The sequence below is a fragment of the Colius striatus genome, chromosome 3 (genome assembly GCF_028858725.1).
Source record: "Colius striatus isolate bColStr4 chromosome 3, bColStr4.1.hap1, whole genome shotgun sequence".
NCBI lineage: Eukaryota > Metazoa > Chordata > Aves > Coliiformes > Coliidae > Colius > Colius striatus.
In genome coordinates this window covers 25,265,731-25,385,496 of record NC_084761.1, presented here as the reverse complement: position 1 = coordinate 25,385,496, position 119,766 = coordinate 25,265,731, and the positions used below count along the sequence as shown (strand labels likewise).

Here is a 119,766-nt window from a genome sequence, read left to right as displayed (position 1 = left end):
TTTTCTGCAACCTAAGAAACTCTCATTGCATTTGGCCAGTCTATTGACTTCACTACCTAAAATGGCAGGAGAGAAAATACACTTAAAAAGCAGCCAGCCCTCAGTGGAATGAACTGTATACATTCAGTATTTCATAATCTGAAAGACCAATTGTATTTACTGTTATTGCAATTATAATACAAAAAAATATTCCCAGAAGCATTCCCTGGAATAGAGCAGTGGCTGCTAATACAGCAGCAAGATGGCCAATCCAAATTCAGGGCACAAGGAGCTGGGCAATGACCCAAATATATTTTCCTGAGCTGTGAATGAGAATCAGTGAAAGAGAAATGAACATTTTGGTTGTTTGAGATCAGCTTTCACACTGAATATTTTATTTTCCTTATCCCCAGCCTGTCCTGATTTTAAATGTATGTCAAAATTGGGGGTTTTAATGCTTTTTGCCAATGCATTACTTAAAAGCTCACCAAATTAATGTTTATGTTCTAATAAAAGGGAAAGCCCTTGAGACCTTATATTTCCTGTCTGCACAGAACTGCACAGATGAGGGCAAGCTTCTCATAAATACGTGCAATCTGAAAGCTCTAGTAAACCTTAGATTTAACTATGATCTGGAAGAGGAGGTGTTTGCAGGCCAGCATCATGGTATGTAAATGTTTACCTACATGCTTCAAAGAAACATATTCAGAAAGCAAAAGGCATCAGTCCAGGCCATTTGAGAAGTAACCTCTCTATGCAATTGTCTTGGCTTATTACCCACAAACATCTTTTTTATCTCCACTTTCATCAGCAGAGTTTTGCAGAAATAAGTTTGTGCCCAAGATGTCATCAGTGTGAAAAGCTACCACTTTGCTCACTTTCCAGCTCTCTCGATATCTTGCATGTCCTTTGACAGGAAAGTTGTTACTTGTGACAGCTTATGCCTTTTCAGTGTCTTCTGTGGCTGCTGTAAAGAAAAGAAGCAATCATCTTCTCTTTACAGCTGACAGATATGATTGCTTTTGAAAGCAATTTCAAGCTTTTTTTTGTCTTGTTTTTTTCTGTGGGGCAGCTGATCTGGCCCTAGACTTGTTATGAACTTAGATTTTCCTGAACATTTTCAGTACTGGGTACACTATAGCAAATCTTACTGTTCTTTAAGCTCTTTGAAAAATATAAAGCATTCTATAAGCATTAAACATCTGTATGTATGGCAACATGACCATTCCCAAGCAAACACCTGGGCAACACTAGAAGGCTTAAAATGAAAACACTTTTATGAAGCACGAAAAAATGAGATATACTTGGGTCCCCTTTTTGTACTTTGCTCACGGGCCTTGCTGCGCAAGGCCCATTCATCATGTTCATATAATTCCTCAGAAGTGAAGCTGTTCAGCTGAGTGTGGTATTAACAGGATGGAGGAAGCTAAACCCTGCAAGTTTTGAATAGGAAGAGGTAGCTTTGTAGTTGGGACCTGGTAGAAAGATAGGTAAAAGACAAAAAAATGATCCTTTGTGCAAAAAGAAAAACAGGAAAGGAAAAAAAATAAGGAATTCAGAATTAAGAGAAAGTTATTATTCATTTCAGTATCACAGATGTGATCCTCTTTTCATTATGCATGCTTTACGACAGGCATGTACATAGGCATTAATTTTGTGCAGAAACAAATCTTTAATAGGCTTTAAAACAGATTTCCTGCTCCAGATTTCTACAGACAAGACTGAAATATATCTCTTTAGCACCTGAAGTGAGAGTAAGTCTTGTCCATTGTAAATGACAGTCTAACAATTAAGCAAAGTTATGTTTGGTTATCCCCATAAACTCTTGTTTATCTTCTGTAAACATGGAGGACAAGCAATTTCTTAATATAAAAATGTCATTTTGAAGGTAAAATCATTTGAGTGATTCTACATGCTGTGATGTTAAGATTAAATCTGAATCAGGACAATTTTCTTCATCCTGTCTAAATGCCATCCAGCTACATTATCTCTATAGCTCTGAACATCAACAGAATGGTAGATAGTTGGCTAGACTGAGGTTTTTAAATGGCCAGAAAAGTGTTTGAAAATGGTTTTCGTTTGCAAATATATTGTATAATTTTATATTAGAAAGAAGTTGCATACTCAAACAATGACAAAATATGCCTATGAGTTGTCTGATGGAAATAATTAAGTCTTTTGAAGAGTTTATAAAACAGCATGAAGACAAAATTTGCATGACATTTCCAAACTGGTAATTAGAAGCTTGCTTTTATTATCAGATTTAAATAGGAATGGCTAACATCTTTCTGGATCTTTACTGTTAAAAAAATAATTTGTTACATTCCATTCCAGGACTTGCCATAATGTTTTTGAGCTTTTGTTTCTCTGAAACTGACAGACACCCTGCTCAGGTGCAAAAGTTGAACCAAATGCCATCAGCCTTTTGCTGACTTTACTGCCAGAAGATGCTAATCTGGGCTCCTCAGCTCAGGAGGGACAGAGAACTTCTGGAGAGAGTCCAGTGCAGGGCCACCAAGATGATCAGGGGACTGGAACATCTTTCATACAAGGAAAGACTGTGGGAACTGGGGCTGTTTAGTCTGGAGAAGAGGAGACTGAGGGGAGATCTTATTAACATTTACAAATATCTAAAGGGTGGGTGTCAGGAGGTTGTGACATCCCTTTTTTCTGTTGTATCTAGCAACAGGACAAGGGGTAATGGGATGAAGCTGGAACACAAAAAGTTCCACTTAAACGTAAGAAAAAACTATTTCACTGTGAGGGTGAGGGAGCCCTGGCACAGGCTGCCCAGAGGGGTTGTGGAGTCTCCTTCCTTGGAGGTCTTCAAGACCCTCCTGGATGTGTTCCTATGCAACCTGATCTAGGTGAACCTGGTTTTGCAGGGGGGTTGGACTAGATCTCTAAAGGTCTCTTCCAACCCCTACCATTCTGTGATCTCATATACTGTCTCTAGGATATATCTCTCTTTTTCAGCTTCTTCCTCATGTCCTCTACCTGTTTTCCTTGCATCCTTTTCCCAAGGAAATATCCAAATCTGATAGGAGTTAGAACAAATTTAGCAGTAATCCTTTTGTCATCTGAAAACACACTTCTAGCAATGGATTCTAGTGGAGCTGGTGTCTCAAAGTGCTCACTATGCTCTAATATGCCTGTGGTAATACTGAAAAGATAAAGCTGGAAAAGCAAAACTTCTGTTCTGTATGACTTAGCAATGGCTGAAGTTCAAACATCATTGGCAGTAGCTGTTTTTTCTTCAGTTCTGATTGCCTTTGACCTCTTTCTCCCCATGTTTGCAAAGAATTCTCTTTTGTTTCAGTAAAAAATCCATGAACTCACTTTAATGAAAAACAAGTTACCAAATTGAACTGCTCCTCTTCCCAACAAAGACATCGTAAAGCAACCAGTTCAGAGGCTGTCAGATGGAATTGCTCTTTTAAAACCTCTGTGTAAATTTATATATATATATATATATATATATAATCTATATATAGCATATATATACTTTTTAAATAAGGAAAAGAGAAAAGCACAGAGGAAAAGGGAAGTATCAAGAGTAACAGATTTTTAGTTGAACTTTTTTTTTCTTTTTATCCTGCTAAAAATTAAAACTTGTTTGGTGAAGTATTTAAGATGATAAACATGTGTTTATCTGTTTTATAAACCACTGACCTAAGTAAATGCCTTGGTCTTTTAGTTCTGGCTTTATTTCTGTCCCTGTTTCAAGGTTTTACAATATGATTTGTTAGCAAAAGTACCAAGATACAACCACAAGTTGAGTGTTAGCAGTTATAAATGACCCCGATTTGTCCAGTTAATGACATCACATGATATCCATGTTTTTTAGTATGGATTCAAATTAGTGTCCTTGGCACTTCTGTGTTTCACAAAATTCTAGAATTCTTCCATCTCCGTTTTGTTGCCAATATGAAGTCATATCCTCTGTCAAAGCAAGGATTTTCCATTCCTTTTAGAGCATCCCCTTTGTGACTACAATGCAGCACCTGACTTTAGGGACCAAATACAGGTGGCTAAATTGGAAAACTCCTGTGACACTCCTTAACACGGGCATTTAAAATGACTGTGTGGAAAAGCCACTCCTTTCCTCCATTCATATATAAAGAAGCTGGGAAGACAGACTCCTAATTCATTACTTAAATTAGATACAACAAGTTAGGCAATGTGATAATCTCCTTTGCTGCTATGATTTCTCACTGTGGGATGTTCACCCAGGCTCTGAAGTAATTTGATAATTATGATGTAAATGACGTGGAGGTGCACAAATCAGGTGTATGGTGCTGTGCTATTGCACATCATCATAGACCACAATTATGGTGTTCAGCAGTGGGCCAGCCATGGAAAATGAGTTATTTGGACAAAGAGGCAAGGTTCTACAATAGCTTTCTAACAAAGGAGGAGAGAGAAGCAGATAAAACATCTAACTGCTTTCAAGACAGGTGCCTGTAAATTTTGGTAGAGGATTTGTAGCACTGTCTGGAAGCCAGGCCAGTGGAGAATGATGTAATTCTGAGATATTTATCTGTTACAGCCCTGCTTTTGCCTTTAAAAAGGTTTCGATTTCTTAATTTTGGGTTAATTCTGATAAGAGGTTTTATGTCTGTGAGCTAAGTAGGTTTGTGGCATTATTCTTGCTGAAAGATAATAAAGACAGTGATCACTGAATTATATCTCTGGTTTCCCAATACTATTCCTTTCATTTTAGCTAGAAGTACTTCTGTCACAAGACCACCACATTTCTCAGTTTTGTGAACCTTAACACATGACTTGCTTGTTTATCTGGCAATTTAGAAAAGTAGCCTCCTCTCACATGATCTTTTTCTAGCAAAGCAAGCTAGAAATGTGACATATAAAATAATTCACCAACACTGCTGTTCCCTTCCAAATTCCAGACTAGCTCATTTCTTCTCAGTCTCATAATAAATTACTGTGATTCTGAGGTCATCTGTAAATCAGTGTGCAGCACTAAAAAATCAGGCTACATAAAATTAATAAGTTGTAACAGAAAACTTGCAATTTTAATATAAGGAAGCTCAGAAGAATATATAAATTTACTTTTAATGCCAAATTTGTGCTTGGAAGAATGCCCTCTGCCAGGTAGTTTTAATAGGTTCTGCCATGCTCCATTAAGCCAATGATCCATCAAGTCTAATATTCTCCCCTCTGCTTGGCAAATGCAAGATGCTTCAAAGGAAGGCAAAGTGCCCGTCATGCACTTGGCCAATTTTTCAATTTGAATAGTCCACTGTGCAAAAGCCATTCCCTTCTTCATGTCAAGCCCTTGTCCCATACAGTTACAAACATTAAAGTAATCAAGTGGCATGAATGACCCAGAGTACCATTTTAATAATATTTAAGGCTATTTTTATGGGTCTGTTTCTCTTGAACTGTCAATTGTTTTTTTGCACAATGTTCCTCACATTCATTCTCATTACATCTCCTATTTCTACCCTACTTCATCAGCTAAGCAAATTGACGGTATTCACAAGCCCTCACAATTTTGTGTCAGTATTAAAAATGCAGTTATGATTTGAAGTAGACATTAGAGGATAATTCTATTAAACAGCTACTTGGTGTAACAAGACAGTATGTGCTGATCAGAGAATTACAGTGGTGCTTCACTGAATTTCCTTCATTAGAATCGGATTCTGTTGCTGCATGGGAGTATCTTTTAATTTCTGAGGTGAGAAAAGTTTCTAATTCAGATCTCAATAATCAGTTTTGATCCACGCCCAACAAATGTTAATGAGTCGTTGGCTAAGAGACCTGGTGTGTCACTAGAAAACTACAGGAAGGTATTTTCATTATTTCTTTTGATATAATTTGCCTATTTGTTTCTTTATCATTTTCTGGGCATAATTTTTTTGTTTTCTTGTTCTATACTATTTTCCTTCAGGATTTCATTTACTGTTTTAGGGCCTGGGATATTTTGCAATGTTTTCACCTTTCTTTTCACTGTCTTGCACCTTGGTTATAATTTAGGAATCAGGGTTTGATAAACCATCTCAGGCATACTGGTTAGGTCTACCCTCCTGCATCCAGAATATCTTATATTCTGGGCAATGCACACAAATCAGAAGGCAGAGCAATAGGAGAGGACTGGAAAGCATCAGAAGCACTATAGTGACTGCTATATTTAATATATAGATTTGTAGTCAAGAATTATATTGTATGTTCTGTCTAGGGCTCCAAGGCCCTGCAAAAGGGAAAGGGGACTCCATGAGATAATGACTATATAGCTGTATAAGAAGCAGAAGGAAAAAACTTTCAAGATAAGCGCAAGAAAAGAGACGATAAAGTGGTACTATAAAACGTAGAATTTTCTTTTCTTATCTAGGCTAGTTTGGGTAGAGCTTCTCTTTTTCAGCACTGCATAGCAGAGAGTATCTGAGGGATCTGATAGCTCTAAGGGATGATGGGAGAAAACAAATATAAGACTATAATACAAAGGGGAGAAAAGGTAGAGGAGATAAATGGAAGAAAAAATTTATGCAAAATACAGAGTGGATGAGAAGGCAGAAGAAAACAATCACAACTTTGACTGAAGTCCAGTAAAATAATATGTCAAACGCAGCAAAAGGTTGATCCAAAATTCCCAGGGAACGTTTCTTTTGACATCTCCCTCAGTTTGATCTGGAATCCGTGGCAGTGACTGGTATTGTCTGCCAGGGCTTTGCTGCTGAACTGACTCCAAATGCCTCAGTGAGAGCTCATGGCTGTTGCTCAATTGTGTGGGGATGGCAGCATAGAGGACAAGGAAAAATAAGCAAAGTCAAGGAATAGAAGTAGGAAACTTATATGGGAACAGCATGCTTTATATGCCTTGGTACACAAAATTTCTCACGTACCTTTCTTCACAGGATGAAGAGTCAGGTTTAACATCTGTTTCTCAATGGATCTTTCAGTTTTTGCAAAAGTCAAAAACATCTTGGTGCATGTTATCTGCATTTTGTGAATTCAACAAAATAGCATGCCGATTATTTAATTTGCTCAAGATAATCAGACAGTGGGGAAGCTAACAGCTCTACAGGGAGACAATGTTAAGGAAAGTGCCTCACCGTCCCTTCATGATCCAATGAGCTGTGATGTATTAATTGTGGAGGTGTCATGGAAAGAAAAGGCCAAAAACACTGATACCCTCACTCTTTATTCTTTCCATTCCATCTCAGTATCTACCTCCTGTAGATACTATGAGGATGACCAAAACAAATTGTTGCCTCCTCCCCAAAATCTTTTTCATTTTCTACTAGTTTTGGACAAGTTAGTGTATCATTGTTGGCCCTTTTATAACTTTGCTTGTATTCACAACAGTTTTCACCCTCTCCTTTTTATAATGCAAATGTATGTCATTTTGGGTGTCCTTTATCTAGTACAAGGATTCTTATTACAAAGTGTCAAGAAGAAAGAACAGAGAAGTCAAGATACATTTCTGTCACTCGTGTATGATTGAGACCATTTCTATCAGTTAGCTTTATGCTCATGTGCCACCAGCCCTTGTCATTTCTGAGTGTCAGACAGAAGGGGTAATGTAACAGATTCACTCTTGCTGAAGAGTTTGCTGAAATTATACTAAATTATATTAAGCACCTGAATCTGAAAATGAACAGTTAAAAAATGGACAAAGCTAAAAGCCTGTTTTACAGTGAAAGTGCCTCAACTGTTAAGAACTTAAGGGGTTCCCCTTTGATGGATTTGATATAATTTCAGTAACAGAAAGTTTGAGTATGTAAGGCTCTTGAATTTTTTTAATCTAATATTGCAGGTTAGGGGTTTTTTTTAATGATTACATACGCAAAAAGAGATTTTATTAATTTCAGAATCCAATTTGGGACAAATTTTTATTTTTGCAATTTAAAAATACTCTTGTATGTCTTTTAACATACTTCTTTTACACCAAAGATTTATGTTTGCGTGTGTGTTTTTAACAAGCCCTTGAATGACCTTTGCATCTTTTCAAATTAATTCCGTGCCCATCAAAGTTTACAATGTGCAGATTCCTAATTTTCTAAAATCTCTGGCTTGCCAGGCACATATTTCTGTCAACAGCAGTTTCTTGATAAGGAAAATGTTTGTATCACTTCTTCTTGTAGACTAATTATTACGTTACTTGAATGTAGAAGCCTGGTAGCAGGGATTCCTAGACAAAGACTTCATTGTTGCAGACAGTTTCCACACAGCAACTGTGGTAATGTAATGAAAAACCCTAGGAAAGATGGAAGTACCTCATTCTAGGCATATAAATGTTTTCAGCACTCAAAATGTTTCCTTATGTCTATCTGTCACGTTTTTTCAAAATAGTTTGCCTTCTACTGCTCTTCTGCTGAATAAGCATCTCTGGTCTAGTTTACTGAGTTTTAATGGGAATTGTGGTTGCTGTTTACTCCTAAAAACCAGGACATGGGTGCTTTAAAAATTAATGCAATCTATGAGGGTCTTGTGAGATTTCTTTTTTCTCCTTGATTCATCTGAAGTACCATTGCAGATGGATTTGGCTCTGTTCTGAATTCGTGGGAAAATTTATTGCATCTTTTCATGAACATAGGTTACTGCTTTTATGAAAAGCAAAATAAAAAAATTGAACTCCATTGAAAGTGATTGCAATGTTTTCATTCACCTGAACTCACCAAAAAAGATTACAATGTGTATTTTTGTTTTCCTGAAGTCAGAAAATGAAGTTGGTAAACTGACCTCAATATCTCTGTGTCGGTCACTGATCACACACACTGGGATACCATTGGGACTGCTGAAAAGTAGGAATGCTTAAGTTGTTTAGTCTTATTTTCACCTCTTGTCATGGTTTGGCCCAGCTAGCACAGCAGCACAACAGTCTCTCACTCAGTGTCCCCATTCACCCCACCCTCTTTAGGATGGCGGAGGCCCCAGTGAAATGGGAGTAAAAAGATAAGCAAGGTTGTTGTGGATTGAGACAAGGGCAGGGAGGGCTTGCTGCCAATTACGGTTCTGGGCAAAACAGACTCCAGTACTCGACTTAGAGAGGAAAGTAGGAAAGTTTATTCTACAAGAAACAGAATGGAATAAAAGCAAAAAGGGAGTAGGATGATGAGAAAATTACAACCAGCACTTTAAGATCTCCCTCCCCCATCCCTCCTTTCTTCCCAGGCCCAGCTCACTGCTTCCGATATCTCTACCTCCTCCCCCCTCAACGGCTCAGGGGGGCAGGGAATGGGGGATGAGTCTCTCACAGATGGGCTCTGCCGCTTCTGTCTTCTTAGATGAGGACGACTCCTGCCATTCTTCCCCTGCTCTAACACGGGATCCCTCCCCCGGGACACAGTCCTTAACGAACGTCTCTAGTGTGGGTTGTTCCCAACAGCTGCTGCTTCTGCCAATACAGGTTCCCTCACACGGGACGCAGTCCTTAGTGAGTATCTCTGGTGTGGATTCAGTTTCTGCAGTTACAGGGTCTCTCTCTCGGGACAAGGCCTCTTCTGGGCATAAGTTTAATGAGCTGCTTTGTTGTGGGTTCCTTCCCACAGTTACAGCTGTGGATATTGGGTGCGTTCCATGGGACATGACCTCCTCCGGCCACAGTGATAAAGGGTCCGTCCCTCGGGACATGGCCTGCTCTGGTCATAGTTTTAAAGAAGAAAATCACTGCACCTGGCTCAGGGTCTGTAGTGAAGTGGTTGGGTCCCTCCCACAGGACACGGCCTTCTCTGGCCATAGTTACTGTCCCTGGCATGGGGCCTTTAACAAAGTGAATTACTGCCCCTGGTCCAGGGTCAGCTTTAGCAAAATGAGTTTCTGCCCCTGATACAGGGTCATTATCAAAATGAGTCTCTACCGCTGATGCAGGGTCTTTAAAGAAATGAAAATAAATCTCAGCTTCACCAGTCCTCTCCATAGAATGCAGGGGAGTCTCTGCTCCAGCACACCTCCTCCTCTCTTTCATCACTGACCTTGGAGTCCGCATGGTTGTTTCTCTCACTGTTCCTACTCCGTGCACCACCACCAGCCAGAGGAAGAAGAAATAGGAAGAAGCAAGAAGATGATGGAGGAAGAAACTTCCTCTTCCGGCTTCTTCTTAAAAAATGATTGTGGAGGTGTCTAATTGGCTCAGCCCCACAAGTGGGTCTGGCTCTGAGCTGGGGAGAGTTTCGAGCAACTACTTATAGAAGCCATCTTTACAGCCCCTTCCGCTTTACCAGAAAAGGCTGTCATGTCAAACCATGATACCTCTACAACCATATTCCTCCCTAAAACACATTAATTCAATGGGACATCTATCTACCGATTGCCAACAACAGGAGTTACAATTTTCATGGAAAAAGGCGTTGCATCTTCACTGTATTTTAAATTGGCTTCATGGAATAATTTATAAATACTGTCATGTCTCTCTTCCACACTTTCCCATTTTCCCTGTCAAGTTACTTTGAAGATTATTACAAGTAAGTGTAGCCTCTTCTCATAGAATCATACTGTTTGGTTTTTACTTTTTTCCTGTAATTGAACACCTCTAAACTGCTAGAAACTTTGGCATTTCCTTTCTCCCTTTTCTGAAAAGTGGCTTTTCTTACATATAAGGCAAAAAAACTGTAACAAAAGTATATATAGGATTTTGTTTGTTTGTTTCATAACACAGAATATGTATATGGGATCCTCAACCTTGTAGGACACTCGAATTTGGCATAGGTTAAATGTGTTGTGTGCTACGCAAAACCAGCAGTTGGCATCTTGTAGCTGGTTTAATCAGACAAGTATATAGCTTCATCATGTCTCTCATATCGATTCTAATGTATTCCTAATTAATGTCTCTGAGTGCATCTTATTCAGAGATAAGATGTGGCCTCTTCATAAGAAGTTTATTACCAAGAGGCCTAAGACTAATCCACCAGTTACCAATGTTATCTCTTGGTCACTTGGGATGATACTGTTCTGTGCTTCACTGTGCACAGAAGAGCTTAACATTCCAAGAGTAAGAATTATTTGGTAGAGCTGGAAACATGATTTTTGCCATACCAGACACTGAACTATTATTTCACTTGGCCACAAATTACTTGGAAGCTCTGCAGAAGGCTGTGCTCCTACTCATGACATAGCTACACTACTTTGCAGGACTTTTGTTTCATCTCCTCTGCTTGTAGTTGCCCATTTGGAACAGGCTGCCCAGAGAGGGTGTGGAGTCTCCTCTGGAGGTTTTCAAAACCTGCCTGGACGCGTTCCTATGTGACCTGATCTAGGTGGACCTGCTTGAGCAGGGGGTTGGACCAGATGATCTCTAGAGGTCCCTACCATTCTGTGATTCTGTGATTCCTCCAATATAGCAAAGCAGCAGTTTTGGATGACCCACTGAGTTGCAGTCACTCAAATAGTTTGCACCTGTAGTTGAGCGTTATCACCTATTCCACAGCAACCCATGGAAGGAAAGATTACATTTTCAGTCAACACTGCACTGTGGTATTTGCTCCTCTTCCAGCTAGAGGAGTTTAGTGTTTTGAGGCGTTGTGAGTAGTTAGTACCAGATGATATTTATCCAAGAGTTCTGATGTGATTTAAGAAAATTATGGTCTGAACTATGACAGAATCAGGTAATCTTTCAGTCAAAATCAGCAGACATCATGGGCAATGGAGCTTTGAATGGTGCAGACCAGGATGAAGGATTTTCTCCTCCTCAGGGAGCCATGCTTGTCACTCAGATTTGTCTTTCCTAATGATAAGCTGCTGTTTAGATTTCTGTCTGCTAAGGCATCACAAGGGAGAATGTGTCCACAAATTAAATTATATTGCAATACTGGTTCACAAAACAATGTGAGAAATCCACTTGTTTCTGGGTTCAAAAATCCTTGTAAACTCTCTTAATTCACATGACCTCTTTGTCTCTTGCTATTATTGTTATTGTGTCCTGCTTCCCCTATTCTGATCCCCACAGTGACTCAAATCCTGCTCCCCCAATTAGAGAAAGACTGAACTGTATCCAAATATATTCAGACTTAATTACTTGCACAGGACTGAAATAATTGATAATTTGCTAAAATAAGAGCTACTCTGCACTCCATACATCCATTGCAACTCTCAGTCTCATTAGTTGAAACACTGAATACATCTATGTAGTAAATTTTTCTGTTAACCAGCAAGAGGACAGTAGGGTACATTGCATTCATTCACCTATATTTGAAGCACTGTCAAAAAGAAAATTTAGTTGTTAAAGATGTTGTCTTGAGACAATAAATTTACTTATCACATGAATGTCACCACTCAGCAGTAGTCTAAGATTCATGTTTGTATTTTCAAGGAGTATTTACTGACACAGGGGACAGGGAAACTAATTTAAGGAAGAAAATCCAGCCTTATATACAAATTATAAATAAAGAAAATCTTATGACAGTATAGTTTTTGAAGTATCTAAGCTACATATAGTCCCCAGGGCAATTAGTCCTTTTCCTAGTAGCACTTAATCTATTAACTTCTATTTTCTACTAGTGTGAGTGAAAAGAGGAATAAAACTTAATTGCCAGATACTCAGGATCCTGTCGCTTTGTTCAAAAGTGTGCAAAGACACTGGATTTATTTAAAGACATATCTGGCTTTCCTTAGAAAGAAGGAATAGTAGGTGCAAATATGTAAATGCATACACAGTTGCCACTTCCTGCAAAATCAACAACAACAAAAAAAGTATTTGTCCATTTTGTCTAGATAGCCATTTTGCAGCTAGTATCTATCTAATGGTTTTATTGGCAGGAGACTTCAGTAGCCTTTTAATATATTAAAGTAGATCACATAATACAACTGCAATACACAGCTCTGAGGGTCTGGTTTCCAGTTCGTGATTTGACAGGATTTTATGCCTACTCCCTTTGCATTGGCCTGAGTGGCTGCATAGTGTGCAAGAAATTACAGGCTCAAGTCTCAGGAATGTATCTTTTCATCTCATGTAAAAGCCATAAACCATAATATTAGTTCTGAGGTTGAGATGTGCTTACAGATCAGTGACATCACATCAATTCTTTATTTTTCATGCTGATTAACCTGTTTAGACTTTCAGAGAAGTCCTTGATGTAGAAACTAAATGTCCTTGAAAACACCAGGTTCTTGGCAAGTAGGCAAATTCCCAGTATGAGGCAAAGACGTCCAATATTGCCTTCATTACATTGTTGCTATTCCCACCAACTTCCCAATTTTCATGAAAGTAGTACACACACACACGTTAGAGAAGGGGTCAATGTACTGCATGACCTGAATTCTATTTCTGGCATTACCATGAGTGTCTTTTTGCCTCTCTTCACCCATCACTTCAAGCAAATAAAAACCAATTTTGTCTTTTGAGATCATATACTCTTATTTTTTATAAAGCAGGAAAATAATCATTTGGCATAATCAGATTGCATACATGGATGTTCTGCAAGGGAAATTGTTACTAGAAGATTCTTGGATCTTGCTGATTCCTAAATCTAAATCACTTAGTTTCAAAAAGAAGGTCTTAATGTCAACAACTCAATTTTCAACAGGCAGGTTAGGTTTATTTTCAAATTAACACTGTTGAATTGTACCTCTCAGAGAAATTCTAGTAAGAGAAAACTCCAGAGCATATTCATTAAATTACCTTTTCCCCCATCACTTGTCACAGTCTTATTGACTTGCATATCCACTCAAGTGTCTCATAGATCTGGCAGGTATTACTGCTATACTAGTTCAGTCTAAGAATCTGAATAGATTTCCTGATATTTTTGCACACTCTGAATGCCAGCTGTGCTGTTTTCATGTTTCAGATCCTTGCTCTGTTCATTTGCCTACCTTAAAGAAGCTAAAAAAAACCCAGAAATCAAAATGTGGAACTCATGTTTTTGACAATATTTCAAGGAAATGCATTGCTGTAGGTTCTTTAAACACCTTATTTTAGTTCAGAGAAGCTATTTTTTATCACTCCCAGCTGAAGAATACTGCCAATAGAAAATCTGAAATTTGAATCATGTATTTCTCACTGTGAAAGGCTGAAAAATTCCACCTGATGGTGGTCAATCTATACGAACAAACCTCTGATTTGATCTAATTCCACCCTGTCTTGATCAAGCCAGTCCCATGAAAAAACAATTGTTTTTAAACAATTGTTTAACAATTGTTAAAGTTGGAATTGTACTCTGTCTGCAATTCCAACTTTAACATGAAATGGCCATGGCATTAAATTCATGTCCTTAGAGGAAAAAAAAGTATGAAGAATAATCTAGCACCTTCTGTTGTATAATACTGTATCTGCAATGTTTTACTACTTGCTGTAAATCTTTTAGGCTTTTCTGTTCCATGTCTGTCTCTCTAGTAGCATACCTTTCGTTATGTTACTCCTGTCTGAGCAACTTCCAGGAAGCAGTTGTCTAATTAAAACAACATCACTTCAAAACCCTGCAAATTCCAGTCAGCATTCACAAAATGTAAAGACTGTTAAGTCTTTAACCAACTGAGACAACAGGTGGCACAAGGTTGCCTGTATTGCTTTACCTGGTATTTCAAATCTATTCATGTATCTCAACATACAGCTCATACTTTGATAACATTAAATACATTTGAGAAGAATAAAGATTTTGGAACACTGGCACTGTTGACATTGTTCATGTTTTCAAAAATGTGCAAATGACTCATGAACAGAAATCCCTCTTCAAGAAGATATGGCCCTGCCCAGAATTTGGTGGGTGCAATTCACTACTATTAGGTTTCTTGCTCATTCCTGTGTTTCAAAACTACCTTCTTGTGTTTCATTTGTCCAAATATGACACTTCAGAGCCTCAACTGTACCACCACGACACTGCAATGACTTTTCTTACTGTCAGGTAAGGTAGTTTAATCAGACAAGGATTCTTATATTGCTGTTCCAATACCACGTTCTGTTAGCAGTATATACTTCAAACTGTGGTGAATTTTCTATACAGAATTTTATTGTGACTGAGATTGTTTCCCTACACATTCCAGATGTAAATACAAAATATTTCTAAGATTGTATCCATACAAAATACATTTGAGATTTGTAATGGATTCTTTTGTTGTCATCCTGGCTGTTTTTCAGGTAGGATCTTCTTCAGATAAACAAAAGGAAAAAATTCTCCACTATTATTGTGCTGTAGAGTTCAAATGCAAGCAAGTGCTGGCCAAAATTGGCCAGAAAGCAAGTAAAGCAAGAAGGGCAGGATAAAGAAAAGCACTTAATCTAAATGCACATTAGCAACCATGTAATTCAGCTCGGTAGCTTTGTAACAGTAAGGTAAGAAAAAGAAAAGATTTTGGTCAATTTTTCATACCTTATCATTCTCTTCTGATATTCCAAAGGAATGCTCATCTCCCTGAAAAAATTTGACAGGCATTTCCTCTCTAAGATAGGCAGTGAGGAGAATCAGACTTGTCAAAAGTCCATGTTGCAGGGGTATTGTGTAGTAGAAAAGGTGTCCTTCTACATAGCACTTACAGTGACTATCGTTGTCTTTCATATGACTTTCATGACCCATGACTTTCATACGGTTTTTTTGGCCACTGTCTCACATGGCATTCTCAGAAGTTAACTACAGAAAACACTTTAGGTGAAAGTTCTACAACATGAAATATATACTCTAATACATACTACTGCAATTACTTACAGAGTTATCATCATTTTACCCCTCAAAATGGAGGCACATATCATGAAAGCTTCTGCAAAGATGACTTCCAAGTCAAGTATTATCAACAGCTTGGATAAGTGAATAGATAGTAGTCATTATTTTTCACTGTAGAAAGAGCAAACCAATCTTTATTTAGACAATACTCAAATAATGAAAAACACAGTTCATAGAACATACAATTCAAATAATGAGTTCAAGATTCAAAGCAAGAATGTGACTTTCTTAAAACGAAGAACCAATATTAGACACCTCTTTTATCTAATTTTGGAAAGAAAATAAACCTTGATATGTGGAAGCCTTGCTCTGAGCCTACGTTTGGGAAGCAAGAGCATTTCTCATCTGCTTTCAGCTGTGTGTTTTGTTCTCAAGGGAAATTCTAGAAGCAATTGAAAGTCCATTCCTGTAGCCCACTGTAATAACAGGATCTTTTTTGAACAAGGCATACAACAGGGCAGTAACATTTTTTTAAGTCTAAGGGCCCCTGCAAGAATACAGGTTCTGATGCAAAGAAATTGTTGCATGGCTGTGCTCTAAAATTGATAACACTGATACGATATGTACAATCAGGTTAGACACCTTGACTGTACTAAATGAATAAGCCCAAGTACTTCAAAGTTACAGCAGATACACAATTTTCTTAGTTTCTTAGGGAGCAAAATTTGCTCTACTGTGTACATAATTCCACTGAAGCTCAATGTGGTTTTACATGTGATAAAAGATAAACAAATTCACTTCCACTTCCCCAAATAGTTACAAATGCAAACTGAATAAACTGATGGAAACAAACCCCAATTCTTTCTTCAAAAAATAAATTATCTCTGTGAAACTCTTTGTTGGCTTTTCCTGTGCTTCATGAGAGCATATTTTGTACATTATTGAAAAACAACAGAGGCAAACCCAGGGCTGATACTGAAAACTGTACAGTGTGAGGTAATGAACATTTTCTACTAAGAGAGTACTTAATGATCTTCAGCAGTGGGAGTTCCATCTAAGCAGGCATACATGGATTTAAAGTCTACTTTCTCTTAAGTAATTGGAAAACCTTACATAAATTTCCATGTCAGTAAGACCTGCATTTTTAATACAGATTCATGCAAATTTGTACTGATAGTCAGAGAATCCTTCAAAAAAAAAAAAAAGTTTAAAGCAAGAGGAAACTGGCATTCCTGGACAGAGGAATAGCTTTATTGCATATGTATTGACACATGTAGCCTCTGTGTACCTACTCTTCTGTATACTCTGCATATAAACCCCCACATGCCCTGCCCCATTTCAGTGGGGTTGCAGTTCCGTCATAGAATAATTTTCCCTATGGCACAATGCACTGAAAATGTCATTCTAAGAAAAGAGGCAATAAGTCTCCATGCAGCAAGGATCTTTGTGATTGGTAGTTATAGAGCATAATTAGCTCCGATTACACACAATCAGCATCTTAACATCCACTATTTCATAGTTTGACACCATGTAGAATTAAACCAGTCAAGTCTAAGGCAGAGATGTCTGAAACATTTGGAAAATCTTGGCTTGCTTTTATCATTGGTTAGTCAGTGAAAAGAGTCTCTTTTTTAGCTGAAAATTTTAACTTTAACTGTTCCCACTGTAGGACTCAATATTTTTCTCAACATCATGACCGAGCTTTATGCAGGCTGCACACATTGGGGCCATTTTAGTGAAAACTACCGTGCTGGTGGCAGCCCACCTTCCTACTTGAGCAAACCACCCCCGGCTTCCCACAGAGCTCGTACCTCGGCGGGCACCACTGAAAGGGCTCGGTACCGCCTTTGCGGAGACCGTACGGTCGCAGGAACCTCCTGAGGACTCCCTACAGCAGCACAGGTACCTGAAGAGCAGCCCTGGCTGGAGAAGGCTTTACCTTGGCGGCAGACCGCGCGTAGCTGAAGAACACTTGTGACGGGCCTGCGATAACGGCGCCTCCCCCTCACACCCCACGCCCCCGCCCTGGGTCTCGGCTGTTGGGCGGGAAGAGGTAGGGAGGAGGGAGAGAGGCGTCTCCTCTCCGGTGCGCCCGCTGCGGTAGGCGGCTGCTCCTCTCCGGCGCGGCTCGCTTCCTCCGCCTCAGTAACGATGCTGTCCTAGCGAGGGATGATGACAGGGAGAGGAGAGGGGCAGAGCCGCAGCTGCCGGGAGCCCTGTCTCTTGCTCGCCTCCCCGGCACTTCCCGGCTCTCGCTGCCGGGCTGCGCATCGCGCCGCCTTCCTGACAGGCGGCAGGAGGAGAGGGCGGAGGGGCGGCGGTGGTGGTTTTATGGTGAGGGTTTTGTTATCTCCAGGTGCTCTGTCCACCGCCGGGCAGGGCTTTCCTCCTCCTCCCGCCTCCTTCCTCTCCACACGCGCTGCCGTACGAGGTCGGCCAGGAGCAGCCGCCGCCACCACTGCCGCCGTCGCCTGAGGAGACCCTGACCATGTCGAGCAAGAGCAGGAAGAGCAAGGAGCAGGGAAGAGTGACCTTCCCTCCGCAGCAGGAGGAGGAGGAGGACGGGACAGAGGAAGAGGAGCAGCAGCGCCGGCGCCGAGGCTGGAGAGGCGTCAATGGGGGGCCGGAGCCCCCTCCGCCACCTCAAAGAGCTGTTAAAACCCTCCGGGAGCCCTACGGCTACTACCCGCCCCCTCCTTTTGCCAGCACCATGTAAGTCGGGTCCGGGGCGGGAGCATTATGAGGGTGCTGGCCAGTAACTTTCCTGGAGCAGCCGCGGGGGTCCGGCTGCCTTATCTCCTCGGGCAAGTTGTGGCGCTTGGCCCCGGGCAGCTCCGTCCCGCCGAGTCGGGCCCCGCGGCGGGAGCCGCAGCCCGCCCTGCCTGGCGGCGAGCGGGCATGACCGGTGCAGCGAGCGGGAGACGGGGCTGGTTTACAATGACAGAGGTGCGGAGGCTTCAGAGAAGTCCGTTCGCTGCCCAGCCTCTGCACCCCCGGCTCCATTCTCCCCAGCCTCTCGGCTTTGCTCCTTCAGACTGAGGCGGGGTCAGCACGCAGCAGAAGGCAAGCAGAGGGGCCGGGACATGAGAGATTTCATCTCTTGCTTTCTTTTTTTTTCTTTACTTTTCCTGGTATACTAGCATAACTGCCGAAAAAAAAAAAAAAACCTAATTACTGGTTCAGCTAAGGTTTAGAGAACACATCGCACCCTTTTGTACTAGCAGCGCTAATGCATCCCTTTTATATTTCTTAAAATCTAGGCTATGGTAAAACCAGACTCCCCACAGAAATCTAGGACACCTGTTCAGAAAAGGCTCAGTTCTTGAGATGCATCTTACCCTGTTTGATATTGTCTTCGAAATTTCAGATTATTCATTTTGGATCTTAAGTTGCAATCATATATATATATATATATATACACATGTATAGCTACTGACCATGACTAGACTTGCTGCAAGTGAAATAAATTCAGTTTTACGAATAGGGATGTTAAGTTTCTTTTCTCTGATTGACAAAATGTAGATTGTCTGTGAATTATTCACTTATTTTTATAACACGCAGCAGTTTAGATAGACTTACCTCTGAGGAACACTTATTTAATACTTTCAGGACAATATTTCTTTCTTAATTAAATATTTTAATTACCAGATGACAAACACTTTGAGTTTTAGGATAACGTAGTTGGCCTTTCCTAATTAAAATCACCCTAGAGACAACTCTAAAGTATAGAAATAATTAGAGAAGTGCTTAGAATGGGATAACCATAAATAAAAGTGGTTTTTACATCCTAGTATAGAAATTCTTCACATATACCCTGTAGTCAGGAATTCAGATGTCAAGTGAAGGAGCCTTTCACTTGCCTTTCACTGTCTGAAAGTTATTTGTGCCTAAGTTATTTGCCTAGACTCCCTCTGATGAGAGAGAAAATAGCAGTGGGCAAGGCAACATAGTAATTTATCTTCTTTCTTGAGGTGCTTGTCTTTTGCCATTCACCATAAAAAGAACCCAGAGGATTAGTTTAGACTTGGACACTTTGTTTTTAGGCAGTTCAGTTTTTAGTTCCAGTTGCTTGGATTGGAAAATACCTTTAAAATCATTGAGATTAACAAGATGAAGCTAGCTCAGATGCTAGCTTTGAGTCTTCAACTTCTGCATCCTTTTTAAGTTAGTGTCCTCTTAGAACTACCGGCATATTCCTTTCTTTAAGAAATAAGTATTATGCCACCAGGGAGTAAAACAAGTTCAGTTTGCGCAGCTATAGGCATTTGAGCCTCAAGTGAGCTCTGCCTGCAGGAATTGCTTCCTGATATACAATTCTTGTGATCCCATCTTGGGAGTCTGTGACGAGAGTGGTGACAAGTTGTTGCCCGGTGGACTGACAAAAGGGCTGACATTAATAAATGTAGTAGGAGTGTATTGAACTGACAGGGCATAGAGGCAAAAGATCCACAACTACCATTTTCACTGTTGTGTGCCCGTGGTCATCCTTGACCTAGCAGTGGAATTTTTCTTCCGGCGTAACATTTTGTATTTGACACTAATGCCTAAAATTATAGCGTATTTTAATGAAATAAATGTGTCAGTTTGCTCATAAGGCACTCAGGTTGACACATGTAAGGCTTTAGTGTGCAAAAAGTGAGTATGAGAATCCTTGTCAGGAAGAATTTGTAGTCAAAATAGTCTATACTGACAAAACAGTGTGAGAGGAAAGAGGCAGAAAGATGTGAAGTAGTTTGCACAAGAAAAGGCACTTGGAACTTGAATGTCTTTGCTCTGAAAGCTGTAACCTGTCCAAGGAACCTGTCAATGTACAATAGGCTCTGAAAGCTGTAACCTGTACAAGGAACCTGTCAATGTACAGTAGGCTCTGCAAGCTATAACCTGTGCAAGGAACCTCTCAATGTACAGCAGGCTCCCTTCTGTGCCAAATATTGCTGGAAAAAGTAATTAACCTCAGATTCCCACTAAGACTGCAGACTGGATGTAATACTTGTTTCACAAGGTACTATATATCCCAGTGGGAAAAACGTGGACAAAACCTGTAAATTAAACATAGTAGATATCAGATGCATGATGTCCTGAGTCTCTCTGAAAATTGTAGCTTGGTTTCCTGAGTAGAATAATGTAATGCAAATAAAGGACTGGGTGTAAAAGGAGCTTTAAAATTCCTTGTTGTTGCAGCCCTGTTAACTTGTTTCTTTCCTGGTGAGATGTTTGCCTTTTTCTGTGTGTACATTGATGCACTCTTCACCAAAATACAGTCCTTTTTTCCCCATGGGAATTCAGATGATTGGTATTTTCTGTTGAGAAATTAGTGAAGAGTAATGCTAGGAAAAAGCTCTGCATAGTTTGTGGGAAGGGAGGAGAAGGAACAAACAAGTGTGTCTACACCTCCTCCTTATATCACATTGTGTTTTGTTCAGTTTTTAGAGTAATTCTTTCCAGTTTGGAGACAGCACTTCTGTGAGCTGACATGAGGGCATTTTGAGTGATGGATTATATCATTTCAGACCAGTGGGAGAGTATAGACCTCAGTCTGATCTTGTAGCTGGCCTCATTTATGTTCTGCTGTTCAGCTGATTTAGCCTCCCTTTTCTGGAAAGCCCTGGCACTAGTTCACAGTAGAAAGAAAAAAGCTCACATTTAATACATTTTAGATTTGGTGCAAGGATTCCCAAATTGTATGGAACATACTCGGGCTTCCATGCAGATGTACAAGAGTGTAGCACTTTTTTTTTACTCATGAAGAAACAAATTTACCAGCAGCCTCTTCTCGCACATGGGTGTAGCAGAGCTTGGAGGAATGGCAAAGCTTTACTTTGAGAGAGGCAATGAACCTAAGGAGACTGCCCTCTAATATTGCCTGGGGTCCTGCCCATAGGCAGGAGCTGTCAGCTCGTCTGGAACAGCTAGGTCTGGTCCTCTGACAGTAACAAAAGCAATATTTGAGATCACTTAGCGTAAGAGGTCTCAGGAGTCATGAGCTAAAATGCTGCACCTATGTATGTGCATGTCTGACCATGGACTTCTGTGAGGCAATTATTATTGTTTAATTAAAAAACTGAGACCTCAAAGGTTACTTTTGGCAGAGTGAGAGGCACAATCCACACCTTCTGTGTGACTGACTCCCGTGGTGGTGCTTTTAAGTGCCTGTACACTTTGCTGTTTCTGTTGTGTACATCTGCTCTGTCTATAATCACTGGACTGCATTTCCTTTTCTGGGCTAGAATAGAATCAAGATTACTGATATACTGAAGTTTAGCAATGGGCTAAACAGCTTGTAAATTGTTGATGCCGTCTTTTATAGCATTTTGTAGTTGAGGGAGAATAAGAACTTGTTCTTCAGTACAAATGTTAGAAAATTACTCAATGGATCTGGCAGGGGCCAGAATGAAACCTCTGTTTCTCCAGCTTATCTCTTTTTGTTTTGAAATTGTTTGTGTAATTTTCAGTGTTAAAAAAAAATAGAGTTAGAACAAGATCGTACATCTTCTGAATTGCTGTGGATGCAATCATGAACAGCAGAACACGAAGAATTCTTGCGTCAACTTATTAGTCCCACATTTCTGTCCTTCTAAAATTCTGAAACTTTGAACAGGAAAAGGGATAGATAGACTAACAGAATATAAATCTATCATCAAAATGATTCATACTAGAAGCAAAGGAATCATGCTTAGTCCAATCCTTTCCATTTGTTGTGCTGCTAAAATTTCTTGCCTTGTACATAGAGTAACTCTGTCCAGACAATGATATGATGCACTATAAGGTCATAGTAAATGTGATGCGTGCAAAACACAAGAGACAAGTGCTTGCTTAGTGGAAGATTTTTTAAAATATTTTTTATTGTACTTGTAGGATAAGTTTTTGTGTCTTATGACATTACCTGGTTATGTCTCTAATCAGTGTCTTGTTCAGTTGTACATGACATTGCTCTATCTGAACGCTTGTAATACCTAACATTAGGTAAAGGCCTTGAAAGGTGACCTACTCCTTCAGGACCCATGGCGTCACTAGGGTGAATTCTACTGCAAAGATGAGATTGAGGTGTCCTGCTTTAGTATTATTCAACAAGGGACTGTCTTAGGGTCCTGTCGCATCTTGCTTAGTTGTTTATCATTGTATAGCAAGCTATGTTCTTTTATGGCAGTCACTGAAGTTACTGACAGTTTGCGTGAGAAGGAGAGAATGGAAGGGCTCAGCTGCTTGATGTCACTGAACAAAGATTGAATTCTGTCCTTTCACCTTACACATCCTGTGTACTAGTGCTAGAACTTATTTAACATTGTGGTGTATCTCTGCTGAATTAACATAAAATTGAATGAACGTAAAATATGTTATATGAATTAACATAAAATAATTGTTTGTTTTCCTTGCTTGGTGTTCTTTTGGATTTTTTGTTAAGCATTCTACAGATTTTTGTGTTCCTTCAACTACTTGGAACAGTTGCAAAGAGAGGCATCTCTTTCCCTCTTTTAATGTAAGTTGTCAACTCCTTACAGAGACAAGGTTGAGAATATGAACTTTAAAGGCTTTAGGAAATAGGACACAAATAATGAATGCACACTTAGTTCTATTTTAATCATATTTTTAAGCCAGTCTAATAATATTTAGAGATGAAGCTTGATTTTGTTGTTTGGATTATTTCAGTTAGCAGATATTGCATATGTAATATAGAGACATACATATGTATGCATATATAATAATTTAGGGATTATATATATTTTTTCAATTTATATTATATATTTTTAAAAATATATATATAGCTGTGGCCATCCAGAGGGACCTTGACAGGCTTGAGAGGTGAGCCTGTGCTAACCTCATAAAGTTCAACAAGGCCAAGTGCAAGGTCCTGCACATGGTTTTGGGCAATCCCAAGCACAAATACAGGCTGGGTGGAGAATGGATTGAGAACAACCCTGAGGAAAAGAACTTGTTGGTATTGGTTGACAGGCATCTCAACATGACCTGGAAACGTGCCTTTGCAGCCCAGAAAGCCAACTGTATCCTGGGTTACATCAAATGTGGCCAGCAGATCTAGGGGGATGATTCTCCACCTTTTCTCCACTCTGATGGGACCTCACCTGGAGTACTGTGTTCAGCTCTGGGGCTCCCAGCATATGAAGGATGTGGAACTGTTGGAGCGAGTCCAGAGGAATGCCAGGAAGATGATTAGAGGTCTGGAGCACCACTTCTAGGCAGACAGGCTGAGAGAGTTGAGATGATTCAGCCTGGAGAAGGCTCTGGGAAGACCTTACAGCAGCCTTTCATTACCTGAAGAGGCCAACAAGAAAGACGGAGAAGAACTTTTTATGAGGGCATGTAGTGATAGGACAGAGGCTAATGATTTTCAACTGAAGGACAGTAGATTTATATTAGGTGTAGGGAAGAAGTTCTTCAGTATGAGTCAGATCAGGCTGAGAGGTTGCCCAGAGAAGTTGTGGCTGTGCCGTCCCTGGAAGTGTTCAAGGCCAGGTTGGATGGGACTTTGAGCAACCCAGTCTAGTGGAAGATGTCTCTGCCTATGGCAGGGGATATTGGAACTAGATGATCTTCAAGATCTCTTCCCACCCAAACCATTCTGTGATTCTATAAAATGTGCTGAAAACATTTAAATAGTTATAAATGAAAATTTTAACCATTGTCTTCATGCTTTGGGGTAGCTTAAAAAATATTAGTTGTAACAACAGGAGAGCAGAAAATGGATTAGGAGACCTTGTATCTGATGCTTCTTGCATGCAATACTCTAACCAGAGCTGTGCTGGCTTCAAGGTCTTTGAATTTGCTGAGGAAAGAGAAGAAGAGAGGAGAGAGGTATGGATGAACTTAACAGACTTCTGGCTGTGCGGTGCTGTACAAGATTTTTTGCCTTTTTTTTTTTTTTTTGATGGGGGAAGGTCTTGACAATATTTTAGCCATTAAAATACCAAGCAGCTTTCATCTTTGTTTTGAAAAAATACTGCAGTCACTTCAAATACATAATTTCTGTCACAAGATTTATAACTAAGGGTATCTTCCTTATTGGGAAGATACTCTAATGCAACACCTTTGGAAGGATGTATTTCTTTTTACAGAAGTCAGATGCGTAACCTCAGTCAGCAGGTTTTGAAAGAAAGATAGATAAAATGGAAAAAAAAGTGTCATGTTTCAAAAGATTCTGAAAAATTAAACTGAATATGTAGGGGAAAATGTATTGTTATGTGTTTCATAAAATATAAATGAGATTCAGGGTGGCAGAGTCTTCTTAAATCAAGAAGTCAGCATGAGTCAATACATTCTCTGCCTTTTGTACTTTTCTAATACCCGTACTTTTTCTCTTCATAACATTAAACAACTATTTCTGTAGCTGTATGTTTTTAGATGTGGGGGAAGAATAGAAACCTAACAGCGCAGAGGGCAATAAGATCCTGTTTAAAGGGTAACCGTGAAAATACAATATTTCCGGTTTAAGTTCTGATTTTGTTGGGGAGTAAGGAGGTAGCATACTGTGGCTGTTCATCAGTGTGCTCTGGGCACAAATCTTTATATCTGAGTACTCCCAAATGTGAAATAAGCCTGAGTTTAAAGACATTAAATCAATTATGTGTTTAGCAGAGTCACAAATCCTCTCTGTTTTGCAGTCTTTTTCATAGGCTTAAAGAAAGTGGTACAGAAGTGGAGAAAAAAAAAAAAGAATCCTGTTGTGTTTGGCAAAGCACCTTTGGCACATACTTCAAAAAGTAAATATCAGTTAGCATTGCTTATACTACAGTGCTACCCAGGTCATTTCTGGTAGTCCAGAAATGCCAACCACAGATTAAAGTATAAAAAGATCACGTTTCATCCAGAAGAGACCTGCCTTTGGTGTGATGAGCATTGCAATCTCTTCACTTGGTCTGCAGTGTAACTGCCCATTTGTGTTATCTGAAGTGTTCAGAGCATGGACTAGCTTTTATGATATTTGTAGTTGTGATAAAGTGATTAAGATTTTATGTTTTGCTGAATTTATTACAACAGATGCAAATAGCTGGAAGGCCAGGCATATTCTTATAACCTCAATGGAATTAATTAAGCCCAATGAAAACTGTTAGGGCTAACATTGCTGCATGTGAGGAAATCCAGTGACGTCTAGAGGCGTATTTTGTGCAGTGATAATATAGCTAAGCTCATTGTTGAAAGATGACACAAAAATCCCCACTGGCACTGAAGAGGCTGTCACTCTGAGTGTTGATTTGGACCTGCAGCAATTGGGATGGGCAGCTTTTGAAGCTTCCCCTGCTGGTTCCACTATGTTCATTTCAATGTGTAGACTTTGTGAGCACCAAAGATGCATGTGGCTTTTTTACCTTGATTCTGTCCTTTCACAGGCTGACAAAGTTGGTTTAAAAAGGGTTTTTTAATATTTTGGTTTGCCTTCAGCATTCATTATGTAGACCTACATCTATCCTAATTCACATTACGTGGCTTTTGCTCTGAGGGGAGAGGAATTAATTTCCTCTTCATTTTTTTCTGTCTGGCCTTTTACTCTTGTAACTGAGTTTTTCAACAAAGTGAATAAGTTAATTTCCACAATGCTCCTGTAAAATGGGAGCCAACTGCTCATTTTCTATAGAAGAGGAACAGAGACACATAGGACTTAAGGACCAAATTTTAAATTTGTAAGGCATGTTTGTCTCTATGTAACATATATATATGGTGTAATATGTATTCAAAGCACAATCTCCATTAACTTATATTGTTTATCAGCTTCACTGATGTCTCTGTGCCCATCAAATCAGCTCAAGTGATCTCTTATCCCTTGAGCTAATGGATTAACTGATAGCAGCTCTAGGCTATCTTTATCAATATTGAGCTGGACTAGAAAGGGAGATTGCCGATAGGTTTCATATTTATTTGCAGATGGGGGTGAAGGAAAGTTATGGCATCCCAAGTACCTTTTAAGGCCTTTGGCCGCTGCTCTGGCAGGCATAAATGCTGTGACCATTTTAGCCTGTTCCCATCTGTTCTATTGTTTCATACCTCAGCAGGCAGTTGTTTTCTTCAGCTGGGTACTATGTGCTCCTCAACCTCTCATCCTAGATCCATTTTCTTAGCAACTCTTTATCTTGCTTCTCTGGATCTCCTCTTTTTCTCTCTAGTTTCCTTACCTAGCTAGACCCAGCTTAGCATCTGAGAATGAGAGCTGATTCCAGTCCTCTCTGAATCATGCTTGATGTCTGAAATCTGTGAGTGATCTAAATACTAGCATCAAGAAAGTCTATTGAACATGTATAATCTGCTATTTTTCAAAGACTTACAGTTTGACCAAATTCACTCTTGAGTAGAGTCTTCCAGATTTGGTTCATGTTTCTGGTAGTTACACTAGAAGGTGTGATATCAGGCTTCACAGTGTATTGCTTGGCAAGACATCAGGAAGAAATTTTCTTTTCATCTCTCACTTGTGTGGACTACAATATGGTTAAGTATGAATGTTGCCTTCCTTAAAGCATCAACTTGAATGCTGATAACTTGACTGGTGGATGGTAGTAATTACTACTGAAAGTAGTATATGAGATGTGTTTTCATTTCCTATGTCCTAGTGAAGTGAGTTGAGGGGGATTTCTGAAGAGATGCCTTACATAAAGTTAAAAACCCCCAAATCTTGACCACGCTAGCAAAACAGAAATAGCCTGTTCTAAGTGCCTTTAGATTGCAGGCAAGCAAGCCTGCAATCTAAAAAATCTAAAAAGGCTAAGGCAGAAAGATCACATTAAAGAAAACTTTGTGTCCATAGATGGACAAAAGAGAAAGCACAAAATTATTTTTGTAGCCACGGGAGAAGTGGAAGCTATGAATAACCAACGTGAAATTCCATTACTTTTTTGTTTTCTGATTAGGTATATTGAAGAAAGTCCATCTCTGAGACGTATGACTATGATGAGGGAAAAGGGAAGGCGACAGGCCATCAGAGGTCCAGCATTCATGTTCAACAACAGGGGCACCAGCCTTACGGCAGAAGAAGAGCGCTTTCTAGATGCAGCAGAGTACGGGAACATACCTGTTGTGCGCAAAATGCTGGAGGAGTCAAAAACGCTGAATGTCAACTGTGTTGACTACATGGGCCAAAACGCATTGCAGCTTGCTGTAGGGAATGAACATTTGGAAGTGACAGAACTTCTGTTAAAAAAAGAGAACTTGGCACGGATCGGGGATGCCCTGCTGCTCGCAATCAGCAAGGGCTACATTAGGATAGTGGAAGCAATTTTGAATCATCCTGGGTTTTCGGTAAATAAGCGACTGACTCTTAGCCCTTGTGAGCAGGAGCTCCAGGATGATGATTTTTATTCCTATGACGAAGACGGTACCCGCTTTTCTCCAGATATCACTCCCATAATTTTAGCTGCCCACTGCCAAAAATACGAAGTCGTGCACATGCTACTGATGAAAGGAGCAAGGATAGAAAGACCTCATGATTATTTCTGCAAATGCAATGACTGTACGGAGAAGCAAAAGCATGATTCTTTCAGTCACTCTAGGTCAAGAATAAATGCATACAAAGGACTGGCTAGCCCGGCTTATCTGTCCCTCTCCAGTGAAGATCCAGTACTCACTGCTCTAGAACTCAGCAATGAACTGGCCAAGTTGGCCAACATTGAAAAAGAATTCAAGGTAATGGTGTTTTGCTGTTTCTCTCTGTCTTTGGCACTGTTTTTAATTTGCTGCTGCTTCATCGTGTCCTTAGATGATTGAAATTATTTCCTATGTCTTTATTTTTTCAATTGCAAATGCTTTCATTGTATTTATTGCCTCTCCTGTTCTTGATTTTGAGTTTGCAATACATAAGCCTTTAAAAAATAATTTTAATTAAATGAAATTGCTTTTGTACCTACTGTGAACCAAGAAGGTGGGAAAAAGGGACAGTGGGTATTCTGGTAACCTCACAGCAGATGGAAAACAGTTTTGGTTGCTACAGTAGAGATAATTTTTTAGTTACAAATGCTGAGTAGTGTAAGTGCAGAAAGTAGAAGTGTTACAGTTTTCTTAAGCATGCCGCAGCATTGACCTTATTGTCTTCCCTTTTTTTTTAGTATGCAATGATTTTGAAAGATGTCTCCAAATTGTTAAGGATACAGAAAGTGAAGGGTTTTGATGCATCTTTTAGAAATGTCATTTGTTCAAAACCAGCTGTTCGGTGGATTACAGATGTAGGTCCTGTTGTCTGTTGAGCTGGATCTGATTTAGTATGTCAGTACCCTGACTTTTTGATCTATTCAGCTTCTCCATCAGACAGTTAATGACTTAGTGAAAAGCTCAGTGCTTTTTTTAAAATGAATTTGCACTTTTGTTGAATACCTTGAAAAGTACAGTAACACCCACCTTCCCCTCCCAACCAAATCCCACAAACAATCAAGACCAGTAGACTGCAAAATAATAAGGAAAGCTCAGCCTGGAGAATGACAGATTGTTCTCAGTGAGTAATGACAATAACAGTATTGTATCTAGTTTTAACAAAAAATGTAATGGGATTCTGCAGGATCAGTGTTGGGTGCCACTTGTTTCTTTAGTATCTTTATAAACAATCTGAGAGAGGTGAAAGATGCATTAACATTTTCAAGCAGCAATAAGCATTGCTAACACTGTGGAGTACTCAGAAGAAATGTATGGCAACTTGCAGAAATACAGGCAGAAATTTACCAGAAGTGGAAGAAATACTTTTAGACTCCTAAGAAAGAGTAGCTCCAGATGTAGCTGAGGGACTTGTAATTTTAAAATAAAGTTTCAGTGCTGAGAAGGATTCATGTATTATATCATGCATGAATAGTGTAAAAGTCAGCTTAAACCTTCCCTCTCCTTCCTTTGCTGAAGGAACCCCTTCATACAATGCTGTATATTTTGTAGTTTAGCAAATGGATTGAGTGCTTCCTCAATGTCGTTATTCAAGGGTATAGAAAAAAATGTCATTTTTTTCTCTTTCTTCTGCTGAAAAAATACTGAACTGGAAATGCTCTTTGTGAACACAAAATTGAGGAACTGGAGAATTTCATCATATGCACAGAGTCTATTGGCTTGTGTGCTTCACACAGTGAATCACAGTTCTGTGCCTCATTTAGAGACTGTTACCGAAGGTCAAACCTCTGATGTATGTGTAACTCATTCCAGTTTACCATTGATTCCTTTTCAACTAGGCCAACAACCTGAGAGCCACAGGATCTCCAAAATCATATGCACAAAATGGAGACATATGAGTTTTCTGAATAGCTTCAGTGGTTGTGAATACAAACTTTTCTCTTTTTTCTCCTTTGGTTTCTTAGGGAGAGCTTTTCTTCTGAGTTGGCACCTAAGAAACTACCATCTTCTCCTTTGTCATACTGCATACAAATTTTGTTACTATACCCGTATTAAGAAACACTGATGGGTTTAGTAACTTGATTTAAGTGTTATGCAACTCCCTAGGAACTCAAAATACAATCCACCACTGAAAGCTAAATTAAGGCAAGCTGCATCATGTTTTTGTAAGGTTCTAATATAGATATTAGAACTGAGTAGAAAAATGTTAGTAAAATATAAATTTGTGGGAAGCTGCCATATCATAGGTACTGGTACCAGGAACACAAATCTCATCAGAAAAAAACCCTTGAAATTTTGGAGGAGAAAAATTGATTTTTTTTTCTTTTGGTGAACTTCTAATTTCAAACCAAAACTTAACAAATTTACTTCAGTTCTTCAAATGTTAAATTGTCTCAGAATAAAATATTCTGGTTTACATATTTTTTTTTCTTTTTTTTCACCTGTTTAGCTTCTATTCATTTGGGATGTCTGAGAACACAGGAAATCCACTCTTTTCATATATTTCAGTTTTTTGGGATTACAATTCCAGCTTCTCATCAATATCAAAATGTTGCAGTGAAATAATTATTCTCTTCATTGACCTCAGATTTGTTTCTTTTCCTTATGATTCTTCTGCATCTCCAGAGGTGTTCTTTCTGTTTCTACCAAGCCTGGTAGGACAGTTGTTTGTGTTCCTCTGACACTGACAATTGACTGTCCTTCCCGGGGAAAACAAGTAGTGGAGAAGGGAGAGAGGAGGAAGAAGGGGCAAGGAATTTTGTAGCATCACCATTAAGTCAACTCCAGAAAGGGCTGTAAAGGCACAGCTGAGATTCCACTGGTCATATATATGGGCAGGTACGATGGGGCTGCTTGTGGCATGGATGTAGTATGAGATGCCACTGAGAGCAGTAGAGATAGATCAAGGAGAAAGCAAGCGGTGCTTCTGTGTCTTACAGAAGCCTGTTGTGAAAGCTTGGCACATTTGATATAATAACTGTGTGCTCTGTCATGTCCCAGATGAGAAAGCTTCTAGTCTGACACTTGCACTTCCTGTGAGGCAGAATCACTTATAGACTTCTGGTACACTTTTCTTTGGGATCGTCACTGGAAATGCTGAAGTATTCTGATCAGAATCAATCTACAGTACTACATTGAGCACAAATGTTTCAGGGTAAAGAAAAATGGACAAAATAGGTAATGTCCCACAAAACAACGCACAAGTCTGTTTAAAGGAACTTTTGATGATATGGGTGATTTATTCTTGGTGTCTATGGTACAGTAAGGCCTGTGGCATTTTTTGTGCACTCTCACAGCAGTGCACTTCCTGGATGTGGAATGCTTGTACAGAAAATACTTTTCTCAGTGTGAAAGCCACCTAGAAAGAGTACAGGATGAACCTGTTTTAAAAAAACCCGAGGGCGAAACTTCCTAGTTAAACACTTGCTGAATTGAACCTTACATCTTTTGTGTATGCAAAGTGCAGTCTACTTGTATCACTTATGAGTTACACTAATGAATTCTGATGTTGTTGTGCAAATTGGAGTTTGCAGAAGTGTGATAGAAATGTGGGATGTTGGCTTAGGACATTTGTTCACAACAATCAGTTCCTTTTGAATACTAAATAAACTTATTAATTACATTGATGTTTATTTTTCTTTTAGTTTTCCCTTCAGAAGTAAGGAGAAAGGATTCAAAGAAGCCAGTGAACACTAATTTTTCCTGAAAGCTACAAGACAAATAGTCAAAAATAAGTATTCAAAATGAGTAAAAATAAATGAGGAAACTGGAGCCCTAAGACCATTTTACTCCTTTCATACTCAAGCTTCCTTACTTCATACTCCTTTGTGAAATCCTTGTTCCAAGCTCCTGTTGCTTCCTTTGCTCTTCTACATCTGTTTTATTGTAATTTGTTCCTGACAGTGTTACCTGTTTTTACTCTTGAAATCTGATTCTTCTTCCCCTGTCTTCTTCTGTTCCCTCTTTGGATTTCCTTTTCTCTTTAGTCTTAAGTGTTCAGTTAATTTTCTTTAATTTTTTTTCATCCCATATTCTCTGTCTTTTCTCTTTAGGTTCTTTATTGCATTTTCTAATCCTTGTAAAGCATGGCTGGCTTGTCTGAAGACACTGGTCAGCATTCTTTAGGTCTTGAAACAAAAGTAAGGGAACAGCAGAGATTATCAGTGCCCAGCTCTCAAAGCAGCATGATGTCATTTTAGTGTCCTGTTATAGCAGCAGGTCTTTGCTGTGGCCAGGGCAGGAACTACAATATTTCTTTTACCTTTCTTTGTTGATCCTAGTCTCCATTCCAGAGATTAATAGCAGAATTTCACATGACATGAGACATTTCAGTTTGCTTTATCTGAGTCAAAACTGCTGTCAAATTGTAAAAAAGCCCTTCACTCTTCCATACCTACTGCTATCACACTGAATTTCAGTCTCTTTAAGCGGCTGATCAGATTCTCTCTGGTCAGATTTTTAGGGGTGTTTTATTTGTAACAGAGATAATTAGAGAGAAAGCAACATTGTTGATGAAGTTCTGTGTCTAAGATGCAAAACCAGAATTCTGCTTCACCAGTCTTAATATTTATAAAGGCTTTTGTAACCAGTATGCCTGCTCAGAAGGTGTTTTCAAAATGTACTAAATCCACTGGTTTGATTCCTTTCTTTTGTTGAAAAGGATAGAACTTGTGAAGTTAGAAAAAGTGACATTCTACTGGCATCTGTCTTTGAGTGGTGAGAGATCTCAGAGGTGTAATGCATTGTACAGACAGACTGGCCTAGCAAAGCTCAGTTTGTGTCTTGTCTTAACGTAAAAAAGTGTTCATTACTGTAGTTGGAGAATCATATTTTTTTAATCTCAGCAGCATCACAAAATATTTAACAATACAAATGTTCCTAATTTTTATATTTCTTTGTTCTTCAATTTTTAGTAGACCCTGGCCCTTACGGCTGCTGTGGGTTACTAAAGTTAATTTGTATTTACCTTCCTCCCTGAGAACTTTAAAACTGTTACTGCGCAGTAATTGAGAATTTCTACCAGTCAGAACAACTGATGGAACTTTCCTTCAGAGCCACAGGACAAGGTAGCTAAAAAGCCATGTGGTTGTCTCTGCATGCCAGCTTTCAACCAAATGCTGTCCTGTGTAAGCAAGCTCAATTGCACTAGCTGATATCATGTCAGTATTTGGTCCATCTTAGCAAGGATCAAAGAGATCATAGTCCTGCTTTATATAGGATAAATCCCTGTTCCCAGCTTTGCTAAAGGCTCGTACTGAAACCAATGGAGGATGTGGACGTGCATCTAAAAGCGGAATCTGTCACTGTTCCAAGTAAATTTACATACTGTTATCTCAGCTGTACTAACAAAGACTGTTCAAGCTTGATCTACGTTTAGGTCCAACTTTTAAAAGGACAGGGCCCAGATCCATAATCATTAGTGCAATTCTATGCTTGATTTGCATGTACAGTTCCTGCAGTTATTTATGCAAACTGACTAAACACGTGGTCTCAAAATGGCCATTTAATACGTAATACTCAACATAAATCTATGAATGCTTGTGATGTGCGTGAACTAGTTATGCAGTTGTTCATAGTGACAAACTGTGATGCTTATGAGAATGTGGATGACTGAGACCACAGATTCTGGTTTTTGCTTTCACACAACACTGAAGAGGTAGAACACTGTTTCAGAATAGTGTCCCATGGTTACAATGTGGGTAATGTTTGTCTGTTTAATTCTGTAAAGCAGTCCAACAGACAGAAGTCATTTGATTTGCTAATAAATCAGTGAAGACCTGTAGAGGGAAATCTTAACAGGTTTTCCTAGAATAAGATTCAAAACCTGAGTCAGATATTAACAATGCATATAAAAGTTTCTCTTGTAATCGCATTTGTAAGTAATGTAGCCTGTATTTAATATTTAAATTTGATTGAAGAAAACTTAATCCATCATATCTTTTATCTGACAATAAGCATAACTTTTATAAGCAATAACTTTTATTATTAAGAAGCACTGTAACTCTAATAATATTTCAGTAGAAACACGAGTAGCTCTTGTGTAGTGGGCAAATAGTCCATACAAAGTAATCTGTCCTTTGGGAACTGGCAAGGCTATTCACAGAGTGACTGGGTGTATTTTTCAGGATTCTGGTTAATAACAGTGTGAGCTGTAAAGGCAAAAGCTTTGCACCCTCTGCCAGGATCAGTCAGAAGCTTTGACAGGCTTGTGGAAATGAGTCTCCACTCACAAGAAAGTAGCTAAATGAAACAATCTGTAGTCTGTTGAAGCAGCAGTCTTCATGTGATTCTACTGCAACCAGTAGTTATCCTCCTTTTGCCCAAGTAAGGTGATTTTAGACCACTTTGCCATTTCAAGGCAATACTTTACAATTGTAACTGCCGGTGACAATTTATTCTTCTTCTTTAGTTTGTACTAATTGAGCAAACTATGTTATTTGGTCTTTTAAACTCTGTGTGTGACTATAGCAGAAACTCACTTCAATGTTGACATTTTATGAACCTTATACTTGGCTGCGCTTGTGTACTTACATGTGTGTGAGACCTAGTTATAGGTTAAACACAAGATTTTGCAGATTTTTATGTTGGAAATTGTTAGGGAAATAACTTGTTAGTAATGTAACTTGTGGTATTACATTTCTGTGTTTTTTTAAGGAAAAAGAGAATAGCTAAATGGTAAAGAAAATGCAGTGAATCATTTAGCAAGAGTAACTATTGTTATTTCCTGGCTATTACCAGTTCACTATTTCTCCTTCTCTTTCTTCACAGTTAGCAAAGGAATGAGAAAAGATATTGTAAATGAAAACACTCCCCACAACTGCATTCATGAAGGACAAAATGTCATAAAGACTTGAATAATACAACATCATCTAAACTAAATGTTATTAAACCTTAATGAGATGCCACCTTTAAGCATAGGATAGATAGAAAAAAGAATATAACAAAGACTTCTTTTCTTGTAAAGTTACAAGTACCTGCACATTCAGGTGAGAAAGAATATAGTTTCTCTTTTAGCTGTGTAGTAACACTACTGAAGTCAGTGCAGTTACTTTATCCTCCCCTACTCTGTGATTAGCAAATGTACAGCTACTTTGGAGTTGAAGAAAAACTGATTACTAGGCTTATTTCTGTTAAAATTAACATTATACTGTACCTGATGACAATCGTGGTTTTCACTCAGCCGTCTCAGTAAATGCCTTTCTTTAGCTGGAGTGAAAAGTGTAAGCAGCTCCTGCTTGAAATTCTAAATTCAAGGGAGAGTGTTAAAGTTCTTACAGATACACAATAGTTCAGTTGTGAAAACAAACAGAACAGTGTTAAGAACATAGCATTTAGGTAAACTGAAAGCAAGATACTGTTTTTGCTTTACTAGACCTGTTTGTCTTTTGTACTGCTATTCTAGCCACCATTTGTAGGATCTGATGTCTAATCGCTTTCACATCTTGAACTTAAAAGCCTTCTTTCCATTCTGATCCATGTGCTTATAAGTATGTTTCACTCTCTTGACTAGCTTCCTTACTAGACTTTGCCTTTTTAAGGTCCTAAATCTTAGTCATACATATGCTTGCTTATCCTTTCTCTGAATTTAATCATACATCCCAGTATTATTTTTATAATTGGCTCTTCTGTACTGTTCTCCTTGGTTACCAATACCAAATCTAAAATAGCCTTACATTCTGCTGGTTCACTGCCAACTGAATTAATTTGTCATCTATGACCAAAGGAAATAACTGGGTTTTGTTTAGGTCTCTGATTAGGACTGGTTATTTCCAAGCCTGTGTCTGGATTCTTAGTCTTCCATAGTAAAATGTTCCTAGTAGCATTTGTTTGTCTCTAAGTAACATTTCATTTTGATTCATATTTGAATCTGACCTATGGGAGTGATAGCTGATTCCTGCAATTATCCTATGCAACCTCTTTTCCTACATTTTCCCAAAACAATTTGAAACTGATGCTAAGTTAAAAAAGTTAAAGAGATGCTAAGTTAAAAAATTAACAAAACTAGCAGCACAAGGAGGGAAAATTGGCAAGGTGGAAATAGTGAGGGTTTCAGGAAAATTAGAATAGAGATTTATAGAGAAAATTGAAGGCAGAAGCAGGAAGCATTTTTGAGAAGGCAGGAACCAGGAAGGAAAAATCTGTACCCCCAAAAATGATTTTTTTTAAAGGCAGTGTCTGAAAATGAACAGTAAACACACAAAAATGGAGACACTTAGGACTCTAACTAGCCTTTTGATGGACTACTAGTGCAAAAAAAAGTGAAGAAAAGCTGTGGAGTAATTGGAAAAGAAGGCTATGCTATTTTCAATTGAGCACTGAAACCCTTCATACAACAAGGTAAAATTGGCAGGTTCACTCAGGCTTCCTCCTCCAACAACAGCCTTGTTTGAGGAAATCAGAGGCTGTATCTTAGATGTAGAAGTCCTAGAAATGAGATGACATGGACACATAGGGTGACATGAAGACCAAGGTTTCTATTGGATTAGATATCAGGTAGGGGATTGTAGGTAATGTCACAGAGGAGGTGGAAGACATACTACAAGCATAAACAAAAGTGCAAGCAAAAATTCACTTGTGCATGTTTTACAGAGTTATATTAAAATATTGAAATGTAACCACAAATGTTTTGTCAGAAGATAGAGCAGTTTAGATAGATGGAAATCTTTGTGATGTCGACGTAGACGAGTAGCTGAGAAGTTTAAAGGCAGCATTGAAAGACACAAGGTTGCTTATAGGGAGAGAGCAAAAAGAATAAGGATGAGGAGCATGAAACTTGTTGAGCAGCGTACCAGATATAAGGTGTGAACACAGCAAAAAGAGGTACCACTGCATCTTAGATGCAATAGCTGCATAGAAAGGATCACAGCACGTGGATATAACTCAGGACATTGTCCTAAAGGGTTGAAGGAGGCTGAAGAAAGAAAGAGTAAAGGCCAGCAAAAAGTAGTTGCTTTTTCTACATGACACAGTAAGACTTCACAGCTCAATCTGGAAATAGCTAATGATACTGTGCAAAATACAAGTTGTGAGGGAGGAAAAAAGAAGTACTTTACTAAAAGATTAGGTTCTGAAAAGAATCTGAATAGGAGGAGGGGGCATATTTTTAATAACAGCAAATTTTGGCTTTTATGTACTTTCAGAAGTTAATTAAAGCTGTTGGCTCCAGCAGTAATGAAAGGGAAAGCTGATGGTGTGAGAACAAAGAAGAGATTGAAGTAATAGATGATTTCCAGGGTAGGAATGGTTTGTTACAGATACAGACAGGGAAGCAAAGGAGAGAGGGAGAGGAAGAGAAAGGTGGACAGAGCTCTTAAATGTAAAGGTTGAGGCTTTTAGAAATACCTCTCTCTCAGCTGTGTTGTCAGTTGTCTCTTGGACGATGACTCAGAAGCCTAGTGTCTAATTTAAACTTAAGGTGACTTCTGCCTTGCCTCTGCAGGGAATCTGGGGTTTGCCCTCGACACTGGTGTCCAAATTTATGCCACAGTTACTCGATGCAGTTACTTGGTAACCCACTGCATAAAGTTTTGAGTGTGAAGGGGTTCCAAGGATGAGATGCAGAGGGAGTGAGGAAAAGGAGCGAAATGAATACTTGATAGAATAAAAAGTAAGCAACTATTTTAGCTGTGTTCAAAGAGCTGAAATAGAGTTGTAGCCTAGAGGCAACACTGAAAGGATGATTTTATTAATTATCTGCAAAGTTTTTGCCAGAGTGAGGTTAGTATTTTAAGAGTTCCGGTCCTCATTTGTTTGTGCAATTCTTGTTTGTCCATTCAACTTCCCCTTGCAGTCCATCTGTGTTATTTATGTTATGTTCCCATGCTCTGTTAAACATCTCTGACACAAGGTAGCCACTTGAACAGGAGAAATTATTTTGCTGTACTAGAGTTCTGTAATGTGTGATACTCTCCTAACTTGACAGACTGTGTAGAAGTCACACACTATTAATTTTATTGACTTCTACAGGTTCTTTTTCCTCGCCAGTGACTCTTAAGCGTATCTGTCATGGGCCATTTTCTCTAACCCTTCTGTTTCAGAATGACTATCGCAAGCTGTCTATGCAGTGCAAGGATTTTGTGGTTGGCGTTCTTGATCTCTGCCGAGACTCAGAAGAAGTGGAGGCCATTCTGAATGGGGATTTAAACTCCGAGCCTGTTGAAACGCAGAGGCACAGAGCATCACTAAGCCGTGTGAAGCTGGCCATCAAGTACGAAGTCAAAAAGGTAACTCCTCACAGCCAGTGCTTTCAAACAAGTATAAGAGGAATGCAACATCATCTCATGATTCCACAGGCATTATGAGTCAGTGGTAAGATGTGTTACTGAGACATAGTGTGTGTTATCAAGAGTTTCACAAGGCAGAAGTTGGCAGAAGAAGACTACAGTGAAAGAGTTTAGTTTAATCTGCTTTCCACAGCTAAGAATTGGCAGGAGATTTTAATGACGTAAATCAGCAAGGTTATATACACTGTTGGTCAGATCCTTCTCCTGATTAATCCAAAATAAGACATTTCAGTGGAGCTAGATTTTCACTCAGTGAAAGTAAGGATGTGTCTTCCTGCCAGTCTATGTGTTAATATCTAATACAAAGAGAAGGCTGTATTTTTTGTTTCAACCAATAAAAAGAATGAGTTTGTTCATTGTTTCAGTTCATTACCTTTGCTCTCTACATTAAGTAACTTACTTGGGCAAGTAAATTCTGAGAAGTAAGTCTTACAGCTTTCTATTAGTGTTTCTATCAACACAGACCTTTTCTTAGAAAAAAAAAAAGAAGTCTGCCTTTTACTGCTTTGAAAAAGGGAACGAGAACATCTAAATTGTCATTAAGTATATTATTTTAAAATTTATTTTAAAATATGACAGTAAATCAAACGGCTGATCTGCAACTGTGTGTGTTATAGTGAGAAATTCAAAGTGATTTACTCTGTGTGTTCCTTGAAAAACTACTTTAAAGTTGAGTCCTAAAAATATCTGGAATGTATTTGTGGCTAGTTAATCTTAGTTTAGTTCTTTGGATCTGTATTTATTGGTGTTTTGTAAGGTGTAATGTGTTTTCAGTTGATACCGCTCTCAAAATAATTTTTAACAGATATTTTATGAATGAATGTTGTGTTGAAAAATGGAGCTATCACACCTTTGACAAAACACATATCCATTTATCATTGCAGTTCTCAATATATAGCTATGTTGTTCTTTTCAAGATCCCACTACCTTAGTACAGGAAATATTTAATACTGTGTCCTCCTGTGAGAGGACTCAAGAAACACAGCAATGCCTATATGTTATTTACAGCTACCTACTTACGTCATTAGCGTCATTTCCATTCTTAACAGCCATTATAATGTCATCATCTCAGCAAGAAGTCTTGTGTCTTTCAGAACAAGTAACCCTGTGGCCACCTGTTGAGCCAATCTGCCATATAAAATGAATTGTAAGCAACCTGCCAGAAGAACTGGGAAAATGTTAGTGTTTATTATGTCCTCAAAAGATGGGTAACAAAAACTGTAAATGCAGAACCCAAAGAGAAAATCATTGTGTCCAATATAGAATTGGTCTACAGCAGATAAATGCACATGAATTACCAAAATTCAAGGTAAATAAATTATTAAATTTAAAAGAATAGGATAGGGAAAGAATCAAAGGACATAAGCATGTACCACATCTAAATAACATATGATTTCTTTATGCTGTTACATATGAATGTTACCAAACCTTTGCTGAGACTTGCATCTCAGCTTTCTTGCTGAAGATTCTGGTTTTCTTCTAAGAGGTCATTGCCTTTTATTAAATTAATTGCTGAGCAAAGTTCTGTTAAGAATAACTAAAACCTGCATGATGCAAAAAAAGGATAATTCAATGTAGTAAACTTACTGTCTTTTCTTGCAAGAGATTAATTCTTTGTAGGCAAACTCAAGATTTTTACTCTAATTCATGACAAATAAAGTTCAGAACCTACAAGAAGAATGATCTTGGTGGAAGGAAGTAAATAGATGGTGCAGAGTTGTTACCATATTCATACATGTGCTGTTCCCTGTAAAGGGCCATTACAGAGAGCAGAGCAAGGTTTAAGACAGGAAAGATCTTTGCCATGGTGGTCCTTTGCTGGACAGGCTGCATTACAACTGAGGCTAATTACAGCACTATTCTGGCTGTAGGGCAGATTCAGATGTTGAAACTCCACACAGGATGCTTTCAACCCTGTAACAAGTGTGTGGCTTATGTTTCTTAGCTTTCAATATTTCTAGATGCACTTCTGGGTCAGCCGCATGAAGGTCAGTTCCCTGTTGCAAATAGTAAAGCCAAAGAAAACTGCAGGTCCGTGAAATAGTTAATGAGCCATTTGCCCTTTTCAGAAGGAAAAGAAACAGGAAAAAAGCATATGACAAGTGAGTATGTTCACTGCTGGGGAAATGGAGTTTTTAATTCTGTTAGTAATGAAAGTCTTGCACTAAATACTCTAGGCACTGGATTAAACTGTAGCCCGTCTTGTGAACAGGATTTGATTTTGAAGCTAAGATCCAGACTGAAACTGCAGCCTCAAAAATGAGGGACTAAGGGAATTAAACAAGAAAAAGTGGTTAGAAAAAGTAGTCTTGCTCCGTATGCAAAAGTGCTGCTGCAGTAGTGCTTTTAGTATTGCATCTTAATTCTGTCTTTAGATTGCAAACAAAATTTCAGAGAAGTGCTGGCACTGGGCCAAGCTCTGCAGTTCTTTCTGAGGTAAAAATCAGAGTGGAATTTCCAAGTGAAATCAGTACGAGTTTGAGTAAAATCCCAGGATTTAATTTTCAAATACTGAAGTTTCGAATTGATAGATGAGACAGAAGATTTAAAATTCTCTTTGTGTGTTGTGTGTCGGTGTTCCAGGATCTGTTCTTGCTATATCTAAACTCAGTCATTAGAATAAATAACACTGTAATCACTCCTAGTCATATAGAAAATTATTTTCCTACTGATGACTTGGCTCATGATCGTGAAACTGAATGCATCTGGAGTGTTACAGTCAATTATACTTGGAAAAGCAGATAAATTAAAATTGGGATTTTTTTTTTCCTCCACTGACCATATACTGTCTTCATTCATCTTTGTTGTCCTTAGGGTTTAGATTAGGTCCTAAAATGTTAGATAAAGGTGATAATAAGTTCAACATATATAATAAAAAAGTAAGGAACTGCATGGAAAGTAGGATGATAGAAGAGAAATGCAGAAAGAGCAAAGTTGTAAGATGATGTGATTGGTAGGTGAAATATGATGTGTATCTACAGTCCTCAGAGGAGATGAAGCAGGGGGATGACACAAATATATCGGGCTAGGAAGGAAAGAAGAGATTGCAGTTGCCGAGAATAAAAACAACTTAATCATAAATTCAAATATTTCAGTAGAGCCAGAGAGAAGGCTGAATTTCAGAGCTTTATGGATGAGAGAAGTGACATGAGTTGCTCTGAGGGCTTGGAAGTGGTGCATATTGTGCAGGTGCCAACAGTCAAATAAGTTGCTGATATCATCTTGAGAGCCTGTAGACTTATTGCCAGAGAAAAACTTGCCATAATCATTGGGATCTTATTCACAAACTCCTTCCTTTTCTGGTGAAAATTATAGCACAGGCAGATCTCCTTTTAGTGTCAGATCAAAATGTTAATAGACCAGGAGGAATAAATGCGCACATGTCTGTGGATTTGGTGCAAGAGGGCCTGTGGGCTGATTCATAGTCCTAGGCCATCTCCCTTAAAGCTCCTTTGCTATTTCTTCCCATTCCCTCTGGTAAAAGGAGGAATGATGTGGGTGTTTCTTCTCTGTCTTCTTCCCTACAGTTTTAAGTCTGCTTTTTAAAAATATCTTCATAATTTGAAAAAATCCTGTTTACCTTCCTGTCATTGGCCACAGTTGATCTCCTGTGGGATTTGTCCTGTGATGACCCTGAGCTGAGAATGTAGTTCATCTTAGCAAAAGAAGAGACCAAAGAGCATGTCAAATGCACAAACACACAAAACCCAGTCTGTTGGGTTTTTTCAGATGGACTGCACTGTCAGTTTTTATGATGCATAAACTTCAAAGGTGACAGCTTAATAAAAAAACCAAACAAAGCAAACATAGTTCCCAGTTGAGATTAATTTCTTAACAAATCTTTTACAAAATTTCTGTTGGCCATGCCACTGCAGGTGCAAACTGCATTAATGTGATCTAGCTGGTTAATATGTCATATACCAAAATACTTGGAATCTTTTCATTTTAGAGCCAAGTAGATTAAAATATGAAGATTGCTTCCCTTTTTAAAGTTTATGCAACAGCTTCAGATTCCTTTTCTTGAGTCTTTAAGGTTCCATGTTTTCATTGCCAATGATTTAATTTGATTTTTTTTAGAGAAGTCTGCCCTATTGTACTACTGTATGCACTTTTTAATGAGATTTGGATTATAAATGGAGCCTTACAGGCAATACCTGGCAACAACAGTGCATATAGTACATTATGATCTCAACAAAGTACAGAGGATATAAAATGGTTATCCAAGATTTACAGTATTTTTAAAGTTTTTAAAAAATTTTTGGCAACTCAGATCAAATCTCAGTCTTAATCCAGTATACATCTACTCTACATGGTTTCCCCTATTATGTTTGATACCTTTTAGCCCTTCTGTTATAGAAATAAATCAGCAAATACTTAATATTGATAAATAATGATATAAACTAATCAGTAAAAATAAAATGAACATATAATAAGAGTTAATTAAAACTAAAATTACCTTGCTCAGAAATAACTGAAATGTTTCTATTTTTAGTTTACACCTCAGATCTTGTTTGAGACTTCTGCATTTAAAGAAAATACAAAACTTTACCATAAAATACAATCTATTCATAGTCCTCCAAGTATCGTCAAAACCATTAGGTCATCTTTCCATCTGGCTCACAAGATGAAATTTCCTTGTACTACTGAATGCTAAATTTTTTTTTCCACAAAACATAAAACTGTATTTGTACTAAGTGACTGCTGATTATTTTTCAAATCCCAAGTACATCTAAGCAGAGGTGATTGCTAGCACCATTGATGGTAGTAAGAGAGAAGAAACCCTTTCGATATTAATCTCTCTGTGTTCCGCTGAGGTTTAAAATTCTGTGCTGTACTTTTGCTTCATTCATTTTCCCGCCTGAGTAAGTATTAGATGGAAAATGTATAGATGGGTAAGGAAATGTTTAGAGCTTTTTTTCCAAGAACCAAATCAAATGGGAACCATTCTCTGTGAAGAGAATGTGGAGGAGGGGGAGAGGCTAACAGTGGATTGTAGTCAGACCAGAATCTTCAGTCTGTGCAGGATTTCTGCATGTACCGTGGATCAGTTTGATTTGCTGAGAACCCATGAGAAGTTTGGTCTGAGGTCCAACTCTGAGAGGATCCAGTCAGGTATGTAAAGCTGTTCTAATAATGCATAAAAGGCTTCTATCAGCAATATGTGCATGTTGTCCTCAAAAGTACTGCTTTAAATCAGCTCAACAGTTTTTTCTTTATTTTAAAGGAAAGGAGGAAAAAACCCATGGTTCCTAAAGTCTAAATTGACACCAGATATTTAAGATAATCATGTATATAGCAGTTATATAACTCTTCTTATAAATTATAATATGTCTTGGTTTTCTTTTTTTTTTTTTCCTTTACAGTTTGTGGCCCATCCAAACTGTCAGCAACAGCTACTGACCATCTGGTATGAGAATCTCTCAGGATTGCGGGAGCAGACTATAGCTATCAAGTGTCTGGTTGTGCTGGTTGTGGCATTGGGCCTTCCGTTTCTAGCCATTGGTTATTGGATTGCACCATGTAGCAGGGTACTGAATTTTATAAATTATATATCTTGTACTATTCTGGGAGTTATTTTTCAGTTTCTGGCATTCAAAATGCAATGTTGTACCTCTAATTCTGCTGCTTCCAAATTTTAGCTAATTAATGATATTTTTAGTAATCTCCAGTCTTCAGCCAAAAGATGCTATTTGTTTTATTTGCACTGTAAAGAAGAGACCACAATGATGAAGCATGAAAATAAATTGTTGTTAAGCTTAAAGAAAGACAAAAAATAGTCCTTCACTGTGAGGTTCTTTTCTTTTTAATATTTCCATAGCTCATGTTCACTTCACAATCTTTGCCATTTAATTGTATTTGTATTAGTAACATCGAGGTTTTTAAAATCACCACTCAAATTCTATATTTGATCTCCTCTGATGGCATCTTAAGATCTGCTGCTGTTCCCATATAAACCATTAGCAGAACATCTGTTGACTTCACTGATGCAGAACTTAATCTTAAGTAAAGTATTTGTTATTCCTGTCTTAGGAGGTCTGTTTACCAGGCGAACCATAGAGCAGAAATTAAATTAAATAATGGTGTTCCAACCATGTGGTAAGGTATATTTGTGAAAGAGTTCACTCTTACCTCTTGAAAATTATATGAAAATATATGAGTGCTTCCAGCTTTCCTAATGATCTAAAAATGGAAATAACAGCAGTTTCTTTGAAATTCTTATAGTCTGTAGCATCTGAATTGTCTGCAAATGAAGCATATTGGTAGATCTTTGGTAAATCAGAAGAAGAAAGATTTCTCTGTTACATTAACTTTTTTTTTTTTTAAACGTGAACTTACTTCTATGTCTTTCAATTTTATTTCCTTAACAAGTATACAGCAAAAAGAGGTGAGTTTCACAAGTTTTATATTTAGCTCTTGTAGTTCACTTCAAAAAGGATAAGATTTTGCTCATCTCCTGCATATGTCAAGAGAACCTGATGTTTTCTCTGGGTTAAATACTTATTTACTTTAAAGACAAAGCTTTATGACGATAGTATATTTGTTACTGTAATTATTCTCTGAAATGCCGCTTTCCATGAACATCAGTAAGTAAAGTTATTCCTTACTCACAGCTCCATATCATAGAAACATATTAATATATTTTCAGCTGGTATCTAATATGGAAAAGTGACATTTGCCCTTGAGCTTTAATTCCCAGTACCAGAAACACTTGACATTTTTCCTAGTGCTCATGTCAAATAAAAGTACTGTACATTCAGATCAGTTGTTTGATATTGTAATTTCAAAATGCTTTCTAAAGGTCAGGAGTGGGAAGGGAATTTGAGATCGTTTGCACAGGTAGTAAATGCTGTTCAGTGTGTGCTGGTCTGCTTAATTCACAGTAGCTGACCCTGGTTTCAGGAAAGTCATTCCTTGAAAGAAGAAAGCTGTTTCCAGTTCCCTATCTGCTATTTTTGCTTTTTATGTTATACTGCTGAAAAATGCAGCTCTTGAAAGGGGATTTCAGAGTATTGCCTAATACCGGTGATCTATGTGATAGCTTATCACATTTGAATTGTAAGTTAACATTAATAAAGGTCAGGCATTGTATGCAGAGCAGTATATTCTACTATACTGGAGGAGACAGAAGACTTTTGGCCTTCAGGCATGTAACAGCTAAGACAAAATCTATCTAGCGCCTACCCTGTCACACCTTGTGCAGGGTTGGGGCAAGGATTGTCCCACTTAGGTCACAGAAAGAAGGTGTCTTTCAAAGACAGTACTCTTTGCACAGGGAGACAGGTTGGGAAGGCCAAGTAAATCTACATGTGCATTCCTTCCAAGAAGTCTCCAAAGAGCGTTGTTAAGGAACCTCAGTGCCATCCTTGTACTTAAACGAATGCACAAGCATCCGTCTGTGGTGCAGCCTCGCTGATATCTGTATTTTTTTTAGTACAAGGTGAGGAGTTGCAGCAGCACTAGCCACACAAGACCTTCACTGCCTAAACAGAGGACACTGGCAGTATTGCCCTCAAAGGAGTGCACTTATAGCTTGTAATTTCTGATGCTGCATTGCAGGATAAGGCTAGTACTGCTGGGATCACAGATTCTTCTTTTTCATACAGTAACAGGGATAAGCCCATTTTTCCACTGTAGTCTTCTGAAGGCAGCTGGTCCACTCTTCTGGTGCAGACAGACTGCTTCTGCTGTTGCTGTTTTGTCCTTGTACTAGATGAAGATGTGAATGAAATTGGATTAATTTATTTGAAAACAGTAATATTTTTGACCTTATCATTCTTGGTCCATTGTGATGGAACAGTCATTATTTATTTATTTGGCACTTAGAACATTGAACATATATTCTGTGTATGGAATATGGTAGTCAGAGATGAGTGTAATTTTTCCTAGGGCTATAGTCATAGGCAAGCTAGTAGTATACTCTTGTTGACAGAGAGAGCAATTTGCTACTTGGACATTTTATTTATTTATATTCTGTGGGCTTGCTACCACTCCCCATTGGTATCTGTGGACATTAGATCAAACTCTTTCTGGTCCATTTGTAATTCCTCGTTTCCCCTTCAACATTGCAAAGTAGAATTTATGGAGTAACATGAACACTCACTAACAGGATAATGTACACCTGCCTTTTGGAGACTTTTTTCTGAAATGGTAAAGCATGACAGTCCAGCGCACTTTGAAGATTATCCTTTAAAAGCCAGTTTTCAGACTTCTGACCCCTGAGTGCCCATTTATGCTTCTGGAATACTTGATGAAAGAGTTTATTTCTTTGAGAAAACTGAGTGACTGCTTTCATTCTGCCTTTGCAGCTTGGAAGAATTCTTCGAAGCCCATTTATGAAATTTGTGGCACATGCAGCATCCTTCATTATTTTCCTAGGCCTGCTGGTGTTCAATGCTTCAGACAGATTTGAAGGTATAACAACACTACCGAATGTCACTGTTACTGATTACCCTAAGCAGATCTTTAGGGTGAAGACTACCCAGTTCACCTGGACAGAAATGCTGATCATGGTATGGGTACTTGGTAGGTATATTGCCCTTTATGCCAACTGTTTTCTTGCAGATATAAATTCTAAAAGAAAGGAGAGAAGCTTGGGTCTCAAACATTTTATCCAGCTGCTGTGCAGTTAGAATAAACCCTTAGAACTGGTGAGAGCATCAGAGCTTGTCTTTGTGGCCCTCTCTTGCAGAATGGGGCAGAATTTTGTTTGTCAATTTACCCCATGGTTTGGTAATCCTAGCATTTGTCATAGGAGCACAGGTTTGCTGAAGAAAACACCACAGAAATTATACTTCACTAAAGTAGTTTTCTTAAATAGCATCAGGAAGCATATGCTACTGTACATGCCAAAAGGTCAGGAATTCATACTGCTTGGTGTTAATATGCTAGCACAAAAGTGCTTATGTGGCATTGCTGCACTGGTAGCCCCAGTGTCAAGGGTCTAATCAGCCAGTTCTCACTACTCAGGTTTGAGTTTGTTCTCTTTTTTTAGCAAAACCTAAACAGCTCTCTTCTAGCATTTAATCGGTTAGGTGCTTTACATAGCAAAATGTCAGTTCGCAACATGATAATGTAGCATTCTCAGCTTTTACAGGTAGTGGAAGAGAATGAGTGTGTTACTGCGGCTGCTACATGAAAGTGCTTTGCTTTACCTTTTGAATCATCTGCATCTCCTGATTTAAGCACTGTTTTATCTTAAACTATATTAAAGCAGGGAAATGCATATCCCTTGTATGCTCCCTGTGGGTAGTCCCAGCATAAACTTGTGGGGAGCAGCCTTTATTTGACACAAGATGAGGACTGAGATTTTGGTGGTCGCAGTCTGGTGGACTCAGTCACTGTGAGAAATTTCTTAGGCATTCAGAGACATACTGCCTCAAGCCAACACAGCATCTGGCAGCTGTGCATATGGCTGGAATGGCAGCAGTACCTCTCCAAATTACCTAGCCAGAGAAACAAGAAAAAGAAGTTGTGGGTTGGTTGTTTAGATTTTTTTTTCCCAAGAAACTTTTTTGAAGTAAGAAAAAGTCTTCTCAAGAAGTACAGCTTTTGGTTATGATGAGCTGTATGATGCTGCTGTGACACTGCAAATAAGTGAATTTTCACACTGCTGGTGTCACCTGGTTTCATGAAATGGAAGAATGCAGAGAGTTTAAATGAAAAAAGTTTGACAAACATTGCTAGGGGTTTTTTCATTTCTTGTTACAGGTATGATGTGGTCAGAATGTAAAGAGTTGTGGCTGGAAGGACCCAGGGAATATATCTTGCAGTTATGGAATGTTTTGGATTTTGGGATGCTGTCCATTTTCATTGCTGCTTTCACAGCGAGGCTTCTGGCATTCCTGCAGGCCACAAAAGCACAACAGTATGTGGACAATTACATTGAGGAGAATGACCTCTCTGAGGTCACACTTCCTCCAGAAATAGAATATTTTACTTACGGTGAGTTTAACTTTTTTGCAACACAAGTCTGAACATAGAAGAACTGTTAGGATGCACCAGCATTTCAAAGCCTTAAGATGAATATTTACACGTGCTTGTGTTCGTAGCATTGTCTAACCGTTTCTGCTTCAGTGTTTTTGTTTCTGTGCTATTTAAACAATAGTTGTTATGACACTAATTTGACAAATAAGTTTGATAATATATTAAAACCAAACGATAGGCATAAGGACAAAATCAGCTCCAATGTAGCTGTCCATAATTTTGTAGTAACTGTTTATCCTAGAGCTAAATTTGACTCTCTTGATTTTAAATATTTGCAAGCTGTATTTTATTCTTGGCTTAGTACACAACTGAGAAAATTTTGATGTGTGTTCTTTCTTGTTTGATTCAGTTGTTTGATACAGTTAGTCATATTCATAAAGATCTATGGGCATTTCCTGAGAGAAGGATGTTTTCCCAGTAAAGATCTGCTCACATATAAGTGCTAAATAGTTATTGCATTTCAGAAATTTTAATTAAAGGTGTGATGAATTTCTGTTGGCAACACCAGCAAAGGCAGTATTTGCTGCTAATGGTGTATTTTAGTATATGCTTTATGAACTTTTTTGGGGAATTTTAGATGATACTTAAAAGTCCATTCCGACTCCTACCATTCTATGATTCTACCATTCTATGAACTTCAATTTCTTATCAGTTTATTATGATAGCAGACTTGGGTTTGTTATTTTTGCCAATCACTACATAAGCATTGTATATATATATAAATACACATTTGGAAGCACATGGTATTTTGATATGCGGCACATTTAATACAGTGTTAGTTTGCCAAGATGGTGCATTAATTCACATAATAAACTATTTACAAATTTATATATAAACTCAATTGCTTCTGTACATATTGTATATAAAACCTACAATTCTGCTTCCATTCAGATACGTGTCAAAAATCTCCATGATTTCAATGGGAACTAGGTTATGTCCTGAACCTTTAATAATAGCAAAAGCTTGTTGTGATTAATAAATGAAATTCTCCATCAGCCAACATACTTATCTTTCCATAAACAAAAGACAAAATATTAATAAATTTCTGGCTTTAGCATAGTATGTATTAAGGTGGATCATAATACAGCTATTTCAAGAAAGTAACAAGGAATTATTTATTGTTATATAGTTCAAGTTAAAATGCAAACTATAGAAGAAAATGTCATGTTTCTTCAAGTGCAATTTTTCTTCTAGCAGAAGAAAATGTAACTTCTAGTCATTATCTTTGACTTGAAAGAAACAGGAATAAAGCAGCAACTACAAAGTTCTTCAAATATTTGTCTCAACTAAATTCAGTCACGTTAATGGAAAAAATCCATCAAGTTTTATTTTTCAACCTTGTGATAAATGATTAACGCCTTATATTTACCCCTATATTTCATGTCTTCCAGCTAGAGATAAATGGCTCCCATCTGATCCTCAGATAATATCTGAAGGCCTTTATGCAATTGCTGTCGTTCTTAGCTTTTCACGGATTGCATACATCTTGCCTGCAAATGAGAGTTTTGGGCCCTTGCAGATTTCACTTGGAAGGACTGTTAAGGACATATTCAAATTTATGGTTCTTTTTATTATGGTATTTCTTGCATTTATGATTGGAATGTTCATACTGTATTCCTACTACCTTGGAGCTAAACTGAACCCAGCCTTTACAACGTAAGTATGAAGTTATGTGTAAGTACAAATCAAATAAACTTGTAGGTTTTTCATTAAAGTAATGTTTGCAAGACATTGCATGCTCTTTCCTAGCATTAGAGTAAAACCGAAGACAGTTGAAGTCAGTGGGAAATTGAGTAGCTCAGAACTTTAGAAAGCAGAATACAAAAGACCAGTTCTCTCCTACTTGTATAATGGAATTTTTCATTGCAGTTAAAAATAATTTTATATTATGTTAATCTCTCAGACTTGTGGACATTCAGTTGCAAGAAAATATTACTGATGTCTTCTGAATTAGATTTTCTCAAAGCAACCACTGGAACAGAGACCTAGTTGTTACAGAGATTTAGCCTAGCTGTCAATAATAGGCCTCCAAATATTTTTAATTTATCAAGAAACAGAGCTAGTGATTCTATAGATAGCATATTTCTCTCTTAGACCAGTACTGAAACAAATTGGAGTCTTTGGAACTAGGTTTGCAGCCTACATGACGACTACTTATTATTGTTAGTCACATGGATACCGAAGAACGGTAGTTGTAAGTCTCTTTTTTTGCAATGTAATAGCTTGCTATGATCTCCAAAGTCTTTTGTTTGGTTGAGTTGTTTGTTGTTTTTTTTTACTTCCTGAAACAAGGTGATGCTGGAAGTGATAAAAATTTAAAACCTTCCAGGCCAGAAGTAATTCCACAGGATGTTGAAACTCAGAATTTTTTCTCCTTTCTTTCTGCAGGACACATGACTTTTGTAAAAACTGCTCCATTTTTGTGTAGCTGATTCTGTGACTTCTCTTTAACTTGAGCATTATTTTGCACTTGTTCTCACTCACTATCTTTTCTTTAGATTAATAATAAAATACAGTTGTTAAAGTATTTGATCTCAGATGTCTAGCATGCATAATATTTGACTGTTTAATAAGATTAATTTCTTAAACAGCAGTGTTATTTTACTAGACTATACACACATTCATAAACTATTTGCATTTTAAAATCATTTGCCAAAGCTGAAACACGTAGTTCAAGATATGTGTACTGGGATATTTTAGTTGTACTTATCAAAATACAGCTTCCAGTTCACTTTTTGGCAGCACAGAAGAAGGAGTAATTTCCAGTAAATTCTTTAGGGTACAACAGAAAGCACATGAAAATCTTCATTGAGTATCAACACACAATATTTGTGTAGTTACTGGTAATGCCCTCCTCTTTTTATTTTTTTTCTCTTACAGAGTAGAAGAAAGTTTCAAGACCTTATTTTGGTCAATATTTGGCTTGTCTGAAGTAACCTCTGTTGTCCTCAAATATGATCATAAGTTCATAGAGAACATTGGTTATGTTCTTTATGGCATATACAATGTAACGATGGTGGTAGTTCTGCTCAACATGCTGATTGCTATGATCAACAGCTCATATCAAGAAATTGAGGTGGGTTCTGTTCTCAAGTTGTTCTCTTTTGTTATGTTGGAAAAGGGCAGAATTATTAGTTGTCATTTCAATGAGTGCATCTTGATATGCAAAAGTACAATGAAGAGATTACCTCAGTAAAGGAGATCACAAAAAATACTGTGTTCTAAGGACTAACTTTATCTAACAACCTGCAGCCAAGCCACAGAACATTTTAGGATCTGAACAAATAATTAATCTTATGCCACGTGTACACATCTAAGGAGATGTCATCCATCCAGAAATCTTAAAATCTAAAGTAAAATTCAAATGAATTCTGCTGTGAGGCAGAAAACAAAGTTATAGTGTGTAACATTTTAGACATGGGTCGTTCATTCTCAGTTTCCTTAGGATGCTTATGGCATGTTTCTGTAATGCAGTGTACTTCAGTCTTTGACAGATCATTAAGATACAGATTAAATGTATTTTCATGTGTTTTTTAATGGAAATCTGCTTTTTAGTTCTTAGCTAAATATGCAGAGTTAGACACTTAAACACAGCAGTGATATATAGATGTACTTTATTACATTTAGATGTCTCTGTACTTGCAGTATGAAACAGGTGCTTATTTTCGAGGTTGTTGTGACGGTCACACTTGGCAATGCTTACATGTTTTGTTTATAATATGTGGTTTTTTCCACTTCACGTACAATGTTAAAACTTGATTCTGTGTTTACTGAGCTTTGCCATATGCCCTGAAAACACAGTGACAGTATTTCTCCAAATGTGCCAAATGGTTTAATTGAATTGACACCTGAATTTCACACAAAGTTATTGTCTGTATTGCTTATTAACTTTATTTGAATTTCATCATGATGACCAAGTATATGCTTTTTTAAAGATAATTAATGAGAGCATTTAGCATCCAACTCCCTCCAAAAAACCAGAAAATTTAAAGTAGAGAATATACTTGAGTTTTAAAAATAAATCCCAAGTTGCTGAAATGAAAGTAAAAATATATTTATAGTGCCAGCTTTCCAGATCATGAGTTCTGATATTAATCAAGGAGTACTGCATTCACATAGATGCAGGCACACACCCACACTAGCAGGAAAAAAGAGATCATCTATGACAAAATGTACAAATGGATATGCCATTTTCAGTGACTCCTAGGAAATGTGAGGGAATTAAGCAGGAGAAAAATAGTTATAATAAACTTTTCACCTTTGGAGTAAAGCAAGTGCAGCCTTGCAATACTTCAGTTAGTATGTATTAGAAGAAAACCAGTTTGTCACTTTTTATCAGGATTTCTTTGATAGCAATGTTTGTATTTTCCGTACCCTATTACAAATCAGTTACTTTTCGTGGTTATGTAAAAACTTTTTAAACCATGTCTGCCTTAAATTTAATGCTTTGTCACTTGTGTAAGTACCAAAATCATGTGACCACTTTAATAAGAAAAACAAGACTGAAAAACCAAAGAGAAGTTCCACTTGAAATAGCAGGGAGTTTATATGTTGGCTTTCACTCAGTGTAAAAATAACACTTGTTTAAATGGTTCACATGCTTTTAACTAAGTATTGTCAATGAGATGTTGCCAGGAAGAGACAACTGAAATTTAGTTAAAACAGACTTGATAAACTGTTTGCATTTTTGCAGAGCTACTGAGAGTCTTACTAGCAAGCAAATAACAATTTACGTAAAACCGGGAAGGGTTGATATTTAAAATACTTTTCATTTGGAAGAAGTTTTGCATTTCATAGAAACAAAGCACATACCTGTTTTTGTATCTTAACACAGGATGACAGTGATGTAGAGTGGAAGTTTGCTCGTTCCAAACTTTGGTTGTCGTATTTTGACGATGGCAAAACATTACCTCCACCATTCAGTCTTGTACCGAGCCCTAAATCTTTTTTCTATTTCATCATGAGGATCATTAACTTTTCAAAGTGCAGGAGGAGACGGCTACAGAAGGACATTGAAATGGGAATAGGCAATTCCAAATCTAGGGTAGGTACTGAACTCTTGTCATTGCAGTGAAGAATTTTGTATCCATTCCAGCATTCTGCTTTTCTTTAAGTCATAGGCTATAATCTGTGTGGTAATTAGTCAAGCTTTTATATTCATAGATCTGCATTTCAGACTGTCTAAATGTCTGCGTAAAACAAAAAACTAGCTATGAATTTTCTTTGGACAACAAGGTCCAGTGACTGGAAAAACACAAAACAAAAATAACAGTATTCATAAATACATATAATTCCCACATTGAATGACTGAAATAATCTTGATTTAATATTTAAGCCTCCAGAAAGATTTTTATTTCTTTTACTTCAGGGGAAAAAAAAAAAGTGGGAGGGAGGGAATAAGGAGACAAAACTTTCACTACAACAGGAAAAGGATAAAGTATGGTCAGTATGATGATCACTTCCTACTGTCAAAAGCTTAATGTTCCCAACAAAAGACAACAGGAAAGAGAGGGAGGATTGTTAATAATAATCTTAGCGCTTTCATGACATTCTAAGTTTGGCAACCTAAATGTTCTTTACAAATATTAATGGAATGCAGTGTCATAACACCCTTGTGAGAATTAAGTAACAATTCCCCTTGTTTTACTGATGGCAAACTGGGGCACAGCAGGTTAAAGAGGATACATGTGGCTTTTTTTCTCTTAGGCTCATGTTTTATGAAGACTAGAAGTAATACTTTGAAAATAATTTTTATTTATTTTACTGTAAATTATCAGAAAAGTCAAGTCTGGTCATCTTTTCTGAAAGATTTCTCTGGACTCTCTTGGTCCTAGTGAATCTACCATAAAGAAAATATTTTCTCCAGTTTTCTGTATGCAGTGGAAGTAGATAGATGTTTACAAAAATGTCAATTTAAAACAGTTCAGCTAGAAGCACTTTTTTTGGTACTAACTGCTCATGTTTTGCTCTCCAGTGCTCTCAGTGCCTGAACCTCATTACTTCCTTCCAGGCCCTGTACAGAAGATGGGTTTGAAATACAAACCAAAGAAATCTCAATACTCTAAGATACATTTTGATAACAAAACATTCAGTAGTACTTATATATCACACATTATTACTTAAATCATACTTAGAATGTAAATCACTGAAGAACTAAAATCCTGTCTGTGTCACTGCTGGGATAGGTCAGGTGGAGGTAGTTTTCTTGAAGAACAAACCAAATTATTTTTCTTGGGGAAAGGCAGCCCCCAGCTTTCCTCTGTGTCAGGCTGAGCTGGCATACTACGTATTACACTGTACAAAGGGAAATCCTGTCCTACTCCCTGATAAAAATGATGGCTGAGCTGATGTCTTGTTGCCCACAGAAGGTGGGCAACCTGAGGTGGGTAAAAATTGCCCTCTTGTGGCCCATCTTAAGTGACAGGTTGTATGGAATATAGGCATAAAACCCAGAACAGTTATGGAAAGCATTGAATTTAGTATGTAGCTGCAGTTAGCTCCCCTGTGCCACCATAGAGGTCAGATGTAATTGATTCAGTGTCTTCTAATTGGCCACACAGAAAATAAATGGCAGATGCAGATTAGGGAGTTGAACCTTCTTCTGTAGCTATATATTTCTTTACTTCAGCTTCACTAGTGCACCTGGGAGAAGAGTTAGGCCTCTGATTTGGTAGTAGCAAAGCCATCTTGTCCAAGGTGGCTTTTTCCCCATCTGTTTCAAGCCCACTGCTATGAAAATCTTAAATTATTTGGACTATAATGGCTTTGTGACCCTCAAATAATTGAACAATATTTTTTTTTCTACATATATTTATAGTCCTGAAAATGGTGCTTTGGAAAAACACTCTGAACTAAGCAGCCTATGTTTGTAGTTAAAAATATGCTTAAAAATGCAGAGCCACAACAGCTCTTTGTTAAAACCAGTTTAGAGAGTCTCTCCTTGTTCCGGCCACTCATCCCTGCCTCCTAGTTACTATGCATTATTTCCTCAGCTGTGCAAGTGCATTTGCTTTGAAGCTGTGCTGTGAACAGGATGGCTAAAATTATCAGTGTTTAAAAAAAAAACAAAACCAAACCCACAAACAAGTCAAGGCAATCTCAGGTTTTTTGGAAATAACATTCTGAAATTAGCAGACATCCCCAAAATGTCTCCAAGAAACAAAATGGAGACAAGTTCTAACTGTGAATTCCGTAATATATTTTATTTCTGTTTTATTTCTTCCTAGTTAAACCTTTTCACTCAGTCAAACTCCAGAGTTTTTGAATCACACAGTTTTAACAGCATTCTCAATCAGCCGACACGCTATCAGGTAAGTACATAACAGTGGTCTCTGGTTTGAGTAATAGAACTGTGTGAAGGTGCTAGCAGAATTTTGTGTTTCAAGTACATTTTCACCAGGTAAAGAAAACCTCCTGTAGAAATCGAACTCCGGGATGCTACTGGAGAAAGAGTTATTGTTGAAGCCCTTTTATTAGAAGTGTTTAAAAACTAGTGTGAGAAGTAAACATTTGAAATGGATTTCTGGGGAAAGGATGTGAAAGCATTGAGCTGACTAGGTTAATATCACTTTCCCTTCCTTTCTTCTCATGATATGAGATGTGACATTCAACATTCCTGCAGATGGAATGATTGTTTCTGGTACGAGTACCTTGTCAGCTATTACCTTCCTATTTTCTTTCTTGCTTAGAAATAAAAGAGTAAATATGAGCTCTTGTTCCCCTAATGAAAGTGTTGGAGGTATGTAATCCACCTGTGAAAATTCTGTTAAATGAGCTACATTAGATTAGGTATGGTAATACAGTACAAGGGTATTAGTACAGTCAAAGAACCCTGGCAGTTAAAGTGTAAAAATATGGATATAGTCTTAATGGATCCTTTACAGCTGACATTGCACTGTCATAGTCTCAGATCTCACATTTCTTTTCTTTCTTTTTTTACAAGGCTAAATATTTATCTCTTACTATTGTATCTCTTTTCACATGTGAACTGAGTCTTACAAATAATAGACCTATTCTGAAACTACTGAAAGTCTAAATTAGGTGTGTTTAGGCATCTTTTCCCATTGTCCTGTTCCCTACAAAATGTTGTGTCACTCTGTAAATAAGAATAATTGGATTAGAAAGTTGCTTTATTGTAGTGATGAATCTCAGTATGCTACTAGAAAAGCCCATATGAAGCAACTGCTTGATCTGGGGCTGTTCATTCTTTCACTTATACTGATGTGAGGTAGTTAAGAAAGAAATGTGTTTAATTATATATGCTCACTTGATTATGTAAACTGTTTTAATCTGACAGCAAATAATGAAAAGACTGATAAAACGTTATGTTCTGAAAGCACAAGTGGACAAAGAAAATGATGAAGTAAATGAAGGTAAGAAAGAGATTGCATTTGCAGTATTCAAAGACAATGTTTGTCATATTGTATTAGAAATTGGTATTACAGTGTTGCATGGAGGTTTTAGGTAAAAAGAGGGTTTGTTTCTACTGCAAAGGCACTGAGCTCAGACAGATAGTAATACTCACATATGCCCATCACAACAAAAATGGACAAGTAGGACCAAAGAAGTAGAACTGCCAAATTTTCTGGGCCCCATTTTACAGGTGGAAAACAAGCACACAGACATAACGCACAGTTACAGAGGAAATTTGCGAGGAAGCCACAAACTGTGGTCGCACTTCCAAAGCCCTACTCAGATCTGTGGAACATCTTTCCCTCTGTTTGATTCACCTGAACACAGAGTTTACCACTTTATACCATGAAGTACTTGTATTACCTTCCTTCATAAAGCTGTGCAGAGCGTTCATCCATGAAGTTATACATCATTAAACAAAGCTGCATAGTTAGCTGCATAGTGAGAAGAATGACAAGTGTGGCCACTATTTTAGTGTGTGATGAGAGAGATTTTGAGAAACAATGGACCTGCACGTGGTGTCTGTTGTGAGCGTGAAACTTCCCTGGTAGCAGGGAGAGGTGTGTGCTCCAGGCGTGCACCCTGACTCCCCACTGGAATGGGAATAAGATGAATGCTGTGCTCCTTTCTCCAGCCTTCCAGGAATGAAACACAGGTGTACAGATCAAAAAGGAATCTCTTAGCTCTGGAGAGGCCCTCAAGCGAAATAATAGGGGTACATGCAATATGGGGAATGTTTACTCTGCTCTCCAGCTAAAAGATTATTATGTAATAGATTGTCCCTTCTAGGGCTGGTTCTGCTCTTGGAAATGTTTTTATTCTTGTATAATTCAGCCAGTAAGAAATCTGTGTGACCACCAGCAGAAAGATATACCTACTTAGCATAAGCAGTTCTGGTCTGGGATAGTTTAGTTGGTTTCAGCGCACTGGGAATACTTACCCAAGGACACTTTCAGAGCAGCCTTGTCCTCTCCAGCTTGTATGCAGTGATGAACAACGTGGGATCAGAACAGCTTTTACGAGTGTGGGAGCATCAGGCAGATGGATGTGTGCTTATATGATGTGAGGGGTCTGAATGGGCTGCTCTCTCAGCTGAGGAAACATAGCTTTCATTTTGTTTGTTAGTTACTCCCTGCAACAAGTAGGGAGCAGGAAAGAAGATGGAAATCAAATCCCACTCTGTGCCTTCAAAAGGCAGCATTGTACTCTGACTCATTCCTATGTGCTGTACAGATGTGAGTTCATAGAATCATCATAGAATGGTAGGGATTGGAAGGGACCTTTAGAGATCATCTAGTCCAAACCCCCTGCAGAAGCAGGTTCACCTAGATCAGGTCACATAGGAACATGTCCAGGCAGGTCTTGAAGACCTCCAAGGAAGGAGACTCCACAACCCCCCTGGGCAACCTGTTCCACTGCTCCGTCACTCTCATAGTAAAATATTTTTTCTTATATTTAAGTGGAACTTTTTGTGTTCCAGCTTCATCCCATTACCACTTGACCTGTTGCTAGATACAATAGAAAAAAGGGATGTCCTAACCTCCTGACCCTTTAGATATTTGTAAATGTTAATAAGATCTCCCCTCAGTCTCCTCTTCTCTAGACTAAGTAGCCCCAGTTCCTGGAGCCTTTCCTCATATGAAAGATGTTCCAGTCCCCTGATCATCTTGGCAGCCCTGCACTGGACTCTCTCCAGAAGTTCTCTGTCCCTCTTGAGCTGAAGACCCCAGAACTGGACACAGGACTCCAGATGAGGCCTCACCAGGGCAGAGTAGAGGGGGAGCAGAACTTCCCTTGACCTGCTGGCCACACTCATCAGGATGCCATTGGCCTTCTTGGCCATGGGGGCACATTGCTGGCTCATGGTTAGTTTATTATCAATCAGGACTCCCAGGTCTCTCTCTGCAGAGCTGCTCTCCAGCAGGTCAATCCCCAGCCTGTCCTGGTGCATGGGGTTGTTCCTTCCCAGATGCAGGACTGTGCACTTGTCCTTGTTGAACCTCATGAGGTTCCTCTCTGCCCAACTCTCAAGCCGGTCGAGATCCTGCTGAATGGCAGCACAGCCTCTGGGGAATCAGCCAGTCCTCCCAGTTTGGTGTCATCAGCTGACTTGCGGAGGGTAGACTCTGTCCCCTCATCCAGGTCATTGATGAAGATGTTGAACAAGACTGGCCCCAGAAGTTCATGAGTGAGAGAAGCAAAGAAGCTCCTAAAGTGTCTGCCTTTCAGTGTGCCCCTCTCCTGAATTCCCATTGCTTTCTTCCTGTTCCTGCTCTATGATGGGGGAAATAATCTACCCAGTGACTGATGCAATGACTCTTCTCGCCAACAGCACCAGGGGTGTACAAGTCCTTCCAGTTCCCTGATGCCTGTTTGGTATTGACATGTACATGTTTAGATAAGCAAGAGGATGTGGAGAGTCATGATTCGTGGTTCTTGCTTCATCACCAATTTTCACATAGGAAAGTTAGCTAGCTCTTGAACCTCAGTCTTTAGCTGCATAGCAAAGACAGTGCTCTTCATGTCGTGCCCATCTCATTGATAGCCTAAGTACAGAGCCAGCCTTTGAAGACATAATTTTTGCAGTCTGCTTTATTCTAAATATTCAAAACTTCTGCATTCTTATATACAGCAGCTATTTTAAACATAACTCTAGGGGTTTTTCCGTTTTGCATCACCAGAGAGTTTAGGTACTGTTTCATAGCCTTTTATTTCACATGTGACAAATCATTTCTGGTGATGGCTACCATGCAAGAATTCAGATACCTCACAGTTGCTGCAAGAATGGTATCTGGAGATTTTAAAAAGCGTTTGCCTTGGAGATTAATATCCTGTGTGGGAAAACATGCTGTTGCTTGTTGTGAGCCTGGCCTTGACAACTGTTTTTCTTAAATGCGTTTTTTGTACTTGTGTCAAATTGTAACATCATTTTAAATTGGTTGACTTTTTCTAATTCCAAGGATATTGGTAAGGAAGAGGAGAGAGACTCAGAAGCTGTGAGTTTTATTGCCAGCTCTGCCACACTTTTCCTGTGTTATCTCGGCACATCACTTCTGAAAAAATCTCTTAGCCTTTTCTTTCTAAAAGGGGGGGGGGAGTTACTAATATTTACCAGCTGTTCAGCAGTGTTGCTGTGATTAATTCATTAACCTATGTAAAGTGATTTTTTGAATCTGTGATATTCTGTATACATGTGGAGCACAACACTAGAATTCAATGGCCAATTGAAATACCTTTGGTGCTATTCAGGGCTGTAGACACACATCTGGTTGACAATGAAGAAGAGGTAAAGCACTGTTGCAAGTCTCATGAACATTTTGACATAATAATCTGAAATACTCACTCATGTGACTTAACCATACTGAATGAGCGTTAAACGTGGTTAACAAGTTTTTCTTTCAATGATTAATACAGGTGAACTAAAGGAAATCAAACAGGATATCTCCAGTCTTCGCTACGAACTTTTGGAGGATAAATCCCAAGCAACAGAAGAGTTAGCCATTTTAATACATAAACTCAGTGAGAAACTAAATCCCAATATGCTGAGATGTGAATGACTCAACAAAGGAACCATGGCTTTGACTACAGCACAACTATTTATTGGCAATAATATTTCAGTATCTTATACTTGAAAAATGTATTGTAGATTTTTAGCACTAAATAACTTTATGTACAGCTTCTCTGGAATTTAGTCTTAGGAAATTTTATTAATTCACCACAAAAAACCTGCTGTCTCCATTTTAATTGTCTAAAAGCAAGAACTATCCTAATTTTTTGTTTGCATTTATGCATTGAAAAGGTGTAACGGTATCAACTGCTGGTATTTTTAAGAGGTTTGTGAACACATATTGAGAATTCTTTGCACTAAATTACAAGAAAAAAAGTAAGAGATAGGGCATAGTACTGTGTTCTCGCAGCAGCTGGGTACAGATAGGATTTTTCGTAATGCTATAAATCAACTAGAGATCTGTGGAGGACTACTTGCAATCTTGGTTCTTTGTTAGTGATGCTAGTATGCCTATAGGCTGCGAACTCACGCTAAGATGACAAGGAACTAAGAAAAATCAGGTAAGTGTTGAATGTAGTAGCGCTGTTTAACATGTATGTATATACACGTACCCACAACTCCTCTTCCTTAATTCATGTACTTTCAAGAAGAAGGAATAGAATGTTTTTTTAAGAAAAAACGCAAACAGCACCAGGGGCACGTCCTCTGAACTCAATCCAAAGCTCTTCTTTGTGTGGAAAAAAGGACTTTTTTAAAAAACACTCAGCCTCCGCCCCGACCAGGTATTTTGTTACTCTGTCCTAAATCCTGCCTCCCACGCTTCGTTGTCAAATAAAATATTCCTACTTTACGTTCCACCTTGTCGTCCCGCCGCTTTGGCACAGCCGTCTCAGCCGCCGACACTTCGTACCGTCCCAGTTCCCTGGGGCCCGGCCCTGCTGCGTTTTGCACCGATTCCAACTGCCTGGGCCGGGCTGGGACACGGAACGGGCTGCGACACCGGCCCTGCTCCCGCCCACCACGGATCGGGTCGGGTCGAGCCGGGCCGGGCCGGGCCGGGAGCAGCCCCCCGGCTGCCGTCTCCCAGCAGGGCCCTGTCTGCTGCTCGGGCTCAGCCCGGGCCCCGCCCCCTCCGGCTCACACAGTCCAATCACAGCGTGTATTTTGTTGAGGCCCCGCCCCCTCGCCGTCAGGTCTAGCCAATGGGAAGGCGCCTCGGGGCGCTGTCGTTTCGCTGGCGAGGTTGCCGCGGTAACGTGAGCTGTGGGAGCGCCGGAGGCGGGCGGGATCCGCTCCCCACCGGCGACATGGAGCTCAGCCTGGCCCGTGTGGACTACCTGCAGGTGGGCCGGGGCGGCGGGCGGCAGCGCCGTCTCCTTACCCCGTGACAGTGGGCCCGGCCTGGGCGAGCGGAGGGGGTCGGGCGGCCGGCGGGCCATGAGGGGAAGCCGGCTGGTGGCCTTACGTGAGGGTGGAGGGGCCGATGAGGAGCCCGAAGGAGGGTACCGGTGCTGTCGGCCGCGGGGCTGGGTCAAAAAGCGCCTCCCGGTGAGACCGGGACGGGGGAAGCCTGCTTCGGCCCCCGGGACCGGCGGGTGCGCGGCTTCAGAGCCGGCTCCGCGGGACTGAGGTGTCGCCCCCTGAACACACTGAGGGCCCCGCAGTGTAAACGCCTCCCACTCGCCTTCCGCCCAGCTCCCGCTGCAGAGCGCTGGGCCACCGGCACCCAAGCGGGCTCGGTTACAGAATGTGTCTTCCCGCAGGTGGGAGTGACGGCCCAGAAGACGATGAGGCTGCTGCCCGCGTCGGGGAGGAAGGCGACGCAGAAGGTAGCGGCTGTCGGCAGCGCAGACCTCGTTCCGTTGCCTCCCAACTCATTTGCTGGCTGTGGAGTCTAGTGTGATAATGTTACTAGTTATCTTTTTAGTTTCTTTAGCTAGTACGTCGGAAAAAAACCCCTTTGTAACCAAATTCTTGGAATGTTTGAAATAAAGAGGGGGAAAAAAGAAGGCTGAATTTGTATTTGGCAGATTTTCAGAACCAGTAAGGAATTTTAGAAACTTAAGGAAATTCTTGCATATTTCTCTATTTCCTTCTTGATAATACTTTTTTTTCAAATACATACTTCATCTATATTTTCTTTAATAAAGGTTCAAGCTAAGGAAACATAGTTAGAAAAACTCACTAGAAATAACAGTGCATTTTTTTGTTTTAGTAATACATTTTCGATATGACAATACAACTTTTCCCAAATATGCCTTTCTGGAGTGTTCCACCTGATGCTTATTGGCCAGAAGCTGAAAAAGCATTCTAAATGCTATTCTTCTTGTAAGTGTATTGTTCTTAGGCTTTTCGGGGTTTTTTTTCACAGGCAAATGTGATTAATATAGGAGAAGCATTGTTTTAAAAATATTTATGCACACAACAAGAAATAACGATGTATTATACTTTTAAAGGTGGTTGTTGGAGATCAGGATGGAGTTGTTACATGTTTTGGCATTAAAAAAGGGGAAGCTGTGGTAAGTGGAAATGTTCCATTTTACAAATTATTGTTTAAATACACTTTCTACTGAAATTAGAAAGTCCATTTTTATTGACATGAGAAACAAGACACCTAGTGAAGGTGTCTAGGTAGAGCTGTGAACTGATATCTAGCTATGATGAGAGCGTGCTGACTTCATGCCTGAACAAGCACACGATCCTCCACAGTTGTAGGGTCAGATACTAGTGTGTATCATCACAAAAAAAAAGTTTAATACATTTTGCATTGCAGTTCAGTTGGTCTTAAGCCTGCACACATACTTAGTTACTGTGACTGGACAAAAACCATAGAATCATAGAATAGTAGGGGTTGAAAGGGACCTTTAGAGATCTAGTCCAACCCCCAGATCCACCTAGATCAGGTCACACAGAAATGCGTCCAGGTGGGTCTTGAAAACCTCCAAGGAAGGAGACTCCACAACCCCTCTGGGCAGCCTGTGCCAGGGCTCCATCACCCTCACAGTGAAATAGTTTTTTCTTATGTTTAAGTGGAACATTTTGTGTTCCAGCTTCATCCCGTTACTCCTTGTCCTGCAGAGATTCAATGAGTTGATCACCCTAGGGGATTTTGACAAAATGTTTGCTTTTTATGAGCCTAGACTTGTACCCAGCTTAATAAAAATTTATTGTTTTCTTTAACTTTTGATCCCTTTGAGGAAGTTCATAGCCAACTCATAAGAGCTCTACAGCAACACAAAGAAATTTGTTTAGTCTTCTACAATAAGAATATAACATAGAGAGACAGGGAGCATATGTGTTGTTCTTTGTTTAATAAAACCTCAAACTCACAAACAAACAAAAAACAGCTACCAGCAGTGCTGAAATTTTCCTATGAATAAATAACACTGAAATAATAGAGTCTTAATTTATTACATTTTCTAGCTTTTTATGTTAATTGACTTATAAAACACTTCATTGCTTTGTAATTCTGAAGACATCATTTTTTGTTTGCATGTAATCCATAGTATCCTTAGTTTTCCCAGAGATTCTAAAGCAAATTTGTTACCGTTTTTCTTAAAAGATTAATGTAAATATGGTATTGTGATGATGAAAACTGCTTTTCTGTTTACAGCCAGTGTTCAAGACACTGCCAGGCCAAAAAATTGAGAGATTGGAGTTGGGAGGAGCTCTTAATACACCACAAGAGAAAATTTTTGTGGCTACAGGATCAGAAGTCAGAGGTTTCACAAAAAGAGGGAAGCAGTTTCTTTCATTTGAAACTAACCTCACTGAAAATATCAAAGCTATGTATGTATGATATCTTCAATTTTTTCAGAGCCGTAACAGATTGTTAGTTTATGATTTTATAAAATAGTTTTTGATCATGCTACGCTTGTGGGTAACACTGAGTGCCAGGCCAGCTTTAGCTTGTGCCTTGATGTGTAGGAAGGAATTTAGAAAATCGTGAAGCGTTTGGGGGGGGTTGGGAGGGGCCTGGAGGCACTCGCATTGGTGCCAATGTGGGTTACTGCCACAGTGTTTCATGGCCATATACCCTTTCTGTAGTAGTACAGGAACACATTTTTTCCATTTTTCTTCTTGGATCACCTGGTAAGGTGCTGCCATATATAAGCTGGCTTGAGAAGAACTCATGTCATCAAAATGCATTAATGGAGTTTCTGTAGGATTTTACGTGAAAACAAAATAGGAGATTTTTGAGAGATATAGAAATCACGTGGCTTTAGCATTAATAACAAAGGGGTTTTTTTGTAATGCTACAAGAAGTGTTTTCTTTTTCTCAGGCATATTTCAGGAGCAGATCTCTTTCTTTGTGCCAGCTATATCTATAACCATTACTGTGACTGCAAAGACCAACACTACTACCTATCAGGAGATAAAATCAACGATGTTCTCTGCCTTCCTGTAGATAAAGTGAATTGCATTACACCGGTACTTGCATGTCAGGATAGAATCCTCAGAGTTCTGCAGGTTAAAATACTTGCATGTTTATGTTTTATGTATTGATGCTGTAGGATTGTACTAATTCTTAGGGAATCAATACATCAGCATGGCTTAAACGTTATAAGGAGAGCATTTTGTATCTTACTTGGCAGAGTTACTGTCTACGTTTGTTTTTATAAATATTTTATATATTTATAAAAATATACTTATTTTTGGTACTTTTTAAAAAAGGATCTTGATTATAAACTTGCAAAATGAGGATTAATAAAACCACTGTATTTAGGCTTTGGATTTCATAGGGGGAAGTAGGTAACAAGTTAATCCCTTCTAACTAAGAGTGCTCACAGAAGGGAATTAAACATTTAAGTATGTTTGGAAATTCTTGCTTTCACAAACTATTGTTGTGAAAAATCTGAGTGATATTAAGTGGTTTAACAAATTTATTTGCCAGACAAATTCACAGATTATTTTTAATATAGCCCACACATTTCAAGAGTCTTATGTTTGTTTTATATAAATTTTGCCTTGTTTTGCCTTAGAAAGGGTTCTCCCATAAGTATTGGAGGTTTGTATCAGCGAAGCAGAGCCATACTATAATTTTCATATTTCATATTTACATAATACTATCTTCCATAATAATTTGGTCCATATACTTGTGGAGTATTTGTTTGTGGATGATGTTTTTGTGTTGGTTTTGGTTTTGGTTCCTGTGAGTCTGTTTGAATTTGGCTTTTTTTTTTTTTTACAAAACGCATTCATGATAGTTCTCTTTGTCTTTAGGGATCTGATCTACTCTATGAAGTAGAAGTTCCTGGACCACCTACCGTTCTTGCTCTAAACAATGGAAATGGAGGTAACGAAATTTTGGATAGACATTTAACTAGATTATGTTATTTTACTATATTTTTAAGATTTTATTGCTTGTATTTGCTGATTTCTTGCCTTGATTTTTAAGATGATGTTAAAGACATGGAAGAAAACTATGGGAAGTCATTTTTTACATATAGACAAATACACACACATATATGATGACTGTTTTAGATAGTTTTAAATCCTATTCACATTTAACTGAAAGCCTTTCAGAGGAGCAGTGAAATGTAAGATGATCTCATTGTGTAAATATGGACTAGACTTTTGGGAGCCTTGTCAAAGTTCTGGGTTTGGGTTTCTCTTATACATGGACAGAACCACTGGTTGCTTCTGTCTGTGGATGGATGAAAATATTGAGTAGCACTCAGATAAACCAAGACTGCAGAAGGATCAAGCTTAAAATAGTTTGATCATCCTTTCTTGCTAATCTGTTCTGACCTCACAGAAATGGCTTTAGGGTGTTAATCTGATGCTTAATTTAGTTTCAGTTAGATTGTGTGACAACAACATTCAGAGCTGGTTTGGAAAATTAGTTATTGTTCAAGCCTCAGCACAACATTTGCTATTGGATGTGTGTTCTGGATGAATCTTTGTTTCTCTTCTGGAAAGGCAATTTCTGAGTTTAAAGTTTTGGGTTATAAATGGCTTTTAAAAAACATTTTTATTTTAAACTCTGGTGCAGGGGAGGCATTCATACACAAAAGGGTGATAATCATGAGGAAATTATCAGAATAGCTCCAGTTTTCCTATATTTGTGTGCTTCTTCTAAAGCCTATCTATTACACAGCTCTAATGATAGTATTTTCTTTTTTGTTTGGGTTGTAGAGTGTAACTACACAATACCATCATACAGTAATTTTTTCAATTGGTGTACTTGATTTTATTGATTTTTAAATTCAATTTATATGTTTAGGTGATTCTGGAGAAGAAGTTGTGTATGGAACTTCTGATGGTAAACTGGGTCTTACCCATATTACTGGTTCCAAGCCTATATCAAAGTGGGAAATTGGTAATGAAAAAAAGAGAGGAGGTATGTGTGTCAGTCTCTCATTCTAGTTTTACAACATATCTGAGGTTTTATTACAAGTATAATAATTAGGAAATCTTATTCATAGATATTTTGGAGTCATACTGTATTTATGTCAGTATGTGATCTTAATATGAGTAAGCTCTCTTTCATTCTGATTTTCTTACATATAATTCTAATCAGTTTGTTTTGCCTTGGTTTTTCTGATCATATTATCTCCAGTACTTTAGTATACTCTTGTTTTTACAGTATTTTTGAAGGGGTGTTTGTAAAACAGTGTTCACAGGATACCTGCCAGATTTTCCAGATATTCAGTGGTCCTAAAAGTCTCTTCAGCGAAAGCTTCCCTTCCCTTCCCTTCCCTTCCCTTCCCTTCCCTTCCCTTCCCTTCCCTTCCCTTCCCTTCCCTTCCCTTCCCTTCCCTTCCCTTCCCTTCCCTTCCCTTCCCTTCCCCTACAAGGATTTTTGTCTGCAGACGGAATAAGGCTTTCATTAAATCTCCACAATGAGGATTAATTGATCTGAGCACAGTACAACACTCCTTGTTTTAGCCTTGGTATGCTGCTCCTGCAGCAGATACTAGCCCATACTTGCTTTTAAAGGATAAGACTAGGAATAGGATATATATTTAAAAATTATCTCATTAAGGCTACTGGTAAATTATTTTCTTAAAATGCTTCCTAGAATGTCCTTAGTGTCCTTATCTTTCATGTGAAATATGGAGTCATAAAAGTTAAGTTCCACCTCATTTTTCATATTAATTCTTGTACAAACTCTCTTAATGCTTCAGGCCCTAACTCTCTTTCCTGTCCAAACGTGAATAATTGTCATCGACTGGTTCCACACATGCTGGTAGTGGGTTTTCCCACTAGGGTGTCAGGTAACAGTACCTAGTCCAAGTCTGGCACAAGTCAGAACATTCCTTCTGTCACCTCCGCTAGGATTCCCAGAAGTGCCTTTTCCAGTGACTGAAGTCAATTACAGGAAATGAAGAGTGCTTGCTTCTTCAACTGGCAAAGTTACAGTAATGTGGACAGACAAATAGCTCATCTGGGGAAATGCTTGGCGAGGGAGGGTTAAACATCTCAAAAGTATGCTATTTGAACGTCAGGAGGAATATCTGTTCATTGCTTTTCACCAAGGAAACTAGTGGTTTTGATTTGGAATTGGTTGCTGTACAGTCACTGTACAGTGTTGAACTTCAGGCACAGGTGAGAGACTTCAGCCCTCTGGTGGGCTAATTCACGAACAGCATTAATAAAACCTTGAAAACCACCTGAGAATTGCTTTCTATGTAACAGGAGGTGGCCTATGTATTATTGTGGTGTAAACCAGTGAAGATTATCAACATTTTTGTTTGTTTTTTCTTTAGGTATTTTATGTGTTGATAGTTTTGACATTCTGGGAGATGGAGTTAAAGAATTACTCGTTGGGCGAGATGATGGAGTGCTAGAAATCTATAGCTTTGAGAGTGCAGATGATCCAGTCCTTCGGTTTGATCACGTAAGCTCACATCCATCATACTCTTTGTTGCTGGCAAAAATGAGTTGAAAACAAAAAATCCACCTTATTTCAAAATCTAAAGTATGAACAAAATCATTACTACTAAAATGTGGGATTTATTTTTAATTTGAGCTCTGTAATGTTCACAATATGAACTTCAAAGCAAGGTCCTAATATTTAAGAAGGAGAAAGTGAAATAGTCCTGATTTGAGCAAAAATTGAAAATGGTGTAGAGGATGTATTAAAGCTCTGTCTCTGCTGACTACTGAAGTTTCTCCTGGATGAAATGCATCTCTGTCAGTGAAAAAACTGACCTCACGTTGTGTATAGCCTGTTTTACAAGTAAAATAGTAAAGATAAGCTGTCAGAACTTTACTGACAGTAATTACATTTTTAATTAATTGTTTAAAATAGTAGATTTGCTCCAAAGTGATTATTTCAGCCTCTGGTCAGATTGCTAATTCCTCTTAGAAAAAATACTGTCTATCAGTGTTTTGCTTTAAACTGCTTTTTAATTTGTTTATGTGGAGTAGAATTGGAATGCATTTGTTAAAACACCTCCATTTAGCTGTGTTAGTCATCATCTGGCATAGTGTTTTGTAGGTCCAGATATTGTGTATCTATGTAGCTATTTTGTGATGCAGGTGGAAGGAGGAGTGCAACCCTTAAAACCCCCACAGAAACCTTCCCAAAATGAGTGCATTAATATTTCCCTCTGCTTGAATGTATTTATTTGAAGGCTTTATCAGAGAGCATTGCATCAGTCCAGGGCGGCTGTGTAGGAAAAGATGGATATGATGAAGTTTTAGCATCCACATACTCAGGTAACTTCCTATTGTTTATTCAATAAATGTCATGTATGGTGATGTGATAAAAATGAAGCAGACTGTATGGTGATGTGATAAAAATGAAGCAGCCTACGTTGTTAGTGCAGCTGACACCTCTTCACATTTTTGTCCTATTTGGAACCACGATAATGTTTTGTTGAAGAGATCTCTTCTGATTCATATTAATACTTCAAAAGAATTTGTCCTACACTTAAACTACTTTTATAATTCATAATATGTTCTGCTCAGTAACACAGTGGCTGGTTATTCTGGTGTAGACTGCTGTCCTACTGTGATGAAAAAATGAATATATTACGTCTGAAGGAATTTATGATTTTATATAAAGAACTGATATACATGTGTATCTCTTTTTTGGGTTTGTTTTTTCTGTCTTTAATGTAAGTCCTTCCTTTTCACCTTCATAAGGCTTTAAATACGGTTGATTTTGCTTTTAGTAGAAAAATAAAGCTTCCCTATGTGAGGCATCTCAGCAGCCCCTTTGTAGGATTCAGTCTATTGGCCAGACTGTCACAAAAAACATGATAAACATGCTGCATGAGTTTACTGCTGGGAGCTAAAATATGACCAATTCTCTATCTTTGATTATCTTGTGCTAAAAAAAAAAGAACAGCAGAACTTGGATTCAAAATCATGTGGTTTTGCAAGACACAGTTCTCAGTTACTGAGCAGTAATGGTGTTCAATACCTCATTTAAATAGCCTTTGGATGATTAAAAGACCTCTAGCTCATGTCACATTAATTGATCTGGTATGATAGACTGCAACAATGCTGTGGCCAAAATCCCTTGTGGCTTCTTTTAATGGAAATGTTATAAAGATCCATGAATCACAGAAGAAACAAAAAAGCAAAAGCCAGTGTTCAAAGATAAACCTTGGCAGCATGTGCAGTAGGCTGAGTTCAGATTTTGGCAGATCAGGAGATGTAGTGCTTAGAGCAGTGCAAGTTAAACTTGAAGCCTAGCAGGGTAGGAATTGAGTATATTTTTTTTTTAAGCCAGTGCTCCATTATTGGGCCTTCTTGGTACTGGAAGTAGACGGCAAAGGAATAGGAAAGATGATGGACGTATCAGCTTTTATAGTACAGTTTATGATAGTGCTGTCTTACTGTTTGCATGCATTAGATGAGGTAACTAGAGCTGTAAACACCCATTCAAGTCTGCATATCAAACCTGAGGTGTCAGGATATAATCAATTAGTATTTGCTTTTATAAGGAAATGTAATTAAGTAAACAAAAATATGATCTTTTTTTTTCACTTAGATAGCGTTCAATCTCAAAGCACACTGTGCAACATACAGTTTGCTGTAAACACATTACACAGCTGCTTTTCTTGTAGTGCTACCCGTTATTCAAGGTTTTTAGAGAAATAGGTGGGAAAAAATTAAGTGCTGGATTAAAAACTGCTGCAGAGGAATTTATGTCTTGAAGTACTTAATGAAAAAGAATAAGTAATGCTTTCCAATCTGTAAGTTAAAAATGAAACTCACCCAAAAAAATCATGCTTAGTGTCTAGATTAATTTTCCAAAGAAAGAATTAAATTGAAGTCTTGCTTCACTTTACCCAGTATCTGGAACAATCATCACTCTAGAAATACAGAAGCTGAGTGTAGACTTTTCATTACAGCTTATAAGGAATATAAACTTCGTATATTGGTTTAGGCTGGCTGACAGGACTGACTACAGAACCTGTCCATAGAGAAGGTGGATCAGGTGAAGAACTAAAATTAAGTCAAGAAATGCAGAGCAAGATTTCATCCTTAAGGTAATTGCACTAGAAGGACATTTAAGTGGAAGAACTGAAATGTTGAAAGCTGAAATGTCATCTTTCCTTCCTGTCTCACTGGATTTTCTGTATCGTTAATGTATCTAGAAGTAGAATCAAGCCTCTTCAATGTAGAAATGAATAGCAGCCTCATTTCACAGTCTCTCTCTCGCGCCTTCATGTAATGAAGTCTTAATGCTGCCATCCTCAGTATCAGCAAGATAAGATTCCCTTCTTCGCTGCTGTTTGTAGCTTCTAAATGATGGCACGAAAGTAGTTAGTATATAATTCAAATGTGTTGTAGTCTTGCAGAGGGAAAGCTTTCCTTTCCTATGAGTCATAGAAATCTCTTTTTGGCAAGGGACAGTAGGATCTACATTTTGACATGATATAGTTTATATTCTGTCTTTGTTATGTATATGGATGGGGAGTCACCAGTCCCTTCTGCTTAGAAAATTGTGACCAGAAAATAAACATGATTGCCTTGCAAGATAAATCTACCTTATTTCTCAGGTAACTTTTATAGTTGCTTTGTTAAGACACCATATGTGGTTTCCCTTTTCTAGGAATGAATTGGAACACTTGCAGATGAAAGTCCTTCAAGAACGTGAAAAATACCAGCAGTCTTTGCAATCCAGCACTGCTGTTTCATCAGTACCTGCATTTAATGTGAATGATAAGTTTACATTAAATAAGGATGATGCTAGCTACAGCCTCATCTTGGAGGTGCAGACAGCTATAGATAATGTCCTGCTACAGGTGAGCGTGATTTTGTTGTTGTTGTTGGCTTTCTTCATGTGCAAATTAAACACTCAGAGGCTTTCTAGTTCAGAAAGCTGAGTTATTGTATCTTAAGTATACGGATTTTTAAATGTCTCAATTGTAAGAGGGAACTGTTTAGTCCTTCAGTGTTGATATAACTGTTAGGGAACAAATACTGCTTAAACCTTTATTGAACAGAGCAACGTTATGCTGCCAATATAGACCAAACTGCCTGCTGTCGTAGCAGGTATCTACATAACTTTTGTGGTTACTTTCGAGTGTCCCTTCTTATTTAAACAGCAGTTACCTCACTAAATCTTAAATGAGGTACAGATGCTCACTCACCATCGCAGTAGCAGGAAATTAATTTTAGAATTGTCTGGGCCACCTGTGCACCTAAAGTGTGGAAAAGTATCTAATCTCTGTGGAATTGGTGATAAATAGTCCTGCCAAGCAGAGCAACCTTAGTTAGTTATTCCTCCTACTGCACCAGCTGCAATGAATGTTAGCTTTGGTAGTAAGAAAGAGTAGTGGTACTGAAGTGCCACTTTTGGGATATGTGTGGAGAAACGAATTTGACAAGGAGGAATTTGTGAGGTGAATTTGCTGTAACAAATGGGAGAGAACTACAGTAGGATTTTATTATTCACTTCTTAATAAAAATCTCATGTTTATTGAGGATGTTATTAGAGCAATACTAAGCTGCACCTAAAGGCCAGCTATATCTACTTTTTCCCTAGTTACAAGAGGAATAATGAAACGGTTTAATCTAGGCCTGAACTTAATATAGTAGTTACAACTTTTGACTTTTTAAAAAAAGAAATATAAAGCAGTATCTGGTATTCCTCTGCTGTGGGAAGACAACAGAAGTGCTTTAGAAAGGTTTAGGAAGCACCCTGCACATTTATCAATGTTTCCTGGCACTTCTGTGAAGTTATAAAGCAGTACCAACTCAAGTAAATCATTATTCTAATACCCTTTAATCTCGTTTTTAAAACAGTGTTAGATTTAATTTTAATTCCAGTGAAAATACATCTACATAAGAAGTAGTCTGTGTCAGAAACATTATTGTAAGGAAAAGGGCCATTAATAAGTATGTAACATGATTCTTGGTTTCATGAATGAGTATTGTAGTCCCTTATTAAAATGAGGAAACATTTAAATCATTAATATATGTCATGCATATCGATGAAGTATGCTTTCATGTCTGAAACATGTGACTAGGTTTTCATATCTGAAACATAGTTACTGATCTTATACTGAACACGAAAGTCAGCACACGACTTGTGGACTCTGTAAGAGTGTGGTGTTACTCTGGGATCAAGAAGTAGGATGTGTATGGTTAGGCTTTTACCTCTTGGATGAAGCGATCATTACCTCTCCCTTACTAAAATAATTAATGACAGAGGATAAATGCATTAGAAGATTCTCAGGAACTTAAGCTCTTTTATTTTCCCTTCCTCACATGCTCTGCAGAGTGATGTCCCAATAGACTTGCTGGATGTGGATAAAAATTCTGCCGTTGTTAGCTTTAGCAGCTGTGATTCTGAGGTATGTAAAGCAAAAGAGATGATATTTGTAGAGAATGCACGACGAAAGCTCATCATACAGTATATTAAAAATAGAATTTGGATTTATACATTTGTAATTTTAAATATATTGAGTTACGCTACTCATTTGGTAACTTTGGGGAGCTCAGTATCATGAGAGATACTGCAGAATTAGGAGTGACAGGTCCTGACATCAGGTAGTTAAATATGTGCCAGAGGATCCAGGAGCAGCTGCTCTGCTGATCAGAAATATGAAAGACACGTTCAGTATTGCTCTCTCCTCTGGATTTGCCAGTATCATATCTAGTTACTTCAAAGTAATTCAAGTGAAAAACATATTTCTTTCTAACTGTGTCTCTTAAATGTTTTGAATATAATAATTAGAAATGTAAATATTTACAGAATTGCTAACAATGCCTAGGGCCAGGGAGGAAATCCAGGAGCTGCCTTAGAGTTTGGAAAAATCTTCAGTGAAGTCTTTTTCCCTCTTAACGATCCTCAGAGTGTTTTAGTTTTAAGAACTAAATTTGGGTATCATTCATCTGCCCTGCAGCTTTCAGCAATCAACTTTTTATTTTAAGTTTCTTGTCATTCATTATGATTAATTTAGGTGTTTTTTAATTCGTTTTCTTACTGGTGTTACTTTAGGTTTTGGATGTTGGACTAATATGGCAGATGAGTGGGACAGGCTGACCTGCATTTTTCAGCTGAAAAGTAGATATCTATGTAATTTTTATCATGCTATTAAAGAGTATCTTAGTCTTCAGTTGATTTCTCCTTAACCATTACTAAAATTAATTGGAATATTCGAAGGAACCAAAGATTAATTTTTTAGAGTTAACTTTTGTAAACTAGCTGTACATAAATAGCAAAACCTTTACTGTATATATCTAGAGTTAAAGCAGTAGAACTTTTGTGAATCCACAGACCTGTTTTGTCTTATTTTTTTCTGGGGTTTTTTTTTGCTGTTTACAGCCAAACAGCAACTTTCTTCTTGCGACTTACCGATGCCAAGCAAATACTACAAGACTTGAACTTAAGGTAAAATGCTCCAACATAATTTCCATAATAAATTAAGGGTTATATAGATTTCTGCTTAGGAGTAAAGAGACCTCTATGTGAACTGACCACTTAGCTTGAGCAAATGATCAGTCCAATTTCTGCTGCCAGTTCTTTCCTGACAGCCTTCTAATCTGGGGCTTTTACATTTGTCTGTAGGTTTTTTAAAGGCTTCTAAAATGTGTTACTTCAGAGGAGAGCCTGAGGTCCTTTTTGAGTGTCTCCAGTATGAAAACAGTTGGGAAATCACAGATTGTAAAAACAGCTGATTCTGGAGACGGTGTATGGAAAAGAGATGGACACCTACTTTGAAATTCAGTTTACTCTTTTAAATTCTTTGATCTCTTCTTTGCTTCCAACTGCTACAGAATGTATTTTTTCCTTAATTAAAAAAGAAAGGTAGTGGGAGTCACTGAAGAATTAGAAGCAAGTTACAGACATTTTATTGTAACTGATCAGAAAATAAGTAAGGGGATTTTATTTTCTCAAGATTTCATAGTGCTGCTCAAGTGCTGCTAATAGAGCAGCACTTCATTGGACACTACTTCATCCAGTTTTAAAACATTCTTGATCCGCTCTATTTATAGCGGGTACTTGATAGTAAGTACAGTTCTTGAACTGCTGCAGTCTTTCATTAACAGGATTTGAAAATGCACCAGTTTTCCAAACTGTGGTAAATTAATCTTTCCTTTTTTTTTCTGGGGTTTGGGGTTTTTTTGTTGGTTTTTTTTTTTTTGTGGGTTTTGCTTTTATTTCTCCAGGTTCGATCGATTGAAGGGCAATATGGGACACTTCAAGCATATATAACTCCAAGAATTCAACCAAAAACCTGCCAAGTTCATCAATATCAAATTAAGCCCCTTTCACTTCATCAGAGAACTCGTACTATTGACCACGACAGGTATTTGCAAAGAAAAAGAAATGTCTTTTTCTCTTGAAAAACTGACACAATCCAGCTGAAACAACGTTAATTCTGTGAACTTAACTATGTAATTTCTAACCTACAATTTTGAGCTTGTAGTTCCATTTTATGGATTTTCTGACAGAAAATGTGAATTTAATGGGTTGCTGCTCTCCTTGACATTCTTTGTCCTTGTTTTCAGGTTATTTTTTCATTTTACTGACCTGGGTTATAGTGCAGTCCCATGTCTTAGTAGAGTGAGGGTGTGGTGAAAAGGAAACTCCTGTGTTAGTAACCACAATCTTTTCAGTTTCAGACTCATTCTCCACTCCACCCTCTTAATGTAGTTCTTTCCCATAGCTAATTTGGCTGTATAACTAAGCTAAGTCTTCTTTTGCCCCTTACCTCTCTGTTAGGAATATACTATTTTATGCAATTTCTTTTTGATTTTTTTTTCCCCACCCTCAATTAACGTCTTGCATTGCCACCAAGGTGTCTCTTGCTTCAAAACAAAACTGAAAGATTGAAGGAACAGTACAAAATGCTTTTCCTTAACCTGTAGATGAGCTCCATTATTCCTCCTTGACAGAAATGCCATGTCTGTGGTTTCCAGCATGGGAGACTGTTGGGGTTCTTAGTCATATCTGCTGTGTTGTCAATTGTTTACTTTTGTCATAAGTTTCAGGTTTATCAACTTGAAAGGGGATATGGCAACAATTTACAAATATTTCTTGTCCAGTTCTGACATGCCTAGGAGAAGATAAAACTTGACTGTAGCTTTTTTGTCTTGAAATACTGAAAAGTAGCTGTAATCTGCAATACTTAACTGCTTGGCAAGATACTTGACTTTTTACAAGGTGTTAATTAAAAGGAATTGAACTTTTGTCATATGGATAACCAGTGGGCTGACAGTGCTCCATGACTATTAACTCTTTTTTTTCCTTTTTTTTTCCTTAATTTAATTTCATGTCATAGACCCATGAATACACTGACACTGAAAGGCCAGTTCAGTTTCGCTGAAATTCACTCTTGGGTTGTGTTTTGCTTGCCTGAAGTGCCTGAAAAGACTCCTGCTGGAGACAGTATCACCTTTTATTTTCAGAACACCTTCCTGAGTACACAGCTTGAAAGTACTTACAGGTAAAATACTAAAGCACAGAATGACTATGCTGGGGCTTTTCTCTTTTTCATTCTTGACTAATCTGCAAGTACATACTGCTGTTCACCCCTCCACCCTCAAGCCCATCAAAACACCCAAGAAAGAGAACAGAAATGTTCTTAAAAAAGGTTGTCAAACATTTCTGGGGTGAGCACTATTGGGTAATAATTCAATTTGTAACTTTAATAGCTGTTACTTTTAAGTTAGTCCAAAAAACAAAATCACCAGAGGAGAAAAGGTTTGAAATATTTTGGAAGACGATGGCTTGCTTTTAGCATTTAAGGAACGTAACTAACCAATATAGTGAAATAATTGTCTAATGCCTATTGTTTCCCAACTTTTTTTTTTTTAAATTGAGGAGCAGAAATAACTTCAAAGGCATTTAATACTCACGTAAAGAAAAATGTGATAAGCATCAAGTTGAAAACCTTTTTCTGCAAACTTATGTTAGGGAAATATTATTTTTGCATTGAAGTCTTAATACTCTGTTCACTAATTGATTATATCTTCCTTCAGCAAATTATATACATCCACCTGAAAATGGAACAAAAAAATTGTTGCAATTACAGATTCCAGCCTGCTCTCAGCCTATCATATGTGTTGTCTGCTCCTAAAGTGTAGAAAGTTGTGGTTTTGGGAGGGAAAGAGGAGAATGGCTTTTTCTCTTCTGCTTCAAGGCACTGTGATGATAGAGTTTAGGAGGAATGCACACGGTTAGGAAGCTTACTTGTATAACCTTAGTGCCATACAATAAAGACAGCTTCTTTGTGGATTGCTGAGATTTGTGTATGCTGCTTCGTCTTATTTACTGGAACAAACTTAAGATTGCCATGGGAAGAAGGGAATGGCACAGGTGTGTACACAGCCTCCTGACCTATGGAGAACCACTGTGACTTTTATAGAGGATACTTTCTTAGACTTCAGTGTTAATTTACAGGCCTTCTGTTTTAATGTAGGGACCAATCTAATGTATGTTTAAGTCTGTTCATTTAAGGCTTTTCTTCCTTTATAGAAAAGGTGAGGGATGTTTTAAGTCTGACAACATTTCTACAATCTCCATCCTAAAAGACGTGCTTTCCAAAGAGGCTACTAAAAGGAAGATTAATCTCAACATATCATATGGTAAAACTTTCTTCTCAGTTTCATTGTCCTCAACTTCACTTTATATTCTTATAAAGGAAATATGCTTTATTCATTTGCTGTTTGGGCTTTTTTGACTCCTCTACTAGACATAAATGAAGAATCTGTGAGGCACACATTAAAGCTCATCCACCCTAAATTAGAGTATCAGCAGCTCTTGGCCAAGAAGGTTCACTTAATAGATGCTTTGAGAGTAAGTATCTGAACTCCTGTGGAAAGATTTTTATGGTGGATTATGTTGTCATATACCAAGCCATAGGGCTCAAGTCAGATATGTGTCATACTGGTATCTCTTCTGTTTCTGTTCCTGGGACATGTATCTTATTGATGTAGGAGACAGGCTCCTGAAAGGAAAATTCCCATTTGTACTGTCTAACTAGTGAATAACACATAGGATTATTGCCTGGGCTGACAGAGCTTAAGTTGGACTGTAGAAGGCAGCCAGCTTTATGATCTAACATTCTCTTTTTGCCTGCCATTTTTTTCCAGTTCCTTGTCTCTTTCCTCTAACTTTTCAAAGCTTTTTAGATCAGGTGATGACCATCCAGGCCAGATGTGACTTTCTAGCTTTGGAACTTCATCCCTGTCAAAATTTCTGAATTATCTGCCTACTACTCTTTTGCTTAATACCCTTCTCAACAGAGAGTCTTTGGGAAGTACTTGTTAGGCAGCTTATCTCAGTTCTTGGGCTTTTTCCAACAAGCAGGATTTTACCATCAAAAACTTGCCATCATCGCTTTTGGTATTTTTTTGGAGGGAGAGGGGAGATGAAAATGCACACGCAATTCTCTCTTGTCCTTTGTGGGAATCAAATACTAGTTGTTCAAAACTCTCGAGCTAGTAGAAAAACTGTCAGCCGATGAGAGTAGTGTGTCTCTTTATTATCACAAGAACTGTTTTACTTGGGATTGATTTGGCAAACCAAGGAAGAAGTGGAGAATAATAGAGTTTATTCTTAATGTGCTTTATTTGTGCAAAAATAATGGTGTTGCAATCTTGTTGATTTTAGGCAGCAAATCATCTTTGACAGATCTTTTTTGACAATTTTTGGTCATTTATTTTTTTGGCAGTAAAGTAGTATAATTGATGAAAGCTATTACCCCAGCAGACTCACAATGCATAACGTAATTAGCTCCCATCTAGAAAAGAACAGTCTTTCTGGGCAGGGATTACATGATCTATGCTATTCACCATCTTTGATTGGTCTGATGGTAGACTGGGGCATTTTAGAAGCATCTATAAAACTTTTTGCTGTCACAAACTGAGTTATACTTTCAGACTTTACTTTTACCTTCAGAGTCTAGCATGTGCTACACTTCCTAGGAATTTAATTATTCTAAGAATGAAGACATGAAGGCTTTGAGCCTTTGTTAGGATTGATTCTGCAGGGACCAGGCTGTGGCATGATCCTGCTCTGAAAGTACTGGGAGTTGGAAGCTGTAATACACAGGATTTTGAGAATCTAGTCTATGAAGTGACAAGAAATATCTGTCGTTTCATTAGAAGACTAGAAAATGAGGCACTTGGAGAAAGTACCTCTTGATGGTTTAGAATGCAATTGTCTCGTCTTTGAAGTACTTCCTCCTGCCAGACCCAATTTCGTCTTAGTTTTATGCTCTTATGATACTTAACTGCTGTTAATTCTTATGATTTAAAATGTCTTTGAGGAATTACAAGTTCATGAAGGAAATGTGGATTTCCTGCTACCAAAATACCGCAGCATTTTGGAAGAGGCAGATCAGCTGCTTGAGGAATACAAGAGACAGCCTGCACATCTTGAGAGACTTTATGGTTTGTTGTTCAATTCAGCTTTTTATTTAAATGCAACTTAATGACCAGAAAGCAGGCTAGAAATGACTGAGAGTTATGAAGTCAGTATTAGCAGAGTTGAAATAATTTGGTAAGTGGGTACACTTGGGTAACTTCAGAGCAGCAGTAAATATGCGAGTATATATGACCGTCCGGTCACACGGCTAAGGCTGCATATTTATTACATTGTGGTTTTGACCATAAAAATCCAAAGTTAAAGGTGAGGAAGTAAAACTTAGCACATACTGAAAACTGCTTGTGTGCTACTACAAACTTTGACTAACTCCAAAGGTTCTCAAGAATTGTTCACCAGAGAACTGATGAGAACCGGTATCACCGAGAATGAAAAAATGCCAGGATTATTTGCAAGTGATTTATCTACTTTTTAATGGACAGCTTTTTGTGTTTGGGTGCTCCTTGTCTTCATGGACGTGATTAAGGATCTTATTCAAATTTGGGAGGGCACGTAAGACGGTGTACAAGTTAAATGGGTGAAAAGGTTTTGATTAAGTTTTGCAAAATGTCAGAAAAACTGTGTGTGGAGGGAGACTGGTAGAAGATGGTCTAATTTAGTGTGGGAAATCTTGTCATCTCTGGTGTTTCCTGCACAGCTTTTAGCTCAGAGAATTTCTGCCAGATTCCAGCTTGAATAAGCCTAAATACACGCACTGTTAGCAGAGCCCTTCTTACCCATCCTGTGATAGTTACTCTCTTCAGTGTTTCAGATGTGGGTAATTCAAAGTGTGTAAGAAGTCTGCACTTTGGAGTGAAGGTGGAATCTGGCCTGTTCAAACAGTGTTTTGGGTTTGTTGAAACTTAAGTAATTATTTAAAGAGTTGTCTCTAAATGCAGAATCAACTAGAATAGTTGGTACGTTATAACCACTTAATTTCATTCTGAGGTATCTCTACTTTTAAGGCAAATAATGTCTCCTGGGATTCTACTCTTGCAGGTATGATCACAGATCTCTTCATAGATAAATTTAAATTTAAAGGCACCAATGTGAAAACTAAAGTTCCTCTTCTTCTGGAAATTCTGGATGGATGTGATCAAGATGGACTAATTGCTTTCTTTGAAGCTGCAGCCTGACAAGGAAAAAGCAGAACAATTGTTCTTTTAAACTAAGGCAGTTCAATATTTTTAAGAACACTTTTACTCTGCTGTTATACTGTCAGCTGTTAGGTTTTACCCACATTTATTACCACATTTAATACAGCAGTTAAGTTTAGTTCACAGACTATTGTGTATGTTAATGGCTACAGAGTTTTGATGTGCATAATATACTGCACAGCTGAAGAAAATGTAGAACCAGATGGAAATACCAAACAACCTTTTTGCAAAAAATGTTTTTCATGCTGTCAAGACTCCCTGCAGTGATCTGTTCTCCAATTGTGACAATGTATGAAGACACTGCTTCTCAGAGACTTGGCCAGATTGAGAAGAAATGTGTGTTAAATCATGCTGCTGCTCCAAGAAATCAGTATTGCAACCTCACCAGGCCTGGGGGCTAGGAAGAGGAGATCTCTTCTTGAATTTTGGCCTGAAAACAGCAACTGTTAAAGCTACATGTTCAAGCTTGTCACGAGGGGATGGCAATAAACTTCCTCTGCTTGTACCTGGTCTCTGCATCATTTCTGAACACCATCTTACTTCTCTCAAGTGTTTCAAGAGAACAGATGACCCACCTTGTGGGTTTCCTCACACGTGCTGTAAAATACGAAAAGCGTACTCCCTTAGCAGGAAAACCACATTTTCCTGCGGGGAAAGGCCAAAGCCTTTCCCGCCTGCCCTCCGTCCGCAGGGCCAGCGCCGCTGAGGGGCCCTGGGCTGCAGCAGCCGAAGCCATGCGGTTGGCACGCTGTGGCTAAGGGACCAGGGCCGGGGCCAGGCCGCGCTCCCGGGGCAGACCGCTCCGTCTCAGCCCCCGCCGCAGGCTCCCGCCGCCGCCCCTCAGGGGAGCGCCGCCCCGCGCGGCCTCCCGCTCGCCAGGAGCCGCCCCCGGCCCGGGCTCCGCCCCGCCGCATCCGCTTTGGTCCCTGCCGCCGCCCGTAGGCCGCGTGACGCGCCGCGGCCCCGCGCCCTCTCATTGGCCGATTCAATAGTCGCGGGCTACTTGAACGGCGAGAGCCGCGCCGCGGCGGGAGACTGGGCGGCCGCCGGTGCGAGTGGCGGCCATCGCCCGTCCGGCTGAGCCTCTCCCCGTTCCTCCCGGCCGTCTCCGTTCTCCGGCGGCGCCACCCGCGGCCGCGACCATGTTGGCGGAGCAGGAGAACCAGGAGAACGTCCCCCCGGGCAGCAAGGCGGCGCTGGGTGCCGGCGGCGGCGGCACCCGCGTGGCGCTGGGGCTGCTGCGGGGCGCGCAGCAGCGGGCTGGGGTCTCGCTGCAGGTGAGCGGGGGGTGGCGGCGGGGGGGGATCAGGCGCCATCTTGGGGTGGTGGGAGCTGTCAGCAGCGGGTGACAGCGGCGGGGCCAGGCTCTCGGCGGCGCTGACGAGTCGCTCTCCCTCCCCTCAGGCGGCGCGGTGCGGCGCTGAGGGCCATGGCGCGGCCGCGGGACGGCCGGTCGGCGGGCAGCAGGCCTTCACCATCCATGTGGACGAGCCGGACGGGGAGCAGCGGCGGCGGGGCAGCACGGCGATCCAGAAAGAGGAGGCCGCGCTGGGGCTGCGTGCGGCCGTCTGCGCCCTGGGAGAGCGGCGGCCCTTGGCGCCTTTGGGCAATGCTATGGAGCTGAGCTTCGGTACGTGACACCCTCTCAGTCCCTCCGTAGCCCCTGAGTATCCTGAGGCTCGCCCGGTGCCCCCGCTCGCCGAGCCGCGTGCCCAGCGGAAGAGCGGGGTTGCCCCGTGTTCATGGTGGGATTTTGTGGGCCCTGTCCCACCTGCATCCTCCGTAATAGCCCCGCACAGCGCCTGGGGCTGCCGGGCCCTTCCCCTAGGAAGCAGGGAGGTGAGAGGGGTTATACTGAGGAGTTACCTGGGGGACAATTTCTAGAGCCATATAGGGAAAAATTGTAGATCCTGAAGGTATTTGGGCTATAAACTGATTTGGTTCCACTCAGCAGTTACTTATTCAGTTGTTAAAACTGAATGATGAGTCTATTGTTGGTTCCTTTGAGCCTGCCGCTTTGATACAACAGCTTTTCAATGCTTCTGTGCTACTCATTGATTGAACCTCTATACTTATTGAATCATAGAAATGTGTAGATTGGAAAAGACTTTTAAGATGATCAAGGCCAATCATTAACCTAACACTGCCAAGCTCACCACTAAAACACATCCCTAAGCAGTTCATCTATACGTCTTTTTTTAAATGTCTCTAGGAACAGTGATTCTCCCACATCCTTGGGCAGCCTGTTCCAGTGTTTTAACAACCTTTTCAGTGAGGAAGTTTTCCCTCTGTGTCCAATCTAAACCTCCCATGGTGCACCCCGAGGCCATTTTCTTTTGGCCTATCGTTCATTACTTTGGAGAAGGGACCAACACCCGCCCTGGTACAAGCTCCTGAAGGAGCTGGTAAGGTCTCTCCTCAACCTTCTCCAGACTAAACAGCCTCAGTTCTCTTAGCTGTTGTACTCTAGACCCTTTACCAGCTTTGTTGCCCTTGTTTGGACATGTTCCAGCACTGCAGTATATTTCTCATAGTAGGAGCTTATCCCCTGCTGTATGTAGATGGTTTCCATGCTTTAAACCTAAATTATTGGTTCCTCAGGAGAGAAACCATATTGCAGACAAGAGCAGCCCTTTGTCACTACTATAGATTCAGAAAGAGACTTGGGCATATCCTTGGACTTAATAAGCTTGTGCTAGTGCAACTGTTTTGAGCTCTTCCCAGTACATAAGAAATGGGGAATTGTCAGATCCATCTTCAGTAATGCATGCATGAGTATCTGAGGGCTGATTTCATCATGGTCCCCATCTGCACTCTAAAAACCTCTGGTCCTCCAGCCCTGTTTGAAGCCACAATAGGTAAGCTTACAAAATTCATACCTATGTAACAAAGTAACATATGTAGTTACGTAACTGCACTACATAACTGCAAAAGAGTATTCTTATGAGGAAGAAGAGAAAGTGCAGTAATATTTTGGCTTCCCTGGAGCCTGCTCAACTCCCAGTCTAGTTGAGTAAGTCTGCCCTCTGCTTGCCTAGGGGACAGGAGAGCCAGCAGTCCTGTGCAGATGCCTTCCACATCCTATGGGGCAGGGTAGTTCCCCATGTTGCAAGGGAGTGGTCTGGTGGTGCCTGTTTTAACATGGCTATTACCTTCTGCTTAGATTCTCCAAGTATTATGGATATTTCAATAACCTCAGAAACAGAAGAGAAAACACCAAATGTTAATAACGTGCCAGACTATATCGGCGATATCCATACGTACCTTAGGGAAATGGAGGTGAGCTGCTTTCTCTCTTTGTATTTGCATACAGCTGAAGGGGGAGAAACTTGAGGTTGGTATATGCATCTAAACATTAGTTATGGCTACAGCCACTAAATTAAAGCTTGCTAGAAATGGGGAAATACGATACTGTGAGCACTGCTGTGAAGACAATACTGGTTTCTTGTGATGAAGTTGATTGTGCCATGCACTGAACGGAAGTTGGAAAGGAGGATTATGGAAATACAACTTACTGATCTTAGACTTACTGTTGTTTGTTTCTGATCTGTTTAAACTGAAGTAAATGGAGCTTAAACATTTGCTTCCCTACTGGCACTTAAATCAAACTCAGTCTCATCTGTCATCTAAACCTACAGGTGAAATGCAAGCCTAAAATGGGTTATATGAAGAAGCAACCTGATATCACAAACAACATGCGAGCTATACTCGTGGACTGGCTGGTGGAAGTTGGGGAAGAATACAAGTTACAGAATGAAACCCTGCACTTAGCTGTGAATTACATTGATAGATTTCTTTCTTCAATGTCTGTTCTGAGAGGAAAACTTCAGCTTGTGGGTACTGCAGCTATGCTGCTTGCTTCGTAAGTGAATTTGTTTAATCTAAAATTCCACCTGCTGATCTTGTACATATGACTATAGCCAGACTGACTCAGGAGGGCTTCACCCTAGAAGAAAAATCAGGAGTTATTCACCTGTAGGAAATTCTGCCAGCAAAGTTCTGGGCTACCGTTGTAGATGGCCCTAATGTGAGGATTTATTAGTTCTGTCTGCAGCAGCAGGAGGCTTCTAAATAGTATTTGAGGGAACATGCACAAGGCACGTGAAGAGAAAGTTTGGCTTGCACCAGTTATTAGTTTAGTGGGTTTTTATGGAATTCCAGTAACTGAGTCTGAAATTGCTTAGTGCTAAAATATCAGGCCATTGTAGTTCTGTAACTTCAAATTCTGCTGATTTGAGAGCTACTGAACCAAGTGCAGCAGATTTTTCCTGCAACAGTGTCAGCTACTTCACAAGTCAGAATGTAAATTAGTGTGCTGACTTCCATTGTTGCTGGTTATCTGGTTTTCTACCACTCAATTATTTGCTCATCACTGTTTCTCCTGGCAGTAAGTTTGAAGAAATCTACCCTCCTGAAGTAGCAGAGTTTGTCTACATCACAGATGACACCTATACCAAGAAGCAGGTTCTGAGGATGGAGCACTTAATTTTGAAGGTTTTGTCATTTGACTTGGCAGCTCCAACAATCAACCAGTTCCTCACTCAATATTTCCTACACGAACAGACAAACGCTAAAGTGGAGAGCCTATCAATGGTAAGTAAGATTTACTGGCTTAGCATGTGTAACCTGAGAGTTCTGTTACTGTGATGCACCGTACAAGCTCAGTTTCATTGTCCCAGTAGAAAAGAAAGTACATGCTAAAGGAGTCTTCAGTTCTCCTGCCTCCTCCTGTTTTTAAAGGCATAATAGCTTTGGGAGATTTCTGGTGAGTGCATACAGTATATGTGCTACTCCCAAAGTGATGCCACACCACTGGAAATGAGCGCTCTGCTTGCCACTTATGGTTTGAGATAGTCCATCCCTATCACAGGCTGGCACTTGGCTTGCTCAGAACAGCAAGCTTTGGGGGCTGTTTCACTGCTAGATATTTTCCTCTTTCTTCTCTAAAACTGCCATACCTACCCACGCACTTTGGCTAAAAAGGACTTTTGTTTTGGTTTTCCCCTCAACAGGCAGTGAGCTCTAAATCCAGAGGCTAATTTCTCAAGCAGAGCACAGATAGCATTTCCACTCTAGTTACATTAAATCCCAATTGTATGGCAGGTACCAGAGCTCTTAAACAGGAGTCTTTGTCTCATTGTGCCAATGTCAGACCTGGCTACGCTCTTCCTCCTATATCTGATGTACCTCTAAATATAAAACATGGTGCTGAAAAATTCTGAGAAACACTGTGTGACAGTAGCTAACAGTAGATGCTAAAGGAAGAAGTGGAAACTAATAAAAGCCATTCCACCAAATGATGGCAGGATGTGAAGCTGAAATTAGGGCTCTTTTACTGCCTATTGGAAGCAGATAATTCCCTTTCTCTTGTTTTCCTTGCAGTACCTCGGTGAGCTGAGTCTAATAGATGCTGATCCTTACTTGAAATACTTGCCATCAGTTATTGCTGCCGCAGCATTTCATCTAGCGGGCTATACGGTCACTGGTCAGACCTGGGTATGTAGCCACAGTTGAGTCTTCACCTGCCTCAATGCATGTTGAATGTTTTTTGGCCTGGGCTGCAGGAGTCTCAGCCCCTCTGCACTCCAAGGCTGTGCATTAGGGATTGCTCCCTATGGTGTTTGAAAAATAGGGGGGGAGGGGTTACACTTTTTTTCTTTTTAAGAAAGAGGCATCTGCTGATGCACTCCATTCTGGTGATCTTCCTCAAAGCTCTTAAGTTTCTTTGTGATGAGGCAGTGGGAGCTAAGGAAGCCTGGAGGCAGTGTGGTAGTTTTCAGCATTGCTGTAAATCTACATGAACTGCTGAAATCTGAGCAGTTTGTTATTAAACTGCTTTGTTCTTGGAGAAAAAACACTTTGACAACCTACTAGAACGAGAGTTTCACCAGGAAGCTAAAAACTCCACCAGTATAATCATCAGTATAATCCAACAGAAACGTTCAAATGTTCCTCTTCCTTTCCTTTTTACCTCAGCCCGAATCCCTGTGCAAAGTAACAGGCTACACCCTTGAAGACATCAAGCCTTGCCTCATGGACCTACACAAGACCTACCTCAAAGCTAGCCAGCACACGCAACAGTCCATAAGGGAAAAGTACAAGAGTACAAAGTGAGTATCTATAGAGCTGGATGATAAGCTGGTATGTTACACCCGAGTTGTCCTAGCATGTCCTAGCTTAACAGGGTGAGGGGTGGGAGGTGAGTCTGTCTGAAGACTCAAGACACAACTAACCAAACCTATTGCCCAAGTGATATGTTGATATCAACGCACAGTGTTTTGTTGAGCAGTACTTTTGTGTTCATGGCTAGGCCTGCTATCACTGCCTGAACTGTTCGGTAGAAACTGTAGAAATTTTCTTGCCATTCCTACATTTGGTAGGCAGGAGATGGTACCTAATGCTTCTAAAAATCTGTGTCTGCACGGCAGCTGACAGGCCCCTAGATGTTTCCCGGCTTATGAGAAATGTGCTTTGCTGCAGTATGTATGCTACTCTTTATGGCAAAGAGCACTTGAGCTGAGCAAGATGACATCCCACGTCTTTTTTTTCCCTCTCTAGGTACCATGGAGTATCGCTTATTGACCCACCAGAGACACTAAACTTATTGTAATAATCAAGAGACTGATCTTTTAAAAAAATGTATATTACAGGAAAATGATGTACAGTTTTAAACATGGTTCAAAATTCTAGATGTGATCACTCAATATTAATGCAAGTTTTTATGAGCATAATTATGAATCTAGTTTTATGTGGTTTTAATGTAAATCTTTTGTACATGCAATCTTGTTAAAATATTTAGTTGGGTTTTTGTTAAAACGTTCTGTTCAAGCACCAAGAACCATGCAGGCCAAATGAAATCTGAGACTGCTCATCTAATGATAGACTAACTGTTAATATTAGCAGTGCATTATTACTAGTAGGGCTTTTCTACTTCCAAGTAAGAATGACTTGGACTCCACAGCAGTATTTGTAGCATTTTTACATTGTCTAGTTTAAGTTGAGACTTAGTATAGATCCGAAATGTGGCTTAATGGCTACTGGAAGAAACAATATAGCTGTGAGAACACCCTGCTGGAATGGAGTCTTGTGAGGTTCTTTAGGATATGCCAGTTAATGGATGCCTCAATGGCTATGTAGTGTATGGCTAGATGCCCATCAGGTTAAAGGCTGAAATTAGGATATCAGTTCACACTTTCTTCCAGGATGTAGAAAATGGTCTTGCTATAGGTATTTTCTAGTCAAACTGATACTAATTTAAACCCATGGAGTTTCCACTGATGTGTTAGTTGTCCCTAACGCCCATCACTATCTATTGAAAAGAATTATGGTCATCAGTCTGCTTACCTAGTACCTCTTCAGGAGTGGTGGAGAGATTAAGCTGCAGGACAGTAAGTGAACTACTGCTCTGTGCTTTCAAAAGGGGAAGTCTTCTGGTGTGGATGGGCTACATGCAGAATGGTACAAATTCTGTACACCCCTCTTGCTTGGAAAGGGTTCCTCTGTGGCTTGCAGTAAAAATGTAGAACAACTGGTCTTATTTTTCCTTGGTTCTGGAACTGTTACTTGAGCAAACTAGCTTGTAATCTGCATTAGATCAAGTGGACATTCATCTTCAACCTGTGTAAATGCTGCTGTTCTTTGCATGTAAAGCAGTGTGTGTGTGGGAAGTGGGTTTAACTATAAGCCATTTCTAGGTTGGCTAATAAACTATTTTTACATCTAATGTTAGTGGTCTTCCCAATACCTTAAAACCATCCAGGGTTAGTACTGCCTTTTTAAACTGGCACTTGTTTCTAAAGTTTTTTCTAAGGGCTACACTGTGAAGCCTCAGCCACTTCAATTTGAAGTTGCTTCAGTGCTGTCTGGTTATCTGGCCACCAGCAGGCCGAAGTACAAAACCTTCACAGATGTTGAACAGCTGTTATGGTGTGGGCTACTTAATGTACTTTATTTTTTTTTCTAAATCATCAGCCCTCTGTTAAGCTGACAAGTGCATGTTACACTGAGAGAACTCCTGTGGCTCAACTTGGGAATTAAAAACTTAACTGCTGTTATGCCCCACCCTGTTCTGCAGCCTGAGCCCTCCACAAACCTCAGCAAGTGATGGTGGCTTATCCAGTCAAGACAAAAGTATTGCAGTAGAGGCTGCCCTTTTTTTTTTTTTTTTTTTTTTTTGCCTATCTGAACCTTTTAGGATGCACTTCTGTATGTGTTTTTATGTTTGATAACAAAATGTGTTTCATTGGTCTACCATGTTTTCCCAATAGCCTTTATTTAGTTTCATTTCACTAGCTTGCCACTGAAAAGCTAAAACTAATCGGCATAAAACCATGCAGTTTATCATGACTGGTGCTTATTTTTGGAAATGCTGTAATCTTGCAGGAGAGGGAGTTTGTATATAGAGGTAAATGTTTGCTACCATTGTGACATCAGTTTGTGACCTTGGAAAGGCTGCCCAGCAATCGTTCTTTGAAGAGTTCTCATCCTGAGAAACTGGGTTCTGCCTTGCCCTTTGATGTTTTTTGTGACATGCTGGAAAGTTTTTGAGAAAGATGAACACTGAAAGAGTAATTTAAAGGAAGCTTATGAATTCTTTTCCCTGGAAAAGACCAAGTAGCAGTACTTAGACTTCCATGGTTTACAGTATTAATTCACTGTTTAATGAGATGCCTCCTTGCTCTGTTTTCAGTGAAAGTTCTTCTGCTGTTACCCTAGCACAGAAATTCTCCCTTGCTCCCTGAGTTTTACTTTCAGCACAGTGATATGACTTCCTCTACAGCCTGAGACAAAAAAAAAAAAGCTTCAGTCATGGGCTGGCATCTCTGCCCACTATGGCTCAATGTTCCTCCTTCCTCACCAACAGCTCTGCCTACTGCTGTAGGTACCATCTTTTCCCATCTCTTCACTTCCCAAAGTTAATACAGGATGACTCCAGCTCTTACTGCTCAACTGTGAACATGTCCCAAGTACTGTAAAACTGTTTTGCGTGTCTGCTTTAAATTCACCTAGTCCTTTGACAATAAAGCCTCTAAGGAAGGTAGGGCAGGAGACGTTACATGTGAAGAAGAGAGAAATAGCAGTGTGAAGAATGCTGTTCTTTTTCCTGGAGCAGTTTTAAGTGGTACGGCAGAAGTATGAAGAACCTGAAATGTCACTTTTTCTTGTACTCCTGGCAGTGACTTTGGATTGGAAGAACTGACACTATGGATATAACTCCTGGAGGAATGGGGCTGCGTTTTTTGCCTTTCTGAAAGAGCACAGCTTGAGTAAAGCTCTGTGGGGCTGGCAGCAAATTTATTTCTTTCTTAACCTTGAAGTCTAACCCTTATTTGGGGACTGTAATATCTACAACAATAACTTCTCACCTCTTCATATTTCCTGAACTACTATAGTCATATGTAAAATAGTCCTACTTTGTTCTTGTAAATATGTTCACGTTTCAAATGTGAGCTGCTTTGTTTGAGAACAGTATACCTGATATTTTGGAAACTGTCTCAGCTCTTTGCTTTGCCCTGTTCTAAACCCAGAGTGCAATTCTTTGAATAGAGCTCAAGAAGCACTCCTGTCTCTTGCATCTAATATTTAATTAAACTTTTAAAGAAACTCCATTGCTGAAGTACAAATTCCTTCTCTGTGAAAGTTCCATGCCAATGTTAAATATGTGCATTTCTGATGATTTTTATACAAAACAGCTTCAGTGGAAGGTAAAATGTGGAGGGACATGGGCAAGAATGTCTTAGTCACAATATGCCCTTTCCTCTGCTGAAGACCACTCCAAGGTATGAAACCCAAGGTGTGGCAATAGCTCTCTCCATTCAAGGCCTTGCATTACACTTGAGCCCTAATTCCTTTCAGCACCTGAACTCTGACCATACCCAACTCCCCTCAGGAACAACAGAAGCTGTTTTGTTAAGGAAAAATGCATCTTCCCTCAGCCATTCAAGCTGGAGAACTTGAGTTCAAGTTCAACTAGTGAGGGTGCTGCTGCATCTGGCTGCTAACCACAAAATTTCAATTACATGGTTTGGGTTTTTTTTTTTTATTTAAAGCTGTGTACAATAGTTTTATAAAATATACACAAGCAAGACCAAAAAAGGGGTGGGAGGAAATAAAATTATCTACAAGAATAAGATCAGTAATGAGAGACCAAATTAGATATTATACAGCATTGCTGAAAGGCATGATAACTTTAACGAGCAACTCTCTTCTTTCTTCTCCTTTTGTTAAATGCTTTCTTACTTGTAGTTTCTTGTTTCAAGCTGCTCTGTGGCCTGGGAGCAAACAACATTTGAATCAAAGACACATACAGAATAGTTCTATTTCAGAAGAATAGCGACTGATCATCTGTCATAGGGCAACCATACACTAAGATCAGTGCAAAGTTCAGACTTAGCTTCTAGAGAATGCACTGCACAACACAAGGAGGGTGTCCAGGGCTAGAGGAGGGATACAGCAATGAATCCCACTTTTGGGAGAGAAAATTTAATATTAACTATGATGTATTATGCAGAATCTCTAACAGAGCAGCTGATTCAAATCCACTTTTATGCACTTGCTCCCTTAAGAATGATGAAGATGAGTCAAGTATGTATAACTATTTCAGATGGCTGCTCCTGGGACAGGAGCAAACTAGCCCAGATTTACACTTGCTCAATTTGAACTATCTTGATTAACTGAGACCTTCCTTCCTATGATTCTGGGCTTCCTAGAAATAGTCCTTACTAACTCCTTTCCCCTCTTCATCTCCCCTCACGGTTACCTGGTTTTACTGGGTAGTTCCTGTGGCTCCAGAATGACAACTTCTTCTTCCTCGCTGTCAGACAATACAATAGGTTCATCTGGAAAAAAAACCCACCACAAACTGGTGAACAGTTTTGTAAAACTTCTGTACCTGACAACCACAACATTTCTGAAGACATATTCAGAGTGGCTAGTGCTTAATTTGGAGCCCTCCAAATAGCACAGAAATCAAGTTTTCTTTTGAAGAAAAGAGAAGTGACCAAGTAAAGTCAAAGAAACAAATGAGTGTCACTCTCAAGTAGAAAGTGGCTACAATGGTTCTTTCTTGATAAGGACCTCTTTTAGAATTTAATTCTAGACTGTTAATGAAGTGATATACTAAGCATATCTGATCCAAAAGAAAAATAGTTACCCTTCTTAGTTTCCGTCATCATACTTGTATCCTCAGTTTCCATTTTCTGACACTCCAAAGCAGCAGCAGCCTCACTTTCATCTTCCTCTTCCACTGCTTCCTCCTTCTCAGATTCTTCAAGGTCTCCCCATGAGTTTTCTATTCCTTCCCCAATTTGGGCTGTCCCAGGAGTGTGCAATATTGGTTTAGAAAAACTGACCTAGTTAAGAAAAATCTTGGTATTTGCTGGTAAACTCTTGGTATTCCAAGAGCAAACCAGTTGGGTTTAAAGCTGTATTGTTTTTCCTCAGGAGAGAGCATCCTCAAAGGGGAGCTGAGAGAGAAGAGTACTTCTCCAGTTGCTGTAACAATCAGTCACTTCAGACCTCAGTTTTGCCCTGGATGCCAGGAATTAAGTTACCTAAAAGCGATGAGAACCCAAACCAATCTGAAGTTGACGGTTCCTCTGAAGGCTGTAACACTACCCAAGCTGTGAGAAATCATGGCTGGGTGGTCCCAGCTAAGGCAGGGAACAGGGAGCCCAATTTTTCCCTGAATAGTATAACAGAAAAGATACACTTCAGACGGAGGGTCAGCTTTAGCGATGATTTCTTCTGCTTGTTCTTCCACATTGTTAGTATCAACAGCAGCACTTTCCATTTTAAAGGCAGTGATCTTCTGATTCGGTATAGATTCTGCAAAGCCAAACTTGCCACCTTCCTTCCTAGTCATTCAGTGACAGACGTTATTTTAGGATGTTTCACACTAAAAAATGGTTTCTGAAGTTCAAATATCTGAATACTCGCTATTTAAAACCAATGCAAGCAAAACTAATTTTCTCTTCCAAATTATAAGATGACATTAATTTTTAATATGTCTCTTCAAAATACCTTTTCTTCCAAAAACACTCACCGAGCTCTCTGGTCGTTCTCCAAGGCTTTCTGAATTAGTTCTGTTATTTCTGCAACCTTAACCGCTGTTATTTTACTGCATCTCAGAACCTGGTTGTTATAAATACAATGACAGTTTTCATTCATGAAAACAAGGTGTTTTTAACTAAAACTACAACATCACAGGGGTGACAAATGAAATGAAACAGGACATCTTAGTGTCATCTTAGTGTGAGAGACTGGATGACCTTTTGCTGATGCAAAAGGTCAATACAACAGCCTCTAGCTAGTCATCAGAATGCAGTCTGAATTAATTTACAGGCTCCCTCAGCCAAATCAAAAAAGAAAAACGAAGTGTTGCTTTCCCAACAAGCTTCCAAACATTATGGATATTTCAATATCAAGACTACAGCACAGAAACTAGTTTATGTATGAGAGGAAAACTGGTCAAGGCAAAGATTTACCTGATCCTTTACCAGCATAATCCCTCCACTGGACTGGATGGTACAAATTTCACGATGTTTATTCATGGCAATTACAAGGACACCATCCATTACGAGTTCTTCACGTTCACTTGGATCCACCAACAAATAGGTCCTAGAATCAAGTTTTTAAATATAAGGCAAAGATAAAAATTTGAGGTAACTGCCCTTTAAACAAACAAAGGAATTAGTTCACGGGCATACCGGTTCATGACACTGTGCAGAACACAAATATCTCCCCATGGCATCTCACTTCAGATAAAATGTTTTAAGACTTGTCAATATGAGTATTTTCAGGGCTCTTTTATGTTTCAAATTAATTCTGCAGAACTGGCAATCAGCTGTTCCTGTTCAAGGACAAATATCTTACCCTTGCTGGAAGAAGGCAAAGCTGACACAAATCGGCATGTGGTGGATGCTTAAGGGGACAGGATCACGTTCCTCAGGAGTATACTTTGAAAAGAATTAGCCCAGAGGAAGATTATTTACAAGGCACATTTAATTTTAAAGTTGTGTACTCTATAAAGAAATTAAGTTTAAATTCAATTTTTAAAAATAAAATTTAAAGGGAAAAAAAAGGCTCACAAATGTTTAGTCATTACAAATTCAGTTTAACTCACAGAATGGTAGGGGTTGGAAGGGACCTTTAGAAATCACCTAGTCCAATCCCCCTGCAGAAGCAGGTTGACCTAGATCAGGTCACACAGGAACATGTCCAGGCAGGTCTTAAAGACCTCCAGAAACGGAGACTCCACAACCCCTCTGGGCAGCCTGTGCCAGAGCTCCCTCACCCTCACAGTGAAATAGTTTTCTTATGCAATTCTTACTGTTTACTACCTACATAGGTAAGTGGAGCACATTCACCAGCCTTATCCCTGACTGTAAAATACTTATTTTTTTACAATTTCTTCCTATAAATGGAAGCTGATAAAACTCTGTATTCTGCAGGCTTCCTTACCATCCTTTCGCATTCTGAACAGCAACACTTCTACCCTAAAACTTAAGCATCTTGGCGTTTCTCTGCTTACACAAACAATTCTCTTTTAGACATACAAGTAATAGCTAGCTGCGACGCCACAACATTTACTATCATGTGGTACAACTTACCACAGTTACTTCCTCTCCTTGCACGGACACATCTGGTCTGCGGAAATGACACAGAGCGACAATTCCTGCTATGCTGGCAGCATCAATGATGTTACCGTCATGATTTAACAGGTGCAGGTCCAGACGAATTTGCCAAACCTGAGGGAAAAAAAAAAAAACCACACCACACCCACATACAAATCCACTTGGTAATTTGTGATGTGATCCTACAGAAGTTACCGTTTTTCAAACCAATTTCAATTCCTGAACCGTTAAGAAGAACCAGCATATATCCTTCAGGTCTTTGCTTCAGAGGTTGAAAGATCTTGGTGTATTCCAATATACCCAGTGTGCTAGATTACATTAGGAAAAAGTACCTAACACTTTGGTAGAAACAAAACTTTATTCTGACAAACAAATATTCAAGTGTGCAGGGTCCCAGCTACTTCAGAGAGCTTATGCAGATGTCTAAGTTACAAATACCTGTAAAGTTATATGTGTGGATCTTTATATTAAGCTAGAATCAGAATTTCTGGTTTCCAAGACAGGACAGAGACCACCTTAAAAGCATACATATAAAAAGTAGGCATATTTTAGTTTAAAACCAGTTGAAATTAGTAGGCTTTCATACCTTTTCACCAGCAACAACACAGAGAGATTCAGTATCTATACATCTGGAATTTCTCAGGCATCGCTCTATCAGTCTGTTCAGTTTTACCAGTAACTCAGGCTGTCTGTTAAAACAAAATTAAAGCAAATATGATTATATTATATACGTAAGTATATCAAAATAGGATGACATAAGAGCCATTATGTCATCCTTATTCACTCTTTTTAAGACAGCTACATACCTGCCAGGCTCAAAACCAGGTGCAGCCATCGGTGAGAGCTCTAGATTAAAGAAGAGTATACCTTCTGTAGGCCGATTGGGCTTGGGCGGAACGAGTTCACATGAGACTTGGGCGAGAACTCTGCCAAGGTAAATAAACCACCAAGTCACGGAACTTAGCAGGGAAAAGCTGCTACCACTACAAACAAAACAGGGCCTTTGAAAGAGCATCCCTTCAGGTTTCTAGTTTGTATTTCTCACTCCTGATAGTTTCTTATTCAATGCCTGTCATACATATTTAAACTCCTGTCAACAACTGAGAAACAGATGTAGAAACTGGAACATTCTCTTGTATTTTAGGATGAAAAATAGGGTAAAACACATGAGAATCTATAACTAAATGTTTATGTAAGTGTACATATTTTACTTCTCCACAGAGGGAAAAAAGAGCCAATTGATTTGTGGAAAAATGTAAAATATAGCGTGAGATCAATGAATATGATTAAAAAGTTAATTACATTCACTTTGCCTTTTATGAGTTACTCGTCATCTACAATCAACATGGAAACCCCATCCCTTTCCACTTCTCTTCTACACTCCCATCCTTGAATTGCTAGGGCCGATAGGTTTCAGTCTTTATAGTGTTTACTGTGGCCTCAGTGGGGTTCCGGACACCTAGCATTCAATGCCTTGCACTCCGTTTGCTTCCACAGGTTTGGAAACGCAACGCTTTAAAGCGAAAGCCACCGCATCTCCCGCCAGTCTGTCCTGGGCCTGCGATGAGCAGCGCGGTCCGCCCGCAGCCGAGAGGCCCCTGCGCCGGCCGAGCCCCCGCTACCCCCGCGTCCACCTTGTCTTCCCCAGCTCCACGATGCAGCAGCCGTAGTCGACGCCGAAGGAGATGCGCACGTTCCGGTAGTCATAGCACTGCCGTCCGTCCAGCCGCTGCGGGCCCAGAGACACACACGCGCCCGGTTACCGCGCCATTCACCGGGCGGGCTCCGGCCTACCGCCGGGCGGCGGCAGGGGGGAGCCACAATAGCCCCTTGCCCCAGGACGGGGAAGGGCACGGGGAAGAGGCAGCCGACACCGCACCTTCCTCTCCTCTATGGCGCGCAGGAGGAACCGCCGCTCGCAGTTGGAAAGCGGCGTCGCCTTCATGGCGGTGACGGGCCGTCAGAAACGCCGCGCGCTACGGATGGCGGGCGCCCGCAGCTCTGACGTCATCGCCAGGCGGCGGCCGCGAGGCGGTGCGTGCCCGTGCGCAGGCGCCGAGACCCCGCCGCCGGCCCCGCCCACAGGTGGCGCCCTCCGCGGCGCGGGCGGCGGCGGCTGTGAGGGGCGGCGGCGGCTGTGAGGGGCGGCGGCGGCGGCTGTGAGGGGCGGCGGCGGCTGTGAGGGGCGGCGGCGGCTGTGAGGGGCGGCGGCGGCGGCTGTGAGGGGCGGCGGCGGCTGTGAGGGGCGGCGGCGGCGGCTGTGAGGGGCGGCGGCGGCTCGCGCAACCCGCCAGCGGCCCGCGGCCCTTCGGCCCCTAGCAGCCTGCTACGTAATGGCTACAAGGAACTGCTTCGTCGCATCTGCAACCTACGCCACGGCTCTGGAAGTCAGCTACCCTGAGATTGCAGCTGGCCGTGGCCGAAAGAGAAGTGCCGCTCGCCGAGGTGATCGTCTGGAGTTCAACAACAACAAAAAGCGTCCGAGACATTTCGAGTATGCTGTTGTAGTGCCCAGCGTTCGATATGTGCGTGCTCCTGCAGCCTCTAGAGAACAGCCAACCTGGTAGCGCAGGCGAGGCAGTTACTGCTGCAGGCAGAAATGCAGCGAAGGCTTCGCGTTCGTCAGACGAACATCCTTTCTCATTCAGAAGTGTTGCCCATAAGTAAAAACGTACAGCCTTTGCAGGGTGCTTTTATGCCTAGTTTGAGTTGATGGAATCAATTACTGTATCATCCCGGCAATGTTAGATACCAGACACTCTGACTTTTCTCACACAAAAACATTGAAATACGTCAGCTGTGCTGGCGTTTTAAACCTTAACGTGCTGAAATTCCAGCGCAAACGAAAAAGTAATTTCAGACAAGTTTGTGTGAGTGAGGGCAAGTGCTGTCTGATTTTTCCATGCTGTTTCTATATTTTCAGATTAGGATTAGTGGATATCATAAATAGTCCATGTAAAAGAATATTGACAAGATTACTAAAAGACCATATTTCTGTAGGGACAAAAATAAACACACATTTTCCCCAGTGGCACTACACCAATAAAAAGGAACAAAATGATGTAACACTTTCAATTTTTCTCAGGCCATGAGTATGATAACATTTGGTGTAAGGTTCTCTCTCAATGCAGTCATATGATTGATAGGGTATTTAAACTGGAGTTTAACGGGAGGTCTTCAGGTAGAAATCATGGCTAGTTTTGCCCTTTTTATTGTTTCAATTCAGTGATGATATTCATTACTGAAGGCTTGCAGTTAAATTCTGAAACTCTTCAGTTACCATCAACAACCTTAGGAGGGTTTGTATTGTTTGTAGGTGCCTTCTAAGCTATGTTACTCTTCGTCAATTATAACAATGTCAACCTGGGCATATGTTGAGATTTGCACTTGAGGCTAGAGTGGAAAAAATTGCTGTCCTAGCTCTCACAATGAACTGTCAGACTGTCAATCTCTCAGGCTGGTGGCAAAGCACCCTTTCGCATCACTCCGTGTGATGGAAGTGAGCGACTGGGTGTTTGGGCTGGTGAAGAGTTGCAGTCTTGTTGCTTGGCAAATCACAGAAATAGATTTTTCACAAAAAGAAGTTTTATAGCAATTTTAATTAAATATTTTTTTCAAAGGAGTCACATTTTTAACACTAATCCAGAACATTCAACATTGTTGTCAATCATTTGCATTTATTTCCTGCATTAATACATATTGTGTCAGAACTATTTCCAAAAGTGCTAATACTGCTGTATATACTATATGTTGTATGTATCACTATATTTCTTATATTAGGTATATATTACTATCATGACAGTATATCATATCATATCTTGCTGGGGGAAGCAGGTATGGTAGATTTTTGCTTCTGATGTTGTTCTTGTTTGAGATCGGTACACAGAGAAGTTGATAATGAACTTCAGGAGGAGCTGGATGTGATTTCAAGGAAGCCGAGTCATGTGTGAGGGACTCAAAATCATCGATCTCTTTTGACTCATGCCATCTACTTTGCACAAAGTCTACTTGGCAGATCTTGTGTATGCACGTGCACTGGGAAGAGTAAAGAATTTCATGCACAAATTAAATAGGCTTTATGCCTCCTTTATGACAGCACTAGAAATCTGAAGTAGGCTACATGGTAAATGAGGTCAATATGATAGGTTAATGAAATAGAAATTGAACAATTACTACATTTCTGTATGGTGAAAGGCAGAGTTACAATTGTAATGGAGAAATACAAATACTCTGGATGTCAAAACTAGACAGAAAAGGAATGATTGTTTTACGCTGCAGAGTGAATAAATGAGTAATAACTCACAGACACTTAGGCTAAAGCAGGAATTGTCAGAAAGGGGAGCCTAATGATCTATTGTGCTCACAGAAAAGCATTTCTTTCTTTGAGATGAGGGCTCTGTAGGCTGAAATGCTTGAATTGAATTATCTTACTGAACTGAGCCATGAAGGAAAATCACATTTGAAGACTAAAAAAAAAAGCAAACTGCATCAGAACCTCAGCATCTTGACAGCAAGCTTCCAGCAACCACATTTTATGGCTTAATAAAAATAAATAAAAAATGTATCTTCTTTTTCCCTGGTAACCTTAACTGTAATGTGCCTTTGCTGGTTAGCTGCAAGTCCTCTCTCCAGTGCCTCCGGGATACACCTTTACACATGCATATACAACATGATGTATACACAGCATTGCAGCTGATAAGATTTTGGGGGCAAAGAAAGGCTCTGCACAGATACAGTAATATCCTTTCTAATTTGTTTTTATGAAAGTCTCTGAGACCTTGAAGCAGATACAGTTCCATGCGAGTGGGAGGATAGGTAATCAGTGAGAGCAATACAGCCAGAAGAAATAAAGCACAAACAGTGAGGGCTGCACACCAGCCTGGTGCCGTGAGGTGTGGGGTGTGCTGGCCCTGATCCAGGGAAGCTCTTAAACAAGCTCACTACCTGGCCTGTGTTAGAAGGAAGACGTCACGGTTTGCACAACTAACATTGAGGGAAATAGTTGCCTGATATATATGCTAAAGTAATTTTGTTCAAAAAAAGGTACGTGGAACTGTCAGCAAGTCATCCAAATACCAGCTTAAAGTAAGTTTGTAGTAACTTCTGCTTCATCCACTCTCTGGGTATTTGTTTGATCATCTTTCATAATCTAGATTTCTGAGTAAACCCCAAAATATTCTTGCAGTTTCCACCCCTACTTAGCCTTCACATAGTCTCCTGAGTTTTATTACTCTTATGACTTTTGCACCAAAGAATCCTGCCAAAAGTTCTGATCCTGTAGACTTTGCTGCATTCAGCACTTCCCAGCTCTCGGCAATTCCTTTGGGAAAGCAGGAAGGACTTGTAAGGCTGCATTCTAGAGAAGCAACAAAGTGGGGAAAAAGAAATTACACCCTTTTCTTTTTTGCTGCTGCCTGTTTTGCTCTCTACCGAAGAGCTACTGAAATAGCCAGAGTGATGTCTTGCCATTGTATGAGAACAGTTACTTAATTCTGTACAGCTTTGAGTCTCAACACAATGGCTAAATACCAAGAGGTCTGCTTTCTCCACATCCTGCAATTTCTCTGTCTCTAAACAAACTGCATTCATGATTTCTCTTGATTAAGTGAAAACAGTTCCCAAGTTGAGTGTCATGTTAGGCCAAAATTGTTATAGCTGGAATTGAAGGATCTGAACATACAAACCCAAAGTGTGGATTAAGATTTTAGCATTTCAGATTTCCAAACCTTTTAGAAGCATTTTCAAATTCTCTGAAAAAAGTAACAAATGTTCATGTTAAAATAGAAATTATAGTTTGCTTTCTTGCAGAGTAGGCAAAGTAAATGAAAAATGATGTAAGAAAACAAAACAAAACAAAAAAGCACTTTCTCATATCCTGGTCTTAAATGGCAGACAGGTTAAATACTGGCTTGATACAAGAACTTTGGAGTGTGAAAATGAAGTGAATATTGATTTGGAAGCTTATTTTTTTTAATATTGGAAAATCAGACAGAAAATGTTAACTGCTACCACGTCCAAGTGACCTCATGCTGCATATTAATACTCCTACAACACAGAGGAGATGCAGGGTACTGAAAAGCTTATAGGTTACATGTGATCCGTAAGAGATGATAGCACATTTCATAATATTGGGAGGTAATTTTCCCTTTTGCACTTGGGTTATTTTGAATAATTCAGTGTTGTGCAACCTTTCTAAAAGTCCACAGTTTTAGCAGTCTTGAATGCCTATTCACTCTTGATATCGATGTAGTGGTGGAAGAAGTAACTAAGGAGACCCTGGGTAGTGCAGTCTGGATTTATGCTGCCTATGAATTGAATCTGTCCAGCTTTGCAGCTCTAACAAGCCAGGATCATCCCCATTCTCAGATTCTCCAAAGCGCCATTGTGACACAGTGAAAACTGAATAAATACGTATGTTTGGTTACAAACACGTGAGGAAAATCTGACTCTGCCCGTGCAGTGTCACCAGCTGTAACCCTGTTCGAACAGCACGTCTTGGTGCAATTGCAGGAAAGGTAGTGTCAGCCCCAGGAGAAGCAGGATAAATAATAAATGATAGAATTAAACCATTAAATCAGAACATTTCTTTTTGATTATTTCTCAGCTTCCAAGTGTCTGTTGCGATCCAGAAATTAATCTTGACCCAAGGCTGGTTACTTGAAACACTGAAAGTCACGATCATTTCCAGGCTAGTCTTTTTGTTGTTCTATATGGTTTACTTGTTTTGAGACTGATAAATCTTGACAGTAAAAGGTTTCTTTTAAATCAGGAGATGCATTTTAGAACATGTATGCACATGCATGATTTCTGAGTATTTCTGTTGTCATTGTTCTGTAGTGTCTGACTGCTCCTTTATAAGAGAGGTAGGGCTGCGGAGGAATTCTAGTGCTCCTGCCTGTTTAGTTGTGTGTTATACTTCCCTGCTCAGACTGTAAGAAACAGACTGCACTATTTAGTTGTAGGATTAAGCAGAACGTTTTAATAGTTAAAAAAACCCCAAACTATTTCTCTTCCATACAGCATGAAGAAGTTTCAGAAATCTGTTTTGATCATAAAACCCACAAACAACCCTAAACTCAATGTATCTTTGTGTTGATTTAGGTAATTTAAAATACAGTTTCACATCTACAGTTGTATCTTAAAAGGCAGTCACTGTTACAGGGTTTAGAAGTACCTGCTCTCGTGTACAATGGCCACTCACACTCTGAGTCTCACCGGTGCCTCTTGCACAAGAGTAGCCTGTCTGTCGTTGAGCTTCTGATCAATATTCTTTGCATCTCTGCAAGGGTTAATCTTATCCTGTTTCCTAAAGGTCCTAGTTCTCAATTCCTAGTGAATCGATGCTGATAAGAAGACTGTGGTTCAAGTAGTTCTGTTCCTCACTAATAATACAAGTGAAATGGGAGAATTATGATTATTGTGCCTGAGAGAGGGAAGCTGGGATATATGAACACTGGAAAAGGAGAGATGCTGGCCTCTCCAGCTAATGGTTTCCATGGTATTGATGAAGATGTCAGAATTCACTTTAGCTACTTTAAGAGAAAGTGAATAATATTTTTTTCCCAAATTACTTCAAATTGTTTATTGAACATTATCACAAAGTATTATTCTAAAGGTCTAATAAGTATAGCAGATTCTGTGTAAAGTGGTAACTCAATACATTGTTATCTCCTTTTCTCAAACTTGCTATAGTGCTGTACTTATGTTAAGAATTTGAGAGGTTTTTTAATATATTTCTTGAGGAAGTTACACACTTTCTATGGACCTGACAAAATTTGCAATATATGCAGCAGTGCTTACGTTCACTCTGTGAAATTTCAGTTCCAATGCTTGTAAATCCATGGAAACACTGGGGATGTGATGTGATCTGCTGTGAATTATGAGGGCACGGGGACAGATGGTACCCAAAAAGTGCAGGTAGGGTTTTCCCTGAGGATAGCAGTGAACTGACATCCCTCCACCCCCTTTGCCTCATCTATTCTCCCACAGCTTCGGTGCTCTACTGATCTTTGGGGAGCAGGGGGAAGTAGGGGGAGGATATATACAAGAGTTTGGGAGTGTGAAATAAGTCTGATGTTTTTCTCTGATTGGCAACGCTGTCCTGAGGGGCCAGTGAGCCACCACTAACCTGTCGGCTAAAGTCTGGAGGCTGATGCGCTGAGCAGAGCGTTTCTGTAAGCAAGTGCAGAAACCACTGGGTTGTGCCAGATCTAACTCTGGTCTGATCCTTGGCTCTGAGGGTTGTGGCTCTGTTACCTGACTAACAGCTAGATGTTAGCAATACAGGATAACAAAGGGCATCAGGTATTTTTCAAATATGGGTTTTTTTGTCATTTTCAGAACAAAAGTCCTGGTGGGTCCATCACAATTATTTAATTTACCAAAATCTGAGTCAAGTGGCCAAAAATCCGAGTAACTTTTCCATTCCCATGGCAATATCTGGCAAGTGTTTTCACTCCTGGCCAAGGGGATGGTTCTGAAATGTCTTCCAGAAGACATTTAGAGAAGACTCTGAACAATGAAGTTCAGAGTTGGTTGGCCTGTGCTGGTGGACAAGTGTGAAACACGGGGTGGGAAAGTAGGGAGGATGGATGCTGCCTGCGAGTGCTGCTGTGTTGGCCTTTCCGTTTGGATAGGAGGCTGAGTTTGGAAGCGACTCACCTCAGTGAGCTGCTCTTGGCAGTGGAAGGGGGTCTCGTAGCATCGTTGCCGTAACAGGACAGCTGTGCTCAAGCAACATGTCATCGCGCCCCGGCTTGGACCACAGGTGCTGCTCTGCCCGGGCAGGGAGGTGCCGCAGAGCTGGGGGATGAAGGCAGGACTGACTCCGCGGGAACCCGGCCGCAGCCCCTCAGCCCGGTGCCCTCTTCCGCCCGCCGGCCGCCCTGCCGCAGGGGAGGAGGCTCCGGGCAGCGAGAGGAGCTCCACCGGCACCGGCATCAGCACCGGGCGGTCCGCGGGAAGCCGTGCCGCGCCGTGGCGAGCTGCGGGAGGCATGGAGTGGGAGCTCAACCTGCTCCTCTACCTGGCGCTTTTCCTGCTGCTGCTGCTGCTGCTGTTGCTGCTCCTCTGCCTGCTTCTCCGGCAGCTGCGGGGCTCGGTGGGCAGCACTCCCGGCGGCCCGACGCGCCGCCGCCCGCCGCCCCGGCAGCCCTGGGGTGCGTGCCGGGAGCTCTGAGCCGCCCGTCGCCGCCGCCTCGGGCCGCCCCGCAGGTGAGTCCGCCGCTTTCGCGTCCCCCGGGAAGGCACCGGCTGGGCGCGCTCCGCGGCTCCTGCTCTGCCGCTTCCCGAAGCGCTGCCACCCGCCGCCCGCCCACTGGTTCCCCGTTCCCTCGGGGACAACGCAAAATTCAGGGGGAATGTGAAGGTGAGCTCGCCCTGCAGCTTTTACTCCGTAACAAAGTACTGTAAAACTTGCCCCAGGCCCTTTTGCGGAAGAGATTATGTTGGCTTTACTTTGGCATACAGAGATCCGAATTTGACCCGGTTACTGCACGTTTAAGTTCAGCGGTTTCCAAGGCACAAGGCAACACTCTTCTTTTTTCTTTTTTTTTTTTTCTTTTCCCCTTTAACCACGTCTAACCCAGTTTTCCTCCTTTTATTCCACAGGACTTATTCCCTCATATGACTAAAATGCTAAGTAGGCTTCACTCCTGTAGGCCTGACACCATCCCTGGTGTCCCCAGGGATGCTTTGGCCCCTTAGCACAGTGGATGCTGTTCTACAGGTGCTGCCTGGGGCCAGTGTCCAGTCAGTGTGGCCACAGAGCCCTGGGCATGGTGTGCTCTCTTGCTGGCTGCCCCTACTCTGAGCATTGGGGAGGCCCAGACGAAGTGACTGGGCTGCTGAGCCTTTAGGAAACTTATACTTGAGGCAGTTTATTGGTTGTTTTGTCACAGCATCTCTTTTGATAGCTCTATACCATGTGAGTTCTGTAGTTGTGCATGATCTGACACAAGGTTTGATCCAGTCATTTATTTTTAAGAACCTCTCACCTGATTAGTACACAAATCTGTAAGAGGAGGATTTGGGAATTACTTTTGATGGCTGGAACGGCATGTTGGGACCTCCTGGGTCTGTGAGGCAATCTGCTCAGTAATGCACTACATTAGGTTTGAGGTTACTGAGCCATTGGGGTAGCGACTGGCAGACACCAAAGTGGACCACCTTGCACTTACAAAGAGCAAGGTGGCAAAGCTTTTCAGTGAGTTTCTGCACTGTGGCAAAGTCTAGATACATTATTTTTCCCTACAGGAAGGAGAGACACGTGGAGAAGTTAAGGATAGGTGCTGCACAGTAAGCTTGGAAAAAGGAAAGTATTTTAGAAGTACTATAGAGCTGATGGTCTTGTTGAAATTTATGGTGTTTGTGGGCTCTTTTTTAGGTCACAGTAGGTGGCAGCTGTTGGGGACAGTCTGGCTGCCGAAGAGCAGGCAGTGAGGTCTCTGGTGTTGCCATAGGGTGTGTTTTACATATCAGGATGCTGCTAATTCACACAGGTGCTTCTGGGTGCATGGTGGTCCCCTATTCACACCTGCTGTGCATTTCTCTGTTGCAAAGCAGCGTGTTGGGAGGCCTCAGTGCCACAGCCCTTGCTGCAGTACATCTGAGCCTTCTTGTTCTTCTGGTCACTGCTGGGTAACTTGGCATGGGGGGAAAGAATTTGAGAGTGTCGGGATAACACTAAAAGCAAATGGGAGAGGCTCTCCTCCAGCAGATATTGGCATTGCTCTGTCTCTTCTTCCATCTTTCTGGCCCTGGCTTTTCATTGCAAGATTTGGAAAGTTTTCCATGCTCTGTGATTTATGTCAGTCTCTTATTTGCATCATTATAGGCTCCATCATCTCCTGTACAGACTGTCCCACTATGCAGTCCTGCTTGCCAGGGGCCTTGCAAGCCATAGGACATTGTATTTGGGAACTAGTATGAGAGATGTGGAGTTGCTGCCATCCTGCCTCGCATACCTCAGGCTATGAGGATTTCCTGTCTGTAGCCAGCTGATAGGAGCTGTGGGAGATGGGATTGTGGCTTCTACCGGCCAGGGTGGTCTTTCTGTTATTCTTGGACCCTGGGGCCATACCTGGTCCACTCTAGCAGGAACAGCAGCACTCTCCCTTGCGCAGTGTGCTCCTGCACCAGGAAGATTTCAGTGCACAGGGTGACAGGGACAAATTCAGCATGATTAAAGGGAACTGTATCTGTCAATTTCCCACAGAGCAGGTGCCTGGGTGAGGGTGAGAGCCTCAATTCTATCTAGTCCTGCTATGCCTCCTCCTAGTGCTCCATGCCCTAGTTGTCTTTCTGTGCTCTTGAGTGGGTTTTTTCAAAGTCATGGGAAAACAATAAGAAAACAATACTGTGTAGGTTTTCGCACCTGTCACCAGTCAGCTCTGTATCTATACAGTTTTCTTGTTCTTCCTCTGTGAAAATGGTGGGAGTGACTTTGGCCTCACATCAGTGATTAGAAAGAAGAGTGGCAAATTGTTTTGCTGAATTAATATAAGTAATTGTAAAACTGTAAAGCATATTCTGCCTGTGGACAAAGAGATTACTTTTATATCCATCTGACATTGCAGATAAGTAGCCCTGCAGTATTTCAAATCATATGAAGGGTTGGGGCATTTTTAATAACTTGATTTGCAGAACCACTTCAATACTTAATGTATTGCATGAAATAGAGATAATCTGATTTTTATCATGACTCTTCACAAATGTGGTTGGCAGGGCACAGGCTGACTTTTTTGGAAAATGGAAATTAACATACCATTTTCCTCTGACACATATGTATTTTACACTGACACAGTGCAACAGAAAAGTTGAGGGAGGAGGTGGACATTGAAGGATTATAATCGCTTTGCTTTGTCTTGTTTTGGTACTAGTACTGCCTCTCAAATGTCCTAATTTCACAAATACCTGCAGTGTAGGAATAAATACCCCAAACTTCTAATGCAAGTGCTCCTTGTAAGTAATCTCCATATTTCAGTACTGTCACCAGAAATGTAATCTGGAAGGACAAGCCTGAGAGTGGTTTGGCATTACACACAAAAGTGGTATCAAATACCTGCACCATTCAAACAAATCTCTGATTCTTGATGCAGATTTTAGGACACAGCTGTGGAAGCAACACCTTCCCCTCTAGTCACAGCCCAGAAAGGTGAATGGAGGTCAAGTTCTGCACTGATGTTGTGTCTGATTGTCTTCTCAAATGAAGATCGATGCTGCCCTTCAGCCTCTCATCCTTTTGCTCAGAGAAGAGGGTAGGCCACCACTCGCCTATCCCACTGTCCAGAGCTCTTCTAGGAAGTCTCTAAATTCTCAGTGTCCAACTTCACAGCAAAATATGTGCATCATCTTGTTTAATCAGAGTCAGAAGTAAAACAAAAGATTAGCCCTATGAATCATCTTAGGAAAGTGTAAACAAATAAACTGCAGGGCCAAAGAAATACATTATGTGATCATTAGTAGTAAATTAACCCTGAGTTTGCAAAGCAACAGAAGTGTCCTGTATGTTGATGAAGTGCTTAGGCACAAATATCTTGTCCTAGAAAGGGCTAAGGTCTCCTTTCTATTCAGCCCTAATGTGCCAGGTTTAGCCAGGACACCTCATTACTAGTCTGTAACAACAGCCTAGTCAACAGATAAATCCAGAAGGAATTCAGATAAAAGCAATGAAAAATCTTTGGGGAATTCAGAAGGAAATAATGAAATCATTAACAATTATGCTTGTATTAGCTGCCAGCTATAGCACAACACAATCATCTAAAAATACTGGAAAGACAGAAACACTGAGGGAGAAGATGACTTGTTTAGCATAATCTTTAACTAGGCGTAAGAACACAGAGTACAGGACTGAACTAATGGCACAAGAAAGTACTTCACACAGGTGTGTTAAAGGAAGAAATAATCTCCAAAGGCAGACATGCAAAGCTCAATGTTTGTATGTTGAGAACTAGACAGTGTACAAGAGGGAATAAAGCTGTATTTTTATGAAGAAGCACACACCATGTAATCACCTCTTTTCTCATCTCTAGATTAAAAGTCACAAAGGTTCAGTAGACCAAAATAATTTCTTGTGAGGGCTGAAGAACTGTGCTAGAAAGCTCCTACTTTGGACATTTGCAAATACTCTAAATACAGTGACCCATTTCTTTTTCTGATGGTTAATCTGTTATGAGTATTTTCATAATGACACGTAGCATAGCTCTTACTCAGAGCCACAGCTGTGCAAGACCTGCTCAGTAGCTTGAATTTCTTGGCATTTCCAAGAAAATCTTTCTTCTTTTGCTTACTTTCAAGTGTTACTTTGAAAATACACCTGTGTGGAGGACTAGGAAAACTATTTAAGACTTGTTTTGAGGTGCCTTAGTGGGACTTTGGCCAAACACATTTCCTGTTCAGGCCTGCTGCATGACTGAGCTGAGCCACCTGCTCCTGTGTCTCAGTGCTGGTTTGAGAGTCCCAACTCCTGGGCTCGGGTGGTTGGATACAAATTTGTTTCCATTTTTGGAAATCTCTCTAGATCCCGTGTGCAAGGAAGAAGTTTGAAAGGTATCTGGGTTTAGGCCAGTCTAGGAACAAGGGACCATGATCAGCCATAAATACCGAGGGCCTTGGGAACCCCCTAAGGACAGGAAGGGCTCAGTTGCCACTTATGGTCCCAGGCGAAACAGACAAGACTACTCAACTTGGGGAAGGAAACAGATATTAGTTGAATGCACCACCAACCAGAAACATAAAACCCCCAAACATAACAAACAGAAAACAATACAGCGGTACAATGATGAAAAGCACAATAAGCCCTTAAAGACCACTTTCTCCCCACCCCTTCCCTCTTCCTGAGCTCAGAGCCCTGATCCCCGTGTCTTTATCGCCTCCCGCCATTAGTGGCTCAGGGGGGCAGTGAATGGGGGTTTCAGTCAGTCTGTTCCCGATGGCTCCTGCTGTTTGTCTCTCCTCAGGGCAGGTGGGATCCTCACTGGTCCTCCCTGCTCCAGCGCAGGGTCCCTCACAGGCCAGGCAGCCCTGCACGGGCTACTCTGACACGCATCCATCCAAAGGGCTGCAGCTCCTCTCTGCCTCTCGTGTGGGGCTGCTCTGTGGCATGCAGTCTCTCCAGCACGGCCTGTGCCATGGCCACCTCCTCACACAGTCTCTCGCCCATCTGTGCACAGTCACCTGGAGCTGCTGGTGGCTCTCAGTCCTGCCATTGCCCTCCATGGGTTGCAGGCGCACAGCCTGTATTCTCAACCACAGGCTGCAGAGGGGTCTGTGGTCCGGCACTCCTGCTTCCTTCCTCCCTCCTTCTCTAACTGTGGGGTCCACATAACCACCTCCATCTTGTACCATTCCTCCACCTCCTCTTCCACTGCAGATTTGTCTTGTTAAAGGGTGATGGCAGAGGCACCAGATGGGCCCAGGCAGGCTGGAGGTGGGTCAACCTCAGAGCCAGGGGGTGTTTTGAGAACTGCTTACTGGGATCAGCACTGCAGCTCCCTACCCCTGTTACCAAGCAAAAAGCAGCTCCACACAAACTCATGACAGAAGGGAAGAAGATCATCAGTCAACGTCCTGTGGTTGCATCTTACTCCATGTGCAGAAAAGACCTGAACCTTTTTTTCAGGTAGCCATAAAGGACTCTGCATGCACAAAGCTTTTGATACAGAGTATAATAGTCCATCTGATTTGGGCTTAAAGAAGGGTTTTTTGTTGTTGTTAGATTGATATCTTCACCTACCTCATGGTAATGGCCAAAAGTTTTCGAAAACGGGGAATATGTTACGTGATGTAGTTACAAGAACTGAAGTATAATTCAGTTCTATGAGAGACCTAGACAAGTATTGGAAGAATTGTTTAAGGAAGTCATCACAAATCTGAGTGTTATATATTTTCAGTGTAACTTCTAGTGAAATTCAGCAGCATATGGTTCAGGTGACTTCTCTCTGAAAATGCATATACTTCTTATTTCAGAAAAATAAACTTCTTCAGAGCAGGGCAGGTCAATAGCAGTGGTCTTACAATGACATTCTTCTCTGGATTTTTTTTTTAATTATCAAGGCTAAAATGTATTTCCTCACTGTGCTTAGTTTATGGTTTATTTCTTTATGGGTGGTTTTTAGAAATTAATTTTCTACTCTTTTTCTGAACCTGTCTTGACAGAAACAGCATTCTGCAAAAAGGGTTAAAAGACTGAGTCTGCCCTTGGTAAAGATATCAGATGATCGAGAAAAACGAGTTACTTTTCATTCCAGTCTTTGTACACAGGCTTTATTTAATCTCTGTTAGTAAATGGCACTTCTGCCCTTTCAAGAAGATTCAATATAATGTTGTCAGTGTCTTTAAATACTGAATTAACTGTGAGCCTGCTGTGATCACCAAGGCATACTCACACCTATTTAACACCTAGGAACTGGTAGTGTGTCTTCTGCCAAACACTGAATCTCCCTTTCCTTGCCATAATATTATGTTTCTTACTGTGCTTATATTTTTCAGAGCAGCTAGTGAAACATCTCCTAACATAACCTCTCTCTCCAGTCTGCTGCAATACCAGCTTGGTGTGTTCCTTGTGCCAGCAAGGGATACTCTAAGATAAATGGATGTGGAATAGAAAGTACTCAGTTGCCTGCCTTTGATTTCATTTTCAATAGTGCAGCCAAAAGACATAATATGAACTAGAAGGGTTGGTAAAAGACGATAACAGCAAACTTGAGGGCTTGTTTCATTGCATGTGTCCCACCACCTGCTCCGTGCTAGTCTCATCCAAGTGTCTTTCACTTTCACCTTTTTGTTACCCCAGACTGTACCTGATCTGGGGGCCTTGTATATGCTGAAATAGCACAAACTGCTGAATTGAGGTGAGAGAGGAGTGCCCGCCATGCTGGGAGGCCACTTTCTCCTAGTACCTCTGTGGTCATAGAATCATAGAATCATAGAATCATAGAATCATAGAATCATAGAATCATAGAATCATAGAATCATAGAATCATAGAATGGTAGGGGTTGGAAGGGACCTTTAGAGATCATCTAGTCCAACCCCCCTGCAGAAGCAGGGTCACCTAGATCAGGTTGTATAGGCGCATGTCCAGGTGGGTCTTGAAGACCTCCAAGGAAGGAGACTCCACAACCCCTCTGGGCAGCCTGTGCCCCTGCTCCATCACCTGAACAGTGAAATAGTTTTTTCTTATGTTTAAGTGGAACTTTTTGTGTTCCAGCTTCATCCCATTACCCCTTGTCCTGTTGCTAGCTACAATAGAAAAAAGGGATGTCCCAACCTCCTGACACACCCACCCTTTAGATATTTGTAAATGTTAATAAGATCTCCCCTCAGTCTCCTCTTCTCCAGACTAAACAGCCCCAGTTCCCGCAGCCTTTCCTCGTATGAAAGATGTCCCAGTCCCCTGATCATCTTGGTGGCCCTGCACTGGACTCTCTCCAGAGGTTCTCTGTCCCTCTTGAGCTGGGGAGCCCAGAACTGCACACAGGACTCCAGATGAGGCCTCACCAGGGCAGAGTAGAGGGGGAGAAGAACCTCCCTTGATCTGCTGGCCACACTCTTCTTGATGCATCCCAGGCTGCCATTGGCCTTCTTGGCCAGGAGGGCACATTGCTGGCTCATGGTTAGTTTATTATCAATCAGGACTCCCAGGTCTCTCTCTGCAGAGCTGCTCTCCAGCAGGTCAATCCCCAGCCTGTCCTGGTGCGTGGGGTTGTTCCTTCCCAGATGCAGGACTGTGCACTTGTCCTTGTTGAACCTCATGAGGTTCCTCTCTGCCCAACTCTCAAGCTGGTCATGGTCTTTCCAGGGAGCCTGCAGTCCTCCAAGCCACAGTGACTAAAAGCAATGAACTTTGTTTTAGTTTGTTAAACAGGAACTATGTAGTGTAAGGCAGTGGTGGGGGCAGAGGCCAAGGGAAAATCTAGCACTAAGGTGAGACATTTCTGTTGCTCACACTCTTACATATCTATTTTTAATTTTGAACTTAGGTTTTATTGTGTTCTCCTTCCAAATGAAGTGAGTCTTCACATGCCTGGGTGTCCTTCATACAGACGAATGCTGCTGTGAGCTGTTTTGTTATCAGTGTTATCAAGATATCAGAATTTAATACTCAGTGTGCCTGCTAATATAGTACAAGTCCTAACTTTACAATTGGCATAGTACTAATATTTGTAGAAAATTTAAAAGCATGCCAGTTATATCAAAACTTTAGCACACAGTGATCCATAATGCACAGTACACTGAGATTAAAAAAAGCCCCAAATGTAATGCTAAAAATGAATTCCATATCTCCTTATCCTCTCAGGTACCTGTAGAAAAAAATTATCCACTGCTTCTGACCTTAATGCTGTCCCCTTTTAATAGTGTTTTGAATACCCATTTAATGATTCAAAAAAGCAATTTGGATTGTCTAAGTGACTTTGTAGCAGCTGATGTGAGACAAGTGATTATTAGAAAGAACATGATGGATGTAAACTTAAAACCAGACCCTGCACATGCATGCTGTTGTTTTTCCTGTGTGTGATTGACAGGAAAGATTTTCAGCAATATCAGGACAGGAGGTGAAAAGGAGCCATTGTCTTCCTAAAGCTCAGCAGAGTAAGCTGTACAGTAGCTGGCCATTTGTGCACACCTTATTAAAATTTATGCTTCATTAAGGAGACTGTCAAGACACAACTCTTTGTCTTTATGAATGGTAATGAAGTTTTCAGAGGTATCTGTTCTTTTGCAAAATATCATCTGTCTTTGGTAGAATAGGTTTTGCTGGAGCCTTGATTGATTGCTGAAGTTTATTTTTCTTCTTGGGAAGAAGACATCACTGGTATATACTTTTCCTCTTGTTTTCTCTTGCTTTGGGTTAAGTGATATACTCAAACCAGTCCCTTCTATGTAACGTGAATGCTGTGTAACATGAGATGTGTGATGAAATCTTGATATTCCCATGCTGAAATTGATAAAAGCCTCCTAAAACTTAGCTTAGATCTTCATATTATGACAGTGTTACCAGCTTGCTGACTCTGGGATAGCTCAGAGCTGCTTCCGTGAGCCCCAGTAGATGCTGCTGGACAGACAGAGCCACATGGGGAGTGAGGAGTGGGCACTAAGTGAAGGGAAGCACAACAAAATACAGGTGTTGCCAGAGGAGAGGGGAGCTGGGTGGAAGGGAAGGGTAGAAACAGGTTAAAAGGATTGGGACAGGAACTTGTGTGGATTTTCTGGAGAGAGGTGTTCCAGTTTTTGCCTGTTGACCTGGGCAATAGTCATGCCCTCTGGACCACCTTGGTGGGTGTCTGTCAAGAGAAGCAGATAAGGATTCTAGGAGATGAAGTGGCCTAGGGCAGAGGAGATCCAGGAAAAGCAGATGGCAAATATCTATATTTTGCTATACTTCATTTCTGACGTGTAGGAAAGAGCAAAGGCTCTGTATGGTGAGGTACCTGTAGAGAGGGAAGGAAAATGTGTTTGTGGGCTTTTTTTGTTGTCTTCAGCCAAACAATTGCCAGGAAAATAGTGAGATAATGAGATGTCTGATGCTTTCCTTTGCCAAGTCTGAGCATGAGACAGGGCCTGGGCCTGTGCTGGAGACTTCCTGCCCTCATTTTCACCTCTGACCCTAGAAAAGGAATTGTCCACCTTGTGCCAAGCATGGAAAGTGAGGCCATCAACACTCCTGTATCTAGCACAGCGACCCCAAGCCAGCGGATGGGGAGATATAGAGGGTCTGTTAATGCACTCTGCAGCACTTCTGTAGGCACTTCAGTATCTGCACAGAGGTTTTTCTGTCTGTGCACAGATTAGCATCCTCCTGCTGGAAGGAGGCGTGTGTGGCTTTAGGGTGAGGTGCCCTTACTTATTTTAAAATTGCATTAAAAAAAGAGTGTATCTTCATGGTCTTTTCATAAGCCCCTAACAAAATGATCTTGTTAAGAGTGACTTACTCTATTTTGTCAGTAGTTGAAGTGATGTAAACCACTTCTGTGTTAAAATGCAGTTTGGCTAAAATAGAAGGTCTTAAATTTTGTAACTCTGATTTACTGAAGTCTGCTGTAACTGACCTTTCTGTGACTGGTGCCCTGATTTGACTATGAAATCCCTGGAGTATCTTCAGCTTTCAGAAGATTATGGTTGGCAGAGGAATCCAAGATCTGCAATAAGTTGTTGTGGAAAGAATAAGCATGCAGGAAAAGATGATTCATCCCTGCTATGCCAGCCCTGTATTCATATAACTAGTTCAAACTCAGCTGAATTTGATCACCTTGTACAAGGTGGGAGGGAACACTGCTCATTCTTTCCTGGCTGCTTTCTTTGGCAAAACCCTGGTAGCCTAAGCCCTCAAATGGGTAAACTGAGGCACAATCTGTCTCTGAGAAGGCAGAAAGTTACCATCAGGGACACAATGTAGGCCTCTAGTGTGGATCATCAGTGGGGAACTCTCATGCCTCCCAAAACCTGAATACAGGCTGTGGTGACCAACCTGCCTTGAGCCCCTTTGTGGCTGAAACAAAAAATTTGGGTCTCTGAAGATGAATCCCAATGGGCTCAGAATTATGCCTATGTGTGCTGTTATGTACTGTTTAAATGCTGGTCAGGAACCCAAAAGACTGCCAGAAAGTGTGTTATAATGCTAGGTATGAAAAAGCTTGCAGCTTGGCCTTCATCTGGGGGGAAAAACAGCATTTTTTCCCCTTGTCCTGTTGCTGTGCAAAATACAGGTGAAACCTCTTAGAGGGAAAGAAGTGTTTACTGTGTGGCAGGCTTGTTTTACCACATGCATAGCTGGTTTACTGGGAAATGTTTTGGGGAAACTTGCTTAACGAACTGTCATGGTTTAAACCCAGCAGGCAACAACCAAACCCTGCAGCCACTCACTCGCTCCTCCCCACCTGGGCAGGATGGGGAGGAGAATCAGAAAGAAAAGCTAAAACTTTGTAGATTGAGATAAGGATAATTGAAAAGAAGAGAACAAGGAGAGAACAACTCTAACAGCAGCAACCACCTTTGCTAACAAGTTGGTGGCTTTTACTGATGGCACTAAGCCTCCAAATAAATTTTCTTTTTGACCTCCCCTTTCTGCCGCCAGCACCGTAAGGAACTGCAGGCTCCATGGAAAACCCAAAAGCAACAACATTTCAGAAAGTAAAAGACCTTGAGTGTGGTCAAATGCTTATGACAGAGCAGGGCTGTTTGATGTGCCAAGACCTGTAACAAAGTGATCTGTTTGATTGTCTCAGCCTGCGGCCCTGAGAAGCGAGATACTACCTAGTAGCTTCTATAAAGTACTTCAACTTTTAAAGTAAATGCGTAATCCTGGAACTGTGCAATGTTAAAGAGGAACAAAATTCAATATAGTGTTTATAATTTTTTTTGAAGAATCTGGTATCTCCAGTCCTCTGAGCATGGCCAATGTGTGAGGGGATTTCTCATTCACCATTTGAAAGCTGTTTTGCTTGGCATCTTTTATGAATATCAAGTGAAAAAAGGCTTGCCTGACTGTAATTTGACTTGACTGTATAGAGAACTCACTGTTGTGAAAATCCTTCCTCCTTCAGCTTTCCTTTGAAGGAAGTTATTTGAATGCTAGAAAGTACTGAAACTCTATCCACTCCTGGTGTAGAGCAAGAAATAAAACATGTTTATGAATGGTGGTGGTTTTGATTGCAGTACGGAAGTAACCTGACCGATCTACAGGCTTCACTGTTTTCTCCTTCTTTGTTCATTACTGTGGGATTTGCCAGTATGCAGTTTCTCAGGCATGAAATACATTTCCTCAATGTGTAACACATAATCCAAACTTAAATGCAAAGTCTTATTAAGGACTGATAACAAAAAAATCAAAAAACTCAGGACCTTTATTTCTTTTATCCACTGACCCTACTGTATATCTGTTGGGCCCTTCTCCAGCTCAGAAATTAACTTTCTTGTGTTAAAGACAAAACTCTTGGTGTCAGATTTTCTATCAGTACAGAACATTTTACTCACGGAAACCTGCTGGCAGTTTCATATTAAAACAAGCAGAGGTAGTGGGGGATCTGCCTACAGCTGCTAGGAATGCTGAGTAAATAAGGGTATTATGGAATGAAATACTGGGATGTGTAGGGGATAGTATAGATAAACAAAGCCTTTCTTTTTCCCTCTCTGATTTAATTTATAATAAATAATGGCAAACCCATAGTATTTCTAAGTGTGAATCCGTAGCTCAGATGCAGCAGGATGGCATCATTTAAACCTTTTGGCTGCTTTTAAGGGAGAAAGAGAGCAAAGAGCAAGTATGTGATAAAAGAAAAACACATCAGGTGCAATATCTGCCTGATCACTCAGTGGTATTTAAAAAAAAATATTTAGAAAGGGAAATTGTTGCATGAACTCCTGGAATAACGTTTTGCCATGTGTCAGGTATTTGGAGGATTCATGTGCCATCACTGTCATTCCTCTACTTTGTCACTGTCTTAAGAGGATTTGAGGAGACCTCGTCCCTCGTCTCTTCTCCGTGCTGCAATTCCCGCGCAGTGCCACCAGATGTCCCATTTTCTACAAAGTTTATGCCTCTTTCAACAATCACTGGTATTATTTTGTGTTTGAAATATGGGAAGGGATGTCAACAAGTCAGCACTTACATTATTCATGTTTTCACTTCCCCTTTGGCTATTCCCATAGCTATTTTTGAAAAAAATGTTCCTAAGAGCAGTATGACATGGTTTAACTAAAATCCTACCGCGGCTGAAACTGGGAATGTGGGCGTGATAAAATGCAGGCATCCTTTGCTGTTGCTTTGTTCAGCACAATAGTTTGGGATAACTTAGTTTTGAGTTTTTGTGTAGCAGCACTGCTATACTGGGAAAAATATCTTAGTGAAATCCTTCTATAAAACTGTTCTGGTTTAGCAAGGAGCAGCTTTTGGCTTAGTAACAGGGGGAGCGGGTTGCAGTGAAGACCCGGTAAAGAGTTTTTGGACTCTCCCCAGGCTCCTGGGTTCAGACCCACCTCCGGCCCAGCTGGGCCAATCTGGCGCCTCTGCCAGCACTATTTAGGGGACGGGAATTCGGAATGCGAGGCAGGAGGTGTAAGAGTGATACAAGATGGAGGCGACCAAGCGGACCCTTCAGCCAGAGAAGGAGGAAGGAAGGAGAAGCAATAGACCAGAGACTCCTCTGCAAGCTGTGGCGAGAATACAAGCTGTGCCCCTGCAACCTATGGAGATCCGTGGCAGGACTGAGAGCCACCAGCAGCTCCGTGTGAGTGAGCCCGGACGGGCGAGGGACTGTGTGGGGAGACGGCCATGGCCCAGGCTGTGTTGGAGAGCCTGCACGCCGCAGAGCAGCCCCACACGAGAGGCAGAGAGGAGCTGCAGCCTTTGGAATGGGTGCACGTCGGAGCAGCCCGTGCAGGGCTGCCATGCGTGTGAGTTACCCCACGGACTTGCAGGGAGGACTGGTGTGGAGTTCACCCGTCCTGAGGAGGGACAATCAGCAGAAGCTATCGGGAACAGACTAACTGAAACCCCCACTGCCTGCCCCCCCGAACCGTTCAGGGGGGGACAGGGTAAAAACCCCGGGATCAGGGCTCTGAGCCTGGGAAGAGGGGAGGTGTGGCAAGAAGGTGTTCTTAAAAAGGCTGGTTGGACTCTTCATTGATGTATTACTCTGTGTTGTTTCATTTTGGTTATGTTTTGGGTTTTTGTGGGTATGTTTTAGTTGATGTTGCATTAAATGATTTTCTGTTTTCTTCCCCAAACCGAGTGGCCTGGTCTGTTTTGTCCTGAACCTCAAGCGGCAATTAAGCCCTCCGTGCCCTCGAGCAATCCTCAGCCTCTTCGGTACTCGAGGCTAATCGTAGCCTTTGTTCCCTGATGGGCCAAAACCACGACAAAAACCCATGCTCTTGCCTCTGTAGCTACTAACAGTGGGAGGTATTGGGCATAAAGTACCTTATTGTGGTTTCCTGTAGTTTGGAAATAATTTTGAGGCAAAGTGATGCATTAATCGTGCCGTCATATCTGTGTGAATATCTGAGCAGAGGGTTTATGCCTCTGAGCAGCGGTTTATAAGTTATACTGTGAAATACCACCAGTGCACACTCAAGTGATGGCATTTGCTACTGCCTTCATGCAGATTATATACACTAGGCCTCCAAAACTAGGCACGCACAACCAATATGGCGATTTCTGGCCTCTAGGTCACAAAGTGCTCTTCTTGATCATCTTGCTGTAAGCCCCTGGGATTTTGTCCTGAGATCCCTTGTAGTGAGTGCTGAACTGTCTCTGCAGTTCTGACCCACAGAGCTGTGATGTGGGGCAGGAGAGGTGTTGCTTGCCCTTAGTGACCATGCACATAGAGGCTGGTGTTGCTGTGAAGTTTGTGTGTTTACTGGTTTCTTCCTGGGGTTAGAGGCACAGCAGCTGCTACACTTGCCTGGGACAGATGGCTGCTCTCCTTGCTCTGTTCAGCCTCGCTGTGTTGCCTCTTGTTGCAGAAGTTCAGCTGTTCTCTAACGTTTAAAGAGTTAGCAATTAGTGCTGTCCAAGTGCAGTTTCACCAATTTGCTGCTACATGTACAGGCAGCAAATACCTAACGAGGTCTAGGGTGTTTATCTTTCCTCATTTTGGCAAGGTGATTTTTCTGGCTTAGTTGTGGCATCTCATTCCTTCCTAGCACCACACAGGTGTGTGGGTGTTTGCTGTTTTGACCTCCTGACCTGAAATGTAATAGCAATTTTATTTGTAGTGTTTTGATTACCTGGAACATGGGCAAGCAAATGGTGTTGCAGACAGCCCACAAGAAGTCATTTAAACCACTGATTGGAAGTAGATATAACAAAATGATGAGCTCAAGATCTATAAGAAGGAGGCAGGCAGGGAATGGCATTTAACTGAAGGCAGTCTGTGGTTCTTCTCACAAATGTGCTTATCCTGTTGCATCTGAATGACAAAACCCAGCCTAGTTTTGGTCTGTTAGTGGGTCAAGATATGTGGCAGTAGCTGCATGCACACTGCAAAAACAATGGCAATCTACAATTTAGGATTTACTGCTTGTTATTAGTTCTTGTGTAGAGGTTTTCATCTAGATGCTTTTATGAAGAAAAAAATACTGTTATCACTCCAGTAAAAAGAGACTTGGGTTTTCATAAGTAGCTTAATAGCAGATCTTCAAAAGGACTCACAGTCCCTGACTTCCAATTCATCCTTATACTCTGGAAAAATTATCATTACTAAAAGCTGTTAATATAATCAAGAAAACCAGGTTTGCCCTTAAGAATACTTTATCTGAATAATTGTTAAATATATGTTATTGCCAGGGCAGGGACACTCATTTCAGTAAAGAGAGCTGCAGTTTGCATCAGGATGTAATTTGTTACTGTGTTCTGGACCCTAACCCCTTTCTAGTTTACCTACAACTCTGCTTGATTACTGCTACTGGAAGTTGTTTTTGGGCTATATTAATCGTTTTATGCCTGAAAATGTAAATTAAAATAAGAAAAAAAGGAGATGCAGAGTCACCGAGGCTTTTTGGAGAATTGCTAAGACAGGCATTTCTTCCAAACTAATATTTTCTTTGCAGACAAACAGCTAGTTTAGGAAGAATAGAAATATTCTGTCATACAACCAGCTCTTAAAAATGTAATGGGGGTGAAAAGTTTCAAATGCTGGCACTGCTGACTATGCATACAAATTCATCAGAAGTCCACTATATTTGCTGTCTTGCTTTACTACAACTTGGACTTCTGAATCATTTTATCACCTGGAAAGGAAATCTCACCTTTCATTGAAACAAACAAACCCTGCCCCCAAATACCCAGCATTTTTTGCTATACAGAAGGAGATTGACAGTATGATCCAGAGAGAATTATGAAAGAAATGCATATCACACTACTTGGAACCTAGTCCTATTTTTGAATGGTAGGGCTAGAGATATATGGAGGAAAAAAAAAACCTTGTGCTTGGCAATGATCAAGGTGGGAGCAGGAAAATGCTAAGAAATTATATTTTCAAGTGTCTATGAATTTTCTGCTTGAGGTGAGAGTTGGTGTTTAGACTGTGGCAGGCCCTTCAACTTTGTACATGAGCGAGTGAGAGAAGGTCTATGGATTTTTGTCCTGCACCCAAAGTCTACTGTTTGGATAGCTTTATGCATGTATAAACCTTTGAGTGACTTTCTCACCTTTTAAAGTTTCAAATTTGAGTAAAGATGTGGAGTATTTTTAGTCTAGAGTGTCTGTGTCTGAGCATGGGTTAGCAAAGACTTATCAGGAGCAAATTAAACAGACTTTTGTGCTGTCAGTCTAGGTAGATTTCTCCTAGTTCAGGTGCCAAAACCTTTTGTAAAGACCAGGAAAGGGTCTTTAGGGGTCTTGAGCTAAGTGCAAGAAGTGTTTCTAGTGTTAACAGGAGTACTAAACATACAATGTCTGGGGAATATACAAAACGTTCTGGACAGAAATAGGGTAAGCAAGTTAAGTTCCAGATGCATTATTAAAGCTCTGTAAGACCCTAGTGCCTCTTGATAAAACTGTTGTGTTATCTAGGTGGTGGCATGGGCTGCACACAGTCTGCAGTTGAAGCACTCTCTTATTCAGGGTTTTGATGAGTAGTGGCTTTGAAGATTGAGATCAATGTGTTTTAGAAACTTAATAAAGGCTGAAGAGAAAACAAGTCGATGTAGGCTTTGGTTTTGCCTCCAGACTTATTTTCTCTTAAACAAACTAAAATTCTGTGGGCCCAATTCTGCTTTTACTTGTGGGAGTCAAGGCTTATGCTGTTTCAGGTGAGAATGGCCGTGCAGAGTGTGGAGGTGGGAGGGTGCTTATTTTCCTGGCACCTTTAGAATAATTTATGCATTCTTTTCTTCTTCTCAGTGAATATGTAAACCAAGGAGGCTGTTTTCAGTGACATCGAATTGAGGCCCTTCAGCAGAGTAAAGAGAGAAAGAACAGAGCGTTGCAAAGTCAGTAGTTTGTGACTTGAAACCTGGCTTCAGTTACCAGTCTCAGGCTGCAGCTTTGGGGAAACCACTGAGCCTCAGCTTACCTTTATTCTCCATTTGAAAATGAAGATAATAGTGTTCTTGTATCTCAAGACTCTTGTGGGAGTGCTAATGGTAGGCGACTTGATGAGAAAGAGATCTTGTTACAGGATGTCAGTTAGAAGTATTTGGGAATAATAAATGCAAAGGCCACACTTCTTTT

The 119,766-nt window shown here is 40.2% G+C and overlaps 4 protein-coding genes across 7 annotated transcripts; 3 read left to right on the top strand and 1 right to left on the bottom strand.

The window, feature by feature from the left end:
• The first annotated feature begins 17,566 nt into the window (after window positions 1-17,566).
• Window positions 17,567-60,870, top strand: TRPC3 (transient receptor potential cation channel subfamily C member 3). Of its 3 annotated transcripts, XM_061991806.1 has the most exons (13): window positions 17,567-18,242; window positions 27,383-28,154; window positions 37,871-38,056; window positions 43,480-43,644; window positions 46,423-46,639; window positions 47,825-48,058; window positions 49,492-49,756; window positions 50,981-51,176; window positions 52,935-53,144; window positions 55,327-55,410; window positions 56,397-56,472; window positions 59,473-59,508; window positions 59,927-60,016. In XM_061991806.1, exons 1-12 carry the CDS (start codon window positions 18,019-18,021, stop codon window positions 59,481-59,483), a joined length of 2,640 nt encoding a protein of 879 aa, XP_061847790.1. In that variant the 5' UTR covers window positions 17,567-18,018; the 3' UTR covers window positions 59,484-59,508; window positions 59,927-60,016. The 3 variants fall into 3 exon arrangements, with proteins under 3 accessions (XP_061847790.1, XP_061847788.1, XP_061847787.1); XM_061991804.1 differs by lacking the exon at window positions 59,473-59,508 and having other exon boundaries at window positions 46,423-46,528; window positions 59,927-60,870; XM_061991803.1 differs by lacking the exon at window positions 59,473-59,508 and having other exon boundaries at window positions 59,927-60,870.
• A 396-nt stretch (window positions 60,871-61,266) lies between these two features.
• BBS7 (Bardet-Biedl syndrome 7) lies at window positions 61,267-80,431 on the top strand. Its single transcript, XM_061991807.1, has 19 exons — window positions 61,267-61,363; window positions 61,784-61,849; window positions 62,477-62,539; window positions 63,634-63,809; window positions 64,304-64,490; window positions 65,244-65,316; window positions 66,247-66,363; window positions 67,733-67,863; window positions 68,603-68,687; window positions 70,369-70,471; window positions 71,038-71,230; window positions 72,710-72,784; window positions 73,759-73,824; window positions 74,604-74,743; window positions 75,719-75,883; window positions 76,915-77,024; window positions 77,132-77,235; window positions 78,710-78,833; window positions 79,804-80,431. Exons 1-19 carry the CDS (start codon window positions 61,328-61,330, stop codon window positions 79,938-79,940), a joined length of 2,151 nt encoding a protein of 716 aa, XP_061847791.1. The 5' UTR covers window positions 61,267-61,327; the 3' UTR covers window positions 79,941-80,431.
• A 672-nt stretch (window positions 80,432-81,103) lies between these two features.
• CCNA2 (cyclin A2) lies at window positions 81,104-86,610 on the top strand. The gene is made up of 8 exons (XM_061993505.1): window positions 81,104-81,238; window positions 81,366-81,591; window positions 83,125-83,240; window positions 83,600-83,823; window positions 84,350-84,554; window positions 85,344-85,457; window positions 85,938-86,071; window positions 86,520-86,610. The coding sequence occupies exons 1-8, from the start codon at window positions 81,104-81,106 to the stop codon at window positions 86,569-86,571; spliced, it is 1,206 nt and encodes a 401-aa protein (XP_061849489.1). The 3' UTR covers window positions 86,572-86,610.
• Window positions 86,611-90,001: 3,391 nt separating this feature from the next.
• EXOSC9 (exosome component 9) lies at window positions 90,002-95,596 on the bottom strand. Of its 2 annotated transcripts, XM_061994020.1 has the most exons (12): window positions 95,475-95,596; window positions 95,230-95,324; window positions 94,402-94,521; window positions 94,182-94,284; window positions 93,572-93,709; window positions 92,835-92,917; window positions 92,447-92,579; window positions 92,005-92,093; window positions 91,670-91,816; window positions 91,114-91,307; window positions 90,721-90,799; window positions 90,002-90,232 (listed from the first exon to the last, which is right to left on the bottom strand). In XM_061994020.1, the coding sequence occupies exons 1-12, from the start codon at window positions 95,538-95,540 to the stop codon at window positions 90,151-90,153; spliced, it is 1,329 nt and encodes a 442-aa protein (XP_061850004.1). In that variant the 5' UTR covers window positions 95,541-95,596; the 3' UTR covers window positions 90,002-90,150. The 2 variants fall into 2 exon arrangements, with proteins under 2 accessions (XP_061850004.1, XP_061850006.1); XM_061994022.1 differs by lacking the exons at window positions 95,230-95,324; window positions 95,475-95,596 and adding an exon at window positions 94,898-95,223 and having other exon boundaries at window positions 90,004-90,232.
• Between the last annotated feature and the right edge of the window lie 24,170 nt (window positions 95,597-119,766).

What these genes read in the sequence shown, in the direction of transcription:
- CCNA2 (XM_061993505.1), top strand. Translation starts at nt 81,104, where the DNA reads ATGTTGGCGGAGCAGGAGAACCAGGAGAACGTCCCCCCGGGCAGCAAG. An exon ending in GGGCTGGGGTCTCGCTGCAG is followed by an intron (nt 81,239 to 81,365) that starts GTGAGCGGGGGG and finishes CCCTCCCCTCAG; the next exon opens with GCGGCGCGGTGCGGCGCTGA. An exon ending in CGTACCTTAGGGAAATGGAG is followed by an intron (nt 83,241 to 83,599) that starts GTGAGCTGCTTT and finishes CTAAACCTACAG; the next exon opens with GTGAAATGCAAGCCTAAAAT.
- TRPC3 (XM_061991803.1), top strand. Translation starts at nt 18,019, where the DNA reads ATGTCGAGCAAGAGCAGGAAGAGCAAGGAGCAGGGAAGAGTGACCTTC. An exon ending in CCTCCTTTTGCCAGCACCAT is followed by an intron (nt 18,243 to 27,382) that starts GTAAGTCGGGTC and finishes TTTTCTGATTAG; the next exon opens with GTATATTGAAGAAAGTCCAT. An exon ending in GATCATGGTATGGGTACTTG is followed by an intron (nt 46,640 to 47,824) that starts GTAGGTATATTG and finishes TTCTTGTTACAG; the next exon opens with GTATGATGTGGTCAGAATGT.
- EXOSC9 (XM_061994020.1), bottom strand. Translation starts at nt 95,540, where the DNA reads ATGAAGGCGACGCCGCTTTCCAACTGCGAGCGGCGGTTCCTCCTGCGC. An exon ending in GTGGAGCTGGGGAAGACAAG is followed by an intron (nt 94,522 to 95,229) that starts GTGGACGCGGGG and finishes TTACCTTGGCAG; the next exon opens with AGTTCTCGCCCAAGTCTCAT. An exon ending in GTGTTGTTGCTGGTGAAAAG is followed by an intron (nt 93,710 to 94,181) that starts GTATGAAAGCCT and finishes TTTTTCCCTCAG; the next exon opens with GTTTGGCAAATTCGTCTGGA.
- BBS7 (XM_061991807.1), top strand. Translation starts at nt 61,328, where the DNA reads ATGGAGCTCAGCCTGGCCCGTGTGGACTACCTGCAG. An exon ending in CCCGTGTGGACTACCTGCAG is followed by an intron (nt 61,364 to 61,783) that starts GTGGGCCGGGGC and finishes GTCTTCCCGCAG; the next exon opens with GTGGGAGTGACGGCCCAGAA. An exon ending in ACATCTTGAGAGACTTTATG is followed by an intron (nt 78,834 to 79,803) that starts GTTTGTTGTTCA and finishes CTACTCTTGCAG; the next exon opens with GTATGATCACAGATCTCTTC.